Genomic DNA, 144,179 nt, shown 5'->3' on the forward strand with positions numbered 1-144,179 from the left:
GTATTGTTGCAGCAATTATGGTGTATATTACTTTGGGGCAGTCTGTTACATTAATTATACCCTTCAGTATTTGTGTGTAAGTCACTTCGAGACTGCGTTTTGCAGTGGGAAGTAATACATACATGTAAAATAATATTACTGTCAATTAAAACTTCAGACAAAATCTTCAGATTTTGCAAATGTCAAATGATTTACTTCATCTGAAATTCTAGATGCACAGATGTTGTAATGTTGTGTCTTTCTCTCGTATTATTTAATATTGTAAGGTTACCAAAACATTTCAAAAATACAATGCCCTTATTTTTTTGGCCTGGATAATATGCTTAATGTCATTTTTTTCAGCAGAGATCTTGAACGCAATCATTTGTCAGAGCTCAGATAACTAATCAGCTAAAATATTTTAAATAAAGAGATAGTCGTATGTATGTATGTTTTCAAATTGGTTCCCACCCCAAATATGCCCCTTTCTGCCTGCAGTCTGTGCCGGCTCCAGGTTTTTGAGAGTCCTTGGGCAGGGCACCTTCAATGGGCCGCCTCCTTCAGTGCCTTCTCACCACCATTCTCACTAGCTGCTATTGCTCCTGATAGTCTAGCTGCTGCTGCGCCTCACTGTCATTGGCTGCTGTTGCTTTCTCATCACGGCTACCACTTGTCTGCTTTTGAGGCGGAGAGCCAGTGAGCAAGTAGGCAATAGCATCCTGCTCCTCCTTTTCACCATGTCCATCATCTGGGCCAAAGCAAGAGGCAGGTGAACAAGCAGGTTGCAGTGGTGAAGAGGAAGAGCGTGTCCAGGGGTCTCTTGCCAGTGGGCCCCTGCTGGGGTGTGGGCCCTCAGCAGCTGCCCAGCTGTACCGACCCTTGACACTGACTCTGGCTACAGTCCAGAATCCTACCGTGTTAGGGTCAAACTAAATGGGAGGTGGTAGATCCATGTCCACATCCCCTGATGTTTTTTCTTTGGTTAAGGGTAGCTATGGAGGACAGGGGATACTTGGATTAGGGTTATAGTGCTGGGGGTGGTGGTAACCCTTTCTGTCATGTCATTTCCCATGTGTTACCTGCCCACCCCCCTCCCCACCATATCTAATAGCAGCTTTGGGGGAGATTCAAGGCTGAATCTACACATAGCAGTTATACCGTTATCAGAACTGTTGGTGCCCATTGGTGTCATGTGTACCAATAGTTATGACAACAGTATAACTGCTATGTGTAGATTCAGCCCAAGCTGGGGAAATGGCATGAGAAGGATTCCCCACAACCAGCACCATGGTGGCAATCCAAATCCTCCCCTCTCTTGCAGCTGCTAGTTCAATTGAAGAGAAAATACATTAGGAGAGGCCATCACGGATTACATCCAGGGCTTCTTGACATGGACCTTTTATCCTGCTATTGAGATTGCTCACTCATGGAAGTTTGTGGGCCCTTTAGATGACGTCGTTAACCTCCAGAGTGTCTCCTGCACTAAATGATCTTTATTCCGTGTTTAAATAGATCGGCGATAATGAGGTATTGAATTAATGAGGTGTTCCTCTTGAGTTCCCTCCGTGAAAAAGGAAACGCTGCAAGAAGAGGAGCCAGATCAATGAAACATATGGAAGACTCAGAAAAGGGGGAGAAGTAGGGGGGAAAGGAAGCGTGTGTAAAGGGAGTCCGTAGTGATCCTACATTTAAAACAGAAGCAGAAAGCCCCATTTTAAATGTGGGATTTTAGGGTGGTGTAGAGATGCTCCTAGTTTGGACCTCTGTGTGCCACTTCATGCTGAGAAAACAGTTCCTTGTGTAAAGTAGCTGTCTTTCCCCCAGAGGCATGCGCATCAGAATGCATAGCCAAGTGAGGGTATCTTCGGCCTCTCTGCAAGCAGGCTAAAGACACATTTGAGGCCCTTTCGACCACACAGCTTTGTTCTGCCTGCACTGGGAATGGCTTGGGGGGGGGGGGGGGGCCTCTTTGACGCAGCCTCCAAAGCTGGTTCCAATTTGCGAGGCACAGGGTTAGGTCAACCTGGCGCAGGGACTGGAGAGAGCAGTATAAGCCCCAGCCAAAGCCAACATTTGCTGCTGGCCCCCCTGACCTTCCCAAAACAGGAAGTGCCTTTGTTATGATCCAGATCAGAGGGAGATTGTAGCTGCAAGCTGGGCATTAACTGTTCCCTGCTCTTGATGGGTCCCTCCTGGGGCCTAGCTTTGGGGAAGGGATAGAAGCATAGTTAGTCCAGAGAATGATGCAGTGTTTTGGGACTGAATGAGTATAAGATGAGGGGAGAAGGATGAGGATCCCCCCACCACACAGCTTGTGAATGAGGCAGATATATCTCAGGTTTGGAGACCTTGGCTTGCACGGATTTTTCTTTGCAACACGTACCCAGGACAGACACTCCTACACACAAATGCAAAGGAGATGTTCTTGGTGGATTGTTCCCCATGTCCATTAATGGCAGCAGCATATCATGTGGGCTTTCCTCTTCAGGCACTAGCAGGTCTTGTCTTCTGACAATGAGCCAGCTGAATATAGTGGTTAAGAGACTGGATATAGCGATTAAGAGACTGGAATGTGCATTATGGGAAGCCACTGGTTCAATCCACACCTTAGCTCTGGGCTCACAGGGTGACATTAACCCAGCCCTGCCAGACCTGGGTCCCTTCAGACACTTTGGACTGCAACTCCTATGAGCCCTGGCCCAGTGCCCAGGGATTATGGGAGTTGTAGTCCAACACCTCTATAGGGCACAGCCCTATACCTCAGCTCCCACTCTTTAATATCGTAGCAATAGATCTGGTCTACCTTATAGACTACTAGTCTATAGTCTACCTATAAGGACTACTAAGGTAGTCTGAGCCCTTAGGAAATACTAAATATCATAATTACTAGTAAAATGCCCATTATTATAGTAGGTGGGAAAGAAAGTGGCTATGGAACTCGGGGAAGGTGCAGCATGATGGCACTTCCTCTACGGTTCCTCTTTGAGGACTCCAGACATCTCAGGAGAAGAGAAAGCAGATTCTGCACTTGCTGCAAAGGTGTCTGAAGCTGCAGTGTTTTACTATTCATCTCACAAGAGTGAAGGGCAGCTATGTACTTACAGTGGGAAAATCCAAATGTCACATAGGGATGGCATTGGTGTTGGGATGGGAGCTAAACCTGCTCTCTGTTCCTGGGTGGAGTGGGTTTCCCCCTTCCTTCAGTCATCTTACCTATTGCATCCAATTAACTCTGGGCCGCAGAACTCCATGGGTGCCACTGAGAACCAAGCCTGCTCCTATCTGCATAGCTGCACACCTTCATCTGCATAGCCCCACCCTGGGTTCCTTTTCTTGGTGTGATAGATGGTAATGGAACTCTGGAAACTGACTTTTACATATAGTTTGGTTTTATAAGCCCTTGAAGAGCAGATTCCCATTCTGTTCTGAGAAGTTGGGCTTTTCTAAATGAAGCATATGCTCGTCTTTTTTTATGTTTACATTGTTTACCTATTATGTTTACATTGTTTAGTTGTTTACGGGTTCTTTAGACATCACAGTTTAGCTTCTGTCTCTAACCAGCAGTTTTGGCAAGGTTTTTTTAGAGCAGGGAAAATGTGGCATTTAATTGTAAAAGCGAAAAATGCATGATTTCCTCTTATTGTATTTGCACTATTCCGCTATACCGCAGCGTAGACACAATCCCATTAGAACCTTAAAAAAGAAAAGAAAAATATACAATAATAAAAAATAAGAACACAGATAAGCCCCCTTGAACCCTCCCTCCCTAGCCTTGGGGATTTTGATATATGAGGTTTAAATTAGCATTTCCATAAATCACTCGGTAGTGGGAATGTAAAACCCACATTGGCAAGAATATATGTTCAATTTCTCTTTCATGTCTCACCCTTCATTAACATCGTTCACACAAGGCACAAATGCGGCGCAAGGATGCTTTTGTAACATCTTATGTAAGAGCTTTGGGCACAGCTAAAGTTTCATAATACACCCCCACCACCATTCCATTCCATGGGATGGATTCTTGATCCTGTGGACTGTTGAGCCCTGACAGGGCCTCCTTCAGCTTGTGCCATACTTACACAAGCTGCCTTGTCTGCTGCCATTCCCTGATGCTTCGGGTGGCTGGGTGGCCTCTTTTACAAGGGGCTGTCCTCTATTTGAAGGCCTGTCCAGTCCAGTTCTGCTTTAAAGATAAAGAACCATAGGAACCGTAGCCCATCAAGAGTTAGCACCTGAACAGCTGGCTGAGCAGGCAGGCACACAGGTCACCTGGTCACAGTCTTCCGCACTATGCTGAGATGTACTGCATTTCTATTAAAATTGTAATAATTACTTCTAAATTTGAATCCATATACAAAAATTAGCAACTGCAAAAGCTGGGTTGCAGTTAAACCTCAAAAAAACCAAGATTATGGCAACCGGCTTGATTGATAACTGGCAAATAGAGGGAGAAAACATGGAGGCAGTGACAGACTTTGTCTTTCTAGGTGCAAAGATTACTGCAGACGCTGACTGCAGCCGGGAAATCAAAAGACGTTTACTTCTTGGGAGGAGAGCAATGACGAATCTTGAGAAAATAGTTAAGAGCAGAGACATCACACTGACAACAAAGGTCCGCATAGTTAAAGCAATGGTATTCCCCGTAGTAACCTATGGCTGCGAGAGCAGGACCCTAAGGAAGGCTGAGCGAAGGAAGATAGATGCTTTTGAACTGTGGTGCTGGAGAAAAATTCTGAGAGTGCCTTGGACTGCAAGAAGATCCAACCAGTCCATACCCAGGAAATAAAGCCAGACTGCTCACTTGAGGGAATGATATTAAAGGCAAAACTGAAGTACTTTGGCCACATAATGAGAAGACAGGATACCCTGGAGAAGATGCTGCTGCTAGGGAAAGTGGAAGGCAAAAGGAAGAGGGCCTGACCAAGGGCAAGGTGGATGGATGATGTTCTGGAGGGGACGGACTCGGCCTTGGGGGAGCTGGGGGTGGCGACGGCCGGCCGACAGGAAGCTCTGGCGTGGGCTGGCCCATGAAGTCATGAAGAGTCAGAAGCGACTGGACTGACCGAATAAACAACAAACAAAAATTAGCACATGTAAATTGTATGCAAATCTGTGCCCTCTTTTGTCCTCTTTTTTGGTGATGCATTTCCTCATTTTTGGCAATTCGTAAGCAGCCAGCCTACTGCTGCTCCTCATACATCCACCCCAAAGCCATGCACTTCACCTCCTGCTGCTACTAGAATGTTCCACTTGTTACTTGGGCCAGGCTTGCCCTGCTTCTGCCCTTCCCTCTTTCCCCTGCCGTGAACATACACCCTCCCCACTAACAGTTATTGCAGCCTTCCCCGGTGTGGGGCTGATGGGAGTTGTAGTCCAACACATCTGCTGGGCACCAGATTGGGGAAGGATGAGCTATTACCTTAAATGTGCCAATGAAGAGCTCCCATAGTAGCAAAACACCTAGTGGTAAATGTCGCAGTGGGGATTTGAACATGTTCTCTAGCTTCCAAAAAGGGCAGACACATGCTGTCTTATGAAGAAAGCCAACTGTGTGTGTGTACTATTTAGGAAGCAAGAATGCAGAGCAACTTTTTAAAAAATCCATTCCATCTGTGTTTTGTGGATTGTCAGGTGTCTTTCATTCTGATGTCTGCATATCGGTGGAATCAATTTGGGGACAGGGGGAAGTAGGAGAATTTTGTTCCACCTGCACTATGCAGACCTGTACTAATACACATTAGCGCAAATGTGAATTTGCGCAAATCCCCCCCCGGTAAACAACCGTTCTGTAAGTCCATGGAATCTGCGTGGCTTGGGAAAAGCCTATCCGCTGCTGAATCTGCAGACCGGATTCATAGAAATCCAAACTCATTTGAATCCATTGTGGATTTCTTCGACAACCCTAACGCAGAGCCCAGAGCCATAGGAATTCCAGCAGCCATTTTAACAGGGCCTACTCAGGGCCAAAACCGACATGACTTTAAATGTGTATCTAGCAGCTATGTCTTTTTGGTTTACTCTAGAGTAGGCACAAGGTGCCTAATCCAGATCTTAAAAGTCTCCCTAACCCGCATGGTAGGGTGCTAATCCAGACTGGGAGCCCTGTGCCTACTCTAGAGCATAAATGGGAAAAAAGAAAAAGACATAGTTGCTGGACACACATTTACAGTAATGTCCGCTTTGGTCCACAGAGCTGCTTCCTCCCACTCCATAGGATGTGGATGGTTCCTTCCTTCAAATATCAACTCTTCATTCCCCAGTGGTACTGCTGCATATTCTTTACCACAATAAAGGCTGCCATGGGTGAACGGACAGGTGGAAAAAAGCAGACAGCTGGGTTGCTGGCACAATGGACTCTCCTTCTGGGCCTACTGCTGAGGAAATTAGCCTTTCTTCCTTTCTTTCTTTCTCTCTCAAACAAACAAACCTTTTCAACGTATTTCTCCTTCCCCCAGTGCCTTCCCTTTCTGCCATGTGCCGTTGTGCCTGACGTGCCCAGCCAAAGGCTTGTCTGCCCCCATTAGCCTCGCTGACCCGCGCTGCTCCTCTCTCTCTCTGGGCTTCCTGCCCATCTGGTGCCCCAGGCCAAGGGGTGCTGTTGGAGCAGCAGGGAGAGGCCTGTCTCAGCACCTGCTGTTGCTGCCTTTCCTTCTTTTTTTAACCACAGAAGATGCAGCAGCACTAAGGGTGTCATACTTATACCTGCTGATCAACAACCCCAAAAGGACCACCATGTGAGAGAGCTAAAGCTTCTGTTGCACCAAGACATGTGCAGGAGGAAGGTGGTCTCATTAGGGAGACCCAGGGGAGTTTAAACTGGGGGTGAACAGAAGGGAAATCACAGGCCAGTGGTGGACCACTGACCAATTTCAGGTGGACCACCTAATACCTGATGATTACTGGAATTCTTGTGAAGAATTCTCCATGAGGGGAACCGTGATCAGACCCTCCCAGGCACTTCTTATGTTTAAAACGAATGGTGCATTCTCAGGATTATTTAATACAGACTAGTTATGCCAACTGTTCAGACGGGGGTGGGCAACTTATAGGCCAAAACATCTGGAGGCCACAACTTCCCTCACCGTTGGCTACACTGGTTAGGGCTGATGGGAGTTGTAGGCCAAAACATCTGAAGGGCCACAAATCGCCCAGCCCTGTGTTAAGAGATTCTGTGCACTGTTGCTTTGTAAACTGAACATCTGAAGAAAAGAGGAGGCTACACAAGACTGAAGTTAGCCAGTTCCTGCTTAGACACGATCCCATTAGATGTGCTCAACTACGAAGGGTGTCATTTCAGATTTCAAGGAGTGGGGAGGAGTCCAGGAAGGCTTAAAGGCCTACTCTTGGATATAATCAAAATTAAATTGCAGAGAAAGAGAGAGAACATTCCAGTGCATTTTAAGATGTTGTTACTTTTAATATCTCATGATAATTATATAGGAATTTTATCAGCACCGGTCAAAAAGTGAACTTTCTCTGTTTCTCTTTTCATTTTTAAGTAAAGGGATTTGTGCTAAGCAGCATGGCTCTGAGCCAAACTACACAGTGGTATCAATGTGCACATTTTAAAAAAATGTAAATAGCCACTAAGGGGGCAGCAGCAGGATTGGTCCACATCTCATGTGGAGCAGGGATTAACCCGTCTCCTCCTGCTGTGGTCCTGGCAAAAATTGCCCCCTAACTTGGGGTGGGGTATGTGTCTCCATGAGCAATTTACTCCAAGTTGGCTGTGTTTGGAGGTCGTTAGGGATATATGTCATCATGGCCATCCAGCAGCCACCCCGGAGCTTAATAGGGAAAAAACAGATTTCCTGAGACTGCTCAAAGTCCAATTCTTTTCCTTAAGTCAGATTCTCCCTGGTATAGTTGCTGTGTGCCCCAAGCCCCGCATTTAACTTGGGTATGCTAACCCTGCCCAGGGGTGTGCCTTCCTGTCCCTGCGTTTCCATCCCAGCACAAACTAATGAGTGTCTACTCAGAAGTAACTCCCATTGTGGGCAATGAGGCTTGTCCCCTGAATGTACACATCAACATTTACAGAGATCCACCCCAATTGAAGTGGCACATTTTAAAGCACTAATTCCCTAAAGGCTGTAAAGCGGTTTCTCGAAGCTGTGACTCTCCATTGTTTGGTTTATTGCCATTCGGAAGTAATTACTTCGTTTTTGTAACTTAATTTTTGTGAACTGCCCAGGGAGCTCCGGCTATTGGGTGGTATAGAAATTAAATGAATGAATGAATGAATAAATAAATACTTCCACCTTGAATCATCTGATTGTGCGCAGCATCCGGTTAGAAAGGGGGCTGGTTTCCCATGCCTTTCTTTCCTTGCTGCCTTTCCCAGTACAAATATAAGTGTGTCTACTCAGAAGTAACTCCAATTGTGGTCAATGGAGCTTGTTCCCGAAATGCACACTCCCGAAGTTACTGAGACTCCCATGAATCAAAATAATGCATTTAGAGAGCCTTGATGTTGAAGCTTCTAAGCTTCGATTGATCTCATTGGGGCAGCAAGAACACTGTTCCTCTAGTGATTGTTTATTTAAGGAAGGAAGTAATGGGGGTGGGGGAGAGAGAAGGAGATTTTTTTCTGTCCCCCCTGTGTTTCCCAGCACAAACCAATTATTATATACTCAGAAGTAACTCCCAATGTGGGCAATGAGACTTGTCCCCTGAATGCACACATCAGGATTTACAGAGATCCCCCACCACCATTGAAATAGCACATTTTAAAGCACTAATTCCCTAAAGACAAGGGAGGAAACCTCCCCGGATTTTATCAAAGGAGAAAGGGGGGAAAGCCTGTACTGGGGCGGGGGGGAGAGCCTCTCTTATTGGTTGAGCAGCCCCTGCCAGTCAGATGACATTTATTCCAAACCCCCCCCCCCCCCACTGTACCCGGGAGTATGTTCTTTGAAGCAACTTTTACTGGTGCAATACGCTTGCTCGTGGAGCCCTGCGAGGACCAAAGCCGGCTCCTTGAAAAATCCGAGTAAGCCACGATTGGCTTTTCCTTCCACGTCCTTGTGTTCTTGTTGAGAAACCCCCCTGCTATTCGCCCTGTAAGGGAAGTTCCCATTGGCACCAAAAGGAGCTCCCCACATGTGAATAAGCAGCTCTGGAAAACTGATTTTAATTGGGACCATAACTGTGGGAGAGTTAAGCCTGCTCACCCACCCAAGACTGCTCACTCACCCATTCCCACAATGGTTATATAATTTTTTAATGTGCTTATTAATTGCTTTTAATCAATTAAGGTACAATCCTATGCATGTTTAGACAGAAAAAAAGTCCAACAACTCCCAGCATTCCCCAGCCAGTGTGGCTGACTGGGGAAAACTGGGAATTGTAAGACTTTCTTCTGTCTAAACATGCATCGGATTGTACCTTTAATGTCTTATGTAGTTTGGCCCCCAGGCAACAGATGTTGGGGGCCACTGAAGTCAGAAGAATGTGATCATTGGTCACAATACACAAGTAAGTTCTCATGTGCAAGCCCTACTGCAATGAATGTAAGCTCATTGCTCAGTGAGAAAGCGCACAATTTGCACACAGAAGCTTCCATCTCCAATCCTTGCTGCATTACAGTTACAGCTCAGATGAAATGTTGCATGAATCTAACAGAGAGCACATTTAAAAAATCTTGGATGGAAAATCTCTTGGCAACTCATTTCAGCTGTTGTCACAGAAGCCTCTTACCTAACACGGCACATGGAATGCCTCTGTTCCTTATCAGGAAAGACAGCTCAGAATGTTATGCAAGTGTATGCCCACGGAATATTTAATATTTGAGAGCAGTACAATTTGAATTGAATTTCCCCTCAAATTACTTGGGGCAAGCAGGACTGGAATTGAAGTCTTGTCGCAGAGTGGAGCATTCACACAACACCCCAAAATACTTGTACGTTACAGCATTTGTTGTAAATCATTAATTGTGCCTGCAATAAATGCACCTTTATTTTGGAGGAATGGTTGCAACTCTCACCTGAGTTTTACTGTGAATAGTGTGCGTTGTCTTAGCTGTATTGCACTGACTGTCCTCCTACCGCAACAGAGGGGAGCAGTTCCCTCTCGCCATGAAATACTGGAAATTATCTATGAGGGACTGATATGTGTAGAACTTGGCCACTACTTGGAGCAGATTATGATCTCCTCATCTTTTTCAGATCTTATGATTCTGTTAAATGCTCTAATCACTTTTTTATCATACTCAGATTTGCAATGTCTGTAGAGTGGGGTAAGAAATTCTGACTACCATTGACTGTGGGAGCCAGAGGCGCTTAAACTACCATGTAGACCTTTTTATTCTCGCAGTATTTTAGCATTTTAGCTTCCTAGTCTTTTAGCTTTGGTGTTTTAAATCTGTATTTTAAATCTGCATTGCTGCTAGGTTTTATTCTGGTTGTACTGTTATATTGTGGTTTTAAGCTTTCATATTCTATACTGTTTAATGCTGCGCTTTGTGGTTTTAACTTTTGTGAACTGCCCAGAGAGCTTTGCTTATTGGGCGGTATAGAAATGAAATCAATCATTCAATCCATCAATCAAATTAAAACACACACACACACACACAGGCCTAAAAAATATGAAGAGACACCTTCTCCCACATGAACTTGCCCGAGCTTTAAGACCGGCCTTGGAGACTCTGCTCTCCATCTCTTTGTCATGGGAGATCAGGCATGCAGCTGCAAGAAACAGGGCGTTTTCGACGGTGGTAGTGCCAAAACGCTAATTCCCTCCTTGCAGAGATTTGCTGGACTCTCTCTGTGCACTTTTAGGCATCTGTTGAAGACTTCTTAAAACTTCAACAACGGCCTTTAAATTACTTTCTGTTTTATGGACGGTTGTACTGCTGCTTGGAGGGAGCAATCCTATGTGGATCAACGGTTGCTTCCAACCCTGGGGGCAACCACCTATCCAGTGCAGGGCAGGAGGAGTGGTGAGGAGCGGATCTCCTCCTCACTGCCCCCACCCTGCTTTCGCGACTAGACAGCTGATGTTGGCTGCCTAGCCGCGGGACCTCAGAGTGTGGGAAGCGGCGGCCAGACGACACTTGGGATAAGTCCTACTGGCATTTCCGACCTCCCCGCCCCGCCCCCAGGAACACCCTGTTTTCACCGCTCTGCGCTGCTCTTAGGAGGAGTGTGGAACACAGGGCCAATCTGCACTGCCTACAAGGCAGTGCGGGGGAGGGGGGGTCGGTTCTCTGGGAACTGACCTATCGGCCGTCTAGCTGCAGACTAGCGGCCCTAGGATTGTGCCCTTAGTTGTTTAAATACTGTTTTCATTTTTAAATGATATTTGTTATGTTTATTATGATAGTATTCTTTGCTTTTGTAAGCTGCTTTGAGTGCTTTGAGCAGAAACATTGAATGAAAATGAATAATAGCAATAGTAGTAATAATAAAGGGGGGACTACTTTATAGAGAAGGGGAGGGGGACCAGTGTGGAGGAACACATGCTGCCCAGGTCATAATATATAAAAGCACTTGGGCCTGCCTCAGTCAAAGACTGATTGAGGGGTGGGTATTGAGGGGGGTATTAATACTAGGTGCTTTCACAACATAGAGAAAGCTGAAATATGTTATGATGGGGAGAAAATGTCATCAGAGTCGTAAGGGGGCCCAGATGGCTACAAGCCATTCCCCTTTCTGATCCCCTCCACACCTTGCAGGCTCCTGGTGGACTGCCTACTGTACCCTCTGGCCTGCTTGTGGTGTTGGTGAATGCCAGGTCAGCTCGCAATAAGACCTCGCTCATCCATGATATGATCATGGATGAGGGAGCTGACCTGAGATGCATCACAGAAACCTGGGGAGGTGAGCTGGGTGGTGTAGAGATGACCCAGCTCTGCCCATCTGGTTACTAGGCTAGAGGGCCGGGGATGGGGGGGAGTTGCCATTATCCATAAAAGTTCAATCTCACTCACCAGGAAACCCCTCTGGCCTGGGATAGGCTGTGAGGGCCTGTACCTTGTGTTGGGCCAAAGAGACAGATTGGGGATACTACTGGTGCACTGCCCACCCTGCTACCCAGTGGATTCCCTGACCAAGCTGGCTGAGGCAGTTTCTGGTATAGTGTTGGAAAACCCTAGGACTCTGGTCCTGGGAGACTTCAACATTCATGCTGAGGCTGCCTTAACAGGACCCGCTTGGGACTTCATGTCCTCCATTACAACCATGGGGCTGTCTCAGTTTGTTGCTGGTCCAACACATAGGGCAGGGCATACCCTTGATTTGGTCTTTGCCTCTGGGTGTCAGGGGTGGTGATCTGGATACTGGGTGTGTGTGTGTGTGTCTGTGTGTAAATTACCCTGTTGTCATGGTCAGACCACTTCCTGGTGAAATTTGGTCTCATGGCGCCAGTCCCTCCCTGCAGGGATGAGGGACCCATTAAGATGGTCAGCCCCCAGAGACTTATGGAATTGGAGCGATTCCTGAATGCTCTGGGGAATTTTTCAGTAGCCAGAGCAGGCAATTCTGTCAAAGCCCTTGTCCCAGTATAGGATGGTGAAGTGTGAAGGGCCACTGACACAATCACTCCTGAGTGCCCCAGTTGGTACTGTAGAGCCTGGGAGGCTCCCTGGTTTACTGGGGACCTCTGGATGATGAAACAGGTCAGAAGACAGCTGGAGCATAAGTGGAGTAAGACTCATCATGAAAGTGATCGAACACACGTAAGAGCGTATAATTGTGCCTCCTGCGTGGCATTGAAGGCAGCAAAGAAACCTTACTTTGCCACCTCCATCACTTCCTCGAGAAGCCATCCAGCTGAGCTTGTCCAAGTGGTTCAGGGGTTGCTTACATCAAACCCAGTTAATCCAGTCCTGAAAGCCTCGGGGGCCTGCTGTGATGAGTTTGCAAGATACTTTGAGGATAAAATCGCTCACCTTCATGCTGACTTGAACATCACTATTGATACAGTATCTGTTGAGATGTCCAGTGCATGGTCTTATCCTGTTTTGTGAGATCAATTTCAGTTTTTGGAGCCTGAGGATGTGGACAAGATGCTTGCATCTGTTTGACCCACCACATGCTCTCTTGACCCTCGCCCATCATACCTTATTTGAGTAGCCGTGGGGTGCTGACTGGATGGATCAGGGGAGTGGTGACTGCATCAGTGTGTGATGGTGTGGTCCCTACTGCCTTCAAAGAGGCAGTGGTATGACCACTCCTGAAAAAACCTCCCTTGATCCAGAGAGCTGTCTTAACTGTCATCCGGTCACAAATACCCCAAGAGTGGCTCTTGAATGAAACTGATTAACTGGATCCATTGCAGTCTGGGTTCAGGCCAAATTTTGGAACCGAATCGGCCTTGGTTGCCCTGATGGATGACCTTCTTTGGGAGAGGGACAGAGGGAGTGTGACCCTGTTACTCCTTCTTGATCTCTCAGTGGCTTTCAATACCATTGACCACGGTATCCTCCTGGACCGCCTCTGTGAGTTGGGAGATGGAGGCACTGTTCTACAGTGGTTCGACTCATATTTGTGGGGTTGGTTCCAGAGAATCGCACTGGGTGACTGTACCCATGCCCCATGGCAGTTGAAATGTGGGGTGCCATAGGGCACCATCCTGTCCCCAAAGTTATTTAATACCTATATGAATTTGGGAGCAGTCATCAGGAGATTTGGGGCAAGATGTCACAAGTATGCTGACAACACCCAGCTCTATTTCTCTGTGACATCTGAATTGGGAGAGGCCGTACACGTTCTAAACTGGTGCCTGGATGCAATTATGGCTTGGATGGGGGCCAATAAACTGAAACTGAATCCTGATAAGACAGAGTCCCTATGGGTTGGCAGGTCTGGGAATTGGGATGTTTGCCTGTTCTGGCTGGGGTTGCACTCCCTCTGAAGGAACAGGTCCATAGTTTGGAGGTGCTCCTGGATCCACCTTTGTCACTGAAGGGCCAGGTGGCCTCAGTGGGCCAGAGCACCAATTACCAACTTCAGTTGGTATACCAACTATGCCCGTCTCTGGATAGGGATAGCCCAACCATGGTGATCCATGCACTGGTAACCTCACGATTAGACTACTGCAATGCCCTCTATGTGGGGCTGCCCTCGTGCGTGGTTCAGAAGCTGCAGCTAGTGCAGAATGCAGCAGCTAGGGTGTTTACTGGGACACCTAGCTATGCTGACAGAACACCTGTGTTAAAAGAACCGCGCTGGCTGCCTATTAGCTACCGAGCCACATACAAGGTTAGGTTATTATCATATAAAGTCTTAAACAACTTGGGACTGGGATACCTCGCAGACCACCTTCCCTTGTACATACCAAGGCGGCATCTAAGATCATCAGAGGAGGCCTTATTGGTCATTCCAACAGCGGAATGTCGCTGTGAAATACCCCAACGGCCTCCTTAAATTAATTAAAGTAAATTAATTATGCTCCTCCATTTTATTGCTGCTTGATTGTTTTTTACTGTACTTGGAAGTGTTTTTAATGTTGTATGTTAATGCTGTGTTATTAATATTGTAACCCGATGAGAGAGAGATTTTATTATATTCAATGGTCTATACATGCCACAACTAAGTAAATAAATAAATAAATAAATAAATAATCCAGCTAAACAACCTTGCCTACTAGAAAAGTCTGATAATGAGAAAAATGAAAGCTATGAAGCATACCTCATAATAACAGCTAACACTCCAGCACAGATCTAGTCAAGTCACACCTGTGATGGCAGTGGAATAGGTTGTGTGTGGAAGTTCCCACAGCCAGATGTTGTCTGGGTCCATTTTGCTCCACGTAAGGTTCCCAGGGGCATCTGGTTAGCCACTGCTGGAGACACGAGTGCGGGATTAGGGGGCTCTTGTCAGTGGACCCCTGCTGGGGCATGGGCCCTTGGCAGATGCCCAACCGTGCCTACTCTCGATGCCAGCTCTGCGTGTGTATGTGAATGACAGGAAGGCTGCATGAGTATGTGTGTGCTTGTGTGTGAGGGCAAGGGAGATTCTGGGCCTGGTCGTGTCCACTGCCAGCCCAGGCCCACTCAGTGTCAGCTCTGGCCACTCCTGCTGGCATGTGGTACACCGACCTACCACTGCATTCAGCCCTCGGGGGTAAGAAGGTTGCCTACTCCTGGTTTAGGCCAACAATCTATGGAAAAGGCAATGGGGCTCTGCTATGCAGTTGTTTCTTTCATAATAAGGGATGTCATTTTGATTTTCTGCTCCAGGTCATAAGTAGAAACTATAATTAACACAGCTGCTGTCCTTGTATCCTTCACCAGTGGGTGGAAAAGCGTAGGGGTGGTGGTGGGTTTTGAATGGAAAATGGTGGGCAGACAAAGGGTTAATCACTTCTTCACCATCAGCAGACCCCCACCCAGCCCTAATTGCTGCCTCCCTTGCTGCTTTTTTGTTTTAAAAGTCCAGGGAAAGTTACATGCAACTATTTATAACACGTAGTTTGACCTTGACTCTCATACTTCAGACAGTGTTTAGTTATTTTTTTGTGGAATTTTGTTTGGCAGGAGGAGGCAAAGGGCGGAGGTGGGATAGTAGCTACATAGAATACAAAAGCTCCACTCCACCTGAACTGCTGAAGGGGCACACATGTATATTTTCAGGTAGATTTGTGAAACCATGAGAGCTAGAAACAAAGCCAGTTAAAAAACATATATATATAAAAGTGGGCTTCTCGGCGTTCTCTCTTTCGCTCTCCGTGTGTGTGTGTGTGTGTGTGCGTGCACATGTACACACATGGGGCAGAACCCAATGCTGCTCTTGCATGTGCAGCCAGCCCCGCCAATTCTGTTCAGCAAACTTGTGGAACAGTGATTTAGGGCTTCGGGGGCAACCTGAAACAAACAGAAATGCTTGTTTCTGGAAGGGGCCAGGTTGGTGGAGAAATGTTTCCACTCATTTGGGGGCTTGCCCCCAGAACAGCATTCTGCAAAAGGTACTGGCCGCCTGTGGAACGGAATTGGCGGGACTAGTCAGGCACAGCCCAGAATCGGTGGCCAGCTCTGCTAGCAGATGGGCAGCATTGGATTCTGCCCATTCATACCTACATACACACCATATGAATTTCTGAGCACGAAGGAAGACAGAAGACAAATAGCATCCATCTCAAGTTCTTGCATCTCAGGTCTTGTCCGGGCAGCTCTGATTTAACGGACTGGGAGCATTCTTTCAACGACTTTCTAAATCTGCAGCCCAGCTGTGCTTCATCTGAATCAGCAGCTGTGTCCAGTGCCAAAACAGACACCGTTTAATAAAGCCGGGGGGGGGGGGAGTTCTCCCTTCCCATGTTTCAGAGAACATACAGTTTATTCCAAAGGAGCACCTATATATTTATGACCAGCTCACTTATTGTACATATAAGAAGAACATAAGAAGAGCCTTGCTGGATCAGAACAAGGGTCCATCTAGTCCAGCATTCTGTTCACACAGTGGCCAACCAGCTGCCTGTGGGAAGCCCACAAATGGGGCATGAGTGCAACAGCATATGAAACTACCATTATTATGGATATTTAATGCAGCAAGCCAATGTATCCTTACCTGGGAGTACCTCCACCCAACATAAGGGGAGTTTCTTCCAAGAAATTATGCATGGGATTGAGCTGCACAAAGGCCTGCTTGTCAAAGACATAACTCTGTTTGCTTTAAAAAGAAAAAAAGGGAGCAGGGCTGTGTTGCCTAGGTTCCTAACGCTGCTATAGTGATTTATGAAGTACAAAAAGATAACCACAGCAAATGCTCTTCAAATATATACCGCTTTAGGGGTGGGGGGGTGGAATCAATTTAATCCTGAATATGTTCAACAGCAGACTTTCAACCCTTGCTGAGAACCTTGCCCCCACCCTCACTGAAATTTGAAACTGAGCGCTTGCGTTTCAGAAACATGTCAAATAATGACAAGAGTGCTTGGGAGCATGTGCAGGCTGCCAGTTCTTAGCACTGCTAAGTTAACCTAGCCAACACCCGCACATTTGGGCTTGTCAGGCAGGGTTTGTCTTCTAGGCAGGCTTGAGTGCCATCATGATGTCTGTTTTGAAATTAAGGTGCTGTCTTCGCATGTGACTGAGTTTTGTACAGGACTTTGCAACTTGGCCTGAAATAGCTTAGTCAAAGAAGTAATTTTTAAGCAGAGATTTAAAAACAGGAAAGGAAGAAAGGGAATTGTTCCACACTAGCCTTACCCAACCTGGCGTCCTCCAGATGTGTTGGACCAACTCTCATCGTAGCTGGGGATGCTGGGAGTTGTAGTCCCACACATGTGGAGGACATCAGGTTGGGAAAGGCTGTAGCACAATATAGCAAAACACAGGAAGACAGAAGTGGTTAGGAAGGCCATTTTTCTCTAGCAGTTGTCTCTTAATGTGAGCAGAGTCAGATTCATACCCCTAACCCCATGTAAAATTGGACTCCTAGCCATGGGATGGCCGAAGTAACTGGAGATGGGGAGAAGCGGGGAGGGAGGGTTGGAAACATCAGTGTTCTAATTAACTCAAGTTTCCCAGCCAAAAGCGCAGCAATACAAGAGTGGAACGCCAACGACAACTTGAAACATTAATCAGCTCCGACGAGACTTTGCCATCTGCCAAAGGCTCAAAATGGAACATGGAAAAAATGGCTGGGCTGTCTGCCCCTCCTGGACACGCAGCTCATGGGGCCCTTAAATGTTTCCAGTATTAAGGTCTTTCTTTTGCATAGAGTTGCAGAAGCCAAAGGCACATGGTGTGGCAGGACCCTCACCTCGCATAGAGAAGCAGCCGCTTCCGGTGTAGGGTACTTAGTAACCCAAGAAATGCAAGGCGTGGGGTTGGTCCACTAGAAAAATCCTATTCAGGTTGGCCTACCTTTAGTAGGGCCAACCAAAGTACATTGTGGAAGGATTGTGTTACTACCTCATGCCCTCCAGATATGTTAGACTACAACTCCCAGCATCCCTGCCAGGGGATGCTGGGAGCTGTAGTCCAACACATCTGGAGGGTACTGGGTTGGGGAAGACTGCTTGACAGAATAAGCTATCCCAGGATATTGATGGTGAGAACAGACAGATAACTAGGTGGACAGAGATAGGAATGTTAGGTGTAGCTGGAGGAGAGGAAGCAGAGCAAAGAAAGAATGAAAGTGAGAGAGAGAGAGAGAGAGAGAAGCATCTGAATTGTATACAGAGGACCGTCTTGCTCAGCCAGCGTTGAGCTGGCCCACTTGAACCCTCCTCCTCCTGTTATCCCTTGGCTTGATCCCTGTCAAGCAGAAAGTGTGGTCTCTGGGTTGCGTCTCGAAGCAGCCTCTATGGCTGCCGCTCGCTTGCTGAGGCTGGGGGAGTGGGGGGGGGAGTGAGGTAATGCCATTTCCAAGGCATATGAGGGCTGCAGCTGTGAAAACAGTGTTTCTTGCTAGGCTGGCCAGAGATGAGAGTTGGGGGAAGGAAGGAGAGATGTGAGAAGCAAGGGGGAACGGCTTGCTTTTTCCCTTTGTAGTGGTGTGGCCTTGGCTTAGCTCTGTTTCTGGCTCCTTGAGCCATGCTTCTACCCAAAGATGCCCAGGACTGTTCTTGCCTCCAAATGGTTTATTATGTAACTGGGTGGCTGTGCTCCTCCCGCCTTCCTGCCATCCCCTGCAGGCAGCTCAAAGGGTGGGGTCTCATTAGCTCCTATTCACCATAGCCTGCAGGTATGCTGCCTCACCCCGGGACCTAATCCCATCAGCCTCAGCTGCTTGGCCAGGTAGAACAGGATCAGGTTGTGAAGCTGTGTGGTGCGCATGTACTGGGCTTCATTGTCACCTCAGTGAAGAACTCGTCAGTGGTGCAGTGGTAAATTGTAAAGCACAGGTGCACATCAGAACAATCCCTATAACCACATCCCCACGGAGAGTCCAAACATGCAGGCAATGGTGTTGATCCATTTCAACAAACCAGTTCTAGCCCATTTTCATCTCCACCAGGATGTGAAGCTGATGGGTCTTAATCGCCCATTCAAGACAAGTCACTGCCAAATCCTTTGCATTACAACAGGGAACAAGATATTGTTGCTGGGAAAATTCATCCCCCCACCCCACCCCACCCCTTTCCCAGCTGCTGTGAGGATGCAGCTAAGCTCAGGGGGAACAGGGTACTTGGTGCTGGGGTGGGGGAGCAGATTACATCAGCGTCCCTGATTAAAATAGTGCCTGCTTGTGTCCCTTAAGCCCTGGCTCAGTACACCACTGGCACCCATGTTGTCTCAGGCCTGCTTATTACAAACAGTTGACTGCAGGTGGGGACTCACAGGACAGAATGTTCCTCTATACCCCAACATTCCTGGAGATAAAAAACTAGATCCCAGAGCATGATTTTAGCTTAATCTTTAGCTTTCTAAGCAGAGGGAATTTATTTATATTGATATTTCTGGTAAGGAGGAGCTTTCAGTCATGTGAGCTCTCTCCTGTGAAGGAATGCAGTCCAGAAACAGGTTTACACCACCTCATCTGCTGTTTGTCAGAATGAGGCTAACATTTCATTTATTTATTTTATTGAAAAAGTATCCCACCTTTCTTTACAAAATAAACCCAAAACAGCTTACAAACAAAATTTAAAACAAAGCAAACAAGGGTCATTTTTGCACAGAATGGGTAAGCCAGGGTCTGGATGAATCCTGGCTTACTGTGAATGAGCTCGGTGCTGGGGTACACAGCTCGTTTGCTCCCACTTGGCTCCTCTTATTAACGTGAACAACTAAACTAACCAGAGATAGAAAGCTTACTATCATGTCCACACCCAGGATCCTGGGTATTGAGGGGGGTATTAATACTAGGTGCTTTCACAACATAGAGAACAACAACCTGGTTTGTTGTGCCCTTTACAGGTCAGGATAGTAAACCATGGTTTGTTCTCAGGTTTGGACATCGTGGCAAGCTTTCTGACTAATTATTTTACAGAGGACAGTCCTCTATTTGAAGGTGTCTTCTGTTTGAAGGGCTGTCCAATCCAATTCCACTTTAAAGATAAAGAACCATAAGAATTGTTACCTATCAACCGTTAGCACCTGGACAGCAGGCTGAACAGGTAGGCGCACAGGTCACCTTGTCACAGTCTTCTGCAATATGGTGAGATCTACTGCATTTCTGTTTAAATTATAACAATTATTTAAAATATTGCGTCTATACAAATAACTTGTCATATGCAATATTTTATGCAAACTGGTGTCATCTTTTGTCCTCTTCTTTGACAATTCATAAGTGCCCCCCCCCACCATTTTGTGTGAATGTGGCCACTGCCTCATCTTACAAGGTTGCAAAATAAGAGAACAATAACACTTCCGAAAACATTACAGCTGCAGAAAGCAAGCTCATACCTACCTTCTCAAACTGCAGCAGTCCACTCCCACATTAAATTCAGCAGAAGTACTTCACTTCTTTACAACATCATAGATGCTTAGGAGGTGGTTTGATGGCTCCTTTTCTCACTATTTTATAAGCAGTTTGGAAGAATATTCATTGGCCATTGCCAGTATTCACATAATTGAGGCCTGGTCTATACATGCAGCTAAATGAGGTGGTACAGCCCTACAACAGTAGAATGGACAGTATCACTTTATATGTTCTTCCTTCTTTAAAAAAACAACGCAAACTAGAACAGCAGGGAACAAAGTAGACAAGAGTTTTTCTCCCTGATGTGTTTCTCCTTAACTTGCTGGTTGTATTTTATGTAGGGGAGGCTAAGAAAAAAATAGGTTGCAAAACAGAGAAGAGGCGTACTTCCTGTGCTTCACTAGCCCTGCAATGGCTACTGTTGCATGTGATGAATGTCACCCATCCTCACACACAGGCCCAAATGACAAACTATGAAGAAATACATAGGTGCTACCCGTGAGCTCCTTCCAAGCCTCCCTGCCTGGTAACATGTACCTGAAAAGGAAATACAAGTGTGATGTAATACTGCAATAGTGTTCCCAAGCAGCAGCCAATGAAAAGTGTGTGTGTGGTGCTGGTGGGGAGACTAACACACTGTCATATCACACTTTTTTTCACCTACACCAGGGGTGGGCAAATGCGGCCCCCCCGGGGCCCATCCCCCCCCAGACCTCCCCACATGGGCTACACTCCATGTTGACACCCCCCAGCTGGTTTGCTGTCAATTTTCAGAGGCACACCACTACGGAAGCCTAAAGTGGCCAAATCTTGCTTGTTTTTTCCACCACCATTGTGAATTTTGTCAATGGAGCAGTGGCAGGGGCAGTAAGGCCTGTGTGCATCCCAAGGGCTTCATGTTGCCCATCCCTGCCCTACACATTACCAAGGAGACACAGGTCAGCGATGCCCAGGTATCTCCTCATAATATGTAGCTTGGGACACAGTCTTCAAGTTCCAAAGTTTGACACTGGTGTCTGTATTGAATTTTATTGAATTTTAAGGCCTGTATTGAATGTCAAGGCCTGAAAGTGGCTACACTCAGCTCAGATTAAGCCCTGATTTTGACATTAAGAAGGTTACCTGCTAATGCATTCTAGCTGAAAGATTCTTACCCTTTTCCAGTTACATTGCAGAACATAAGAAGGGCTGTGCTGAATGAGACCAAAGGTCTATGTTCTCCACCATTTTCTTCACCAGCCTAAAATCCTGCATTTAAAATGGGGCCTTCTGTTTCCGTTTTAAATGCAGTATCACAACTGATTCCCTTTTTCACACACTCCCCTTCCCCCTTCCCCTCTCCTTCCCCCCGCCCTTCTCCCTATAGCTCAGTCTTCCATTAGCTTTCATGGATCTTACTCCTCTTCTTGCCGCTTTAACTCTTTTCCCGGCCGAAACCGAAGTGGAACGGGGTAATTTGATAGCTCATTATCTGCGATCTATTTAAAAATAGAGCAAAGGGCATTTAGTGCAGGAGGGTCACAGCAGGGTCACGGCATCATGTAAAGAGCCCGCAAAATTCCATGAAGGAGCAATCTCAATCACAGGGTAAGAGCTCCATGTGAAGGAGCCCATAGTGGCCAACAAGCTGTCTGTGACAGTCTCATCCTCCATTACTTTCTCTATTCCCCTCTTAAAGACATTCAAGTTTGTGGCCATCTTGTGGTAGCGAATTCCATTGCTTAACTATGCACTGTGCTAACAAGTACTTTCTTTCTGACAGAGAATGTAGGAGAAGCAAAGGATTGGGATGGTTCCTCCCACCACAACAGGGTAAGTTTCCTCCTGAGGAGAATTATGGTGTCCTTTGCAATAAAATGCTCATTCACAAATGTGCAAACAACATTCATGCAAATACTCAATTCCAGCACTCTAGTATCCTAGAAGCTGCTTCTCCTATCCAGAAGCCTCATAGCGGGCTTTTTCAGCAACTCCAAACTTCTTTTCCTCTTCTGCCCACAATCTGCAAAAAAAGATTCCTTCCAGACCCTAGCTAGGCAGGTGAGTTCAGGTGGGACACAATATTAGTGACGTGGAGTAGCCACTGCCCTTCAAAGGGCATCAGGAGAATACTGTCTATCATCAAGTGCCAGGCTATGCAAAACATGGATTGAATGTATACATACATGTTCTTAAGCTTATACTATAGCATCCGGAAGAAATGTCAACTATATTTACAGTGTGACATGCTGTAAATGTAATCTAGTAGTGGATACATGTTATACCATTGGGGGGGGGGGGCGTGGAGAGAAGGAGAAAGAGATTTTAAAAACAACAACCAGAACACAGGTCCACATGCACGTCAAAAGATGAAATCCATCCCCCAAATAATAATAATAATAAAAAATGTATTTGGAAACTCAAATATGCACAAGCACATTTTGCAATCCAAATAAGCCTGTCTTCTTACATAACTATAGTTTCTGGGAATATTTAGTGCTTAATATGGCAGAAAGTTTATATTTTACTTTCAAAGATATTTGGGGGGAGGGGGAGAGCCAGAAAGTCTTGACATAAATTTTTTGAGGGCGCAATCCTACACATGTTTAGACAGAAAAAAGCATGGTTGGGTGGGGAATGCTGGGAGTTATAGGACTTTTTTCTGTCTAAACATGCATAGGATTGTGCCCTTAATATATTTAAAGCCTTCACTTTCATCATAGTCTCGTAGACGTGGTGGTGGTGGTGAGAAGTACTTTTTCTTCTGAATTAAAATTGGATGCATATACTTCATTCAAAGGGGTTTAGTTTTGAAATGCGCAAGAATAAGAAATACTCTTACCTGGGGAAAGACCACAGCTATAGACGTGGTGGTGGTGGTGAGAAGTACTTTTTCTTCTGAATTAAAATTGGATGCATATACTTCATTCAAAGGGGTTTAGTTTTGAAATGCGCAAGAATAAGAAATACTCTTACCTGGGGAAAGACCACAGCTAAATGCCTGCTTTGCATGCAGAAGATCCCAGGTTCTACTTGCTGCACCTCCAGTTAAAAGGATCAGGTAGCAGGTGCTGGGAAAGGGACCTCTGCTGACAGTCAGAGTAGACAATGCTGAGTTAGATAGACAAGCAGTGGAGGCTGGCAGCTCCGATTTTGGTGGGGTATCAATCCATTCTGGGTTTCAGAACTAGTCAGAAACAGTCAGAACTCTAAAGGAGCTATCCAAGGTGCTCAGTCCCAACCCCAAAATAGGTTCAGCACCTCAGATAGCTCATTTAGAGTACTGGCTGGTTCTGACTGAAACCCAGAGTGGATTTACAACCCCACCAAAATCAGAGCCACCAGCCTCCACTCTAGACAACTAGTCTGACCTGGTACAAATTAGTTTCCTATGTATTATGTACCCTTTCTCAGAGACATTTGCCCCCTGTGTCTCTGCACAAGTCACTATTTTTGGAGATGCAATGTGCAGCCTCTGCTGTGAGCAGAAAATTCGGCTGAGTATGATGGAGCGATCAACCTGTACGCAGAACACATCATGCGACATGCTGGGCTTGATGAAGCCAAGGCTGGAGTTAAACTCGCTGGAAGAAACATTAACCATCTCAGATATGCAGATGATACCACTTTGACGGCTGAAAGCAAGGAGGTGCTGAGAGGAACCTTATGACGAAGGTGAAAGAAGAAAGTGCAAAAGCTGGGTTGCAGTTAACCTAAAAAAAAACAAGATTATGGCAACGGGCTTGATTGATAACTGGCAAATAGAGGGAGAAAACGTGGAGGCAGTGACAGACTTTGTATTTCTAGGTGCAAAGATTACTGCAGACGCTGACTGCAGCCGGGAAATCAGAAGAGATTTGCTTCTTAGGAGGACAGCAATGACCAATCTTGAGAAAATAGTTAAGAGCAGAGACATCACACTGACAACAAAGGTCTGCATAGTTAAAGCAATGGTATTCCCCGTAGTAACCTATGGCTGCGAGAGCTGGACCATAAGGAAGGCTGAGCGAAGGAAGATAGATGCTTTTGAACGGTGGTGCTGGAGGAAAATTCTGAGAGTACCTTGGACTGCAAGAAGATCCAACCAGTCCATACCCAGGAAATAAAGCCAGACTGCTCACTTGAGGGAATGATAATAAAGGCAAAACTGAAGTACTTTGGCCACATAATGAGAAGACAGGATACCCTGGAGAAGATGCTGATGCTAGGGAAAGTGGAAGGCAAAAGGAAGAAGGGCCGACCGAGGGCAAGATGGATGGATGATATTCTGGAGGTGACAGACTCGACCTTGAGGGAGCTGGGGGTGGCGATGGCCGACAGGAAGCTCTGGTGTGGGCTGGTCCATGAAGTCACGAAGAGTCGAAAGTGACTGAACGAATAAACAACAACAACATGATGGAGCAATCCAAGCGCATATGATGCAGAGACATCCTTGCAGAAGTAACCATCTCCCAGACCACTGGCTATACTTCCTGGAAGATGGACTGTTGGCAAGGGACGGGTTGCACCTCACAAAGGCTGGGAAGAATGGCCACAGCATGAAGAACTTAATCAGGAGGGCTTTAAACTGAATCCTACGGGGAAGGGAGATGTAAAGTTGGGGGTAACAACGGACAAAGGCTCATGCACCACAATGGAGAGAACAGCTCTAATAGTACCCAATAATAGTCTTCAGAAACATGTAGGAAGAAAGCCAGACTATGAAGCACATGGTCTTCGATGTCTATATACTAATGCCCAGAGTATGGGAAACAAATAGAACGAACTTGAACTCTTAATACAAGAGGGAAATTATGACTTGATAGGTGTAACTGAGACTTGGTGGGGTGACTCTCATGACTAGAATACAGCAATTGAAGGAGATAACTTGTTCAAAAAGAAAAGGAGGAACAGAAAGGGAGGTGGGGTTGCAGTATATGTGAAAAATACATATCTCTGCGCAGAAATACAGGAGGATGAGCTTGGTAGCCCCATCGACAGCATCTGGATCAAAATAAATGGAGCAAAGAATAAAAGGAACATGGTGGTCGGAGTCTACTACCGGCCACCCAGTCAAGGAGAAGATGAGGTTGAAACTTTTGAAAAGCAAATAGCCAATGTTTCAAGGAAGCATGATGTAGTTGTTGGGAGACAAATTCTGCAAAACATGGCCCTTCAGGAAATTCCTGACTTGGGTGGCAGATAACTTCCTCCTACAGAAAGTAGAAGAAGGAACTAGAGGATCGGCTATCCTTGACTTGATCCTAACCAACAGAGATGACTTAGTGGATCAAGTAGCAGTTACAGGAACTCTGGGGGAAAGCAACCATGTTATACTTGAGTTCTTGGTTCTAAGGGAAGCAAAAGCCAAGTGTAGTCAAACGCATACCCTGGATTTTAGGAAAGCTGATTTTAATAAACTCAGAACAATTATCAGTAAGGTCCCATGGCAAGCAACTCTAACAAGAAAAGGAGTCCAAGATGGGTGGGAGTTTTTAAAAAAGGAAATTATAAAGGCACAATTACAAACAATTCCAACAAGAAAAAAAGGTGGAAGACAAGAGAAGAGGCCAATGTGGCTTCACAAAAAGCTTAGAGATGACCTGAAAACAAAAAAGTACACATACAGGAAGTGGCAGGAAGGCCAAGCAACAAAGAAAGAATATAGGCAGGTAGCACAGAATTGCAGGGATGGCGTCAGGAAGGCTAAAGCTGAGAATGAGCTGAGGTTAGCAAGGGATGCTAAAAGCAACAAAAAGCCTTTCTTTAGTCAAAGTAAAATGCCGCTGAGTATAATAAAAGACAGAGGAAAGAAATGGTGGTTCAGCTATTAAATAAGGATGGCAAAATGATAACAGATGACAAAGAAAAGGCAGAAGTGCTCATTTCCTACTTTGGCTCAGTCTTCTCCCAAAGGAGGGTCTATGACGCCCCTGGCAAAGGCAAAGTATAGGCAGAAGGGATAGGATTGCGGCTTGAGATTGATAGACATATGGTCAAGGAACACCTAATTACTTTGAATGAGTTCAAATCTCCAGGGCCAGATGAACTGCATCCTAGAGTAATAAAGGAACTGGCAGAAGAACTCTCAGAAACACTCTCCATCTCTTTGAGAAATCATGGCGGACGGGTGACGTGCCAGATGACTCGAGCAGGGCTAATGTTGTCCCTATCTTCAAAAAGGGTAAAAAGGAGGAACCTGGGAACTACAGACCAGTCAGTCTGACATCAATCCCTGGGAAAATTCTGGAGCAGATGATAAAGCAATCCATCTGGAAGCACCTTGAAAACAATGCTGTGATTACTCAAAGCCAACATGGATTTGTCAAGAACAAATCCTGCCAGACAAATCTGATCTCATTTTTTGATCAAGTAACCTCCCTTGTGGACTGTGGGAATGCTGTACAAATCATTTACCTCAACTTCAGCAAAGCTTTCGACAAAGTGCCCCATGATATCCTGATGAGCAAACTAGCTCAAAGTGGGTTAGGTGAAACAACGATCCGGTGGATCCACAGTTGGCTACAGAATCGGACTCAAAGAGTGCTTATCAATGGGATCTTCTCAAATTGGGGAGAGGTAACGAGCAGGGTACCACAGGGCTCAGTCCTGGGCCCAGTGCTCTTCAACATTTGTATTAATGACTTGGAGGAGGAAGTGCAGGCAATGCTGATCAAATTTGGAGATGACACAAAATTGGGCAGGATAGCTAACACTTTGGAAGACAGAAACAAAATTCAAAGTGATCTTGATAGACTGGACAGAAAACAACAGAACTGAATTTAATAGGGATAAATGCCAAGTTCTGCACCTAGGAAAAAGAACCAAATATACAGTTACAAGATGGGGATATGTGGCTCAACAACACTACAAGAGAGAAGGATCTTGGAATTATTGTAGATCACAAGCTGAATATGAGCCAACAAAGGGATGTGGCTGCAAAAAAGGCAAATGCTATTTTGGGCTGCATTAATAGAAGCATAGCTTCCGAATCCCGGGAAGTACTAGTTCCCCTCTACTCAGCACTGGTTAGGCCTCATCTGGAGTACTGTGTCTAGTTCTGGGCACCACATTTTAAGAAGGATGCAGACAAACTGGAGAAGGTTCAGAGGAGGGCAACAAAGATGATCAGGGGACTGGAAACAAAGCCCTATAAAGGGGAGACTGCAAGAACTGGGCATGTTTAGCCTTGAGAAGAGAAGACTGAGGGGAGATACGATAGCGCTCTTCAAGTACTTGAAAGGTTGTCACAGAGGGGAAGGCCAGGATCTCTTCTCGATCATCCCAGAGTGCAGGACACGGAATAATGGGCTCAAGTGACAGGAAGCCAGATTCCGCCTGAACATCAGGAAAAGCTTCCTGACTGTTAGAGCAATATGGCAATGGAACCAATTACCTAGGGAGGTAGTGGGCTCTCCCACACTGGAGGCATTCAAGACGAGGCTGGACAGCCATCTGTCAGGGATGCTCTGACTTAGATTCCTGCAGTGAGCAGGGGGTTGGACTTGATGGCCTTGTAGGTCCCTTCCAACCCTACTGTTCTATGATTCTATAGGGCACCAGGTTGGAGAAGGCTGATCTAAAGAGCTGCCACCACCATAAAACTGTCAAGTCCAGAGTCTAAAATTACTTAACTGTATTACTGACACCCCCATACCCTGATGGTCAAAATTCATCGTAAGCCTTTGACATTCACTTCAAGCTTCCAAACCCGGCTTTGATATCTAAAATGGTCATGTTCAATTTAGTGCTGCTGATTTTCCAGTGCAGGTTCACTATTCCAGGGTGAGTCATTTCCCCAAATTCACTTAGGCTCTCGTCTAATCCATGCATTAAGTGTGTTTACTTAAAAGTGGGTGCTCAGGACAGAAGAGGGATTCTGTTGGTGTACCGCCCACCCGCTTCCCAACAGTCTCTCTTCCTGAGCTAGCCGGGGTGATCTCAGCGGCGGTGATGGAGTCCCCTCGGCTTGTTCTGCTGGGAGACTTCAACATCCACGCTGAGGCTGCCCTGCCGGGAGTGGCTCAGGACTTCATGTCCCCCATGACGATCGTGGGTCTGTCCCAAGTGGTTTCTGGCCCCACTCATACAGCAGGTCACACTCTAGGCCTGGTTTTCTATGCTGAGCAGGATGACGGTGATCTGGGTGTGGAGGAACTTTCCGTTGTTCTGTTGTCATGGGCAGATCACTCCCTGGTGGGGTTTAGACTCACTGGAACTCGGTGCCTCTGCAGGGGTGGGGACCGATTAGGCTGGTCTGCCCCACGAGGCTGATGGATCCGGATGGTTTCCTGACGGCTCTTGGGGATTTTCCTGCTGCCTCGGCAGGCGATTCTGCTGAAGCCCTGGCTGGTCTCTGGAACAGGGAAATGGCTGGGCGGGGGACACAATTGCTCCCGAGCGCCCCCTCTCACGGAGTGGAGCCAGCCCAGCACCCTGGCTCTCTGGGGAACTGGCAGCGATGAAGCGAACGAGATGGAGACTGGAGCGACGCTGGCGGAAAACTCGGAACGAGTCCGATTGAACACGGGCTGGAGCTTGTCTGAAAGCCTACTCCGTGGCAGTGAGGGCAGCAAAGAAGTCTTTCTTTTCTGCTACCACTGCATCTGCAGGGAGCCGGCCAGCGGAGCTGTTTCGAGTGGCCAGGGGCCTTCTACATCCTGGCCCATGTGATAAGAATTCTGACCACTCCACAGCCCGCTGTGAACAATTCGCTCAGCACTTTGCTGATAAAATCGCTCGGATCCGTTCTGACTTGGATGCTGCAGTTGATGAGATCCTGTGGATGTCACTTTGGCTCCTGCTTCTTCAGTGTTGATGGATTCTTTTCCGTTTGTGCCGCCTGAGGATGTGGACAGGATCCTTGGAGCGGTGAAAGCCACCACATGTATGCTGGATCCTTGGCCCCCTGGCTTATTAAAGAGGCCAGAGGAGGAATGGCTGAGTAGACAACGGGAGTGGTTAATGCCTCTTTGGAACAAGGTATTGTTCCATTATGCTTAAAAGAGGCGGTTGTGAGACCTCTGCTGAAGAAGCCTTCCCTCAGTCCCACCATACTAGATAACTATCATCCTGTCTCTAATGTACCATTTTGGGGCAAGGTATTAGAGCGTGTCGTGACTTCCCAGCTCCAGGGGTTCCTGGATGAAACGGATTATCTTGATCCACTTCAATCTGGTTTCAGGCCTGGCTATGGGACGGAGACAGCTTTGGTCGCCTTGGTGGGTGACCTATGCCGGGAACTGGACAGGGGGAGTGTGTCCCTGTTAGTTCTGCTGGACCTCCTAGTGGCATTCGATACCATCGACCATGGTATTCTTCTGGGATGGGACTTGGGGGTGCTGTTTTACAGTGGCTCCATGCCATCCTAGCTGGGCAAACTCAGAAGGTGGTGTTGGGGGATGCCTGTTCGACTCCGTGGCCATTAGCTTGTAGGGTCCCTCAGGGTTCTGTTCTGTCCCCCGTGCTATTTAATATCTACATGAAACCGCTGGGAGAGGTGGTCCAGAGTTTTGGAGTTCGGTGCCACCAATATGCTGATGACGCCCAGCTCTACTACTCCTTCCCACCAGATTCCAAGGAAGCTGTTTCTGTCCTTAACCAGTGTTTGGCATCAGTAATGGACTGGATGAGGGAGAACAAATTGAAACTTAATCCAGACAAGACAGAGGTGCTCCTGGTCAGTCAAAAGGCAGATCAGGGAATAGGGATTCAGTCTGTGTTGGATGGGGTTACACTCCCCCTGAAGACTCAGGTTCGCAGTTTGGGGGTGCTCTTGGATTCAGCCCTAAGCCTGGATTCTCAGGTCTCAGCGGTGACCAGGAGTGCTTTTGCACAGTTAAAACTAGTGCACCAACTGCGCCTGTTCCTGGAGATGTCTGATCTGGCCACGATGACACATGCCTTAGTTACATCCCGTTTGGATTACTTCAACTCAGTCTACGTGGGGCTGCCTATGAAGAGTGTTCGGAAACTGCAGTTGTTCAATGAGCTGCTGCCAGACTGTTGACTGGGGCTGGTTACAGGGAGCATACAACTCCCTAGTTAAAACAGCTTCACTGGTTTCCAGTCTGTTTCCGGACACAATTCAAAGTGCTGGCTATGACCTATAAAGCCCTATATGGCTCCAGTCCAGGTTATCTGAAAGACCGTATCCTCCCTTATGAACCTGCCTGTGTCCTGAGATCTTCTGGGAAGGCCCTTCTCTCAGTCCCACCACTGTTACTGGCACGTTTAGAGGGAACCCGGGAGAGGGCCTTCTCGGTGGCTGCCCCACAGCTGTGGAACACCCTTCCCAGGGAGGCTAGGATGGCTCCCTCATTGATGTGTTTCTGGAGGCAGGCTAAAACATTCTTGTTCCAGCAGGCCTTTGGGACATAGTTGGGACCTGGGGGTAAGCTGCTAAAATGCTGTTTTAAAATGCTGTTTTAATGTTTTAATATAATATTATTTGTATTGTTGTTTAATTTATATTTTAACTTTTGTATATTTTCATATGTTTTAATTGCATATGTTTTAATTTTTGTAAGCCGCCTTGTGTCCCAGTACTGGGAAAAAGGAGGGGAATAATAATAATAATAATAATAATAATCCCCTGCACAAGCCTCGGGGTTGCCTTCGCATCCAACCAAAAGGTGGGCCACCTACTGCTGTGTCCAGGCCACCCTCACCCCTCACAATCAGACATGTACATGTGTGTCAGTGATAAGAGGCTCAGAGCCAACGGCAGAATGACCCCAGCAGTAGGCAATTCGAGGCACATCTGGAGATGATTACTGTAAAGGTCTTGTTGGGGGCAGCAGTGATGCCAGGCTCCCTTTTGGTGCCTCCCACTTCCATTGTCCTCTTCCCAGCTAAGGATTTTGGTGGAAACTGAAACTCTGCACTTCCTGGCGTCCAACTTCTCCTACTCCTTGTGCAAATGGCCCTTGATGAGCGTGGAATCTCAGCTTCCTCCTGACCCCAGGACCTTCCCAGGGAATGAAACCTGGGAGACAGAGGAACTCTCCACTCTCCTCTGCCCTTTCAGGTTTGGAGTGTTTTTCTCTCCTTGCTTCCTGGAGAGGTCAGTTTTCTCATGAGGCAGGAGCACCAGAGACTGAACGTACGTTAGTCATATCCGTTTTGTTCATTTGCTTACAGATGTTTGTTGAGAACAGGGGACCAGGCAAGCGCACCCAAGCTAATGATCCTAACAGCAGCCAGGTTGACAGTGTACTGTACTCTATACAGTAGTATCAGTTCCCCCAAAAGCAAACAGTATTCCCTTAGAGCCCCTCTACCAGCCTACAGTCTCACCCAAACCGGAGACTAATCTTGCTGGCTACCTTGTGATTGCCAAACTGTTCAGACTGGATATGTCCTGTAAGTAGGAGCTATCTGTTTAAGTAAGTAAGTAAGTAAGTAAGTAAGTAAGTAAGTTCCAGCCATCAGTGCCCATTCAGGAAGCTAAATGAAAGCTTAGAGAAAAGGTACATTCCTTACTCTGTATGGCCGGGACAGGGGAAAGAAATAGCCTCCCTTACCACCTGAACGTGGTTTCAGTGCCAGGACTAAGTCTTGGAAAAATGTAAAAATGTATATTAACTCATCTGCATTGGTATTTCCTACTAATCACGGATGGTTGCCCAGTCTCTACCAATATTTTTTCCAGACACAGCTATGTATAGTCTATGCTTGGGATATACTGAAGTATGGTTAAATCTACTAAAGCTGAAATGAAATGTGTGTGTAAGAAGATCCTTCTTTTTGTGGTGGCATGCAAAAATACAGTTGATAGTTTCTTATTACAGTCATTATTTACAGCACCATCAAGGTGTATGACACCTGACAATGTAGAAGAGGAGAGGTCCTTGCCCTGAGGGACTTACAATCTAAAATTTGACACAGGGGAGACAGCAGAGAATATGGAGGCAGGGGTAAACATAGAAAGAATATACATTTCTATGCATGATACAGCCTTGTCCAACCTGATGCCCTCCAGATGTTTTGGACTCCAATTCCCAGCATTCCTGATGACTGGCCATGCTGGCTGGGACAGATGGGAGTTGAAGTCCAGAACATCTGGAGGGCACCCAGTTGGGGAAGGCTGCATTATATGGAATATGCATTATGCTAATGTATTTCCCCCCAACTTTTGTAGGGTGGTAATGTGTCCTTTACAGACGACAGTCTTCTGTTTGAAGGGCTGCCCGGTACAAGTCTGGTTTAAAGCTCTTCTACATGAGGCTTTTAACCCACCACTTTACTGAGACTTCTGCTTCCAGATTCTTTGTGGGATTAAGATCGGCTCCGTTACATGTGCTTTTTCCCTCGGGGTTTTTATTTCTCTGCCTTTCTATATATTCCATTATACAATCACTATGTGGTGCTGTGGTATAGTGGAATTGTGCAAATACACCAGGGTTTCATGCTGCCATTCATAGAAATACCAGACTTTCTCATTAGGAAAAACAATTGCTATAATGGTTGCAAAGCAACCTGGAGAGGCCCTGGGGGATGATGATGTAATGTAAACTACCTGCAAACAACTGTGAGTGAGGAATCACAAGTGCAATAAACACCATGTGTAGAAAGGTCAAAGAACCATAAGAAGGGAGAGGAGGGAGGGCCTTGGAGTTGGGCAGCAGACTTGCACCTGGACAACAGACTGAACAGGCACATAGGTCACCCCATCCCAGTTTTCCCCATCAGGTTACATGGATTGTATTTCTATTTAAATTACAGTAATTATTTCTAAATTACACACACACACACACACACACACACTGGCATATGCAGTTTCTTTAGAAATCTGTGCCCTCTTTTGCCCTCTTTTTTGTAGTTGCATAAGTGGCCACCCTATTTAGGATTATGGGACTTTAGGAGAGAATAAAGGGGGCCAGGAACCATGCAGCTAGTTCAGTGCACCCAAGGGACTGTGTGTTTTTCTAACAAGGGCACCTCCATCACCCATCACCCACCCCTGTGTCGCTTGGCAAAGTGCTTTTATGAGCATTTCTACACCAGCCTAAAATCCTGCAACTTTACTGGGGCTTTCTGCTTCTGTTTTAAATGCAGGATCACAACCGGCTGTCTTTACAAGCGCTCCCCCCGCCCGTGCTTTCCCCCCTTATCTGTGTCCTATGTTTCATTATACAGCCACTAGATGGCAGTGTGGTCTAGCTCCTTTTATTTTGGGATTTCGTCTTTTCATAGGGAACTCAAGGCGCTGTAATTTGTTAGCCCATTATCTCTGATCTTTTAGAACTGGGATAAAGGTAATTTAGTGTGGGAGGCGACCTGGAGGCTGATGACGTCATGTAAAGGACCTGCAAAGTTCCGTGAGTAACCAATCTCTATAGAAGGATAAAAGCATGTGGAGAAGCCCTATATCTAAGTTTCCAAAGTAGTCTGGGATATGGCATTGTATGGCTGGGGAAGAGGGAATCTGCAGCTCAAAGATCCCCAAACCCACTGGGCATGCCCATGCCCTTGGGCAGCCTAAAGCAGCTCTTTGGATTGCATCCAAAATATGAAAATAATAAGAATGGTAAATTGTTGCTTACCATTATTGCCATAGTATTCATCAATAAATATTAAGGTGTACAGGGTTTTTTTCAGTTAGCTTTTAACCTGTGATCCTTGCATGAGAAAATGACATGTAGGGTGTTTTTTTTTTTAAGGCATCCATTGAAAACTAGTGTGGTGCAATGACTAGAGCGTTGGACTCGGACGATCCAGGTTCTAGTCCCCACACAGCCATGAAGCTCACTGGGAGACTTTGGGCCAGTCGCTGAATGTCAGCCTTACCTACCTCACAGGGTTGTTGTGAGGATAAAATGGAGAGGAGGAAGATCATGCTAGCTGTATTGGGTGCATTGCGAGAGGAAAAAAGGCAGGATAGAAATGTAATAAATAAATAAATAAATAAAACCAGTTTCAACAGCAGAACGTGAAAATATTCAAAATTCAAACTCTTTCATCTGACAATAGATATCCATGTTCGGAAGCTGCCTTCTGCATGTGCAGCCAGTGCAGAATGCAGATATGCATCTTTTATTTGGGAGAATATACATTTCTTCTTTCGAAGGCAAATTTAAGTTCCCCTTTACATTCATTTTGGCTTTAGTAGATTTGATCATCAATCATTACAAACCCCAGACATAGAACATATGTATATACATGTCTGGAAAAAAAATATTGGTAGGAATTGGTAACTATCTGGACATGAGTCTATATTGCCCATCAAAAGTTAGCACTTCCACAGCAGTCTGAACAGGCAGGTACAGAGGGTACCTGATTATAGTCTTCTGCGCTATGGTGAGATGTACTGCATTTCTGTTTAAATTACAATAATTATTCCTAAATGTGTGCCTATACATATAAATTCGCTTATGCAAATGGTGATGCATTTCCTTTTTTGGTGATGCAGTCCCTCTCATTTGACGATTCATATGTGACTACTCTACCCAAGATGTGGTAATGAGGCCGCTAGCTTAGTTAGCTGTCTTTAAAAGGGGATTAGACACATCCTTGGAAGAAGAGAGTAATGGCTGTAACTCACGATGGCAGTATGGAACCCCCAGGTTCAGAGACAGTCTGCCACTGAACAGCAGTTTCTGGGGAGCAACAGCGCAAGAGGGCTCTTGCCTTCATTCATGTCCTGTTTGTGGGCTTCCCAAAGGCATCTTGTTGGTTAATGTGGTAAGCAGGATGCTGGAATAAATGGACCTTCTTATGCTCTTATCGCCACAGCAAGTGCTAGAAAGGTGCTTTTGCCTCCTCCTCCTCCTCCCCCCCCTCCTTCTTTGATGCAATTCTGTACAAAATGTCAATGAACTCAAAGTACAAAGAACTGCAATGAAACAGTCCTGACTCATGCTGTGACTGAGTGGGATTCTCCAGGCCTGGTTTCCCACAAACACCCTTCTGCTTTTGAGGTCTCTGAGCTCCCCTTGCTTGGAGAAAGCCTGTGTTAACCTGCCCAATACAATTCTTATATCTGTGCAAAAGAAAAAAAGAAAAAGGACATGTTCAGAGGAATCTGGTGAAGCTAATTACCAAGACAAAAAGTAGGGGGAGAGGGAGAGGAGGGCTTGTGCACTCCGAGAATGCAAAGAATGTAGTACTGCGGCTGAGATATACATGGAGCAAAACCACATGTGAAGTCTTCCAAGTGACTTAGGGCCAGCGGTTGCCAGAGAGGAGTTCATTAGGGACTTCAGACGAAACTACCAGTCCTGTACAACTAGGGTTGAGCCCCAGAATCTAATCTCAGTGCCATCTCAGGTGACAATAAAGGAGGAAGAGCCTCTCATTCTCTGAACAAGCTGAACCAGACCCAATACAGCGGTGCTTTGGAGTTACCTGCAAATTTCATTGACAGTGAAATCTCAAGGTGAAGCTGGAGGTTCCTGCACAGATGAAACATCTGAGGAATTTTGAGGGAAAAGGAAGCAAGATTTCACGGAATGGTAGCGGCAGTGGTTCCGCTGTGATTGCTTTATTTTCCAAAGGCCAGGGTGGGCGAGCTGCAACCCTGGGCCTAATTTCACACAGCCCATGGCATAATTTCAAAACCCCTCTGCAAGCAATCAGTTTAGACCTCTGGCAAGAGTGATCTGTCCCTTCCCTAATGGGTGGGAAAGAGGGGGAGAGAGAGGCGGCAGAAAGAGAAAGAGAGAGAAAAAAGGGGTGACAGAAGGAGAGAGAGAAAAGGGAGCAGCCCCACCCGCATTTGGCTCTGGCCCTGCTCACCCACAGCATGAAGACCCTGACAGATTATCTCTGAGGGAATGCAGAAAAAAGGCTACTCCTATCCTAAACCAAACACTAGAGGAAGTTCCCAGCCTCCAAAACTCAGAAAGGAATAGAGTCTATGTGCTTCCACATGGAGGGCTCCTAGAACTACCGATCAGTAGGCACTGTGCAGCAATTTCACCTTTTTTTTCTTTTCATAAAAGAAAAAAGACAGAAGAAGCAGTGGGAAAATACAAGAGGGTTATGAGCAGAAGACAACAATATTTAGACCCCCCCTGTAAAATTCTGTGAATAAAGCAGACTGATGGCACTAAAAACCCCTCATCTGGTAGCACCCTCTATCACTACCACTACCCCACATGCAAATACACTCCAACCATTAGGCAATACTCCTTTGCCAGAGCCAGGGATGGAACCCCAGAATCCTGTTTCCAGATCCCCCAGTGGTGTAAGTAGAAAAAATAATATTGCAGATACTGTTGGTCTTGTCGCTCCTCTCCTCTTTTAACCATGCCAGTTTAGCACCCCCTCCAACATTCTCTTCTTTAAAGAAACAAATATGAATTAATATCAACTAATATTACGTAAGAAAAGTGTCTCTGGGTATGTACAGAACACCTTTCTCTTACCACTGAGCAACTGCAGCCTCTTGGCACACATGTAGAATTACATGTGGCAGCCACATTATTTATTCAGAAACCTCCACCTTCACAAATAAAGAAGAGTGTGGGGTGTGTGTTTAATCTCCAGAGCTGGTCCAAGACATTTTGCTGCCTGAGGCAAAGGACAAGACAGCACCCTGCTCCATTACATGTACAAAAGCTGACAGGAATTGTAATTAAATCTTCCTTCAACATGGGTAATAGGACAGCATCCTCCTCCACACCCAAGGACAGCAGGCTAGTTTAGGGGATGTGGGACAGACCATATGGCATACACAGCTCTGCCCTCCAAGACAGATACTGCTGCCTCCCCCCACCCCCAGCATCTACTGCCTGAGACAATTGCCTCATTCTGCCTAATGGTAGGGCCAGACCTGTCAATGTCAACACCAAAAGGGATGTGTAGCTGAGGACAGCTTCTGCATAGCTGTTGCTCCAGACACTTTTCTCCCGGCATGGCTCACTCCCAGTATTAGAGCTAGGCTGCGGGGGTGGGGATTGGAGTCTGGGTGATGGGCTGTGAGGAGGTAAGGAAGGGGAGGGGAGGAGGGGTCAGCCCCCCTCACCTTTGTGCCTCTTTTGAAGTTAAAATTAGACACCCCCTTTATACATGAGTAACAAACACGCCTGCCATCGTCATGTTTAGTTTGGCCTTGAGGTGCTCTAGCCCTATTGTTAGTCCGCTCAATAACTGAAATAGATTCATGAGGGATGTTAAGGGGCAGGCGGGGTTTGTGTGTGTGTAGGGAGGGCAGATTCATAAGTAACTCTCTGCACAGGATTTAAGATTCCAAGGGAATCAAGCAAAACCCCCTGCAGGGATCAAAGATCACATCAGGAATGTTCCTGCTGGCGTCACATCCCATCCAGCCTGCATTCCTGCTGCTGCTGCTGCTGCCCCAACCCAGCTGGGACCAGCCCCCACAGGGAAGAGAAGGCCACAGCCATACGTGCAAGGACCAGAAGCTACTGCAAAGGGTCACATGCACTTGGGATGGGAAAGGGGTGTGTGTGCTAACTATGAAAAGGTGTTGCCTGCTGATGCTTTCAAAACTGCAAAGATATTGACAATTCTGAAACCTTCCCGGATCCCTTAACGAGGCCAGCCCAAGATATTTTGCTGCCTGAGACATAGCAGCAAATGGAGCCCTCCACCCACCCAAGTCAAGGTGCACAGTACTGGAAGCCAACCAAGTTAATTTGGTACATGAGGCAGAAAGTCCCATAAGCACCCCTCCCCATCCCTGGCAGTAGACATAAAATAATAACAAAGTCACTAACTATTTGCTGCAATTTGATGACAATCAAAAACTGCTGCCTGAGATGACTGCCTCACTCTGCTTCATGGTAGGGCTGGGCTTGGCCTTAAACAGACTCAGGGAGTCCTGGTTTCTAGACTCCCCTCCTCTAAATTAGTAGACTAGACCCCACCCTCATGATTCCCAAGATATTCAGACCCCTTGAGCAAGAGCCCTGAACTCCTGAGATCATTACTATCAAGTGAACAGGTTGTGTTTTAACGTTAAGGTAGTGCAAGAACTGGGCATGTTTAGCTTTGAGAAGAGAAGACTGAGGGGAGAGAGGATACCGCTCTTCAAGTACTTGAAAGGTTGTCACAGAGAGGAAGGCCAGGATCTCTTCTCGATCATCCCAGAGTGCAGGACACGGAATAATGGGCTCAGGTTACAGGAAGCCAGATTCCGGCTGAACATCAGGAAAAACCTCCTGACTGTTAGAGCAATACGGCAATGGAACCAATTACCTAGGGAGGTAGTGGGCTCTCCCACACTGGAGGCATTCAAGACGAGGCTGGACAGCCATCTGTCAGGGATGCTCTGACATAGATTCCTGCATTGAGCAGGGGGCTGGACTCAATGGCCTTGTAGGCCCCTTCCAACTCTACTATTCTATGATTCTATGCAATTGCTGCATTCCACACCCACCTCCCCAATATACAGTTATAAGATTGGGAGTTGGACAGAATAGGATTAATGGGCCAGAAGGACTGCTTAAAGTTGGTCAAACTTGATGGCCGAGCACATCTTTTTTGTTCGGGAAAGTTCAGGTGATATGTTGCCTTGGGAACTAAATAGACAATTGCTTCTTAATACAGGAACATGGGTGCTTCCAGACAAGACTTTTATCTTGCAGTTGCCCTGCCAAATACAGAATTTTAGGGGGTGGGGGTGTTTTCAGACAACATCTTCTGCCACTTGTAACCCTCCTATATTTTCCCACCACTTCTTGCATCTTTTCTCTTACCACAGAAAACCCATTAAAGAAATAAAAACAGAATAGCTGCACAATATTTTTTGACTGGAAGCGCTAGGAGCCTTCCGGCAGGGATCACACCATATTAGGAATACCAGCCCAGGGTCTAAAGCTAGGCTTGTTTACTGCTGCCCCCATTACTTGCCACTCTGGGTGGTTATTTGCATGCGTACACGCACACACACACACACACACACACACAGGGCAGCAGGGGCCTGGATTTTGGCCCTGAGGTCCAGCCGTAGTTGCACCACAGTCTCTATGTGCTGTTATTGGGCAAATCTAAGCAGCTACTTTTCCCCTTCATGGATCACTGCCTTGTTGTGGCGAAGGGGCTTGCGTAACTCAGTGAAGCCATAAGCTATGCCGTGCAGGGCCACCCAAGACAGACAGGTCATGGCAGAGAGTTCTGACAAAATGTGGTCCACTGGAGAAGGAAATGGCAACCCACTCCAGTATTCTTGGTGGCAAATACCCTGCAGTGAAGACTTAAATAGATGTGGTCTGAAGTCACGTGATACAGCTACCTTGCTGAAGCTTAAGTAGGTCTGGGTCTGGTCAGTGCTTGGAGGGGAGACCATCTGCATGTTACTTGGAGTTCTGCAATTGTACCACAGAAAGCTGGGATATAAATGCAGTAAATAAATATTAAGTTCTGTTATGTATATTACATGGCACAACTATTTTATATTATATTGGGTTAAGGGCAAGCATTGTGAACAAATCATTTCCATGGGGTCCGGCACGACCCACTAAAATTTTTTGAGACATACATTTTTCTGACAAACAGGAAAGTGTCCATATAAACATTATGGTACCACAATTTCTTCATATTTTTTCAGTATGCCTTCCAGCAGTGGTGGGAAATTTTTAGGGGTCAGGGGGCCACATGGCCCCCCAGGACCTCACTGGGGGCTGTCTAGCTCCTGCTATCACTACTGAATATGGTGCCAACATTTGGCAGCATAACAGCAGTGGGGGGGTTGGGAAGTGCCCCATACAGCAGAAGCAGCACAAAAAAGGGGTAATTTCACTTTAAAATATCCCCTTTTTGCCTCTACTCAGCAGTGGCAGTGGGGGGGCACATGCAGCCTGTGAGCCTGTGTTGCCCACCTCTGCCTTACAGATACAGTTCATTTGCAAATCTATCTCAGTAGCAAAATGGATGAGATCTATGAGCAAAGCAAAACATAGATTGCAAGATATACTCGGGTATCTGGTACACATTTAATGTACAACATAAAATACCTTATGACCCGTGTGTATGTGCACACATGCATGTGCAAGTGTAGGCCTGTATTTCAGGGTTGGCTCAAAGCATTTTGGTGTCTGAGGTGGCTTTGCTCCCAATAAGAAACGTAATGATAAATTATGTGACTGGGCATTTAGTATGCAGGATTCTGGCAATCAGGTGCTCTTTTCTTGTGCAATATCAATTTTATTGATTTATCCTCATCCAAATCCAGCCAACCAGCTGTGGCTCTAACTAGCTATCTCTAAGGGACAAAATCAGTTTTGTAATCTTCTCTCAGAGTCAACCCCATCATTGACAAACCTAAGCAGCTGCTTCTGGTGGCAATATACATGTAAATAGACCTAGAATTGCTTTATATTAATGGAATTAAGTGAATGATTGACAAACTGCTGCCCTGAAGGGGGTCCATCGCTGTAACTCTGGCTTGGTCATGGGGTGTGAGAGAGGTTGCCTGGCCCTGTGGCTTGTGATTGGACTTGGTTCCTTGAGTTATGGAATGACTTCTTCCACAAGCACCCACCCTTGTTTTGTGACACTCTGTGCTTTAGATTGTGTAGGTTGATTTGGGGGCCTTCCCCAACCTGGTGTTCTCCCAGTGTTTTGGACTTCAGCCCCCATCAGCCCCAGCCAGCATAGCCAATAGTCAGGAATTCTGGGAGTTGGTGTCCAAAACATCTGGAAGGCACCAAGTTGTGGAAAGCTGAATTAGATGGACCCTTTTGGTCTGATCTAGCAGGGCTTTATTTTTCCATCTCCCTTTCGGGGATACAGAACCTGTAGCTTTCCAGATGTGGTTAGACTACAGCTCCCATCAATCATGAGCATTGGCTATGCTGGCTGGGGCTGATGGGAATTGGAATCCAAGAACATTTCGAGGGCCACAGGTGCCCCTGCTCTAAATTCATCCATCCATCCACAGGCTATGTAATCAATAATCCACCTTTTTATTCTCTTTTACCATATATATTCCTCTTCCTCTTCACCCCTTCATATCACAGTCTTCCATCTTACCATATATCCTCTTCTGCCCATTGCTTGTTCAAAGGCCTAAAACAGTGTATGCCCAGTTCCTTACCAACAAGATGACTTTCTCTCTTTCCTGCTTATCAGTGGCCAATTTCTCCCAGTCAGGGAAGACAAATATTTTGCATGGCCTTAAACCAACACAAAAGCCATCCTCTCCGGTGCCACAAAGTCAGAGCATTTTGTGTTGTTGTTGTTCCCCCTCACCCACCCCAATCCTACCCCACCTCCATTTTTATTTTTGGTCAGCTTTGTCTCCTCGCCATCCTCCTGACCCACTCGCTCCTGTGACTGCTCTGAAAATAAGAACTGTCAAGAGAGGCTGCCATTTTGGACACGAGGAGGTGGGTGAAAACTTCCATCCTTGAGGTTGGGTGGTTTTTTCTCTCTCTCTTGATTTTTTTTTTCCTTTCTGGCAGGTGGTTGATGGAAACCACATGACGGTTCAGCCCCTGAAGTCATTTTCGTCTGTGTGTGTGTGTGCGCCGGCGCGCTCGCGCGCGCGTGGTGAGCTCTGTACCTCATTGAAACCAGCTTGCCTACAAGGGAAGTCAACCCCTCTCAATTCCCTCCAGTAGAGTACAGCCTCCTCCAGCCCTGTGAAGGGCTTGACACATACAGCTCCGGTCTGCTGGCAGAAAAACCCCGGAGTCGAGGAACAGACCAAAGAAAGAAAGAAAGAAAGAAAGAAAGAAAGAAAGAAAGGAATTTAAAGGCAGTAGGAGGAACAAGCTGGTTGGAGAAGAAAGTCTGTCCCAGGTTGTGAAAGCCAGGACCACGTTCTGACCCAAAGGTACATTTTCTGTTCCCCCTTTTCATTCTGCTTTTCCCTCCCTTCACTGCGTTTTGCAGAAGTATTTTCCCCCCTTTTCCACATGGACTATCCTTGTGGTGGATGGGTTACATTCAATGTACCACACAGGGATCTCAGCCATGGGAGTGGAACCCAGGGATTTAGACTTTCTAGTCCCCTTGCTCTTGCTAAACTTTACTTCCAGTGCCCCCTTGCTCTAATACTAGAATGTATGCCCCCCCTCCCTTACTTATAATGCATTACATCCCATTCTCTTCTGGGAATATGTTCTGATCCCCCACTGTCTGCAACTTAATTCTCTCCCACTGCTCTCACTGTTGAAGACCACTCCCCTTAGAAGCCCTCACTTCCAATAATTTATACTGCTTGTTATTTCCAGAGCTGGGGAATGGAACCCAGGCGTCTTGGATAGCCCCCCACCCCCACCCCCACCCCCACTCCCACTTACCACTGGAGACCATTCTCTTCCCTGAAAACAAGGAAGTCTTGACCACTCTCCCTCTCATCTATAATGCGCGCGTGTGTGTGTATGTGTGTATGTATTGTGGTGGAATGGTTACATGCGGCTGTCGCTTCCCTAAATTCTGCTCCCCCTCTCTACAAACCGATGAGAATCGGGCTGTTAACAGCTTGCTCTTAAACTCCCTTGTTCTCAAGTTTCCGTTTGTTACTTTCATCTGCTTGGCAGCTGCCTAGCACTCTAAGAAGAACAAGACAGGACTTCTTGGTTTTCTTTTTTTTTCTCGTTCCCTGGAACAATCCTTAGGGTTTCCAGGCTGTGGCTGTTGGCTTTATTCTCCTTGGAAGGGAACTTTATAGACGTATATCAGGCTGGGGCCATATTCTGACCTCAGCCACAGCCATTAAAGCCAAAAGTGATTCTTGCTTCATTACCATGTTTCCCAAACTTTTTGGAGGGATTGTTCAATATCATTATGAGTTCTCCATATGACATGAGACAAGATGGGACAGCTACCCCAAGGGCTGGATGTTTGTGTGCCTTTAAGGGTGGTGGAGTGAACTACAAGATGGGTCTGAGCCAGGGGGCCTGATCCACTAGGGAGCTCTCTTGCACAAAGCTCCATTGATATGAAAGGTGGCGACTCAAGAGTCCAATAGTGGGTTGTGCCGCATATTGGACTTTCTGTCTCAGATACCAAAATGTCTTAAGCCAGCCCTGCAATAGGCCACATTGTCCCTGGATAGATATTTGCCAAGGCAAATGTAAATGTGTGAATTGGCTTGGTGATTACAGATAATTCCCATGATCACAGCAAATGGAAAAATGGCAATTGCAGCCAACGTCCTATGTGTGTCCACCAATGTCCATGCCAGTACGTGCCCAAGGAAACTGCTTGTGTGCAAGATGTAAAACAGATCAGGTTGTATCCAATATCAGCCTAACTTAGTTCCATTAATTTCAATAGGTCTACTTTAAGTAGGACTAACATTGGATACAAACCATCATGTGCACCATTCCTTTCTAAAGGGGCTTCCCAATAGGGTTTGTTCTTGGTCTTACCCCACTCTCCTCAAGTCCTTTTTCCATCTCAGGGCTATGTGCACTTCTCTCCCCTGCCCCCTACATCCCCAATTAAAAACTTTGTTAGGATCAAAATGACATTTGAAATGGGAAGGAAGCTGAATTCCACAGGTTATTTCTGTGCTCCCATGGAATTGTGCTATGCACACAGACCCCACTCGTTGTCCCCTCAACATCCACTTGGCGCCATACAAGGAGATGGTCGTACCAAGAGCCCTGCTGCTGGTTCATTGAGTCCAGCACCCTGTGACCAGCCAGATGCCTCGGGAAGGCCACAAGTAGAGCAGAAAGTTAACTTCTCTCCCCTGAGGTTTGTCCCCGGGCTGCATCTGGACATGGAGGTTTCACAGCTCTGACAGCTAATGGCCACTGAGAGACCCATGCCCTCCACGTATGCGCCTGTTCCCCTTGTGAAACCATCTAAGTCATCATCACATCTTGTGGGAGGAAATTTCTTAAGTGAATCATGGGTTTTGCAAAAAAAGTACTTTGATTTTGTTTTGTCTGTTCTGAGCCAGCTGCCTATCCACTGTAGTCGTGTCCCTTCACCCAGTATTGCTCCTTTTCTTTCCTGTCCCGAGCCACGAGATGCTTCATCTTTCCAGTAGCTTCAGGAAAGATTCTTAGAAACATTTCTTTCTCCCGTTACTCCTCCTATTACTCCTGCGGTTGATGATGGGACTTCACATCTTTCCCATATAGTTAGGGATAGAATCTGGAGACATGTACCCCTGTCCCATCACTCTTCCCAATCTGCCAATCCCCGAGAAGCCCTTTGTCCCGTGTTAGATTAGTTCTGGGGCCCCTGAAATCTGTGCATGTGGTCTGCTAGTCCAGCACTGCATTTTTTGATCCAAATACGGCTGTGAGTTATGGATGGAGTACGGCACTCCGCTGCCTCGCATTTGTCCAAAGTGAGCATGAAACATGAGCAGACCAGACTGGAAGAGTTTTTCATTCATAGCCAGCATAAATGTTTGCAAACCAGGATGGCAAATCCAGCAACTTCTCCAGGAGCATCCTATTCCCACCCTTGGAAGCAATTATATGGGGAGGCCCCAAGGGGGATAGGAAACCACAACAGCTGCCAGTTTAAGCAAAGCCTCCTCAATCCTTTTAAAGGATCATGCAAAAGAAATTATGCTAAATGCAAAAAAGAAATGAGAGAGAGAGAAAGCAAGAGAGAGATGGGATTATCAAAGATTTAGGTAGAAGGAGAGGCATCCAGCTATAAGGCAATTGATGTGGGAGGGTTGGTGGCTGTTATGGAGAATGGCAGAGCAGAGTTTTACAAGGGTGCCATGATGAGGCCGGTTGTTCAAAGGGAATAGGAAGCAGGGGTCCTGAGTTCTGTCTCCATCTCTGAAAGAGGAGGTCCAGCAGGCTTGGGCAGGGAGGGCTGGGAGAAAAACATACACATGCCCACAAAGTCTACATCCGTGTGCCAGCCCCTCTCTGCTTTCAGGCGGTGTGGTTTCCTTGGCACGCTGGCTGCTGAGCTGGCAGGCATGGCCCACTGCCTGCCACAGAATCACCGACTTAGCTCTACACAGCCACAGAGGCCAAAGCCGCATGGGCTCCACCCAGCCACAGCGCGTGGCATTCAGGCCCCCCTCCCTGTCTCTCAGAATTGAGTTTAGTGCTTGTTAATCTGGCACTGTGTTGGCCAAAGCTTGGTCTGGGCACCCTCCCCCCCTCCCTTCGTCACACTGAAAGCCAAAATGGCTGGATTCATTATTGTCACAACTCTCAAACTGACCAGTCAAGATAACTAGGGCCTCACCAACCACTGCACTATGATGGGATCCACAGTCCTGTAGGAAACCTGATGTTTGAACCCTTTTTCCCCTCCTTGTGCCGGAGGCCAATCTGTCTGCCTTAATCTGACCCGCCTTGATTGCACTGGCTCTCAGGATTCAAATGTTCTTCCTCCAATGCATCAGTGACCCTGACCTTCTTATACCATGCATGGAGCCAAAGAGCCCCTCTGAAGTACTATCCATGGAGGATGAAAGATATCTGGCCACTAAAGAGTTCCTACTTCCATGTGTGTGTGATGACATAATTGTATTTTATAATTTTATGATTTCTAGGGCTCCTAAAATCTGCAACTAACACTAAGCATTTATATCATGCTTTAGGAAATTCAAAGGATTTAACATATATTGCCTTGCAACTTTCACAACAACCCTCTAAGGTAGGTTAATACTGCTATCCCCATATTGTACTTGGGGGTGGGGGGGTGGCTAAGCCTGAGTGGTAATGGTAGAGGCCAGAGCTGAACCAAAGAATTCCTGGCTCACAACTCAGTCTCATAGTCAGCAGTACGCTTCAACAACAATGATGCTGAAGCTTGTTGATGCCTCTGATGTTGACATTCACCCCTGTGTTTGGCAGGAGGCTGCTTTAATTGTACAGGTTTCATTACAGTGCAATCCTATACATGTCTACTCAAAAGTAAGCCCCACCGAGTACAGGTACGTATGCACAGGATTGCACCCTGTTGCCTCCCAGAACAGGGGGCAGCCAACTTGTTCAGCATCAAGGAGCTCAGCAGAAAGGTAGCAGGAGATGCAGCATTGCAGATAATTTGTTTATCTGATGCATGCATTGTAAATTAATTATGCATATCATTGTCGTTATATGCTATCAAGGTAGAATCTAATTTATTCATCACATTTATATTCCACCTTTCCACCAAGGAGTGTGAGGCAGGTTAGGGTGAGGGATAGCAAGAGGCCAAGGGGTAGCTGGTGAGTGTCACAGCGGAGCAGGAAGCAGAACCTGAATCTCTCCAGTCCAGGTCCATTGCGAGGGAAGATTGGTAGCTGCAGGCGAGCTGCCATTGAAGGGAAGCATGTTGGCCATTATTGGTGTTTTCACAGTGGAAACCCTGGTAAGTGTCTAAGGAACTGCATAGTTCCCTGTTTTTCAAAAACATAGGAAGCTGCCTTATAGCCGGTCAGACTACTGGCCCATCTGGTCCAGTATGGCCTGCTCTGGCTGGCAGTAGCAATCCCAGGTCTCTGGTGGAGGTCTCTCCCATCATCCAGGAATCGAACCCTGAACCTTCTACTTGCAAAGCATGTGCTCTACCACTGAGTTTTGGTCCAGTTCTGCCCCCCCCCCACACACACTACACCACACTAGTTCTTGAAGCTAACAGTGTGTTGCATTTCTTCTGCTATATTACCCTGAAATGGTTATCTTCGGGTGAGCAATTGGATTCCTCTCTTGAAACAAAACCTTGATTCAGGAGATCTGAAAGAGCAAAGTTAACGTGGGTTTATTTCTTAGTAGCTGCTTCGCAGGCTGACCCCTAGCTATTTCACCATCACAGCCTTCATTTCGAGCTGTGAAGGTTAGAAATCTGCAAGAGCCTGTTGTACATAGAACTACTCAGAACTGATCTCGGGCTGTAGGGGGCTGCATGTTACTCGCTCGCAGACCTACGTTGCACAGAGTCCTCCCACTGGCTTTTCTCTTAAAAATACATTTTGGTCCCTAAATGGACACTTGGTAGGAGCAGGAGCCAAGTTGTTTGAAGTCAGGATTGGCTGAGAGGCAAAAGTAAGGACTCAAGCGTTGACAGCTGACAACTGATAGAGGAGGTGCAGTTTGGTGAGCTGGCGCACAGATGACTGAGACTAGTCCCCTATGGTCTATTCATGAAAAGCAAAAACTAGGCCAGTCCCAATGGCTGCCTCAGGGGAAGAAGCTGTAGAAGAGGGGTCCGTAGCATGGTGCGTTGCAGCGATGTTTAGAGGAACTGTAAGAGCAGTGGTGTAGCTGAGCCAGAGCTCACCCGGAAGCAGCGCCAGCATTTCTTTATTAGCAGGGACAGTGACATCATCTGCCACCCCCCACCCCGACTTTCCTGTTCCCTCTGAGCTTAGCTGCAATCCTCACATTAAGACAATTCCCAATATATTGTTCTGTTGTAATGTAAAGTATTTTGGGGTGGGTTGATCTTGAATGGGCAATGAAGACCCATTAGCTTTGCAAAAGACCTGCTAGCAGATGAAAACTGGTTTGTTGATGCGAATCAACACAGCTGCCTGCAGTTCTGGATTCTCCGTGGGGATGTGGCTATGAGGACTGTCATGATGAGCTCCTGCACTTTACAATTTACCACGGCACGACTGTGTAAGAGTACCAGGATATGAGCATGATCAGGGCTGAGGCAAGATTTTTTGTTGCGGGAAATCCAAATGTAACCCACTCTACACTGTCACTAATTAACATGAGGACACAATCCACAAAGAACTACTTCTGAGCAAGTCACATGGGAATTGCAAAAGAGCACTGATAGGGTTGCTATAGTAGAACTTCCAGTTCCAGATGAGTTGTGCTCTGTGGGTTAGGGTCTCTTTAGCCCAGCCTTCCCCAACCAGGTGCCCTCCATTTTGGACTTCAACACCCATCAATCCCAGCCAGCATGGCTAATGGTCAGGAATGCTGGGAGCTGTAATCCAAAATATCTGGAGGGCACCAGGTTGAGAAAGGCTGCTTTAGCTCAAGCTGAAATAAATGTCAGTGAGGATTAGGATTTTTCTACATGAGGCTTTTAACTCGCCACTTTGCTGAGGCTTCTGTTTCCGGATTCTTTGTGGAATTAAAATTGGCTCTGTTATAGGTGTTTTTTTTTTCTGGGGGTTTTCTTTCTCTGTCTTTCTATATGTTCCATTACACAAGCACTAGGTGGCACTGCGGTATAGTAGAATTGTGGAAATACATGGAGGGTTTCATGGTTCAGCTTAGGATATACCAGACTATCTTTGTTAGAAAAAACCCCCCCACACACACACACTAAAATGGTTGCAAAGGACAGGAGAGGCCCTGGGGGAGGAGGATGTTGTGTAAAGGACCTGCAAACTACCTTGACTGAGGAATCACAAGTGCACCATAAATGCCTCGTATAGAAAGACTCAGAGGTGTTTCCACATAGGCAGCTCCTAGCACTACCAATCAAAAGACACTGTGCAGCTATTCTGGCTTTCTCTCCTCAGTGGATTTTCTGTGGGAAGAAAAAAAATGGAAGAAGTGGTGGGAAAACATTGCTAACTGTGTGAATGGCATCTCGTCTAGTGTGACCCTTCACAGAATGAGGAATGAAAACTGATAAGGAAAGCAAAACTGGAAGGAAGAGGTGGTTTTAAAAAAATATATATTGTAAGGTGATTATAGATCACACCTTCCAAAGAGGTAGAATTGGCAAGTCTGGTTGCCACAGGGTTACCAACTTTTCAAACAGTTCCTGCTCCTGTACTTTTACATGCACTAGCTAGCACCAACCGTATCCAAACCTGGGGGTGCTTCCAGCCAGAGAGGGCCTCCTAGCACTACTAATCAAAAGGCATTGTGCATCTATTACCATTTTCCTCCTTAAGAGATTTTTTCTGGTAAGAAAAAAGACAGGGGAAGTGGTGAGAAAACGCAAGAGGGGCACAAATGAAAGACATCTTTGCCTGGACCCCCAGTAAAATTCCCGGTTTGAGTCAGCGCGACTGTAGGATAAAAGCCTTGTCAGGAAGCACCCTGACTATCTATAGATATAAGAAAAGGTTTGGAGTACCACACACAGCCTGAATGGGCATTAAACTTAAATCTCCCAGTGGATACAATTCTCTAGAGTGGCCTTCCCCAACATGGTGCCCTCCAGATGTTTTGGACAGCCCTGGTCAATATAGCCAATGGTCAGGAATCCTGGGAGTTGTGGTCCTAAACATCTGGAGGGTACCAACTTGGGAAAGGCTGCTCTAGAGACAAATAGGGAGTTGTAGCACTAGACATGGCTGCTCTCCTATGATAAAACCCTGTTGTTAGGACTAAGTAGTAGACAGCTGTCAGAGCCATGGGAAACACTTGAGCCAGGGCAATCTTGTTGCTACTCAGACAAGGCCCTAACCGAAATAGGAAGCCTTTTATAGTCCAAAAGTGAGCCTGGATCCGTCCGCAGTCAGAATACTTCACCAAGGTGTCCAGATGTTCCAAGGTGCAGTTGTGCTAGTTCACCACAAGGGGCAGCTACCTAGAGAACTACAGGTTTCTGGTACTAACCCAGCGGCTCTTGATATCTTCTATATATAGTGCCAACTAGTGCAGTTTAATATCGGAAGTGCCTTGAGGCGCAATCCTATGCATGTTTAGATAGAAAACACGCATAGAATTGCACCTTTAAGGACTGCAGTCGGACTTTAACTCCTTGGTGTGAAATCCACATTACTGTTGTAAAAGAAGGAGGAACGGCTAGCCTTGCTATGATAGCCTTGCTATGAAATAGGCTAGGAGTTTTAATTGTAGGAGGTGAGTGCTGGAGAGGGTGATCACACAGTCAGAAAAAGAAGGTGGAGGGAACCCTGGGAGAAAACCCAACGACTTCTGACAGTAGCTATAGCTGCAGAAAATAACCATAAGCAGCAGGGTGTTTTTTTGTTTTTTGTTTTGGTTCTTTTAATACATACTTTTTACTAGCCTGCTGCAAAAGGATTATAAAGATGGTGCAAGAGGTATCCCAGGGGAGGCTGTTCTACAATATGGAAGATTTGAAGCAACACTCATTGGGCTCAGTCCTAAAGCCTGTTTTTAATGCTAGGAATTAGCCCCAAGACATGTGACGTAACAATAAAGAAGAATGGATCGTTGATCATGTACAGAGTGCCTTTCCTTCAATTTCTGGGTACTCATAGCCAGTGATTAATTTCCAAAAAGGTATGAAGCCTCTAGCCTGCTCAGAACTAGTCCCCCTGATATGATAATCCTGCTCTTAATCCCAGGGGAATTAACATTAACATACATAATTTGAGAGGTAGAAGCACATTTGCCATGTGTTGTTCAAATGTACCTTCTTCTTGACAGGGAAACCAGGACTTTACATTTGCAGAAGCCAGCCATGCACTGCACTGATTGGCTGAAACCTGTAATGTCATGAAACCACTTCCCCCAAGCCCTTTCCTGGAGCACTGTGGTATTGTTTGAATAGGGGCCTTGGGTTCCAGGTTCAAATCCTCACTCAGCCATGAATATCACTAGATGACCTTAGACAGGTCACTCTCTCAGTCTAATCTACCTCACAGGGTTGTTTTGAAGATAAAATGGTGTGTGTGTGCGGGCGGGGGAGGGGGGAGACCCATGTATGCTGCCTTGAGCTCCTTGAAGGAAAGGCAGGATATAAATGGAATACATAAAACACATTTCAGGCTGAGTTCTGGCATTGAAGGTCTGGGGAACAAGCCGTGGTTCACATTAAGCCCTGACCCTAGAGCAGAGCACCATGCTTCCGGAATCATTAAACTGCTGGAGGACGTGATAGCCAGATGGCTTTGATTTGCAGCATCAATCATTTTATAATTTTGTTTGGATTTGCAGCCTACCACATCCTGGTGGCTCGAGATGGTTAACAAAAGCATACCTCCCAACAAAACTGAATAAAATCCCAACCACGTTAAAATGCCTTCAAAGATCTATCATCTGCCAGCATAAACATGAGCCTCAAAAGCCCACCTGAAGAGGTAGGCCTTATAAGTCTTCCGAAAGGTGTTCAGGCTTGGATTCTGTGATTTGTGGAAATGCAAGTTGGGCATATTTCCTTACATTGCATAACTAAAATGAGTAGTACTGTTGTGCAGCTCCCCTTCATTTTAAGATCGCTTTTGTAGGAGAATTTCCCAGCACATTGTGCTCCATGTTAATTAGCAGGAGAGGGGTGGTGCCATTGAATTTTCTGTATCATCAAGCACCCAAATGTCTAGGGTCAGCCCAGCAATGTACCCTGCCTCTTCTAGCTTGCCCCAGTATCTACACACGCGCGCACACACACACACACCCTAAGCCATCCATTGGACAGTCCTACTTGTGTTTTGTCTCTGCCTAGTGCTGCACGAGCGAACCCAGATGCCAGGGAGGGAAGAGTTTTCCACAAGCCCAGCGTCTGCTCCAAAACTGGAACAGAGAACTGGGTGTGACCCTGCCTGTAATCACAAACACTTGGATCCTAGGATATAAAGGCTGCTATTGTGGGCTCTGGGGGGGCTGTGGGTTTGGAAGGGATGTGGAGCGCTTCAACAGAGATGCTAGCCTCCTGTAATTGTTGGCTGCGGCCTATGTGGAGAGCTGCTCTTTTACTGGAAGCAACTCTTCTCTTACAAGGAAAGACATCTTTCATATCCTGGGTTGCCCCAAGGGAGACTATCTGCTGGGTCGAATGGCCACCTTTTTTTCCTGGCCTTCCTCCTGTGTCTACAACAGCAACCTGACATTAAAAAAAGCTGCAGAATGATGGAAGAATGCTTTAGTTCTGGGATCTCCACCAATGTGCCCATGGACATCTCTCCTGGCACTCCTGGACCCACCTGATTTTTATTTTATTTCTTAAGATTTTAAAAGATTTCTTTTAATTGGGAGGCTGGGATACTGCAAAATGAAGTGCTGCTCTCCACTGCCATCTTCATTTGGGTTCAAAAGAATAGTTTTTTTGTTTTGGAACTCTGCCTTATTAGGTTCCTGGCCAAGTTACTTTTTATTCTTTTTATTTTTTTTAAGTTTCACTAGTTTCCCTTCTGGGAAATAAGTGTTTTGTGACCACCACGGCAGCCATTTTATGAATGAGCAAGCCCCCTCCGGCAGCCATTTTTTGAGATCACCCACACCATTCTCTCAAAATTCTCACTAACTCAAAAAGGTTGGGGATCCCTGCTTTAGCTGCTTGCTTTCTTCATGAAAGGCTGCTATTAAAGGCACAGGAGTCATGTGGGCAGTAAAAACAGGTGAAAGAAAGAAGGAAACCTCCAGGCGCACGAGGAAATATTTTATTGAGCCCAACCTGTTTCAAACAAAGGTCTTCCTCGGGGCACTGTTAAGCACAACCAACTTCATTCTTAATCTCTTCACACTGTTGCAAAATAACCAGCGTGTGTATGTGTGTGAGGATTTGTTTTTCTAATGTCCTCTGAGCTGCCTCACATATTTTGGGGGGGAAGTGGGATATTAATTAATTAAATGGAACAACATGAGCAGAGAGACGGCCCAAGACATTTTAGTGCCTGAGGCAGAAAACTCAAAGGATGCCATTCCTACACTCACAGGAGAAAAATAGAAAAAGAAAAGAAAGAATGAACTAATAGTTGGCTCCTTTTTGATGCCACTTGAAAACTGCCATTTGTAGCAGCTACCTCATTCTGCTCATGGTCAAGCTGTACCTTTTCTGTGTGTCTTGCATGCAATTCAAGTTGATCCAGACTGACACCAGTAGAACAACCCATAATGTAAGCTGACTCACCCCACTCATGGTAAATTTGTAGCTGGAAGGGATTAAAAAACTATTTGGTCAAACTTCATATCTTACGGTCACTCCATAGAGGAGGGGTGTTGAACTGCTTTCAGTGGAGGGCCAAATTCCATTCCAGAGAAGCTCTTGGCGCCCTGCATTCCAGTGGTGGGCAGAGCCGAAGACAAAAATACCAGCATATTTACCTTAAAGCTCTTTACTGCCAGTAACCAAGACTGAAGAGAAGGATTTGAATGTTTTAGAATGGGGGAAAAGGCTGCACAAAGCCGAGAAACCACCAAATGATTGGTGGCTGGGGGAAAGCATGTGGTGCCAGGGAAGGAGGCGGGGGTATCTGGAGACCCCTGGAGGTTCTGCATCCCAGCTAGAGAGAGAAAGAGAGTGTGCATGTGCATGCGTGTACATGCCTAAGATGTTTGAAGTGTATGCATTTTAAAAAGTGTGCAATGTGTATTTTATTTGTTTGTGTTATTTGGGCCCTTCCCTTATTTGCTGCTCCCTAGGCAAAGTGCATTGGCGGGGGCAGGTGGGCCCTTCATGGTCTCAGACCTCCGTACCTGTCAGACCCAACCAACCACTAGTACTAGAGATCTGGAAACCCTGGAGGGAGGGGAGATAGCAACAGCCTAAGGGAGGGGTGGAGAATCTCCGTCCCATGGGCCAAATCTGATCTGCATGGGGACCCAATCTGGCCCTCCAGGGTTCTCCAGAAGGCCATGTCCCCTTCGCTGGCCCCATCCCCTTTCCCCCAACTGCCAATCATCTGCCGATTGTTTAGTGGTTTCCCAGCTTTAGCAGTTTTTTCCCAGTCTAAAAGGTTGAAATGTCTTTCATAAGTCTTAGTTGTTGCTGCTGGCTTTAAGATAAAATGTATTTTGGCCCTGCCCCTCTTGCCTTTGTTCCCACCCCCTTTTGCCTTTGGCCTAGCCTTCGTGACCCCATGGACCATAGCATGCCAGGCCTTCCTGTCCTGCGCTCTCTCCCGGAGCGTGCTCAAGTCCATATTCATTGCATCAGTGATGCTATCTAGCCATCTCATCTTCTGCCGTCCCCTTCTCCTTTTGCCTTCAGTCCTTCCCAGCATCAGGATCTTTTCCAGAGAGTTTTCTCTTCGCATTAGGTGGCCAAAATATTTGCGCTTCAGCTTCAGTATCTGTCCTTCCAATGAGCACTCAGGGTTGATTTCCTTTAGGATTGACTGATTTGACCTCCTTGCAGTCCAGGGGACTCGTAAGAGTCTTCTCCAGCACCACGGTTCGAAAGCATCAATTCTTCGGCGCTCAGCCTTCCTTATAGTCCAGCTCTCAACAACAACAACAAACCAATGGAATGCAATCCCTGGCAGCTTTTCCAAAATTGACTTTGGCCCTGTTCCCCAGCCCTGTGCTAAGGGGGAAAAATATTTTGGCCTTTAGCACGCAAGTTCTGCTCACCCCTCTCTGAAATCTCTGTTGATCCCAAAAAGGGCCAATGTAATTTCAGACCCACTAGGTCTTTAGGTCATAATGGATTTCATACCATGTAATGGGAATTTTCTGCAAAAGATTATTATGATTCATTATTTCAGTGAATCATGATGGGAAAATTAGAAATGGTGGGCAGTTTCAAAAGGCAGTTTGCTCACTACTACTGATTGTAGTGGTTTGTCCATGGTTTCTTGTGATGCTTGAAAGCAGCCAGTATGTTGAAAAATAAAAATGTAAAGCCACAAACTATAATGGGGAAATAATTCTCACAACATATGTATGTGAGCTGGAAGTGGTAGTGTTAATTTTCTATGTGCTGTGAATTTATTTTATTTTAATGAAGTAGCATTCAGTCATGTGAGCTTCTACCTGCAGCCTGAAGTGGGACAGACCAGCTTAATCTTCCACACAGGGTTGTTATGAAGATATATGGGGAATGACCCTGGGCAGCATCCAACTGTGTCATTCTGTTAGAGCAGATGGCATTGTGCTAGCGGAAACTAGGTTCTGAACTATGCATAAGAGAAGAATCCAACTAAAGGTACGTTTGCGCACGCACAGTTGTGCAAGCGCTTGTGCATTATGCATCTGTAGCCCATTCTGCAACTTGCTGTGCAACTCATTGTGCATAACTCTTCTGCAGTGCACTGTGCAACCAGTTACACAACTGTGTGCGCAACCAGTTGTGCAACAGAAAGATTCAGCAGAGTTCTGCTATCGCTATTTGAGTTTGTGGAATGACACTGTTGGATACTGCTCTATGCCTACCAGCCTTTTCCCCACCTGGTGCCTTCCAGATGTTTTGGACTACAACCCCAAGCATCCCTAACCATTGCCCATGCTGGCAGGGGCTGATGGGCATTGAAGTCCAAAACATCTGGAGGGTGCCAGGTTGGGGAAAGGCTGATGTATATGGTCTTGAGCTCCTGGGAGGAGAAGGTGGGGTATAAATGCAATTTATATAAATAAACTCAAAATTATGCCAGACTCTCCTCTTCATCCACCATATTCTGCCAGTCAGGCTCCACTGCCCTGCCCCCACCCGAGGGATATTTCTTTAAAGCAAAAGTTGGCAACCTATGGCCAGCCAGTGTAGCTTTTATATTCATACTGCAAACCAAGCACACACATTAAGTCTCCTAATGTGGAAATGCCCTCAGCCCAAACTTGAATTAAGAGGCAGATTTCAGTCAGGGCTGCTGCTGCTGCTGCTCTGCCAACCAAAGCCCAGTATCAATGGAATATTGCCTGGTGGTTTTTCATTTTCCAATCCGTTGGCTTTCAAATCCTGCTTGGAAGTGGTCAAGGGAAGAGGAGGAGGGGAAGCTTTTTAACCCCTGCAGTGGAGAGGGATGCAGCTGGAGCATGGGATGTGACTCAGGCATTTGCAGAAAGAGCCCCAAGAGCAAAGGGCCAAACAGAAATGGAAGTAACCAGACTCCCACTGGCATGAGGAAATCCAGAGCTACTCATGGAGGGCAATGTGGTCAGGACCAGGTTATGATCTCATCATCTCCCTTGGGTGTAAATCCAGAACCGACCAGGGGCTATAGTGGGTGGGTCAGATTCTGATCTCAGCATTTTTTGCTCATTGGGATTTTGGAATATTAAAAGTCATAGGAAGTGTTACATTTTTGCACATCCATCCAGACAATCTTAGAAGCTTCCCTGCTTTTCCGTTGTGTTATGCTCTGTGTCACTGATAAGACTGATTAAGCTAGATTAATTGCCTTTAAATACCCTTTTATCGCTAATCACTGATCAGAAATTACAACAAAAGGAGCAGTTGGGCCTGATAGGTGACACCCCCACCCCCAGAGGGCTGCATCTGGAGGTTTCCCATCCCAGAGCTAGAGAAAGCCTTTAAATTATACTGTTTTTTATTCAGGGTACAACATAGCTCTCCTGGCTAGGGGGGTGTCTCCATGAGCGATTTACTCTGAGCTGACTGCGTTTGGAGGTCATTAGGGATATATGACGTTGTGGCCATCCAGCAGCCACCCTGGAGCTTATCAGGGAAAAATCGGATTTCCTGAGACTGCTTAAAGTCCGATTCTTTTCCTTAGGTTGGGTTCTCCCCGGTATAGTTGCTGTTTGCCCCAACCCCCGCATTTACCTTGGGTATGTTAGCCCTTCCCAGGGGTGTGCCTTTCACTGTGACCCCGGTAAAGGGATATTTCCTGTGTGTTTCCCATCCCCACAAACCAATTTGTGTCTGCTTAGAAGTAACTCCCACTGTGGTCAATGAGGCTTCTCCCCTGAATGCCCACATCAGAACTTACAGAGCTCCCCCTCAATTGAAATGGCACAGTTTAAAGCCCAGTTCCCTAAGTGCTGTGAAGCTTGAGGCTCCCATTCTCCCTTTGTTTGGTTTATTGACTTAGGAAATAACTACTTCATAGCTTCATCATAGAGATCCTGTGCAGCATCTTGCAGGCTGGTTTCCCATCTTTGTTTTTACTGCTCTCTTTCTCACAACAAACCCATTGCTGTCTCCTCAAAAGTAACTCCCATTGTGGTGAATGCAGCTTGCCCTCTGAATGCCCACATCAGAATTACAGAGATCTCCCTGAATTGAATACAGAGTTTAAAGCCTGTTTGGTTTATTGCCTTAGGTAGTAACTACTTCACACCTTCCTTGTAGAGATCCTACGATTAGAAAGGGGGCTGGTTTCCCATCTCTGTGCCCCCCCCCTTTCCCAGCACAAGCATATGTGTGTCTACTCGGAAGTAACTCCCATTTTGCTGAATGAGGCTTGGGCTCATCTTATAAATGCGCACAAGGGGAAGTAACTACTTTGCACCTTCCTTACGGAGCCTGGATTGGGTGGGGGAGCCTCCCTTATTGGTTGAGTGGCCCCTGCCATTCAGATGATGCTCACTTCAACTCTCCCCCCACCTGGAAGCAAGTCATGTGAAGCCACTTAGAACGGTGTGATGTACACCCTCGTGGATCCCTGCCTGGACCAAAAACGACTCCTATAAAAATGCGGGTGAGCCACTCCTCCCATCTCCTTCCATTGTCATGGAGACAGGGCCTAGGACTGCCTGGAACAGTCCTGTGAGGCATGATATAGTGCCCTTCTGAAAGGGAGAGTGTGGTTCCCTGACATCTCCCCTTTCAGACAAATTCTTAGGGTCGGACTAGACAAGATGTGGGCAGCCATGGGTCTGCCCCATTTCTGTAAAAAGTGGCGTGGGGGGGGCTACTCTTACTCTTTATTAAAAATGGCACATAGGTGAGGAGAGCTGCTGATCTCTCCCTCACCTTACCGTGCCACACTCCTGTCACTGGAGGCACTTTTCTCCTAGTCCTGATACCAAAAGTGAGCCAGGCTGGGGAGAAAGATGCCTGACATGATGGAGCATCAAGAGGAAGGGAGGGGAGGAAGTTCCACTCCCCTTGCCCCTTTGGCCCTTTTGATGTAAAATAACACACCCCTGCTATAGACATGAATGGACAGACATGTAAGCAATAGATGTGGCCCTTAAAGATATTGCCCATAATTAGGAAAACTACTACTACATTATAAACAAAAGCACAGAAGTATGTATCCATGTTGATATTGTTCAGTTAGGTTCTGCAGAGCTCTGTATACACTGGTTGATCTACACAGCCTGCTCCGAGTCTGCATTGCTTAGTGTCGTAAAGACTAATGTTGCAGTCTCCTCTGGCTGCTCTGGACACTGGACTATTCTGGTGTATTATCTGGAGTCTGTTTCCGCATTCATTTCCTCTTCTGGAATAAGATGAAGGTGGCTTCAATGGTGTCTTAGTGACTGGCCATCTGACGGTGGAGCAAGCTCTGTAGTTACAAGTGCCATTTCTCTCCTCACTTATACCATGTGTGTGCAAGTTATGGTTGTAAGGGTGCTTCTGGACAAGGCATTTATTGTGCTATTGCTGGCCTCATTCACAGAATTGTATAGGGGGTCCACGCACTGTCATCTTTCATTTGTAACCCTCCCATGTTTTCCCACTGCTTCTTCCACCTTTTGTCTTACCACAGAACATCCATTAAGGAGAAAAAGTTGGAATAGCTGCACAATGCCTTCTGATTGGTAGCATCAGGAACCCTCTGTCTGGGAGCACCCAACTTTCAGCAGTTGCAATATTTGTGTTACCCACTGTCATAGTGTAGTTTTTGCTTATTTTTGTCCAGTCTTTTATATAATAATGAGCTAACACCCCATTTCACCATCTTTTTCACAAATTACAAAGTGGGGAGGTCACAGAGGAGGTGAAGACAGGGGTGAAGTGTTCACCTGACGTACTGCCAGCTCCATTTGGTCTTAGCTCTGCTCCTGGGTGCCATTTTTTAAGGTGCCATCATGGAGCCTTAGAGTGAAGGCAGGAGCAGGCAGTAACACTTCCTGTCCTCGCTCCGGTATCTTCCAAGTAGGAAGGAAACAGGAAGTATTGAAGAAATGGTACCCAGCAATAATGGGGAGTGTGATTGCTGCTGCCACCCAAACTTTACAAACAAGAAGCTGTGAAAAAAGTGGGAGGGATACAATTTCATTAAACTCCTCCCTGCACCCCAGCTACTGCCCCAAATCTCCCAGGTTCAAGCTAAAAACATTTCCCAGAGAACTTTCAGATCAGTTATGCATCCAAATTCTTTCTGTCTTTTTTGAACAAGATCCACTCAGTTTGGAAACCAAGTTCTCAGTTTCCTATTCAGTATTTAGAAAGTGATTCGTTCAGTTGTAGTCCGCAACAAAATTGACATAATAAACATGACTGACTAAAACGGCCAAGATAAAATTGACCAGATTCACAGTCAGGCAGCCCAAAATATTAATTGATCTAAAATACACACAGGATGATAGGTATCCGTAAAAAAAAAAAAAAATCACTTTGATAAAATCAAAATAGCCACTTTCTCAACAACCTCTTGATTGCTATTTGAAACAGAAAATCTTTTTTTTTGCAAATTGGACCAAATTTCCCACTTCTTCAAAAGTCTGGGGAAGGATCTATTCATCTCCTTCTCAATTATAGGACAATGAAGTAATATATTAAATTCTCAATTTCCACTGTTTCACAATCACAGTTCTGCTGATTGTGTGGAATGCTATGAAAGCCCATCTAAAACAGCAGGTGGAATTAAATGAAATCTCAAGAGGGTATAAGCATTTCCTGAAATAATTTTAAATAATTTTCTGTGTTGATACTTAATCATGTTGTATCGGGGAGAAATCCTAACTGAATCCATAGATGATAAATTGTAGTAACTATACACTTCCTTCAGTCTGTTCTTAAATTCTAGTTTGGCAACAGATCTGTTGACTCTATAAAATGTTCTGGAGAAGCTCTAAAAATTGATTGTCCAAACCAGTTTCTGATGTAAAGTATGAAATCTGGGATTTAAATTGAATCTATACGGGATTCAATTTGCTTAGTGCTCCTGGTCCAAGACATTTTGCTGCCTTAAGCGGAACAGCAAATGGTGCCTCCCCCCGCCCCCCACTCCCATGCTGTGGCACACAATTTAAAATCTCTCGCTGCACCATTCAAAAATCAATTCCTGCCTCCAACTATCCCCTAAATCTTGCCTTCTGAATCTGCTTTCTTCACTTTGTTACATAGTTGTTTGGCTGAATTTGCTCAGCCAAATGAGAGTTTGGCTAACAGACATGAGTTTGAGCCAGAAACTATCAAAGGTACAATTGGGCTTTTATTTCTGACAGAAGAATAAGAGTTTCAACTTTCAATCCTAAGGGGAAAAAAACTCTGAAAAATGTAATTTAAGGACACCTAATATCAGTGACAATATTTATACTGGAGACAATTAAAGTTGGCTGTGCATAAAGCTGGCATTGAAGCTGAGAATGTAGTTTTGACTCTGAAGATGTTTAGAATGGGTAATAGGACCAGCGTTCTGTCGTATTGCCCTCCAAAATGCCAGAACCCCTGCTGAGATCTATGCGCAGGACATTGCTTTGTCTAGAGGAGCATGCAATCCTGTGAGCCTCCATCAGCAGTCTGAAGTGCTACAGACGACTAAACGTGTTGCTTATAGTTGCACTGTTGTTTGGTTTGGATTTCTACTGTTAACAGCAAGTACAGTGGGACATTGATCAGGATTGGGACATGGAGAGATGGGCTCTAACCCTTTCCTCCCCTGCTGTGGTCCCAATGACCCCCCCCCCCAGCTTCCCAGGGCTAATAGCAACTTGGGAGGGGGGATTTACGTTGGGCACCACATGGGGAGAAAGGGGTTAAACTCCTTTCCCCAGCACCATGGTATTAAGAGTAAAGCAACAACAAATTTCAAGTGACATGTTTAACATCATATGCAACCTAGCCCTTAGACAGTGGTTTGCCACTTCAATGACAGTTAGAGCTTTTGTACACGAGGCTGTTAATTGCTGTATCTACTTTCGGTTTTGTCATAGAATTGAGATCTGAGCTCTACACAAAGAGCATTTCCTTTCCTGCCTTTCTGCTACATAACCTCTAGGTGGAGCTCTACTATAGTGAAATAGCACAAATACATAAGTAGAAACAACGCTTTCAGAAATGATACCCCATTTTCCCCATTCTAAAAAAAACTCTGGAAAATGCTCTGAAAAACCAGAAGCGAAACTGGAGGATCACGACATTGTCTAAAGAACCTGTAAACAATTGTGAGTAAGGAATCACCAGCACACAATAAATGCCTCATGTAGAAAAGCTTGTAGGCTGTTGTAACAAATTAGACTCATTAACTGTTTCAACCCACCTTGCATATCAGCACTGTAATCTGAATCCTATTTAAGGCCCAACCACACATTGCAAGAACATGCCTGTGCATCGCCCCTGGTAATGTGGAGATGAAAAAAATGTCTGATTGTGATATCTCAGTGTTTAGCCATCATCCTAGTAGAAACAACCAATTAAGCAGATCAGGGGGCATGGAAACACTAATGTGATGAGTGGTGTGTGCGTGTGTGCGTGCGCGCACGTGCGTGTTCTACTCTACAGAGGATAGTCCTCTATTTGAAGGACTGCCAGAGGACAGTCCTCTCTTTAAAGACATCCTCTATTTGAAGGGTTGTCCCCCCCAAGTATGGTTTAAAGATAAAGAAGGGAAGAGCCTTGAAATCTCCCATCAGCACTTAGCACCTGGAGAGCAGACTGCACAGGCACGCAGGTCGCCTGGTGACAGTCTTCCCCACTATGGTGAGATGGACTGTATCTGTATTTAAAAACATAGACTCATAGGGTTGGAAGGGGCCTACAAGACCATTGAGTCCAACCCCCTGCTCAATGCAGGAAGCCTGAGTCCCAGGTGGTCTCCCATCCACGTATTAACCAGGGCTGACCCTGCTTGGCTTCCGAAATCAGATGAGCTCAGGTGCATCCAGCCCTTTGCTCATATAATGATTATGCCTAAATTTGCATCTATACATATCAATCAACATATTGCGTTTCCTCTTATTTTGGTGACGACTTTCCTCTTTTTTCCTCCAACTAACCATGATTGGGGAGATGCAGGAGGGGTGTGGACTGGCAGTGTTTATGCATCTCCCTGTAACTTGTAGCTTGGTTGCAACTTAGTTTTCACATGTGAACCAGAACCGAATCTGTTCCAGTCACATTCTTGTTTCTGAACCTTTATTGACTATAACTGGAACTGAACCATAACAACTGTAGTCACTACGCCTGAACTGAATGAAAAGAATTAAGTGGTTTGATTTCCACATGGTAAGATTTAGAAATAAAGCAAAAGGGGAGTGGGAACAGAAATGTGTCCCTTGGGTGACCAGCTGCCCAGGAGGAGAGGTGTCCTTTGTCTTTAAAAGCCATGTAGAAGAGGGACTCTTAGGAGACAGAGCTTGTGCTGTGGTGAGAAATGCTGCAAACTTTTACACCATTACTGAAGGAACAGGAGCCCTTTCCTCCTGCGTTGCTGGTCACATCACATCCTCAGTGTGCCATGCTCCATCTGAGCCAAGGTTTAGCCTTAGGATTTGTGTTCATGGCTAGGAGAGAGCACTAGGGCAAAGCAAAGAGTGCCTTTGAGCACTGCGCAGTCACACAACCCAAATTCCCCACACACCTAGGATTAAGAAGAAGAGCTTCCAGGTTGTGAATGAAGGACTTCCAGGAAACTTTGAGACCATGTGTTGCCCTGCCTTCTGTACAGAAACTTTTACTGTCTTGGGTTGCACCTAATGCCCACAATGCAAAAAATAAAAGAAAATAACACTGCTGCAGAAAGGCATGTGTCGGGGGGGGGGGGGGAGCAGAGATTCAACAGTAGAGAGGTGTTAGCTCAAAAACCCTCTGCCAGCACACGTGGCCCCTGACAGGAAATGTGGCCCCAACAGACACCCCCCCTGCCGCTAGAAACTCGAATAGGTCTGAAAGCTGAGATTTTCAAGAAGCACAGGCTGTCACATTCTGTACCTGTGCAGAACTGCAGCATAGATTCAGACCTGCGTATGAGTCATGGTAATATTGGGAGGGGGCACCTGATGGAATCTAGGACCCTGAGCTAGGGAAAACATGGCCTTTCACTAGGAGCCATACATTCTGGTAGTCTGCTGGGCTGAACAACCTACTCAATGAAAGTGGTATGTATATGTAAGAGCAGGTGCTAATGGTGGTTTTCCTCATTAAAGGTACTTTCTGTCTCCAGTACTGAAGGATGTACTTCAGTTCGACTAGAGGTCTCTAACAGAAGGACCCTCACAAAACCACGTTCCCCAGGATTCATTGCGGGGCAGGGGGAACTATGACATACTTAAAACATAAAACAGACTTTTAAAAATGTAGATATGCCAAGTATGACATTGAAGGATTATTTTCAACTCAGGGTGCCTCAAAACAAGGCTTTTAGTGTGCAATTGCCCTGCCTCTTTTACGGAATTTTATAGCGGGTCTAGATGTTCTCATCTTCCATTTGTAACCCTCTTGTGTTCCCCCCACCTCTTCTTCCATCTTTTTCTTTTACTGCAGGTAATCCGCTAAGGAAGAAAATAGGTGTGCAGTGCCTTGTGATCCTTAGCTCTAGAAGCCCTCAGTCTGGGAACACCGCCTCCCCCCCCCCCCCGCAGCTTAAGGGCTGCCCTGGCTTCACCTGACACTTGCCTCACCATTCTGTCTCTCTCTCTCTTTCTCTCTCTCTCTCTCTCTCTCTCTCTCACACACACACACACACACACACCACCCAGCTTTGCCTATGTGGGGTCCGAAATCCTTGAAATCGAAAGCAGGCAACTCCTGTTCCATGGTGGAGGGACTTCGCACACTAAGCTCACTGTATGACATCAGCTCACAGGAGTACCGCCTCTTTACAGTAAGAGAGGGATGGCGGTCCTGTAACAAGTGAGTCACGATGATTTCACCTCTTCAGGCACTGCCATCTGGAAGCCCATGTCTTACTACAATTTTCCACATCTAAAGACCCGGGCGAACAACTCACAGGGAGTAGGACGTGGAGAGAGAGAGAGAGAAAGAAAGAAAGAAAGAAAGAAAGAAAGAAAGAAAGAAAGAAAATGCCAACTAAACCTATAGCGGGTTCCCTACTTTTCCTGTCCACAGCAGTACAGCCCAAAGAATCCCTCAGGGACACTCTGGGGGGCAAGGGATGGGTCTCTCTCTGACCATTACAGGCCTGCAGGCAGGCTAAAATAACTGCTAAATTACAGCCCTGCTCTCCTGAGCTCCAAGCAATTACAGGACGCCTGCTTGCTACCAGAACCCAGGCAAAGTTACTATATATTTGTTGCTAGTTATCTATAAACTCATGTAGCTATAAACAGTGCTGATTGCTTGCAATTCGGAAACAGTAGGCAGGGGCAAAACATGGATAGATGGCCCATCATGCATCTGTCTGCAGGGTGCCCCTGCCATATCAGACTTGGACAGATACATGCAGGGGCAATCATCTATATTTTATCCCTGTATACTGTTTGCTGTAGCAAACACTGTGTCTGTCTGTCTGTCTGTCTGTCTGTCTGTCTGTCTATCTATCTATCTATCTATCTATCAGCACTGTTTATAGCAGGGGTGACAACGTGTGGCCCTCCAGATGTTTTGGCCTTTTAGCCCTAGTCAGCAAAGCCAATGGTGAGAAATCATGGGAGTTCTAGGCTAAAGCATCTGGAGGGTCACAAGTTGCCCAGCTCTGGTTGATAGCGTATGACTGGGTCCTACTCCACTGCTCTAACCCAGGCTACTTTGGAAGTAACTGGTTGCAATGCCATTCAACATTAAAGCTATCACAGAAGATTGTCCCAGTTGTGGAATACAGGATAATGGTAAAGTAGCCAAACAAGCAAATCATTCAGCAGGATCTATATGTTGTGCAGACGCTTGAGAATTTCAGCATTCATTTTTTAAAAGCAAGTTACTAGACCTGATGATTGTAAAATATATGAGAACTTATCAGAGAGAGAAACAGATATGGTATGCATCTTCAGAATTGTGTGTGTGTGTGTGTGTGTGTGTGTGTATGTGTGACTGTGTGTATCCTTTGTGCCCTGCATAGTTTTCGGTTCTTCCTTTCATTGCCTCTAGTCGTGTACCCTAATCTATATACCTTACTACAGGTGCATCCAGATGTATATACAAACAAGAGATTTGTTTTTTCCTCTCCAGAGTGAGATGACACATGAGTGCCTCTGAATGCCACACTAATTTCCTTTTCCTCTTCATCTTCACCCCTTTTCCCATAATTCAGGAGGCCTGCCCACCTTTTCTTCCCCAAGAAACATGCGAGTGTATCCAATTAAATGTTTGTTTGGCACCATATGTATGTGTTTAAAACCAAATCCTTTTTTTTTTTAACTTGAAAGCTGCTGTGTGGGGAGGGGGATTCATGATGGCACAAGGGCCAGCCAAACAGCTGGTCACAGCTGGATTCTGCGGGAATCTAGTAGAACCAGTTTCTCCCAAGTTTGATCCTGCAGGGAAGATGCTGAGAACAAAACAAGAGTGAGGGTGGCTCCCTAAGTCTGTATGGATGCACCCTGCCTCTCACCTTTAAAATGTGTTTAAAACTATCCTTTGTAATTTTAAAACACTTTGGTGTACTATAAGGAGTCTAGTTAAAACATTAAAAAAAATAAAAGTGTAGACCATGCAAGACTGAAGTCGGTCACCCATGACTTACATGAAGTTACTTAATGGTTCTATAATTACCAGCTGGAATGGCTGCTGATGGAGATAGCTCTGGGAGGAAAGGAACAGTTGGTATCTGGCTCAAACATCATTTTGGGGGCCCAGTTTGTAACATGGGCCTCCTCCCTGCCACACACACACACATACACACACACACTCACACAGAGGCACATGCTACAATTCCATCCCATACATACAATTTCATGAGTCACAAAAGAAAAGTCTCTATTTTAATTCTGAAATTACATTTTCTACATTTCTGAAATTACACCATGGCCCACACTCAGGCTTTTCTACAGTGCCCCAAGCCTCCACAACCTTATTTTTTCCTGTTTGTATTTAACTTAACTATCCAGCCTGAGTAAGGGTCTCAAAAAAACTTGCTGACTATTTGATAACTTTTGGTTGGTATTAATGTGACTACAAACATTTTATAATTCACTTTAAAACTTTTTTTCTGGCCTTTTTCATTATAAATCATGAATTAATGGTGCTAATGGTGATATTACCCGTCTTTTGAAAGCATTAGATTGGAGTTGCATGCTTCATCTGGCAGCTTTTCTTCATTATCAAATTGCCACAGAGACAGGTGTCTATACTGAAATCATGTTCATCTTGTTTTTCTTCATCTGCTTCCCCAGCTGGGGGCCTGAGCCGGACTGCAGAAAGGCTTTGTCTGCTTTGAAAAACTAGAAGATTGATTGGTGTGCTTTAGCTTTTTTTTTAGTTTCCTCTTCTAACTTCCTAACTGATTTGTATCTTGTTGCCTGATTTGTATTTAAATTTTTTAACCAGACATCTCTCTCTAAATCCTACCAGCAGCAATAGGTCCAACTGTACCTGGGATCAATGTCCCCCTGATTATTATGGTGCTTTCCCCATCCCACTGTTTTTGCCTATGCAGAAATAACTTGTGCAATCTTGCTGTCTCTCAAACTACAAGTCCTAGTTTAACTGTACAAGCATATCCTCTCTGTTTCAGAAAGGGCCTCAACCAGTGTTTCTTGTTCTAGTCCAACACTGCGATTGGTTCCAGCAAATCTCAGATGATCTGGACCAAGGGTCCCCAACATGGCACCCTCGTGCACCTCCAGTGGCACCTGCAGGCACCCAATTATTGGGGTACATTAAAAAAATACTTTCCCCCATTTTTAAAATATACATACATAGGTTTGTATGAAATGCATACAACACTTTAGCAATTATCCATGGGTTTCAACAAAAATTGACCAAACATCCGAATAAGTATCCATTTGAAGGTGGTGTCTATATGCCGCCCATTCAAATATTGAAAGCGTTGTAAGGTCCTCAATCCATTGCATTACAAGAGGTGAGTTTTTATCCTTCCAATGTTGTAATATCAGTCTTTTAGCTGTCAAAAGGGTGCAGAGGATGCATTTCCGCTGCCTGTTTGTTAATTTCCATGAAGCAAGGAAATAATTTCACATCAATGAATATTAAAAACTGTTCCAATACAAAATTTACATGTGTAATAACCTCCTCCCAAAATGAAGCAACTATTGGACTTGGCCAAAACATACGTTTAAAAGAAGCATTCACTGTACTGCACTGCCAGCAATTAGCTGAATTTGACTTTCCCTTATTAAAGCGATGTCGCGCTGTCCAATAGACATGGAAAAAAAGTTTTTGCTGAATAGGCCGCAGCCTAAGATCCATAGATATGAAAGGTAAATGCCAAAAGGTAAATGCCAAATGATCCCTGATTAGGCATTTTGTGGCGCCCAGAGCATGGTCTCAAATTCCCCAATGTGCCCATGGGTCCAAAAAGGTTGGGGGCCCCTGATCTGGACGCTAGGTATATACATAAAAGGAAAAAAGTTTCCCTAAATATCATCAAGTATGAACTACAATTTAGCCTCAATTTCTCCCCCGTTATGCTAGTGGGGCTGCAGCCTGGGCCAGCCCCCTCCCCACAAATCTCCAGGCCTTGGTAAGGTGCACCTCTTCCTATGCTTGGGCCCTGTTAGAACCAACAGAGCTGATGGAGGGGATCTGGCACTCTCATAAGAACATAAGAGCCCTGCTGGATCAGACCAAGGGTCCATCTAGTCCAGCATTCTGTTTACACAGTGGCCCAGCAGCTGTCAACCAGGAACCCACAAGCAGGGCATGAGCACAACAGCACCCTCCAGCCATTGATAGTCTTTTCCTCCAAGAATTTGTCCACCCCCCTTTTAAAGCTATCCAAATTGGTGGCCATCACTACATCGCTACACTTTCCTCTGTCTCTCTCTCACTTTGATGCACACAGGTGGAATTGAAGACAGCACAGTGCAGGTCAGACAGCTCTGACCAATGAGACACCCAATTCACCAGGGGTTTCTCCCATATATGCCCCACTGAAATGAACAGGAGTGCTCTTGTGCAGCTTCTACTCATTTCAATGTGCAGGAGAGTTGATCGGATCCCATTTTAAGTGGTGGAAGGAGTATGTGTGCCATTGAAGGTCTTTTTTGGTGGGCACCGAAATGCCTTTGGTAGCCCCTGCACACATAACGTACAAAGCTCTCCAAATCACAATACTAAAACGATTAATAGCCATTGGTACATTATGCACTGTATGGAACAAAGAAGTGACATGGTTCCCACCCAGAGGGCTTGCAGCCTACATGCCTGGGGTAAAGAACAAGGTTTTTCAGGGACTGGCAACAGGGAGTAGAGAGTGAAATGGAGAGGCGGGTGAGATGAAGGTAGGATTTCAATTGTTTATATTCCACCCATTTGCCAATTAGGCACTGAGTGGACATATATCCACACAACATTTTTTAAAAATCAGAACAAAGCACAGGCATAATTTGATGAGACAGGAAAATGGGAAGCTGCCTTGTACGAGGTCTGACTATTTCTCCATCTAGCCCTGAATTCTCTGCTCTGACTGGCAGTGGCTTTCGGGGGCTTCAGGCAGGGTCTTTTACTTCACCCAGCTACCCAATCCTTTTTTAAACTGGGGATGCCAGCAAGGATGAAAACAGAGATCTTCTGCATGCAAAACATGTGCCACCACTGAGCTATCCTAATCCAGGTACTACAAGATACTATGAAAACAATACTATGAAAACAGAGTCCTCTCAGAGCAGCTTTCTCCACCTCGGTGCCCTCCAGGTGTGTTGGACTACAACCCAAATTCATATGTCATTGATCCTTAAAATAGCACAGTTTCTCCTTTACCCCACATCTTCATTTCGCTTATTCTATGTTTATCATTATGAAGATGCACAGTCTGTTAGGTGGCTCTACAGGTATGCTAGATCAATGTCAACCTCTCTGTACGAATGCTCTAAAACGGGTAGGCAAACGTGTTGGATTTTTGGGTACATTGGGCAATTTGAGAAACTGTCCTGGGCACCACCACAAAATGGGCGTGCTGCAGATGAAAGCATCAGCCTGCAGCCTCCTCCCATCTTCATTTCCAAATAATGTCTCTGAGCCCCACATGTGGCATTCATGGAAAAAGAAGATGGGAGCAGCTAGGTGCCCTCACAGGCAGTAATCCCAGCTGCCAGTAAGATATGCTGTCACTTAAAAAAAATAGAAATAAAAAGAGGGGTAGGGCACTTCAGTGGGTGCCAAGAAAGGTGTCCGAGGGCACACCTGTGCCCACGGGCACCACATTGTCTACCCCTGCTCTAAAAGTAAGGCATGGGGAGAAGGAGGCAGAGGAGGGGGTGTGGTAGGAAATGGTGCCTGGCATCAGTTGGAAACATGTTTCATCATGAGGACTAGAACCTTGACTGGGAGCCATTGTTAGGATATGAGGAGAGAATTAATGTGGTCATAGTTAAAAGGGGGGGAAAGATTAGTTTAGCATCCTGAACTGACTGGAGAGGGGAGATGCCACAGAACAGCAGGGAAGGCCACCAAGGCAGATGTTACAGATGTTGTAGGCCAGATGTGAGGTTAGGTCACCACAGTATGGCGCAAACCTTTTAGCAGCCGCTACAGAGAGGAAAACCTGCTTAATGGCTGCTTGGATGTGGGAGAAGTGAAGCTGAAGATGACGGTTAAAGAATTGCTGCTGAGATTGTTCTTCTTATGGCAAAATCCCTGATGTAAGAGTCACAAAGAGGAACAAATGTAACCAGTAGTAAACTGAAACCGCATTATTTCAGTTACATATACAAAAAATATGAGATCCTTTAATCAAAAGACAGTGCCTGTGACCACAAACCAGAGGTGGAAAATGGAAGGCACAAAGCAATGAGAGGCTCTAGATGCAAGGAGAAACAACTGTCTGGCAGTGTGTAAGAAGCCTGGAGTAGGGACAAGAGGCACTTTATGTTCCAGTGTCCCCAAAGCAAGGAGAGATAATCCCTTTGGATAAAATGGAGAGGAGGAGGATCATGTAAGCCACCTTGGGTTCCTTGCAGGAAAAAAGGCAGGATATAAAAATAAGCAAACAAACAAACAAACCATACTGCCTTCCTTTTGGTGTATGGTAGGCTATGAATTGAAATAAGCAAGAACCTGCACTCCAGCCTCCCCCAACAAGGCACTCTCCAAATTGACACATTTGTAGTCTAACTCCCATTATCCTCAGCCAGACATGGCTTGGGGTGATGGGAGCTGTAGTCTGACACATTGGGAGGGTGCCAGGTTGAGGAAGGCTTCCCCAGCAGATGTCCCTTGACCCGCCCAGGAGGTTCCCTGCTGCCACCCATATATGTTTTCTTTGCAATCAGTTTCCAAACAAGTCTTGGCAGAAGCAGTTGGCATCCTCAGAGGAGCAATGTTACAGCTGCTTGCTGGCCAGTTCCATCTGAATCCCGGACTGAATGGAGGACAGCAAAAGCAGCTGCGAGTAGTGGAGGGCCTGACACAGCTCTGGTGGCCTAGGGCCCTGGGCAGGGAGCCAGGCTGTTAATCCAGCCCTTCTGGGCAGGGATTTAAAAGCTCTGGGTTGCACAATCAGTTGTGCAGTGGCTACACTCTCTCTCTCTCTCCCCCTCTCTCTCTCTCTCACACACACACACACACACACACTCACTCACACACACTTCCTGCTGTTACTTATTCATCATCAGTGCCTTGTGGTTGATCAGTGCTGCTTTTTCCATCTCCTCCCACCTTCCTGACATAATGAAGTCACTAACAGTATGAGCTGTGAAGTGTTAGGGAGTGAAGTGCCTAGTTCAAATGTTGCCTCAACTATGGACTTACTAAGTGGTCATAGGTAAGCTATTGGCCATGTTGCCTGGGGATGATGGGAGTTGCAGTCCATCACATCTGGAGGGCACCAGATTTGGGCAATCTGGATTGGAGAGATTAGGACCAGAGAGACCTGGGTTTGGATCCTTACTCAGCCATGATGTTCACCAGGTTACCTTGTGTCAGTTACTCACTGACTGGGTTCACACAATATGCCAACCCACACTCAGTGATTGAGCATCAGTTGTTGTTGAACCGTGGGTTAGCATATTGTCTGAAGCCAGGACATTTTCCATGCAGTGTGGCTTATTTTTCTCGAAGAAGCCAGCTTGAGAACCCATGGTTTGTTGTTGGGTTGTTCAGGGTGGTTAACAAGCCATGCTGCATGGTTAACAAGCTACCCTGTCAAAAATGTTCTGGGTTCAGACAACACGCTAACCCACAGTTCAGCAACAATGCATGGTTCAACAACAGTGCACACTGAACCACTGAGTCTGGGTTAGCATGTTGTGTAAACAGCCCCATTCTCAACTTATCTTACAGGGTTATTGTGAAGATAACATTGGGGTAGGTGGTTAAAATGGGGTGGGGGTGGGGATATAAATGTAATAGGTATTTTAAATAAGCCTCTGTTTTCTTACTCCCTCATCCCACCCCAACCTTCAATGTGGGGATGCACACAACCGTATGGAGTAGTAGGAAGGATTACTGAATTAAAGCACTACCTCACAACCACTAAGCATTGTTATTCATCAGACACCCTTGACTTGCCTAGGGCATAACCCCCTCCTGAGGGCTATCCTCAGGTTGGATGTGTGTGGGGAAAGGTCACAAATTATCTGTGTGTGGTCACAAATAATCTGTGTGTGTGTGTGTGTGTGTGTGTTTGTGTGTGTGAGTGGGGGGGTAGGACAGGAAGTCTACCTTTTAACATCCCAAGCTGAATCCTCCCTTCTCTCCCATCTTTACACCCCTGTACCATTATATATATATATACACACACACACACACACACACACACACAGAGGCACACACTTCCAGTATCGGAGCTAGGCCATGGGCAAAGTGTCTGTGCAATGGAACATGGGGTCACATCTTCAGGTCCCCTCGCAGCACAGCCTGCCTGACCTCTGCCTCTCTACCCCCCACCCCATTGTCGCTCATATCTTAGCCTGGCAGCCCCCATGATGGAACACCTTCTCCTGCTGATGCCCCTCCTGGGACTGGTGAGCAGTGACCTTCCGTTTGTGCAGAGAGGCTTCTGGGACTTCTCCATGGACGACCCCAATGTCCAAGAAGAGGAAGAAGCTTCAGGGATCTTCCCTGTTTCGGGAGGGTCTGAGTCCGAGGAAAGTGTTCCCTTCTACCCGGGCCTCTGTCCGTTCGGCTGCCATTGCCACCTAAGGGTGGTGCAATGTTCTGACTTGGGTGAGTGTGTGTGTGTGCTGGGGGGAGGGGCTGGAGCAGCAGAACAAGGCTGTGATCTGGGATTCATTCTGGAGATCTGGATTCTGTGAATAGACGTTCAAAGTGTGGATAAGGTAAACAGAGACGACAAAAGCGTTTAAAGCATTCCCCTGAAAATGATTGCTTAAGAACCTGAGCTAACATCCTTTTGAAATGTTTGAGAACATAAGGAGAGCCCTGCTGGATCAGACTAAAGGCCTCTCTAGTTCAGCATCCTGTTTCCCACAATGGCCCATAAGAAGCCCACAGCCAGGGCATGAGGGCAATAGCCCCCTCCTGCAGTTGTATGGAGCAGTCCGCTTCTCTGCGCTACTATTGCAGACCCAAGGGAGCAAACGACATGTGGAGATGCTGTTGTGTGAAATTTCCTCTGACTTTCTTAAAAACAAAACTGCAGTCAGGGGAGAAAAACTGCAGTCAGGGGAGATTGCAGTGATGGGAGAAGGGAATGCATAATATTCATTCATTCATTCATTCATTCCATTTCCATACTGCCCAAAAGCAAAAGCTCACTTTCCCTTTCCCTTCAGGCTGTTTTCTTCTCAACCCTGCTCCCACAAGCTGTTTTCCATCCAGTAAGGAAAAAGATATGGAGATGATGATGATGACTACATTTATATCCCGCCTTTATTCCTCTGGCAAGGATCCCAAGGTGGCTTACATGGTCCTCATCCTCCTCTCCATTTTATCCTCACAACAACCCTGTGAGGTAGGTGAGGCTGAGAGTCAGTGACTGGCCCAAAGTCACCTAGTCAGCTTCATGGCCGAGTGAGTCCCAGTGTAATGCTCAAACCATTACACCAAACTGGCACATTGTGTCTTTTCCCCCTGTGGTGGGAAAAGCTGTTTGGAGGGGGCAGTATTTATTTATTTATATTTTATTTCAAGTATTTTATCCCTCTCAGCCAAAAAGGCACCTGGAGTGGCCTACATGCAATCAATATATGTAATCAATATGCAAATTTGAATGGAAAACAGGCTGGCAGGGAAAATCTAAGCACTTCTTCCTCATCCACGTTTTTTTCATTAACCAGTAGCAGTATCCTGTACCTGATTTTCATACTTTTTTTTTTTAAACGGTCCTACCAGATGGCTGGTTCCTAGCACTAACGATTGGCAGGCATCATGCAGCTATTCTCTCTTTGCCACACTGGGGTCCTCTTCGTGAGTGCCGTTGGAGGGCCCTGCGGGTGCCATGGTGCCCATGATGCTGTGTTGGGGACCCCTGGGTAATGGCAAGCAGAGGTCAGCCTGACTGGTGGGCAGTGCTAACTTTCTAAAACAGCACTTTCCGCTCCCCTAATCCTAATGATAAAGGATCAAGAGAGTTGTGATCCAAAGCATTTGGAGGGCACCAGGTTGCCAAGCCCTGCTTTACCCTGAGTAAATTCTGTGAGACCCCAACACAGCTGGGATTAAGGGAGCGCCACAAGTTGCCCATTCTTATTCTACCAGATGTGATGCTATCATGGCGTCACTGCCTCACATCGTTGGCTTATGGAAGTGTAGAAATCCACAGCATGGCGACATCACATTGCACATTCTGTTATGGTAGAAACTAACCAGGAAAAAGGAGCACAGAAACACAGAGGTGTGACAGCTACCACTGTCCTCTTCAGCTATCCTGTGTTCTGCATCCTGCAGGCAGCAGGCAGCTGTAATACATTTACAGTACTCTATTCCCCTCTATTGGAGATTTTGCCAAATAGCAGTTTGGAGGTCAAAGAGAGAGTAAAATGCCAGTCCTTTTTTCTAATCAGCCTGTCACTCAGATTTAGGATCTGTAAAAGAAATGTGAATAGAAAGATCTTTTTAAAGTGACTAACAAATTGTAAAAAAAAAAAAAGGCATTGAATATTGTTTGTCATTGTTCAGAAGCTGTGTGTTGATAGTAGAAACCATGGCATAGCTACATTGGTTGTGGGTTAGGGTTAGGATGGCCAGATGTAAAAGGGGATAAGGGGCTTCTGCACCTTTAATAGCATAAATCAGCATTCCCCAACCTGGTGTCCTTCCAGATGTGTTGGATTATAACTCCCAGCATGTTGGAAGTTGTAGTCCAACACATCTGAAGTGTATGAGGTTGGGAGGGCTGGTGTAGATTGTAGAAGAGGGGGTTTCAGCAGCTGTATTTTGCATGACAACCTGCACCCACTGAAGTTACCTCTTCTGCACAGTTATTAAAAGTGCAGGAGTCCCCTGTCACTCTTGGCCCAATCCTAGCTCAACCTTGCCAGCTGTTTAACACCCACCATGATTTAACCCACCCTAGTTAACCAGTCCTAACCTGTCTCTGCATCCACCCATCTTTACCTGCTTTATCCAGGTCTCAAGGAGGTGCCTAAGGAGATCTCGCCAGACACCACATTGTTGGATCTGCAGAATAACCAGATTACTGAGCTGCGCAAAGATGACTTTAAGGGGCTGCATCGTCTATATGTATGTATCATGAAAACTGCTTCCTCTCAGCCTCTCTCCATGGCCCCTCTTGTCAAAGAGACAGGATAGCCAACAGGTTAAGCTTTTTGTGAGGGTTCACCCAGGCTTAGCCACTGAACCTGTTTGTTGTGCCAGGGCTGAACAACCTTGGAAAACGTGAATTAAAAGATGAATGTGTGCCTCAGGGGCACGCATGGCCTTCACTAATTACAACCTGTTTCCCTCTTGCAGATCAGGGATTAGGAACAGGGTTTCCAGATTGGGCAATGTGGTTTTGAGTACCTGGCTTTCTTCTCTATCCTGCTTTCCTGCTGAGAGACCTCCATGTCTTCCACTCCCTAGAGTTGGGCAGAAAGTAGATCTCCAGATGTTTGGGACTTCATCGCCCAGCATTTCTGCCCATCAGCCATGTTGGCAGGAGCTTCTGGGAGCTGAAGTCTAAAACATCTGGATAACTATCTTCTGTTCACCTCTGCCCTAAAGCACATTTTAAGTGAGATAGCATTGCCTCCATCTCCTTCTCCTAACTTTCTCTGTGCATTTTTCACGCTGGTGGGTCTCTTGTTGTCAGGGTGGAAACTGAGCCGATAGAGCCCCAGAGCAGTTCTGATTCTGAGGAAGAACAGCAATCCATGGGAGAGGAGCTCACTCATCTCTCACAGGCACAGCACCAGGGAGAGATTCCTCCTGCCAGCATTCCTGGGTTAGATAGTGACCCTGGCAGTGAGAGAGTGCTGGAGGGGGGCTTGCTGGACGCTCGGCGCAGACACAGGAAGCGACGACAGATGGAGGGTGCCGAAAGGAGGCGTTCCGCATGTTTGGTGCTCAAACAGCGGTCGCATCCCCAGGACCCAAGGGGAAGAGGGAGAATCTCTCCCTAGCTCATAAGTTCAGAGTCTTCCCGTGGTTCTCCTTTCAAACGGGGACCAGCTGCCTTACCTGGAGCTTAGGCTACTCTGCTATCTTTCCCCAGTACTGTTCCTTGCTTAGTCGCTAGTGATTAGTATCTGAAAGAGTCATAAAGGAATAATGGAATAAAGCCTTGGAAAGAATCCTTGTTGTCTGTGTCCTGAGTTGGCTATTGGAGGGGACTGCAAGAGGCAGCTAAGGCGCTCCTGACACTTGTCTACAATCTCTCCGTAGAACATCCTCCACAGATCCTCCTCCAGAGACCCCCCCCCTTACTGCAAGAATGGAATAGTTAAGGTCTCCCCACTCCCAAATCGACTCTTAAAGGTATAAGGAGCTGCCTTATACTGAGTCAAACCATGGGGTCATCTAGCCGAGTATTGCCTCCCCTGACTGGCAGCATTCCCCAGGGTCACAGGCAGGGATCTTTCCTAGGCCTGCTACCTAAGATCCTTTAACAGGAGATGCAGTGGACTGATCCTTTGATAGGCAAGGCATGTGCCCACTTCCCACTCATGTTCCCTTCCTTAGCACATCCCTTTCTGGAACTGCAGAAAGTCTGTTTCTTTCACACTTCCCCACTTTTGGAAATTGGCACAGCTACCTGGACGATGGACTGCATCCTGTTGTGTTTGTGTTTGTACCTTGCCATCATATGGTCTCCTTCTGTGTCTGTGGCTACAGGCCCTGGTACTGGTGAACAATAAGATCTCCAAGATCCATCCTAAGGCCTTCAGCCCCCTGCACAAGCTGCAGAAACTCTACATCTCCAAGAACAACCTGGTAGAGATTCCTCCTAACTTGCCCAATTCCTTGGTTGAACTTCGCATCCATGACAACAAAATCAAGAAAGTCTCCAAGGATGTCTTCAATGGGCTGAACAACATGAATTGCATTGGTGAGACACAGGCACTCTACCGGACTGATACCCACTCTGCTATTCCTGTAGGCATGCTCAGGATCATAGTTAGGATTGCAACAAGCCAGAGTTTGTTGTTGACTTACGAATCTTGGCTTGTTTGGAAGCAGCAAACCAGGATCTCAGGTTTGGACATTGACATGAAAGTGTGCATTTCTTGTTTGTTTGCCTACTCACATGAGTGGTAAGAGCATAGCATGAGTGAATGGGTTGTATGTACCAGTGTGCAGCTCATTCACAGTAACGAGCTGCATGCTGGCTTAATGTTCTGTGCAAACACATTCACTGTCTCCCTTCGCTAACTCATGAAAGGCACAATCCATCCAAAGGTGAGTGGCCCATTAATTTCAACGAGAAAGGTAAGTGTACCCATATATCTCTCCCACTGGAACTTGGACGTGCTTGACTTTGCCTAGATCATGCCTATAGTTCATCGGGATTTTTGGGGACATGTTTACATCTTCCAAGGTTCTAGAATACCACTCAAACATATTAGGTTATGTGTATTTTTTTAGCTGGGTCATAGGGGATGTCATGTCATAAGCAGAAATGTTTGCTATCTCTTCTGTAGATAATTTAAAATTTCGTCTCATGATGCAATTTGGGATTAAAGTTGGGTCTGGGTCTTATAAGGCTGAATACTATTATTCTATGTGACACAGTGTCTCTTTGCAGAGATGGGTGGCAATCCCCTGGAGAACAGTGGATTCGAACCTGGTGCCTTTGATGGCCTAAAGTTGAACTACCTGAGAATCTCAGAAGCCAAGCTCACAGGTGTACCCAAAGGTACTGTACATGACTTCCCCACCACTACCTTGTCATAGCAATTTCTGGCTTCTCTCAACGATTGATACCATCTTCCTGGACATTAACTCTATGAGAATATTGCATACAGTCCTGGCTTTTTATGGTTTGATTTAGGATTAGAATCTGTCGTTGTGAGAGAGAATGCTTGTTGCACACTTATAGCGCCTTGCGCCTTGCCCGGGTTTGGCCACTGCACAATAGTTTGCTGTCAAGGTAGGAAGGAAGGAAGAAGTTGATTCCAAAGTAATGCAGACATCTGGACCCTGAGAGGCTTGTGGAAGACTGGTCAGCATGGGAAAGGAAGCTGTGACCAGAGCAGGCCTGGGAACAGTAGGCATCGCAGTCTGGTCCTCCAGCACCTGTTGGAGCAATAGGATTCACCAGTGGAGGGGTTGTGACAGCATCTCTTGCTGCCAAGATCAGGGGTGGGCAGACTTCAGGCTTTCAGGATCTACTTTGTTTTTTACTAGACTCCACCAGCTGGAGCCATGTGAAAAATACTGGCTTGGGAGAGTGGAGAGACACTATGAATTAAGGAACAGGGTACCTCAGAACATCTGCTCAGCCCAGGAATTTGTGCTTGGTACCAGAACCAAGCTGACAACTTCTTTCACACAAAAATCCACCCCTGGGTTACCCCCAAGTGTTCTTTTACAGCAACCTAACGGGGCTGGGAGCTTTGTTGTTGTTATTGTTAGACAAGTGGGAGTCAGAAACCTTGCTGATCTATTGCAAATCACCCAGGGATCTACCAGTAGACCCCAACCTACCTTCTGCCCACCCCTGGCTGAGATTATGTTATCCACGGCCATTGCCAGCATTGGAAGGGTCCCAGTGAGTGACGTGGTGGTGATACTCCAGCCTGGCGGTGCAGCAGGACTTTCACTGGCTACCAAACTTGGTGTGGCAGCTGTAGCAGCTGGGGGGGGGGGGACTGTTTGTGCCTCCAAGAAGCAAGCCACACACATAAGATCTACCTTTCTATAGCTGCACTAGTTACCAATGTGTCTCTTGGCCCAATTTAAAGTGCTGGTTTTGACCTTTAAAGCCTTAAACGGTTTGAGACCAAGTTACTTGAAGGACTGCCTTCACCCATATCAGCCGGCCCACACTTTAAGATCAAAAGAGAGGCCCTTCTCACATGCCCACCCATGAGAGCAGTTGGGTGAGTGACCACATGTGAGATGGCCTTCTTTGCAGTGGCCCCACACCTTTGGAACAAGTTGCCATTGGAGGTCCACTATGCTCCGTCATTGCAAGGCTTTTAAGAAGGCCTTGAAAATGTATTATTTCACCGTAGCCTTCTCTTGATACGACTGCTGTGGTTGCTGTTATTGCTGTTGTTGTTGCTGGTTTTATTGTTGGCTTTTATTGTTGCTTTTATTGCTATTTTATTGTGTTTGTTTTTATCATTTTTAATATTCTATCTGTTTTTATGTATTTTATTCCTGTGAGCTGCCTTGGGGGGGCTTCTGGCCTGGAAGGTGGCCAAGAATTTTTATATATATATATATATATATATATATATATATATATATACACACACACACACACACACACACACATACATACACACACACACACATACATACACACACACACACACACACACACTCACACATATACACATACATACACACACATACATACCCACACACACACACATGAACCTCAAAATTACTGAAACTCCCTTCCTGCAGAAATCCATACAGTCTCCTCCCTGCAGACAAGTAAAAACTGTGTTTCATTTAGCCTTTGGGAATTAACCACTGCTATGCCATTTTATTTTGATTGCTGTACTGTTTTTCTGTGTGTGTGTGTGTGTGTGTGTGTGTGTGTATTATATTGTTTCTTTTATTGTCATTTTGATTGTTGTAAACTACTATGAACCTCTGGTGAAAAGTGATATAGAAATAAGGGTATCTTCTTGCACATCTTCCCCAACCAGATCTGCCTGAAACACTAAACGAGCTACATCTGGACCACAACAAGATCCAGGCAATTGAATTAGAGGATCTGATACGCTACTCCAAAGTCTACAGGTAGTGTGAATTATAAAATAACTCTATTGCCAGGACTGTGCAGATACGTCAGGGCTGGTGTCAAGGATAGGCTTGATTGGGCACCTGCCAAGGGCACACACCCCAGTAGGGGCCCACTGATGAGCCCCCTGGGCTCACTCCTCCTCTTTGTCACTGCAGCCTGCTTGTTCACCTGCCTCTCACTCTGGCCCAGACAAGAGTGATGGTGTGAAAGAGGAGGAGCAGGAGATGCCACTGGCTACTTGCTCCCTGGCTGTCTTCCTGTCACACAAGCAAGTGGTGTCAATGACGAGAAAGAGGAGGAGGAGCAAGGGCAGCTGGTGACAATGGCGGTGAGAAAGCAGACCCACTGAGGTAGGGGGCCCATTGATTCTGGCTCCTCATTCTTTGATTCTTTCCCCTGGAAACCTTGAGGCAGAGGACGAGGAATAGAAGACTAAAGCTCTGGAAGTTGTGGTCAACCCCTGAGACCTGGCACCCCTAAAGGAAAGCCTTCCTTGAATGGGGATTGGCTTCTTCACCAGCGGGTCTGCTCACAGGAAAACTTTCTAGTCTGATGCTCCTTTACAGCAGGCTAGGCAAGTTTCCACGATCTACTCATAAGGACGTTGTAGCTAGACATTATATTTCTTGAAGAGTTTTTGCAACAGCATAAGTTAAAGGGGGGCCTATGTGAGATGTGGGTGCCCTGTGTGTGAGGGAGAGGCGACTGCTGTTTGTGTTTGTGTGTGATCACACGGAGGTAATCTAGGAAAAGGGAAATTCCTGCAAAAGTGAGGGTTGCTCCCCTACACACACACACCTCTTCAGAAGTAAATAGCCTCAGACTGTATTGGGACTAAACTGCCTGTCTTTTCACTATACTGTTTCTTGTATAACTAGTGCTTTACCACTATATGTACAGCCGTATCTGGGATACAATCCATCCCTCATTCCCAGCATATATACATTCTTTATTTTATTTGGAGCATAACTTCCACATTTTGATATTTTGTTGTAGTAAAACACAATCCCATGTTTTTGTTCCAGTTGTACTAAGATTATACGGAGTTCAAAATTTCTGAAATTATTATACTGTTTCGGAGGTAGGTTTACGCAGAGCAGTTTGTGTGTGTGCGCACATGTGTGAGTGTGTGTGTCAGGGAGGCAGAATAAAGATCAGCAGTTACTATCTAAATGGAAAAGAAAAATGTATCAAGACAACACTTTTCCGAATTTTTGGAATGTCTGTAGCCACTTGCCAATCATTCTCATGACCGTCAGTCATTTGCTTCTTACCTTCACTAGGGGCTGCTATTCACTCATTTAATGTGCACAACAAGGGAAGTTTCATTTTCCAGATGTTGGAGGGAAGCCCTGAAAGAATGTTGGGGGCAGCTCTGTGCCTGTATTGCACAGTTTAAAAGATGGGAAGAAACTTGGTTGGGGGTCTCACTATGTTTCATTTCATTTGGAAGTGCTGAATATTCTTTGTTAGATACCCCCAACCCCTTCACAGAACTATAGTACTCATGATTTCTTGACTGGGGACCATGAACCTTAAACCACATCTGCCAAAGTTTTGCATTACACCCCTCATTCCAGCCTTGTAAAGAAGCCTGCAAAAGTTAGTGGCCTGCAAAAACTTTTACTAGCTTGTTAAGAGACTAGTAGCAGCCTGTAATTCCATGCTGCCTGCAAGAGCAAGGAAATCCCCCTCTTCTGTGGCTAGCATAGAAATACAGGCTGCTACCTCTTAGCAGTCTAGTAAAAAAAAAAACCCTTGCCAAGCAGACTGGTGGAGGAAAGAGCGATCAATTTCCCCCCCTCTGCCAGTCTGTTGCATTTCCATGCAGGTTGTGAAGGAAAAGGCTTTCCTTCCTCCGCAGCTGGCATGGAATCCAAGCAGGCTAGGAGAGGAGGGAAGGAGCAATCCGTCCCTCCTCCACCAGCCCACATACTCACTGCATGGAATTCTAATCACCCATGGCTACCAGGCCAGTTGTAAAATACAAGGCTGCCCTTTTCTCACAGCAAGGATCACTGCCTGACCCCATTACATATTGTTAAAGCTTCTGTTCCGTTTGCTGGATATGAAACCGATTGTAACAACTTAGATTTTTTTAAAAGATAAGCATGTTTTTAATACACAGTTTAATTTTACAATGCATTTGGTTATAGAATGGCTGCAGCTCCAAACACATTCAGCAACATTTACTTATCTGTATAGGGCAGCCTTCCCTAACCTGGTGTGCCCTTCAGATGTTTTGGACTACAATTCCTACCATCCCTGACCAGAGACCATGTTGGCTGAGGCAGATGAGAGTTGTAGTTCAAAATATCTGGAGGGCTGGGGAAGGCTCATGTAGGGAGTTGTGGGGGAGAGGATAGAACATGGGAAGGCGTTTTGTGTTTAGGTGTGTGTATTGGTCTTCAACTGCTGGGTAAGGAGCAAGACTGGGTTGCAGCTCCCCCCATCCCATCCCACCCCAACCAGTGGTGGAATTCTAGCTCAAGAGGAAGGTAGGTCCCCACAGATGATATGAGACTACTACTGTTGATCTTCAACAATCCATACCAGTACTATATTCAGAAGGAATTAAGCATGTGTACAGTAGATAACTTTTTCTAGGCCATCTTTAGAAAACAGGCTAGACAAATCTACCCATTTTACAGACACAGTAATAGTAGACTAGTAGAAGGGTGGGCAGAAGGTAGAATGGGACCAACTGGTAGATCTCTGGGGTATTTGCAGTTGATTGACAAGGGCTTCTGACTCACAATAGTATTACAGTAACCAGTAAAACTGAAAGTTAAAATAACAGTCTGCTTTTGGCAGCCTTGTGATTATCTCTTACCCCTTAGCCAACACATTCCTAATCTGTAAAATGGGAATATTAACTGATTTCCTTTGACCGGGTCTTTGTTCAGCTCTACTGGCCACTTTGAGAGTTCTGTGTTAGACTCCCTGATCTGTAATAAGTCAGGTGTAGGTTTGCATTTCTATATACAGGATATGGCTCATGGGGTGTAGTGGGTTATTGACTCCACTGCTCCCCGACTGCACCTAGCTCTGATTAGTGGACTTTGGGGTTCTAGTGAAAAACAAAGAAGATCCCACAAGATGGAAGCCCTGCACTAACAAAATGCAATGTTCTAAATATTCCTATTGTTTTCTGTTAATCTAACAAAACATTAAACACTGAGAACCTAAAACAAGTAAAAACTTAAATTCTGACTAACAATAATAATAATGGCTTGGTAGACTGGGATCACCTTTTAAAATACTAGGTGGCATCCACCCAAATTCCATTCCTGTCCCCAAATCAGAAGTTTCACTTCTAGAAAGCTAACATTTCCCCAAAGGATAGAATAGGGACAAAACAGAGACAGTGCTTTATCAGGGAAAGATACAAGAAAATGGGGACAGTTGGAGTCAAACAGGTTTGAAACTGGTTTAAATTTGTAGCGTAAACATAACCTCAACACCATGTGTAAAAGTCATCCATCTATCCCTAAATAGTCTTGCCTTTCAATTTCAATACAGACTGCAGCCACTAGAGGGAAAAAGAGCCATACTTGTTAGGCAGCAGGAACTTTTCAATGTAAGGTTATTCTATTTCCTTCTTTCCTTGAAACGTTTTGATTTGGGAAACTGTTAGAGAGGGAGAATCTGCTTCCGATCCCCCTCCCAATAGCCTATTCCTGTAGTTAGTCACCCACATTGTTTAAAAAACAAAACAAAATTTAAAAAAAACACACGCAGTTCCTTGCTGCAAAATGGAATTACTCCAACTTTGACTCCCACTGATTGGCTCCTGTTCTGAATCCCTGGGCCAAACAAGGTGTGATGCAAGAGGAGATCCATGAACAGAATCTCCCAGGGTTTAAAAAATGTTAATAGCAGCTGAGGGTTTGGATTGGGACTGCAATACCGTGGAAAGAGGGGTTTAACCCTTCCTGCCACCACACACACTGTTTTCCCAATGAAATCACCACCCAAAGTTGCTCTTTGCCCTGCAAGACAAAACATATGAATACCTACATGAGACCTGTATGTTTTGCCCCATGGGACAAACAGCAGCTTCAGGGATGGGTCAGTTGGCCCAGAGAAAAGATAAACTTTCCTGCTCCAGCGCTCCAGGCTCTATCTTCCTCAACTCAGTGCTCTCCAGATGTGCTTAGACTACAATTACTATCATCCCCAGCTATGATAATGGATGGTGTAGTCCAATACATCTGGAGGGTGCCAGGTTGGGGAAGGCTGCCCTATCTGAAACAACACTCCTCCCACCTAGCTGCTAAAATCATCTCCCCACACACACACAGACACATATACATACCTAGCTGTGCATTTGTTAAAAGCACGGCAAATTCTATCCATGTACCTCCCGTGTCATACCTAGTTTGCCCTCAGCCTTTGCAATCTAACATTTTGCTCCAATTGAAGAGCTTAAACACTGTTGCCAAGTCATACCTAGGAAGTTTGGAATTCTGCACTTGTTTGAAAACTGACCCCTCATCACAAACTGCCTGTAGGTGGAGAGGTGACACGGATGGAGGCAAAGCTTTCAAATACGCAGTTTCCCCTCATGCGTTCTGAGGAGACACAGTTACTGTATCACCTGCCCTCCCTCTAAAATGCGCATGCACACACATACACACACGCGCGCGCACACTTGAATGTGCTCCTAGTTAGATTCTTTCTAGCGTTGCCACCAGACCTTTACATCTCCCATGGAGACCAGGAAGCCACAGCTCCTCTGCAGCACCTCTCACCTGTTCCCCACTGGTCTGGTTATCTGTCCCCCTCCTGCAGCCGCCAGTGCAGCACACCTAAAGACTTGCTTGCCAGGCGTATGTACATGTGTATATTCTTTATTGCAGACCAGAGTTGGAAACCAGAGTTGGAAACATACAGAAACAATCATCTTGATGACAGAACATAGTGTAAAACCTAGACATCCTCCTCCCAAATGTACAGCTTTGTAAGAATAATTGACCTAAACTATCCCCCCAATATGAAGACACTGCATGCTTCCTCTTTCGCATTGGCCACAGCCAGCGATACCAATGCGATATTTAATATAAAATTGGGCTGGTCTGCCTGGTAATGTAGCCAATAAAGGAGCAATCATTTACTGCAGCATAGACATTACAAAACAAGAGGACACATTCCAGCACATTCCACCACCTGATTGTTACGTGGACATGCCCTCCGAGGCAAGGATCATCGCCATGTTTTCCCCCAAAGCATTTGAGAGAGGGCAGCCCATTAAGTCAGGCTACAGTGAGGACCCAATGGTTTTTAACAATATACACATGGCTCAAATAGGCAGCTGACTGAGTTTGCCAGGTGAAGGAATGGGGTGGCTGACTGGAGGGAACAGTTGGGGGGATCTCCCCTCTCCTGCCCCGGTAGGCAGCTGAAAGGTCTGTGCCCAACATCCTGTTGCAAGGGGGCAACCCCTAACTCCGGCTGGATGGCTGAGCCTTGATCTCCCTGACCAAAACAATAAATTATATCTACATTGTGTGCTTGACCTTCCATGTTGAATCCATGTTGCTGTTCTTCACCTGATACAGCTCCAAAAAGCAAATGAGAAAGGCCTAGTATAGAAAGACCCCCATTCTCTATATCTTACTGTGGTCCATTCTTCTCTATCTGGTGCCAGGAGGTAGTTGAGATCATGGATGGGTCTTCCTCTTGGACCATAGGCAGAGCTAAGTGGGCTGACATTACCCAAGAATGGGGCTTCCTCCTTGTTCCAAACTGACCCCCGCCTGCTGCAACTGAAACAGAGTTGTGGGAGAGGTCCAAGTCAGTGCTCTTTAAGCTTACGTCTTCTCAATTCCACCCCTTCTCACCCTCTACTATTTTATAGTTGAATGGAAACTAGAAGTAGAGTAAGAATGGAGGTTTGGTAGTTGCAATTGTTGGACATAATGCAGAAGAGATAAGGAGAGTCTTTTAGGACTCCATTTTAAGATTAGCAATTCATTTTCCTACTGCGCCACCCACCTCTGCAATTTGAGGCTTCCAGCAATTAAGGAAAGAATTGGGGGAGGGAAAAGCATCAGAAAAAACAGAGAAAGTTCAGCATGACAGCCTTAGCCTCCTGTGAGGGCCAAGGGCTACCATATTCCAAATCCAGATTTGGGATGGGGTTTCCCATCCTTGTGTTGGTACTGGCCAGAGGCAGTTTGGTTGTTTGGGGAAGGAAAGAAGGCTAGGCCCCTGGAATGTATACAAGGCCTGGCCAATCTAGAGGTTTCATGCTGTCTGCCAATCACAGAGACCAATGTTACACACCCATATTCCCTTTTGTGCCTCGAGAGGACTTTGAGGCCTGAACACACATGGTCCAACGTACTTCACTTGGAAGAACATAAGAATAGCAATGCTGAATCAGGCCAAAGGCCTAACTAGTCCAGCATTCTGTTCATGTAGTGGCCAACCAGCTGCCTGTGGGAAGCCCACACAAGTGGGACTTGAGCACAGTAGCACACTCCCACTTGTGTTCCCCAGCAACTGGTATCAAAAGGCATACTGCCTCTGATACTGGAGGTAATATATAGCCACTGATAGCCTCGGCCAGGACTCAGCTAGGTCCTAGCCTCTGAGCCTCAAATATATGAGGTTTTTGTTTGAGGTAAGCACTGGAGACCCTCACACTTCCACCATAATTCTTCAGACATCCAGCCTACATGCTACTTTTTGCCCTGATGATCAGGCTTTTGAGAATGATTTTGGTCTTCCACCTTTGCAATGTTGTGCTTAAAGGTTGGCAGCACACCAAGTCCCCTTTTTCTTCTTGTCTCCCTTCCCCTCCCCATAGGCTGGGTCTGGGACACAACAACATCCGGATGATTGAGAATGGCAGTCTGGCTTTCCTGCCTATCCTACGCGAGTTGCATTTGGATAACAACAAGCTGTCCCGGGTTCCTCCAGGACTACCTAACCTCAAGTTTCTGCAGGTACCAGGGTTGGGGTGTGTGTGTTTATAAATACATAAAAAAGTGGCAGAGCTGAACACATGCACGAGTGACTGTTTTGCCACAAGCCAGTCATTGTGGCTTTGTCTTTGACATAGCTGGATCCTGGGCCAATAGAGTTCATCCCAGTCAGATAACCCCTGTGGCAGCACGAGGGACTCTGGGGTGGGTTCTATGTTTCCATGCCTCGCCTTCCTCCATCCCTCTCTGATTTTGCCTCTGCTTCTCCCATCCCCATCTCTCATGCCCTTCCTAGGCCAAATTACCCAAGCACCCAGCCTCCCAAGCTGGAACTGGCCCATTTTACTACAAGTCAAAGGCCACTATTCTGCAACACGTCAAACCAAATTCTGCAATTTCACCATGACTCATAAAGAGAATACACATAGCCATAGGCAATAATGAATGCTGTCATTCTATGAAGACGCTGTGTAAATGTAATAATCACTCCAATAATATTTGTATCCTAAAATGTATAGAAAAATGTATAGATTTTTTATTATTTTAAAATGTATTTTGGCTCCAAAGCAAAAAAAAAAGAGACTCTGATAGCAGCATACAAAAAACATTTAAATGTTCCATACAGTAAAAATCAGATTAAGGCTGCACATCATACACCTGCTTACCTGCGAGTAAATCTCATTGAACTCAATAGGGCTTTCTTCTGAGCAGACATCTATAGGACTGTGTTGTAAAACCACTATATAAATTTATTGGGTATAGAATTCATGCTCTTGAAATTCTCAGCTTTCCTTAGTTGGCAAAAACAACAACTCCCCATCAAATTTCAACCTCTTGCTAAAATAGGCTGGTTGGGCAAATATGTGGGCAACACCTGATGAGATTTCAAAAGCTTGTTTGAAAACAAATCAGCTAACACTGGAAGATGGGAATTGCCCATTTAAAGATAGTAGGGTGGGATTCTCCCTTCCCTCTGCTTTGTGGGTGGTCTGATCAGTTTCAACTTCATTTTGGCTCTCTAAGAACGTAACTATCAAGGTAAATTGTCTAAAAGCTCAATTTTGGGTCACTACCCAAGTACTTTGGTACATAGCTCAGTTCTTTTGCAAACTAATTCGCAAAGTGCTTTTTGCTCCCGGCTGGACTTACCATGAGCTGATGTGAAGCAGTCTTTTCAGGTAGAATTTTCACAGCGGGTGCCTTTTTCCTTCCTCCTTGTTAAATCTTGCTGAAAACTGTGGGAAGATTGGGTGTCATTTTGATCTTTCATCTCGTATGCAAAAATGCATAAGGCTATCACCAACTTTGTTTTAACCTAGCAAGTGCAAAACTTTCCTGGAGTGGCATACGCTGTGTGGTGGGGACGGGACAGGCTTCACCAAGGTGTCTCAAATTCTGCAGTAAGACAAATTGACCTGTATAAACCATGCAAATCTGCATGATTTCTCTTTTGCATTACTTCTTTTGCAGTTCTTATCATTTTGCAAAATTTATTTCTCATCTGCTATGGTGAGAAGCAAGGATCTATATAGGGCACTGCAGCCCCTCTGATTCCCGGAAGTCTTATTCAGTAAGTCCTCTGACTTCCGAGATTTCATCAGACATTGCTCATGTGCTTTTAAGTATATCTTCACAACAATAAGGGCTAGAAAGTTGCTTTTCAAAACGCAACAAAACCCCAAAGCTGAGATTCTCAGGAAACTGAATACTGGGGCCAATCCCAAATTCTACATCTTTTCTACACTCCTACATATCTTCAGCATCTATACAGACCTGAGCTTACGTTAAGAACCCTTGCAGGACCTGAGTTGTTATATCATAGGAGAGGTCTTGTCAAGGCCTCAGCTGCTTTGTGAGCTGATGAAAGCAAACTCAGTTGATATTCCAGCTCTAATCAAGTGTGACTTCTCCCCTCACAGGTTGTATACCTTCACTCCAACAACATCACTCATGTCGGCGTGAATGACTTCTGTCCTGTTGGCTTTGGGGTGAAGCGTGCCTCATACCACGGCATCAGCCTCTTTGCCAACCCTGTACCCTACTGGGAGGTCCAACCAGCTACCTTCCGCTGTGCCACTGACCGCCTGGCTATCCAGTTCGGCAACTACAAAAAATAAAAAATAAAAAATAGAGGAGGGTGATGGGGAGGGAGGGTGGGGGTGGGGACAAAGGAAAGCCAATGGGGAAACTGGAGGGGGAGGGTGGGAGGTGAGTAAGGGTATGGGAAGCAAGGACCATTCAGGGGAGGAGGGAGTCAGTGGGGAAGAACGGTCAGGGGTTGTTAAAGAGAGCGGGCAGAATGCCAGCCAGTGCCCAGGAAAGAGAAAGGGAAGGGAAAGAAGAAGTACACAGAGCAAAAGCCTGGAAGGAAATAGGCACAGATCTCACCATTTGACTAGCTTATACTGGCCTACAGTAGCCCTGCATTTGAAATTGTGATAGGCAAACAAGCACTGGCTTTGTTCTTCCTATGGATGGGGTAGCCCTGTGTGGGGCAGGGTATGGGGGCTGTAGAGGATGTTGGGCCACACTTTCTGTTTGCATGAGGGGCCCCTCAGCTGAGAATCATCTGCATTGTTGTGGCTCTCTCTTGGCATGAGGGAGGCCCAGCCAGGCTAGTGACAGCATGCTCCACCTTCCCTCTGGCCAGGCCCTGTGTCAAGAGAGGGAGTGCCCTAGAACCGCCAGTGGTGGCACAGGGAGGACTCTGAGGTGTGGTCTCAGTTCACAGGCCCTCTTCCCCTCTACCTGTCCTCAGCTGTGTCTTCACTTACCCTGAAAGCTGATAGCCTCTCCAGGGCCAAGTTCCTCAAGCCCCTTGCCCCACCCCAAATGCTGGAGCTGGCACTGCTTAATTGTATGCATGACCCAACCCCTATTAAGTTTGTCAGGTTCCCTCAGGCTCAAACCCTAAGACTCAAGAGTGTGAAACCTGGTGTTAATGGGTGGTGCCTGTGGCAAATCAGGGGTGGAGCCTAGCAATGCCTGCTGGAGGCAGAAAATGGTACCAGGGGGGTCAGTGGAAGCGCTTGGCTGTGCCTCAGGGGTGGTCTGAAGGACAGCGGGGATGGCGCAAGTAGCAGATATTTTGAAACCAAGTGAGGAAAAATACCCCATCCCTCCCTGATTCTGTCCCTTCCCCTGGAGATCCAGACAAGGAATTTTAAACCTTCTGAAAGTTGAGGTTACTCTGAGAGCCTTTCTGCATGAGGCTTTTATTGTGTGCTTGTGATTGCTCATTCACAGTAGTTTGTGGGTCCTTTACATGATGTCATCCTCCTCCAGGGCATCACCTGCTCTTTGCAACCATTTCCCCAGCTTTTTTTAGAATGAGGAAAGTGTGGTATTATTTAGAAATGGTGGAATGAAATACTCCTGTAATTGTACAATTCTGCTATACCACAGCACCACCTAGTGGGTGTGTAATGAAACATACAGAAAGGCAGAGAAAGAAAAACCCTGGAAAAAAACATGTGTAAAGGAGCCGATCTTAATCCTACAAAGGATCAGGAAGCAGAAGCCTTGGTAAAGGTGCAGGTTAAAAGCCTCATGTGGAAAAGCCCTGAGACGTTGCAACTCCAACCCTGGTCAAGGTCACAAATCTCAATAATCACTGTGCCCCAATGAAGGACTGGCAGAGAAAGGAAATGAATGTAGGGCATTTGGGCAATGTGTGGCCCTCCAGATATTGTTGGACTGCAACTCCCATCATAGCCAGTGATGAGGGATGATGGAAGTTGAAGTCCAACAATACCTGGAGGGCCACATGTTCCCCACTCCTGATGTAGGAGTTTATCTGACACCCCTGGGGAAAGAGGGACCATTGCCACAAACCCTGGCTAAAACAATTTGTATATTTATATAAAATATATATATTAGAATGAATGTTCTTAGAAGAATGAGATTAGACTTTAAGGCAAGATCCAACCCCCTCCAGAGCAGAAGGGAAAGGGAATCATATATATATACATACTACAGGGGTAGGCCCCACCAATGAAGGATCCTATGTCACAACTAACGTTTTTGCACGGCTTCTTATATCTGTTTGACCCAGCAAAAATTATGCCCGTGTACAAGGAAGGCCAGTTTATGCTTGGTTGGGTTGCAGGGGAATAATTTGGGAGAGGGGAACTCACATTTTTCTTCACTTCCTCACCCCTCCCCTTTTGTAGTCCAGAAATGCATGGTGGAATCCTCTCTCTTTAAAGGAACCCTATTTTGGTTCCACTTGCTTCTCATATGTACTACCATGCCAGTGCTACACACAGCCACTTAGTAGCCATTTACATATCACCTGGCAATCTCTGTGGCTTCGTCTCTAGTGCATTAATGTTAACTGAGCAGCACTGTGGTGCCTTAAATTGCATTAAGTTGTTATTTCTTAAACTGTCAGCAGGTGGAACTGTAACATTACTTAATCATTCAGTTCAAAACCTGGTCAAAAGGGGAGTCCACCAAAATGTGTGGGGGAGTTGCCCAGTTATAGACTATGATTGATTTCAGCCCCCTGTGTTCATATATCGAACAGAATTGTTTGCATCTCATGGTGAGCTATTTGGGGCAATAAAAACAGTTTTAATGGATCATGGTACCTATTTTCTGCAGAATCTTGCGGCTGAAACCTTTTGTTGTGAATTTGACTTTTAAGCCTTTGGCTGTCTATATGGATGTAGGGAACATCTTTATAAGTCTGTCTTTGCTCTCTCTCTCCTTCTCTTTTAAATCTCTCTTTGGGTTAAAAATGTTCTCTTAAACCATGTGCAATATTAACTTCTGTAAAGGTGTCCAATAAAGTTAGTGATAATTGCCGACCTATAGCTGCTGTGGATCATTTTGTGTGGGTGGATACAGGGAAGTACCAGGCAGACCAAGTGCCACTTTGTACACTACAGTCTTTAGGTGCAAACCCAAGATTAAAATACACACACACACACACACACACACACACCCTAAAAATGTCACGTGTGCCCTGACAAATAAGTGGTTGAAAACATGGACATCATACAGGTACTCTTGTGAAGGATTGATTGGGATTGGTTGCAGCTCCCTGTTAAGTGTAAATTGGTGTGTTGCTGTATAATCTGTGAAATGGCCCTTTGGGCCACACACAACCAATTAAGATGTTCACTGTGTGCACACTGCGGAACATTTTTGTCACATCTCTTCTACCACATGTACACATAGCAGGGAGTTCCAGCTAACCAGGGCTTCCTAGTGTACGTACAAATATGTGATAAAAACCACACACACATTTCTGCTTCAGGGATGACAGTGTACATCTCGTGTACATGTACATTTACACATTATACACTCTTAATCCTTCACATAAGAAGCAGCTCTCTGATCACTGAACCACTAAGGGGGAGCAGCTCAGGGGTCGATCATTTTGGTACCCAAGGTGAGAAATCAGGATGGCACCCCTTCCTAGAGCCAGATTTACCAATAGGCAGAGAAAGCACAGAGAAGGTAATCTATCCTAACCCTGTGCCCACACTAGAAATCTATGACAGCATCCCTGTTAGGTGGCCATCGAGCCTCTGCTTAAAAGCCTCTTAGGGTGCAATCTTATGCATGTTTAGACAGAAAAAGAGGCCTACAACTCCCAGCACGCCCCAGAGCTATAGGCCTTTTTTCTGTCTAAACATGCGTAAGATTGTGCCTTTAATGAAGGAGAGCCCACCACCTTTCCAAGGCAAGTGTGTTGTTCCACTGTCAGACGGCCCATACTGTCAGGAAGTTCTTCCCAATGTTTAGTTGAAATCCCCTTTCCCCTTTAATCCCCTTTAATTGAAATCCCCAATTTGAACTCGTTGGTTTGAGTCCTACCCCCTGAAGCGACAGAAAAAAGTGCTCTATCATCTGTGTGACAGCCTGTAGAGAATCTAAGAATCCTGAGGTAAAAGATGTTTAAAATTTTGCATAAATTTTATAAATAAATGTGTTCTGTAATATAGTAGTATCGTGATTATAAAGGTTATCTGGGAGAAGTGAAAAGGTTACCTCTAAGGCTAATTACTTTTTGACAAAGGCCTGCTGTTGTTACTGTTGCTGCCTTAGTGGTTCACAGTTAGACACCAGTTTATATATTAGACAGGATGATTCAAAAGATCATGTTTTGATAGGTCATTTATGAACAATCTATCGGCTCTCACTGGCTTATAGTTACATGCTAACGAACTGCCAGTTACTGAGGAATTGTAAGTCATTGGTCAGAGGCCCCAACTGAAACTGTATAAAAGGGCAGATCCAAACTGTCACAGATCAGTTGAAGCAGTCTAGTCTGATGGTCAGCTGAGAGAGTTGAGGAGGAAGAGCTTAAGAAGAGATACATAAAAAGTAAACAAAGCAAGATAGCTGTGCTGGTCCATGGGGGGGGGGGAGGGATTTTCAGAATCCACAGTTAGACAATATCTTTATTAGGACCAACTAATAACCACAAAAATGTGCAAGCTTTTGAGTTCTCTAGAGCTCTTCATCAGGCTAGGTGGTACAAAAAGCAGAGAATGGGGGAAGTCTTCCACATTTTTATGGAATGTTGGTTGGTCCTAATAATTAGCTGAGATCACTGAAAGCAGAAGCTGCAAGAGCTAGTCATGGGAGAAAGACCCTGGAGGTGGCCCTCCAGGATATCTTCTGGGACAGAGTGACAGCAGAAGGAAGTTGGTCCCAAGAGGAAGGAGGACTTCAGAGGAGGCAACTGTGATATCTCCTTGGCTGTATCCTGGTCCTCAAGTAACTAACCAGAAGGAAGACTTCAGGAGAAGCTGAAATACTCCTTGCCAGAGAAAAAAGTATCTTGTCTCAAGAAACGAAGGGTCCATTGTGAGTGACAGCTGAAGGATTATATTCAACCTGGTATACTTTCAGTGAGTTCAAGACCAAAGGGAGAAAGTCTTATCCTGTGTGTCATTCTAGGAGAGCTAAGTGGGGTAGAGTTAAGGAAAGCGTAATTAGTATATAGTTTGTATTTAGGGGAGTGAACTTATTTATATATGGTGATAAGCAAAAAGCCTTTTACTGCATTTAATATTATGATAAATAATATGCCAATTGAGCGAGTCAGAAAATACAAATACCTAGGAACTTGGCTCAGTGAAAGAAATGAACTAACACAAGAGATAAACACAACAGTAGAGATGGTAAGAACAGTGTTTGTTCAAATGAAACAATTATTATGTAATCGGGACCTTAATCTTGCGGTAAGGATTTGGATGGTAAGATGCTATGTGTTCTCAATATTATTTTATGGAGTGGAGGTTCTTTCACTTAAAAAGAACAATCTGAGGAAAATAGAATCCTTCGAAATGTGGATATACCAACGCATGCTGAAAATACCATGGACTGATTGAGTAACACATGAGAACATACTATGCAGAGTAAGCAAACAAACAGAATTGGTAAAGACCATCAAGAGAAGAAAGTTACAATACCTTGGTCATATTATCCGAGGCGAAAAATATGCTATACTCCAACTTATTATACAAGGGAAAATGGAAGGAAAAAGATCAATAGGAGAAGATGAACATCATGGTTAAAGAATTTGAGGAAATGGTTCAGCTGTACTTCTATACAACTATTCAGAGCAATGGCCTCAAAAACAAGAATAGCTGTAATAATAACTAACTTCTGATAGGAGTTGGCACCTTGAGAAGAAGAACTTAGTTAAGGTTATAATAGCTTCCTTAAAGTGATAACATACAACTTATTGATAATGAATAATCTTAGTATACATTATAAGTAAATAAGGTTTTAATAAAAACAATTGTTCCCTCCCCCTTTTATATAATTCTCCATGACTGTTTATCCCATGCCTGAGGCCTACTACATGCTAATGTAGTATTAATGGTGTATTAAGAAGAAAGCTTAATCAGAGTTTTATGGGGACAGTGGAATTTAAGGGATAACGAGTGAATTTATACAAAGTGAATTCATGATTCTCCATAGTTTGGGAAAGTTTAGTGGGATAGAAACCCACTAGTAGGTGGTGTTTCTGCCACATTTGGTATCCTAGAGCTGGGATTTAAGAAACCCAATCACCTTCCCCCCACTCCCAATTTGGTGGTAGCAATGGGGTATAAGTGACCCAATTTCCACACAGCCATCTTCAAAAGTTTGAAAGGTATCACATTGCCTCGTCTCCAGAAGATGTCCAATTTTTTCTCATAAGACTTGGCCAGCTTCCTGGTGTGGCTTTTGTTGTTCAATTGCCCTGCCTCATTCATGGAATTTTATGGGGGGGGGGGGTGTTCAGACAACATCATCTTTCATTTGCCACCCTCCCTTGTTCCCGATTGCTGCTTCTAACTTTTTTCTTACCACAGAAAATCCATGAAAAAGGGAATAGCTGCACAGGTTTTTGTGCAGCTATTGTGGTAAGAGACCTCCATCATTCTGGGAGCACCCTTGGTCTCCAGCCTCTCGCCATCTTTGTTGCCCTCTTCTGGAAATGTTCCAGTCTGTTAATATCCTTAAACTGATGTGGCCAGAACTAGAACTCAAAGGTCTGACTCAAAGCAGTATGGAGTGATGCTATGCCCAGGGCCTCAAATCTTTAGGAGTATCAAAAGCTTTGAGGAAAAATAGGCCCTGTGCAAATACTTCAGTGAAGACAATTCTTAATAATTACTAAGTATTAATAACAATAATATACAACAGTAAAAGCCTTTGCTGGAGGGGGGGGGGGTCACTGTGAGCAAAGCCCTCTTTTAGCTGCCTTCTCAAGTACCAAACTGTACAAATTCAAAATTGTGAATGTAGATACTTGTTTTGTCTAGTTTACTCTTCTGTGTCCTCAGCATGTTGGGCTGAACGTAGTGTTTGAAGGCCTTGATTTGCAAAGCGATGAAGGCCTCCTTAAACCTAAATCTGGGCAGCCTCTATTAACGTATAAGAGGCCGCCCCAGATTTAGGTTTAAGGAGGCCTTCATTGCTTTGCAAATGTTATTAAAACATCGGGCCACAGCCCACAACTGTACTCCCTTGACCGGCTCCCCATTAATTTCAGTTGGGGTTGTGCAGTGAACTGCATCCCATAGATCAGGTCTCTCTCCCACATGGCAAAGCCGCCTCCAGGGTACCAGCTGCAAAATTAGTCTAGCTCTGGGTAAATGAGCCGGACAGGGATGGGATGTGGCAAGGGTTCTTGCCAGATCTCTTGGGACTCAGATCCCAAGAGACAAAAGGCTTGGGAAGTTTCTGTCAGCAGAGGGCAGAGCTTGAAGGCACAATTCAAAAAAAGGAGGGATGGAGATCTCAAGCCTCATTTAATTGATCTCTAGTGCAGGATTGTTTTCCTTTCCCCCATGTGTTTTCAGATAGATTTATTATGCCTGTATTGGTGCCTGCCTCTTAGTCATTCTACTCCATAGAAGGAGAAAGGTATAATAAGATGAGAAGAGCATGATGGATGGAGAAGAACATGTTTGAAACTATGGAATGGGGAATGAAGGCTGGGGAGGGTGGCCATGTGACACTCCTCTATTTGAAGGTCTGTCCAGGCCAAGTCTGGTTTAAAGATAAGGAGCCATCAGAAGGAAGAGCTGGGCCTTGAAGTCACACATCCGCAGGTAGCACCTGGACAGCAGACTGAACAAGGAACACAGGTCACCTGGCCACAGTCTTCCACACAAAGGTGAGATATATTGTATTTCTATTTAAGTTATAGTAATTGCTTCCAAATGTGCATCTCTGTCTCTGTCTCTCTCCATATTAGCATATGCTAATTTTATGCAAATGTGTCCTCTTATTTGGTGATGCATAAGTGGCCACCTGAACCTGTCCCTTTAACTTCTGGGTGCTCACCCAGAGATTTTACTCCTTTTCTTGGAGACCCTGAGAAAAAGCCCTGAAGCTTCAGGCCAAATGCTGAGATCCGACACCCCCAGGGTCAGCAAACAGGGTGGAGGCCCTTCCCTAGTTTACAAAGCCTTGGCTCTTCTCAAATATGTCCGTACTTTGACTAGTCTCCTCAGTCATGAGGGCCTTTGTGATTATTCCAGCAGTGTATTGCAGTTTAAAGGTACTTGGGAACAATTGGGGCGGGGGGGTTCAGGCAAGATTCTGTTGCTTTATTTTGACTGAGGCCCACTTGCATCAGACCTGAGAGATGTTTTATGAAGCACCACTGAATCCCCTCAAATCAAAATCTGGTCTATCATGCATTTCTTAAGATGGCTTACTCTTCCTGCCTCTGCACATGTGCAAAATGTTCTTTGTTATGTTTTGTGAAGGATGGAGGAAAAGCCACCCCAGATCATTAGCCAATCTTAACTTTGGAGAAAATGTATTTTGAGCCTGAATAGGTCCTGAGGGATCCCTGCTGGGCCAAATGCACTGGGTTTCCTCTTGGTCCAAGACACCTGTCACAAGAAGATGTGTCTATAACTTACAGAAGTGGGCAACTTGTGGCGCTCCAGATTTTGTCAGACTGCAGCTCCCATCATCCCTTACCATTGGCCATACTGGCTAGGGCTGATGGGAGTTGCAGTCCAACAACATCTGGAGGGCCACAAGTTGCCCACCCCTAATTAAGATATGGCGATGATGCCTTTCAAGGACACTTTTCAGAAGCCAGTGAAAGGATTTTAGCCAAGGCCTCTCCAGGCCCGGGGGAGGGTGTATTATCTGCCAAAGAGAGATGCATCCTTGGGAGCAGTCCATTGTTGGGCAGGGAGAGATGAGACATTTTTCCTGGGCACTGGCTGGCTCTCACAGCATCACCAAGAGAGGCAGCACTAATGTTCTGCAAAGTAAGTGATGGGGTTGGTGGTGTGATGTGGGCATTGCGGCAGTACGTGGGTGGGAGGAATCTTTGCATCTGGGTCCAGGAAGCCACATGGGAGGATGGAAGGAGAATGCAGAAAGATAGGGTGGAGGATAGAGAAGAAGGCCCCTCCTGGCTTTAGCCTACCTAGTAAATTCTGCACAGGAGAGAGCAAGCCAGCTACGCAGCTTATGATCACTGCAGCATTTGGGTTTTCAAAGAACATAGGATATCATTTGTTAACTGCCCAGAAAGTTCGGGCTAATGGGTGGTATAGAAATGAAATAAATAAATAAATAAATAATAAAAATAATAAAAAAATAATAATTATCATACTCTGTCTCTCCACTTCCGTGAGCAGCAAGAAATTCCAGGGGCAGCACTATAGTTTGGATAAGATGGAGCGAGCACTGGAGACGTACAATGCCTTTCTCATATTTGCTTTGCTTGAAATACACAGATTTCCTAAAATAGGCAGCAGATCCCCAGAGAGCAACAATGCCCTGTCAGCTTCAGCTAACTTCAGCTAGAAACTCCCCATTCCCTGTCTTTGGTCAACACCAAAATTGGCTGCTTCACCAACATGCCCCCTTACAGCTGGTCTTCGACCCCACCTCTGCATGTGAATTGCCCACACAGTACAATAAGAACCATTACGATTCTTTTGGCAAGACCTTGTTGGCTACTCATTAACAGTGATCAACCTCACAAGCATATTTTGCAAAGGATGGAAGGCAAAGAAAGACAGATAGGCCTGGTTCCCACATAGCAAAAATCCAGAGAAGGGCCTGGTTTGCACATAGGTAAAACCACTAAACCATTCAGGTATGACCTAAATCATATCCCTTACGAATATACGGTGGAGGTAAGGAATAGATTTAAGGGATTAGACCTGATAGACAGAGTGCCTGAGGAACTATGGACGGAGGTCCGTAACGTTGTTCAGGAGGCAGCAACGAAATCCATCCTAAAGAAAAAGAAATGCAAGAAAGCCAAGTGGCTGTCTGATGAGGCTTTACAAGTAGCTGAGGAAAGAAGAGAAGCGAAAAGCAAGGGAGAAAGGGGAAGATATATCCAACTGAATGCAGAGTTCCAGAGAATAGCAAGGAGAGACAAGAAGGCCTTCTTAAATGAACAATGCAAAGAAATCGAGGAAAACAACAGAATGGGAAAGACTAGAGATCTCTTCAAGAAAATTGGAGATCGCAAGGGAACGTTTTGTGCAAAGACGGGCATGATAAAGGACAAAGAAGGCAGGGACCTAACAGAAGCAGATGAGATTAAGAAGAGGTGGAAAGAATACAGAGAAGAACTATACAGGAAAGATCTTAATGTCCCTGATAGCCAGGAGAGTGCGGTCACTGAACTTGAGTTGGACATCCTCGAGAGTGAAGTCAAGTGGGCCTTAGGAAGCATTACTAACAACAAGCTAGCGGAGATGACAGTATTCCAGCTGAGCTATTTAAAATCCTAAAAGATGATGCTGTTAAAGTGCTGCATTCAATATGCCAACAAATTTGGAACACTCAACAATGGCCGCAAGACTGGAAAAGGTCAGTTTACATTCCAATTCCAAAGAAGGGCAACGCCAAAGAGTGTTCAAACTACCGCACAATTGCGCTCATTTCACATGCCAGCAAGGTGATGCTCAAAATCCTACAAGCTCGGCTTCAGCAGTATGCGAACCGAGAACTACCAGAAATACAAGCGGGGTTTCGAAGAGGCAGAGGAACTAGAGATCAAATCGCCAACTTTCGCTGGATCATGGAGAAAGCAAGAGAATTCCAGAAAAACGTCTATTTCTGCTTCATTGACTACGCTAAAGCCTTTGATTGTGTGGATCACAACAAACTCTGGCAAATTCCTAAAGTGATGGGAATACCAGACCACCTTACCTGTCTCCTGAGAAACCTGTACGAGAGTCAAGAAGCAACAGTAAGAACCAGACATGGAACAACCGATTGGTTCAAAATTGGGAAAGGAGTACGACAAGGCTGCATATTGTCACCCTGCTTATTTAACTTATATGCAGAGTACATCATGAGAAACGCCGGGTTGGATGAATCACAGGTCGGAATTAAGATTGCTGGGAGAATTATCAACAACCTCCAATATGCAGACGATACCACCCTAATGGCAGAAAGCGAAGAGGATCTAAAGAGCCTCTTGTTGAGGGTGAAAGAGGAGAGTGCAAAAGCTGGTTTGAAACTCAACATTAAAAAAACTAAGATCATGGCATCTGGCCCCATCACTTCCTGGCATATAGAAGGGGAAGAAATGGAAGCAGTGACAGATTTTACTTTCCTGGGCTCCAAGATCACCGCAGATGGTGACTGTAGCCATGAAATTAAAAGACGCTTGCTCCTTGGGAGGAAAGCTATGGCAAACCTAGACAGCATAGTAAGAAGCAGAGACATCACCTTGCTGACAAAGGTCTGTCTAATCAAAGCTATGGTTTTCCCAGTAGTAATGTATGGCTGTGAGAGCTGGACTATAAGGAAGGCTGAGCGCCGAAGAATTGATGCTTTCGAACTGTGGTGCTGGAGAAGACTCTTACGAGTCCCCTGGACTGCAAGGAGGTCAAATCAGTCCATCCTAAAGGAAATCAACCCTGAGTGCTCATTGGAAGGACAGATACTGAAGCTGAAGCTCAAATATTTTGGCCACCTAATGCGAAGAGAAAACTCTCTGGGAAAGACCCTGATGCTGGGAAAGACTGAAGGCAAAAGGAGAAGGGGACGGCAGAGGATGAGATGGCTAGATAGTATCACCGATGCAATGAATATGAACTTAAGCACACTCCGGGAGAGAGCGCAGGACAGGAAGGCCTGGCGTGCTATGGTCCATGGGGTCACGAAGAGTCGGACACGACTGAACGACTGAACAACAACAACAAATGGGTTGAGTATGGGTTGTTGTTGAATCATGGGCCGTTGTTGAATTGTGGGTTGTCGTTATGTGCGAAGCCTGCACTGTGAACTCTGGGTTGTTTGTGGTTAACCACCCAGAGTTAAACCATAATGCAGGATTCTCACATAATGACAACTCATGATTCAACAACAACCCATACTCAACCTGTACTCTAGGTTGTTGTTATGTGCAAACCAGGTTGTATTCTGAGGCATTGGAGCAGCAGTGGGGAAATGGTTTTTGAGTGAGGGCCACATTTCATTGGAGGTAATCTGCCGGGGGCCACATGCATTCAGTGAGCAGGGCTGAATCCAGTAGAGGACGGGACCACAGTCAAATATAAGTGGGACCTTTCTCTTTTCTTTCCCTCTTTTTCTCTTTCTGGGCACCCCCTTTTTCCTCTCTTTCCTTCCCTGCCCAGCAGACTGCTGCGGCAGAGTCAGATCTCTCTTGCTAGAGGTCAGAACTGGCCATTTGCAGAGAGATTAGGAATGAGGTCAAGGGCATCATGAAATTAGGCTGGGGGGGGGCAGGTTTACCACCACTGCCTTAGAGACAGCAGAGCTTCATCTGATTCAAGGCTTACTATGTGGCTTAAGCACCAACACTGTTATCAGTGTCAGGGTGAAGTGCTGGAACATGGTGACACACAGGGCTGGCCCAAGACATTTTGCTGCCTGAGGCAGAGAAGCAAATGCACCCCCTCCCCCGCAGCATGTAACAGAGCATCCAAAGCCAGTCAAGGTATTTTGGCACCTGAGACAGAAAATACCACAAACGCAATAAAAATACAAAAATTGTATTACTATTTTTACCTGGCAGCAAAAGTACAACAATAATAAATTAAATAACTAAGCATGTGCTGCCCTTTCATGACATTCAAAATCACCTGCCCAAGGTGACTGCCTCTCTCTGCCTAACAGAAGGGCCGGTCCTGAAAAGATAACCATGTGCAGGATGTCTCACCACCACCACTGAATAACAACTCCCCCCCCCCACACACACACACCAGGAAATATAAGGAAAAGCATACAAGTCAGAGAGCGTGAGTTTCAGGAAGGATTGAACCCTGCCACCTCTCAAAACCAGGACCCATAGAGAGAGAGACAAGGGACTGTGAACACCCAGGAAGTCCCAGCCCAGAATTCCTTAAGGAGAGGGGACGTTAAGAGGGACGTTTTAGATTTCTGTAGAGACAGATGATGAAGAAATTTTAGTGTAGGGTTGGGAATAGAGCAAGATTTTCAACAATGTTTAAAGGCTGCTCTTATATTCAAGATTAAATGACAACAAAAAAAGGCAATTTTAACGTAAATTTTAAAAATCTTTATAATAATTCTAGCACTGTTATTAACACAGCACCAACAGTCCCTCACTTTTTAATAGCAAACATCTTTGACACTGAAATGTTTATAACCATAATAATTAATAATCCAGTGAAATGGATAGAAATATTTATCCTCCTGAGAAATAATCACACATGGCATGAAAACTTGCCAGCTTTTGAATAGCTCCCGTTAGCTGTGCTTTTAACAGCTGTTTGATCTGCAGCAATTTTGTCAGGTAACCATATTTATCCTCTCCATGTGGTGAAGAGCTCAGATTGTTGCATATTGAATGGTTGTTAACGGCACAAGAGCAGGCCAAGCCTTTTTTCCTGGCCAGTTGGCAACCCTAAGCCCAAAACATGGCCTCTCTAAAACAAGAGTGGTTAACACGTGGCCTGTGGGCCCCATCACCCCCATGTCCTCCACAGTGGCCCCTGCCACTCGCCCCTTCCATGCCACCAACATTCACAAAGCACTACAGAGGGTTTAAAAGGACACATTCAGCTTGAAAACAAGCTAGTTTTTTTTTCCTTTTTAACCCTCTGTAGCAGCTTGCTACCGAAATTCAGCAGCTTTTTTTTTGCTACCGCTAAATTTGGCAGTGGCAGGACTGTAGCCCATGGAAGGGGGGGTAGGGGTGGAAAGTGGCCCCCAGACCCCTGAAATTGTCCACGCTGCCCTGTACAGGGCTCCTGACACTAACCGTCTTTTTAAAAAAAAGTTTAAGTGAAACCATAATGGCTATAAATTTACTTTTGCTTTAAAAAAAGTGTGAGGGGAGGGGAACTTCCAACTTTTGCCAACAAATGTTGTGTACTTGGGTGGAGCCTGGGACAAGTCACTGGGAAGCAAGCAGCTACAGAATTAATGGGAAAAGCATTATTTTTGTTCCTGTGGTTGATGTGGACAGATTTAATGGACTGAGGCTTTGCGTCTGGTGCGCAGTACAATAGCGGTGCAGCAAATTGAGTGTGAGCACAATCACCACTGCTGCCATTGCCAGCCCTGCCACACACCTCCTTCATTTCAGCAGAACCTGCCATGGTTAGTGCCAAAACTGGAAGCATGTGCACTCTGTAGTCTCTCACGCAGCAGCCTGTGACGTGGTGTGCTGGGACTGAGAGCCACCTCCTGGCTCCTTAGTGCAGGTGTGTGGTGTACACAATTCGTGCATGCACATTAAGTGAAAAAATAATGCTATTGACTTATATTTCTTTTTGGAAACATTTCAGCTTTACGTACAATATTCTTATAAGTTGTTGCAACGATCCCAACATTCAGTCTGCTATTAAAAATAAATTTCTGACCACTGGCTGAGAGGACAAAACAACCAGGGCTTTTCTTATTTCTGGTAAGTTGGTGACTCCAGCACCTCTTAGGGGAGGCTGGTGGCTCCAATTTCAGTGGGGTGGTGAGTCCATTCTGGGTTTTAGTTAGAACCATCCAGAACTCCAAAGGAGCTATCCAAGATGCTGGGCCCATCGTGGGGATAGGGTTCAGCATCTTGGACAGCTTCTTTAGAGTTTTGGCTGGTTCTGACTACAGCCCAGAATGGAATCACAGCCTTACCAAAATTGGAGCCACCAGTCTTCCCTACTGATACTACCCTGTGTGAAAGAGACACTAGGCATTGCATGTGCCTGCTCTCTCTCTCTCTCTCTCTCAATCTCACTCACACACACACACACTCACTCACAAACACACTCTCTGTCAAAGGTATCTTTTCAAAACTCACTCTTGAAAAGATTCTTGGGTGGCAAGGCCGCTACCATTCTGTACTTCTGTGGCACTCCCACAGCATCGTAGCATCCACACACAGCTCTGGTGATAGCTTGTGATAAACTTCTTTGGTGTCAAACCCAACTCCCTCCTGTCTGTCTCTTTCTCCCTTCTCTCTCTCTCCATCCCACCATCCCAAATTCTGAAACTTTAGTTGCCATGGCAACATGACCCAACTACTCAAGTCTCCATCTGCCTTAGGAGCCATTTTAAATTTAGATGTACGTGTCTCCCTTGCCTCCCCCCTCTTGACACTGTGCTGTGAGCAATGCAAGAGGCCAGGACATGGGCACTGCCTACCATCTCCTTGTGCATTTGCTGCTGAGTAGGGTGGGCCAACTTTTTAAACTGCCATTGCTGCTGTGCCTTGAACAGAAGCTGTAGACATTATCAGGAGGCAATGCCTCTCTCCATGCTGTAGAAAGCTTCACCTGCTGATTTCTGCACACCAGCCTGCTCTTAATGGTGCAAGGGCAGATCAGGCTGTTTTTCCCCCTAGACAGTTGGCAACCTTATTACTGACCTACATGCACAAAATGCTCTGGATCAGGACACTTGTCTTACTGTGTGCAATGAAATTCCATACAGAATAATACGCCTGGCACAAAACATTAAAACACCAATTCTTCCTAATCATATCTATGGTTCATGAATGATGCGGAGGAGACCTCTTGAAATGCAAGTAATATCTGCGAAAGGCTTCAGTGTTCAGAAAGCAGCATTTTTGGTTTCTCCATAGCTACCTGTCTCTTCCTCATGGCCCTAGGACACGGCTTTATATTAGGGATATTCGAAACAGCAACACTTCATCTTGCCAAAATTCTCCAAATTCCATCTCGAAGCTCGTTCTGACTCCGGTCCATATCAGATTGCAAGCTTTGTGTTTTTCATTAAGCATGAAAATCCATGCATACTTCCATGTGCATTTTTCCAAATGTACTCATCAACTGTGCACATCTTTGAAGTGTACGCATGCATCTCCCATTGATTAAAGTGCATTGTGCAAATCTTTCAAAAGTCCGCATTTTTTCAGACACATTTTTCAAATGTATGCATTTTTCATGCACATTTTCTTCATGAACGCAATTTTTTTTGGTTGGTAAATCACATTGCAGGCTGAGAAATGTATGGACGTCAACTGCAAATTGCGTCTGTGTTCGGTCCAGAAGGTGAGAACTGGGTAATTCCTGACCAAAAATGAACTAAAACAAATGTTTCATATGTCCCCAGTTTACAAGCACGTGACTCTATTGCTCTACCTCTGCTTTTCTTCCTGTTACCATCACATACTCTCCTAAGATAATATCCCAAATTCTACAAAAACCTAGACACAAAACATGCTCAAGGGTGATGCATACTAAACAAATACTTCAGATCTGATACGCTTGCTTGCTTCATTTAGGTATTTACAGCCTGTTTTTCCCAGCAAAAAGCCTTCACAAAGTGGCTTGCAATATAACTAAACTAGTATAAACACAATTTATTATTGTGTTTATAAACTGCTTTTAAAATCTTTACACTGGCTGCCAATTTGTTTCCAAGCAAAATATGAAGTGCTAGTTCTTACCTTTAAGGCCTTACATGGTCTAGGTCCAAGGTACCTTGGGGAGCGCCTTCTCCCCTACGTCCCCTCTGAGAGCTGTGTGCTGCAGCTGCCTAATGTGAGATTGGCAGCCACACGCAAGAGGACCTTTTCCTTTGCCGCCCCTCAGTTGTGGAATGACCTGCTGGTTGAAATGCACCTGCTGACCTCTTTGAAGGTCTTTAAGCAGGAATTAAAGGCTCTATTATTCCAGCAGGCCTTCCTTTTTTAGAACTCTCATTCCTCTTTGTTGGCTCTTGTGTACTGATTTTATGCTGTGTTGTTTTTATTGTTGGATTTTTTGTTAATTTGTTTTTAACTCTGTAAGCTCCCTAGAGTACTTGTATAAAGGTGGGTTATAAATTGAATGAATAAATAATTTAAAAACAATACAAATTCAATTAAAAAAGACCAAACCATTCATTGAGGCTTTTTTCATGCTATTGCCCTGTCTCATTCACAGAATTTTACACAGGGTCCAGATGACAATATCTTCCACTCAAAACCCTCCTGTGTTTCTCCACCACTACCTCTGTCTCTTTTCCTGGAAAATCTGTTAAGTAAGAAAAGTCAGAATAGCTGCACAATGTCTTCCGACTGTTAGCCCTAGGACCCCTCTGCCTGGAGGCCCCCACTGTCTCTTCCAGTTCTGTATAAGCAATGCCTAATGTCTCTTTCACACAGGGTTGTATCTGGAGAAAAACTAGCCTTCCTGAGCGGTGCTAGAGTCACCAACTTACCAGAAATAAGAACAGTCCTGGTTATTTGTGTTCTGACTTCTCAGCCAATGGTCAGAAATTTATTTTAATAACAGACTGAGTTTTGGGATGGTTGCCACAACTTGCCAGAATTTAAAATTGTTTATGAACTGTCCCTTTGTCGTACTCTTTCCTTATGGGCTTGAAGCCTTTCAAGTTGGGAAAGGTGCCTTGCGGCTTCACGGGATCTTTTTTGGTGCCATTCAAACTGAAAGCATTTCTCTGCATGCACCACTTTCTCTGTGGTTTCTAGCATTATCTTGAACATGCTGGTGCTGTAGGGGTCCAGCATTCCAAGTTGTAAGGTCGCCACCTAGCCATCACATGCTCTCTCACTGAGTGCTGAATGAGGATATTCTTGGTGCAGAAATTAAATAATTTCTGATGCCAAATTTGAGTCATCCCACAAGTGCCCTTCAAAGTCACAAGAGTTGGCCCAGGAAATGTGGTGCAACACACTGCTGCTGCTGGAAAGCATGGGAATGAATGTTTCTCCTGGGAGACAAGACAATCAATTAGCAAGGAGGCGTTATTCCTCATATCGCTTTGAATGACCTGTCAAGTTGTACGCCACTGTAGATCAGGAATCCTCTCCTAGGAAGCTCTTCTGCCATTCTGCTGAGCTTTGCGGGTGAGGTCTTGACACTCACAGTGGCTTCTGTCAGGGGTCACGCTACCTGGCACAAAAAGGAGGCAAGAGAGCAATAGCGACCACTGTCCCACCTGGTCATTATGTAACATGCCTATCAGTTCATTGGAACTCTTGCCTTTCTTTCCTCTGCCCTGCTCCTTTCTTCCTTGTGAGGCGATTATATGGTAATAATCCCCCATTCTGGCAAGGACCTGCCAATTTATCATTTGCTGAACAACACTTAGTAGCATTTCAAGCACTTAATAATCATAACTTATTTATCACATTTTTAAAAAACGTAACCTTCTCTCTAAGGATCCCAGGCTGGCCTATATGGGTTTATCCCATTTTATCCTTACAACAACCCTGAGAAGTAGGTTAGCCTGAGAGATTATGACTGGTGCCCAAGGTCACGTTACCGAGGGATCTTTGTGGTCGAGTGGAGCTCTGATAACAGATCTCCCTAGCCCAAATCCAATAATCTTATCCACTACACCACACTGGAAGTGGACGACGACGACGAAAACTATGCAGCTTCCCCCATTGAGGCTGCATTATAGGGTACCATTTCACATTTCAGTATTTCCGTATTTGTTCATTTTTCAAATGTATATGCTGATACTTGTGGCGAGGGTGCTACCTTTGGTTCCGGGTCCACCCAGACAGCCACCCCATTCCGTGCACATAAGCAGCCTTCCACAGGTGTGTAAAGTTGCTGGATCAGGAGCCATGAGAGTCAACTGGGTGTGAACCAGAGTGCAGAAACTGCCTGCCTGCATTGCACCCTCTCCAATAGGAAGTGTATACAAAGGCACATAGAAGGTGCATCCCCATCCACATATTATGGCACAAATAGCCACATGCAAATAACCTTTAAAAGATGGCTGCAGAGCCTCAGTGCCAGGAGCTAAATTTGTCCCTTGCAGGTCCCACTTTGGCCCTTCGGGGTTCCCCCTGAAGGCCACACATCCCTCCCTTGTCCCCACCCTTTCCCCCCAGCCACCAATCATTTGGTGGTTTCCCAGCATTTGTGCAGTTTTCACCGCTTTCTAAAAGGTTGAACTGCCCCTCCTAACACTTGTTTCTGGCAGTAAGAACTTTAAGCTAAAATAGGTTGGTACTTTGGCCCCTCCTCATTTGCCATTGGCCCCACCCACCACCGGAAAGCGTCCCCTGAGAGCTTCTCCGAAATGGGATACGACCCTCAGACTGAAAGAGGTTCTGCACCTGCTTTTAAAGGTGTGTCTAGAGCAGATTCAGGTGACTAACGTTTTAGAAACAAAAGGCACAAAACAGATTTCATGGCCCGTTGTCTTCCCTCCTACGAGGGGTGGTTGCATACAGAAGCCAGGAGTGAAGATATGGCAGGGAATGGAGGGAGAATCCTGAACAGGAAAGGGATTGGCTAATGCAGGAACTTTCCTCCTTCCTCTCTCCTGACTGAGGTCGATCACATGGATCAGTAGCCCAGAGGGGCTCTGTGAGTGGGAGCTCCAGGGTGAGTTTCTTTACAACTTTCTCCCTGCTCCTCTTCATTCCCAGCTGCTTTTCCTCCCTGCTCTCCCTTACTACACAGAATCTGGATCACATCCACTAATTAAAAAACAAACAAACAGGTGCCACGTTACACAATAATTTCATATACTATGCTTCAGAACTTTTGTCCTTTAATTTAAATACAGATGTTGTGTTTGTTTGTTTGTTCTGCCTGAACTCTGGTACCTGGCTTGACTTGCACTGATTGTCTGGTTTTACTACATCATCACATCAAAGATGAACACAACCTCAGTCATTTGTCCAAATGTTACCCATCGTGGAGAACATATGCGCCATATAGCATTTGCAAACTGGAACTGACATTTACATACAACTGCACAACCTTTAAAGATCTGGTATGGAGTCAGCTCAACATGATTCAAACAGTCATTTCCTCCACCTATCTTTACATGAATCCTGAATCCCCAGCTGTGGCTATCAGGGATATCACTTTTTAAAACTTTCTTTCTTCCTTCAAAAGCAAACTGAATGAAACAGCTCCTGCAAGACAGCTGTTCCACTTTCATCACAGCCATGAGATGACTGGTGCTGTGAGATGAAGGTTCCCGAGTTGAATTCTCAAGCGGAGGCTTTCTTACAGTGTACACCAGCTGTGGGGACGAGCAGGAGGGGTGCTGAGGCACTTTCTTTGGTGCAAAAGTGGAGTGTGAGCGGGGGCGGGGGGGCAATAATGGTCTCTTCCAGGGCTAGTGTCAAGGGCAGGTGTGATCGGGCAGCTGCGAAGCACCCACACTGATACACAAGAGCCCCCCAGGGTTGCTCCTCTTCACCTTTGCAACCTGCCAGTTCTCCTCACTCTGGCCCAGTCAACAGTGGCAGTGAGAAGCAGGAGCAGCAGATGCTGCTGCCTCCTTGCTCGCTGGCTGTCTGCCCATCAAACAAGTAAGTGGTAGCAATGAGGAGAGAGAGGAGGAGCAACCGGTGACAACTGTGGTGAGAAGGTCGACTCACCGAGGAAGGGGGCCCACTGAGGGTGTCTTGCCCAAAGGCCCTCAAAATCCTGGAGCTGGCACTGGTCTCTTTTCTTGCACAGGGATCCATAAAAAACTAGCTCAGGCAGATTTTTAAAAGGAGCAGACACATTTATAGAGCACAGGTCAATCAACAGCTCTTAGCCATGACAGCTAAATGGAACCTCCTCTCAAAGCCATATACCTATGGGAAGGATTGTTGCTATCAAGCCCTGCTTGTGTAAACTTCTCAGAGGTATTTGGCTGGCCATGGTTGGATGCCACTGGCCTAGATGCCCTCTTGGTCTCATCCAGCAGGGGTCTAATTAAGTTCATATGCTTTTTTCCTCCTCCCAGTCCCTTTCCTTGTGTCACCTGTCTTTTAAGACTGTAAGCCTCAAGGCAGGAACTGTCTAATTGTTTCTTGTAAGCCGTTCTGGGAGCCTCTTGACTGAAAACTGGGATAAAAGCACTTTAAATGAATACAGGACTGGCCCAAGACACTTTGCTGCCTGAGGTGGAGGACAAGATGGCATCCCCACCCCAGTTCACATACGGACACTAACTGGACTGACAGGTGACGCTAACTTCAAAACTGGAGATGCAATAGCATTCTTCCACCACACCTGAGGCAGCAGGCTAGTTAAGGGGGTTCAGGACAGGTTGTGTAGCATATACCGCTCTGTCTGCCAACAGAGGAGAACAGCTGGAGAGTGAAATGAGAACAGCTGCCATTGCTGCCCCTTAGCATCTCCTGCCTGAGGTGGCTGCCTCACTCTGCCTAATGGTACTGCCGGCCCTTAATGAATGAAATAAAATGTTCTTAATTGGTAGTCAACCCTGGAGGAGAGTCAGACATGGGTGGGAAAGGGAGGGTTTTGGTCTTGGCACTGTTTCACCCTCTGCTCCACCCTCTACTGCTGTTACATGAGTCACCAGGCTTGTGCTGACATGGCTCCTCTGTGTGTGTGTGTGTGCGCGTGCATGTGCGCACACACGTGTGTGCGTGTGTGTGTGAACAGACCTAGGTTCCCAACTCCCAACTGGAGCAGCATAAACATGAGGGCTAGGTGAGCCAAATGACAGCAGAAGGTGGGGTAGAGAGGGGGAAAACATTGTCCTCCTAACTAATCCACTCTTTTCTTCCCCAGCTATCTCTCTCAGGCTCCTAAGTGCAGCTGAGCAGCCCAAGCACAAGCCGTGCTGAGTGTATATATATGCATGTATATACGTATATATGTATATGTATGTAGAGGTGCGTAGATGTATGTGTCAAGTGACAGCAAAGGTGGGCTTGGTGGAGAGGCAATTCTCTGATTTTGAGCATCTGGACCCTCAATTCCCGAACTGTCCAGTTGAAAAACAGAGAAGTGGCAACCCAGTTGGTGGCCCAAATGATATGGGGGACAGAGAAAACAGGTTGCGGTGGTGTGATTCACAGCAAGAGTTCAGGCAGGCTCTTACATATCTTTCAAGATTAAATTGAAACACACATACATATATCTATACACACACACACCTCACACTGAAGTTCCATGCTGCTCCTTACCACTAATTTGTGTCAGGCCCGTTGCTAGGATATCAGCAAGGGGGAAGCAGAGCAGGCTGGGTAAGAAAGGGCACAATTGTATTTGCCTGCATAGGTACTTTAAAAAAATGTGGACTCAGTCACAAGGCTTTTCTGAAGTGCATTTTTGTTAATCAAGGGGAAAGCAAGATACATATTTGACGGATGTTCAGAACATTATACTGTTCCTGCAGAAACAGAGTTTCCACCCAACAAAGAAAAAAAAAACTCGGACTCAGAAATATATGCGGGCAAAATCTGGAATATTACATACCTTATTTTTTACTGGGCTGGAGGGAAAGAAATGTATCAGGTGGGCAGTGACCCTGCTGCTCCATCCCTAGCTAGAGGCCTATCTTGAGGCATTTGCTGACAGATGCGTCGTATTGAGCCTCCCACAAATACCCCCACAGCCAGTCCAACGCTCTACCTTCTTTGGCAGAAGCTGCCCAGCCTTGCCCCTGTTGCTGGAAAAGTCTGAGAAGCCCAACGTGGTCCCTACCAGCTGGGAACACCGAAGAGCGGAAATCAGGGGATATCTATTATTCATCGTGTGAGCAAGTGCTGCTGACTGTGGGCTCTTGGAGGGGGGATCATGCTTGCCCTGCCAACTGGCCACTGGTGCCCATTAGCTGATAGCTTTGCTCAGAAGAACTTTCTTGGCAATGCAAAAATAATAATAATAAATCATTATGCTTTGGGGATTTGGGGAAGCACTCCTGCTTGAGCTTTGGCCAACATGTTTGGAAGGAGAGCCTGCAGAACTTCCCTCTCTCTCTCTCTCTCTCTCTCTCTCTCTCTCTCACACACACACACACACACACACACACACACTTATTTAACATTAATTTTAGGCCACCTTTAAGGCTGGAACCCTCTCAAGGCGGCATATGAGATAAAAACCATACAATAACTACAATAAAACTCAGTAAGTACATATTCAATAAAAATCCATAAAAACAGAGATTGACCTTAAACATCAATAAAAACAAAAATAAACAAACAAAAAACCCAGCAGCCCAAGACACCACAGGAAGGCCAGCAAAAACAGGTGGGTCTTCAGAGCTTCCTGAAGACCTGCATAGAATGGGCCTGACAAACCCCCAATGGAAGTTGTTTCCAGAGGTATGGGGCCACCACTGAGAAGGTCATCTCCCTTGTACTTACCAGCAGCCCCAGCGCAAGGTCTCTTGCCGCCTGAGGCACGAGAGAAAATACACTGCTGCATTGCATCCCTGCCACCACATTGCACCCCCTTTCCCCTAACCTTTGCTGCTACTGCCGTGTCAGCTGTATGGAGAGTTGCGCAGCTGGAAGAAACAGCTGTGGGGGGGTGTCTCATGACAGCCCCTCCACACTTGCTTCTTCTGGCCAAATGGCTCTTCATAGAGCTGTGGCAGCAAAAGGAAGGGGAAGCAGAATGCGGAGCGTGTAATGAGAGAAACAGAGGGCAGGCGGTTTCTCCAGACAGCAGCCTCTCTCTGGCTGCGGCTAATGCCACGGGGGTAGAGTGGCTGGCAGGACGGCTATAAGAGGGAGGGCAGCAGTGGTGGGCCACCCTGGTGGAGTCAGGCAAGAGCAGCACTCCTCCCGCACTGCTGCCTGTTGCGGATGCCTCATCTTGCTTCATGGGAGAGCCAGCCCTGCTCAACCACCCTTGGCAGCAGGCAAGTGACAAGGGCCTCTGTTGGTGACCTCAGCGTGTGGCAGGCTGGTATGGAGAAATTCAACTAGCTTAGGCCCAACCCATTTAAAGGACTTAAATGTCAAACCAGCACTTTAAACTGGGCTTGGAAGTGCACTGGCAACCAGAGCTGCTGGCGCAGTATCTGTGTCACATGAGCTGACCACCCAGTCCCCAACCATAGTTGTCTATCTCTTTGTCTGTCTGTCTGTCTGTCTGTCTGTCTGACTATTATATCTGTTTATATAGTGCATGTTCTTTGTTTGGGCAGCTGCTTAAGTCAGATGATACCCAGGTAAGCAGAGTGTTCTCTTCCTTAGGAGACAGCTCCCAAACCTAGATACTTTAACAACAACTCACTCTTGACGCCATCAGGAGTAGGGCCTTTTCTGTGGTAGCCGTTATATTATAGAACGATCTCCCTCCTGTGTGACCCACGAAACCTATTCTACAATGCAGGCTCAGGCCTTTTCATTCCGTAGCCCAGGGGTGTAGAGGACACCAGGGTGCCTACCTCTAGTTTAAGCCAAGCGTGTCAGTCATCAGGCATCATTCAGCCAAGGGTGTTGGAGCAGAACACTGTGGGTTCAAAAGAGTGGTTTTGTGTTTTGGAACTCAGACAGCCCCCATACACACACCTTTGCTCTTGTACATAGGTTCTTGAGCACATTATTTTTCTTTTAGTCTCACCTGTTTGCCTTCTGTGAATTTAGTGTTCTGTGACTGGCCACGCCCATCATGGCAGCCATTTTGTGAGAGTGTCCACAACACACTCTCAACATTCCAAATGTGCTCACCACCCCCAAAGAGTTGGGGACCCCTGTTCTACTTTTTCATTATAGTAATGCAGAAAGGGGTAAACGTTGGCATGGGTAGTTTTTCTGACTAGTCCAATACCACCATCATAAATGGTTACAGAAGTCCTCTTCCCAATTGCATGTGGCTGTCATAACTGGGTTCTCCCACTCTTACCTGTGCCACTGAAATGCAAACAAGAGTTTTAGACTTGGATGAGAAAGAACCAGGTTCAAATCCCTACTCAGCTATGGAGCTCACTGGGTTGCCTCGGACAACTCACTATCTTCTAGCCCAATCCACCCCTTCTAGGGTTGTTGTGAAGATAAAAGGAAACCCCCAAAAGTGGGAGCTTAAGTTATGCCAAGGCGCAGCTCCAAAACTTCCTGGGAATGCCACAGGCTCAGCCCTAAAGCGACTTAGGGCACAATCCTAGGCATGTTTAGACAGAAAAAGTCTTACAACTCCCAGCTGTCCTTTCACCACTGAGCATCCACATCTAGGTCCCACACAGCAGGACTTCATGGCAGAGCTTCCAATTAATAAAGTAGTTTCAGGTAAAAGTTGATCAAATCTCACTTCAAGCAAGAACTCCCCTGGCAGCTTCAGGCTATTCTCTCAACACCACCCTGCCAATTTGGTGTTTTGAATAATAATCCTGCCTTCCAAGGTTGTTGTTGTAAGATTTACTGAGACTGTATAAATTTCATAAAGGAGTATATAAATACTAAGAGAATTTACAAAAAGGATGGGATAAAACATGTCCTAGATTGTATTGCTTGCATTTCTTGCCCTTTTGCTCTGACTGTTTCTCATTCTTTTTTCTCTATACCCAGTTGGGAACTGAGAATAACACTTCATGTATCAGATGAAGTGGGCTCTAGCCCACCAACACTTATGCCACAATAAAACTGGGAGCCTTTAAGGTGCCACAAGACTTCTTTTTTACTGTGCAGACTAACAAGGCTTCTAGCCCTGCAGGGGTGGGGGTGGGGATGGAAATAAAGAATATAAATACATCTATCTTGCCTCTTGCCCTCCCTGGGCTTCCCACCCCTGTCCTCTGTTCTTGCCCCCGTCCTATTTCCCACCCGACTTCTGGAAATGACACTCTCCCCCACCCCCACCCTGCACATCACCACCACCACCGCTCCTGCATCTGGAGCTGCCTGCCTGAGCGACGACTGCGTGCCTATGGCTGGGATGCTACAGCGACAGGTACCATTCCCGCCGAGCCGAGCCGATAGCCCCTCCATCGCTGCATCCCTGCATCCTTTCCATCAGTGATGGAGATAGGCCGCTTGGAACGTACCATCTCCCGGACCGGAGGGAGGGGGGAAGCAACCATTCGTGAATTCCATCTATACATTCATAGGTGTCTCTGGATTTGGGGAAGTGTGTGTGGGGGGAGCAAGGAGGAGTTGGGGGGATGGACCTGGCTGCGTGAGGTGGAGGGGGCCAGGAGGCTGAGATCTACGATTGGCTCTAGCCTTCCTTTCCCATCTCCCCCCCCCCCAGTCCGCCGCGGCTCCCCTCCTCCTTCCCCTGCCTCCCCCTCCCCCCTCTGCTGAGATTTGCAGCTGGACCAGCGCTCGGCGAGCCCTCTCCATCCTTGCAGGATGTAGGCGCTGCGATGTCAGCCGCAGCATCCCCGGGGCTGTAGACAACTGGCTCCCCCACCCTTGCCCTGCCCCCTTCCCTCCGATCCCCTCTTGAGGGGGCAAATTAGGCCGAAGAAGTTCCCCTCCTTCCCCTCCTCTCGACTGGATCCGGGCCAAGCCAGAGAGAGAGAGAGAGAGAACCCCGCAATTTCGCCCCACGCTGCATCTTCTCTTCTCCCCGCAGCGGATTCCCTCCCCCCCTCCCTCCCCCCCTCCTGTCTCCCCACCTCAGTCTCTCCTCGCTTCTAGCATGGCCTGGTGAGTACCTCCTCGCGGGGAGCCTTTCTGTTTCTCGGGGACTGGGAGGGGGCGGCGGGGGAGATGGGAAATTTTGTTTGCCAGAAAAGCATATAAAATCATAGATCCTGGTGGGGACTGATGAAAGATTCCTCTCCCCCCCCTTCCTCCTGAGGAGGGAATCCGGGCAGCCTCCGCCGTATGTAATGCAGATATGTGCGGCGGTGGGAATGGGGGGCGGAATGCGGTTGGGATGGCGTGTGGAGCAGCCTCTGCAGAAAGGGAGGCTTGGTGGCGGTCGAAGGGCTTTAAAAAAAAATTAATAAATCTTAAGATGCTTTCTCTGCCTGCCTGCATCCTCGAATGGGGTGCCGAAGAGAGGCGTTGAGTAGAAGACTTGGAGGATGCAGCATTCGAAAGCTGCTCAAGCTTAGCTCGATCGTTGGTGTGCAGGAGGGGGAATTAGCGAAACGTGGATGTTGGGGGGGTCCAAGTCCCTTTGCCCACCCCCCACTCCCATCTTCTCTCTTTCTCTCCCGGCCTCCCGCATTTGCCACTTGGCGTGGATTTCTCTCAACCCATGCACCTTGCAGCGCCTGCCTGCCGGCATCTCAAGGTGACAGCGACGTATTCCTGGTGTGTGTATGTGTGTGTGTGAGAGAGAGAGAGTGCGCCTGTGCGCGCGCGCGCACACGCAGGGAAAGGGGAGCGAGAGGAGGGAGCGCCGGTGACGTACCTGGCCAGATCAGCAAAGGGGGTGTGGGTGGGTGGGTGGATGGATGGGGGCGTTTTTCAGCCCAATAGGGATCTCCCACCGACCCACTGCAGCGATGTACCTGCATTAAACGGAGGGCAGGACTGGGCAGGGGAGAGAGCGACCTGCCGACAGCACGAAGCCTCCCCGTCCTTGCTTCCGTATGGGGGCTTTGCCTCTTGCCATCCCCTCATCACTTCGTTAATTAATGGAAGGAGAGGTGGAGAATAAGAACATGTGAATGTGGTGTGCGTGTGTGAAAGGGTCTCTCGCTATCCTTTTGGCTCTGACAGCTTCTTCCAGTGGCCTGGGCCCTGGCTTGAGCGGAGTGGGAGAGAGAAAGAATATAAGAATCGAGGGTGATGAGAATGGATGGAGTGATGGATTGAATCAGTGGGGGCTGACGGCTCCGATGTCAGTGGGGCTGTGCATCCGCTCTGGGTTTCAGTCAGAATCAGCCAGAACTCTAAAGGAGCCATCCAAGGTGCTGCACCCAAACTCCAAAATAGGTTCTGCACCTTGGATAGCTCCTTTAGAGTTCTGGGTGAAACCCAGAGCGGATTCACAGCCCCACTGACATTGGAGCCACCAGCCTCCACTAGATTGAATGGATGGGTGAAAAGGAGTAAAAGACTCGATGGGCTAACTGAGAGAAAGAGCGAATATAGAGGGCAAAGCGGGTGGATGGACGGAAGGCGAGAGAACGGATGGTGACATGGATCGATGGAAGGGGAACTTTATGGCTGAAGTACACGAGGGTGGGTCGAGAATGGCCTCTAAGGAGAGACGCAGATGATGGATCTGGGGAAAGTGGGAATGAAGCAGCGGTAAACTAGCGGGCAGCAATGGAAGCCCATGATTACCTTGGCTGGCCTGGGTCAGATCTAAAGGTCCATCTAATCCAGCCTCTAGAGTCCAGCCAGTTGCCTCTCTGGGGAGAGCAGAAGTAGGGCAAGAAGGAAGAAGACGTGGACATCCTTTTGTGGCTTGTGCCCCCCCCCGCCAGCCACTGGTACTTACAGCGAGCTATGCTGCCTCTGAACATGGAGGCTCCATTTCGCCATCAGTGCCAGGGGGCGTTTGTCTAATTCTCCCTCCCCCCCGCCGCCCCCGGGTCCTGACACAGCCACCTAAGTGCGAATGGGCAACATCACTCTCCATCAGCCTTCCCCAACCCGCTGCCTTCCAGATGTTTGGGACTACAACCCCCATCAGCCTGGTCAATTGTCAGGGAACGATGGGAGCCGTAGATCGAAAGATCTGCCCGGTCGGGGAAGGCTGTTCTCGGCTTTCTAGGCAGCACCTCTGGCGCAGTGGCGGAAGAGACTGAGGAGGAGGGTGGAGGGCGGACGGGGCCCGCCGCGCAGGGCCCTGCGCGGCCGCCAGGTCGGCCCGCGGCTCGCCAAGGCCACCCGCGAGCGCCTGCTCCGCGCTCTGCTTTGGCGCATTGCTCGGGATGGGAAGGAAGGCGCGTTCCGGCTCTCGCTTTTTTCGAGGCAACTGCAGGGGAGGGGGCGGGATCCACAGGCTGCCGGGGCTGTCTTTTCCCGCCCCTGATTGGCCGAGCAGGCCTGAGTGGCAGCGGGCGCGCGGAGCGGGGGAGAGTTTGGCAGAGGGCGGGCGGCGGGACGAGAGGGGCTCGACGAGGGCGGGTGGCTGAGCTTGGCCCACGCGGCAACGGTGGACTGGGGAGGGGGCAGAAGGGCCCGCAGCAGGACTCTGGGGCGCGTGGCAGATCAGGGTTAGCCACTTAGCGGGGGAGCGCAGCATCGTCATGGCGCCCTGAAGTCTTGGGCTGTGCGTCTTTTCCTTCCCGGGTGGTGGTGGTGGTGGCGGAGATCCCCCTTCCTCTGATGTTTGCCTATTCCCAAAAATGTCTTCCTCCTCTCTCGTGGGGCGCCCAGTGAAACGGAGTGGCACGAAGCCCTTCACTTAGTTCGTAATTAACTGTTGGAATTTGCTACCACAAGACTGTGGTGGAGGACATGGGCTGAGGGATGACTTTAAAACGGGGTTAGACAAAGTCGTGGGGAAAGGGAAAGAGGAAGAAGAAGAAGAGAGGTCTATTGTTACGTTATCGATGGGAGTTTAATAGAACTTCCACATTCAGGGGCAGTGTATCTCTGAATACCAGAGGCTGAGACCAAGCAAGAGATGCTGCTGCTGCTGAATTACTTACTAGGGCACATAGATTGCACCAGTGGTGCTGCAACCATCTTTTGGAGGTGGGGTAGAGAAAGAAGAGGAGGGAGGAGGAGGGGACATGAAAGGGAAAGAGAAGGAGAAAGGCGGGCAGAGAAATAGAAAAAGAGGAGGTATCAGATCTAGATACAGTGAACAAGTGAAAATAAGAATAATATGGAAGATAACAGTGAACAGTAGATCCCACGTTGCAGGTTAAATGTGGCTCCTGGATTTTAGAAGGATTGCCACTAAAGCCTAATAGGGTATATTAACTTAGGCTCTCATACCTTTATCAGCCCGGCAGTCCTTTTTGCATGGTTAGAAGGAGCAGAATTGTGCCCTTCCCCTCCACCACACATACCGCACTATGTGTGCGGCAGACGCTCCACGGGGAGGCCCAACTCACACAACTCTTCCCCCCTCAAAGAAAGAGGGGAAGATCACATGGATTGCGACCATGTCCATATACATCAGGCGTACGCAGCTCCTCCTCACATTTTATGTTGTGTGGTGGAGAGGAGGGCTGTGAGCCCCATGGCTCCACCGCATGAAGAGGATTGCCAGTCTGGAAACAACTTCCAGCAGGGAGGCTAGGCATGTTAGTCTGTTGCAGCAAAGGAATACTGAGAATCTTGTAGCATCCTAAAGATGATTTCATTTATTATGGCATAAGCCAGTGGTGGACAACTTGTGGCCCTCCAGATGTTTTGGCCTAAACTCCCATGATCCCTCACCATTGGCTATGCTAGCAAGGGCTGTTGGAAGTTGGGCAACATCTGCAGGGCCACAAGTTGCCAACCCCTGGCATATGTTTTTGTGAACTACAGTCTTCATCAGCCTGGTAAATGTGAAAGCCAGGCTTTAGTTTCTCTTTCCTTCCTTGCTTTTGTTGTTGACCTTGTATACATTTCATTTTTAAAATAAATTCTGCTCCTCCATCCATATACACACACTTACCTTCATGTGTCTCTATATACCTCTGCTAGTTAATTCATCTGTCATTCTCCACCCAGCCACAGTGATCTGATGTGTCCATTGAGCTTTGCCTATGACAATACTTCCAGTCATTTTGAAGGAGACCCATGTTTCTTATTTTCTGAACACATCTCTCTTTAACAAAGGACCATCACCATCAAATTCTATGTTTGTGACATCCCCTGCAAGCCAACTGTGACCCCATCATCATTCTTCATTGTTATGACCTGGGGCAAGGGAACTGGGTGGAAAGGAACCATAGTCTGTGGGATATCCGTCCTTGTAATCTAATTTGACCCCTGTGTTTGTGAAGGAACCTGTTTTAAGAGAGAGGTTGGGCTTAACTGCCTCCAGGACATTTCTAGGCCTATTATTTCTGTTTAGCCTTCTCCATAAGAACCATGGTTTATTTCACTAACAAAGCACCCACCTACATCTTTTCTTTCTCTCTCCTTATATAACCCTGTATTAAGTAACCTACACATGTATTTCCCACTCATTTTCTTTCTTGATGTTGCCTTCTCCCATCGCTATCTCTGGTCCCAGAACAACCAAGCAATGCCTTCCCACCCCCGCCCACTTAGAGAAGGCGATAGTAGTCTGGGCTTGCACAATCTGGTACTGTGGATGGCTGGTACACACTGGGAGTTGTAGTCCCACATAGCTGGAGAGCACCAGGCTGGGAAAGGCTGCTATAGTTGGTTGTTCTGTGTCAACATTCATGACACATTTTCAGATTTTAGGGCTGGGGATGACAGCAAGATTTTCACCAAGGTACAAGTCCTGCTTTTGTATATATTCAATATTGCAAATAACACATCAAGAAATAGTGTATTTTTAAGAGCATTTGCTATGGTTCCTTTATATGCTTCTTTTTTCATGTCTGTATAGCCCTTTGAATGTTTTAGGTGCTTTGTAAGTTTTTAATCATCATCCTCATCATCTCACCCATTAAAAAACAAAAACAAAGGGATTTGTGCATTTGGCACGCATATTAAGTACATGGGGCCATTTAAATGCTTGTAACAATAATTCATCCTACGCATAGAACCCCATAATGTACACCAGAGTGCTCCTGAGCAATAAACATACGTACCCTGAAACACTGGGGGTGGGAGTGCCTCTGTCCCTAAATAACACAATAATATCTTCACTACCACCAAATTCTCCTAGCTTTATACCATAGTGGTCACTTTCCTTATTTGGTTTATATAACCTGTCCAGGCCAGAGACTATTATGCAAAAGATTGGGGCGGGAGATAGAGGTGTATATTGGTATTATTTGGATAATTCAACCTCAGAAAACAGCTTCTTCTTGGAGGGTTTTTGGTATGGGTAGTGGAGATGGAATTGGGGGGTTCAACAGAACTCCTGTGGTTTTCCTAATCTTGGGTCTAACTTGTGTTAGGCCTAACTTAGCTAGGCCATGGGCTGTGGGCAGCCATACAACAATCTAGACATGGAAGGTATGTTCTCCAGTCCAGGGTCCCTGAGGTCTGTGACTGTGGGCTGTGGTTTTTCTCTATAGACTGGGCAAGGGCAGTGGGCCAGGCTCATCATATTTAAACCAGGCCTAGTCAATCCAGAAGCTTCATACTGCATGACAATCACAGCGTTTAGTGTCGCACACAGACTTTATCTCTTCTATGCCCCAAAATGTTTCTGAGGCCCGAATATGTAGAGATCTAAGTGGCTCACTAGCTTCCAGCCACAGATCACCATGCCCTGTCTATTTGATCCTTGCCTGTGGGATCCCTATTATGTAAGGGTTGCTTGCTGTACGTCCCATCTCTTTGCCTCCATCTTTTGCCCTCAAGGGCTTACTTCTAACTCACACCCCCAGACCTCCTAGGCCAGCCTACAGGGATCGAACTTGGGACCCTCTGCATGCAAAGCATGTAGTCTGCCACTAATCCATAACCTCCTGCTTAATGGACACATCCATGGACAAACACAAATTGCCATTTTTGCCCCTTCTTCCTTCCATTCCAACCAACTTATCTCCACCTACCTACCCTCTTGCACACATTCTATCCATCCGTGCATCAATCCATGGGAGGAACGTTGCGAGGTACATAGACGTGTCCACTGGTAGAAGTTGTATTTAAAAGTCCTTAAATCTGAAACAATACGTTAGAACCGTATTAACACCACAAACAAGCCAAGTAGCCACCTCTTCTGTAAATGAGAATATTCTGCAATAGATTGGGGTTGCCCCCCTATAATTAAACCAGCCCAACTGGCATGGATGCTCCATGAATCTGACTGATTCATTATATTTGGGAAGGGATTTTTCACCATGATCAGAATGACTTGTGATTCAGGGACAGAGGGTATCTTTCCATATAGCAAAATGTATGTTTCCATATGTATGTTTCTTGTGCTACCCCCGCCCCCCACTCCCAGGGATCCTCAAGAATTCTACACTGAGAAGCTGAATTCTGTGACCTATATAAATATGCAAATTCATTTCTACTGTTTTGAATAATTAATTCTGCTTTTCTATAGGTGAGAGAGGGGCAAAGAGCTACGTAGGGCACCCCTCACTCTGACCACCTGAAATCTTTCAGCAATCTGGCTTCTAAAAAGATTTCACGAAGCATTGCCCTCACACTCAGCATAAGGGCCAGAAACTTGCTTTTCATACATGAAATCTGGGGTCCCTAGGAAGCTGAATTCTTCAGCAAGTGCCACATTCTGTGGCTTTTCTTCACTCCCACGGAATCATAGGATGCACACAGCCCTCATTACAGCATATGGCGTGACTCGCTTGCTTGAATCCTCTGGAGCTCACTGCCTATGCAGAGTACTTCTGGGTGGTGTATAGGCTTTGCTTCTGTTCTCTGTAGTTCACCATGATCTGGATTATGGGGGTGAATCTGCAGAGGATTCTGTCTTGGGGCAGGGGGTTGAACTTGGTCCCACTCATCTGAGACTCACCATCAGTGCTGTGCTATAGGCAGTCAGGCATAGGGAGCTATGGCAGGATTGGGACCAGGGTTAGATGGTAGTACACTGGAGCAGATCCACAGGAGCAGGGGTGTTGCTAGGCTCTTGAAAGATTTGGGGCCCAAGCCCATAGGACACAAATCTGCATTAAATCTGCATATGCTAATTTATATCTATATATGCAAATTTAGAAATGATTACTAGGATTTCTTTAAATTTCACAGTAAACAAAGCCAGCCAATTGATTTCTCATCCAAATCATCTGAAATAAAATCAATTAATTTGCACCCGGACCTGGATTATCCCCCTCATCTTAAGTGCCATACAAGGGAAGATTGAAGGGTGTTGCAACCTTTGGGATTGGGAGAGTTCACCATTCCCCCCAATCTGCAATCCCCCTAGAATATTGCCTCCTGTGTGGCAAATAAACTGAGAAAAAAACTTCCATTGGTACCAATGGCCACTGAGGACTCTGCGGAAGGGATCCGGGGCTCAGGCCTCATGGGCTCTAGCCTAGCAACACCCCTGCACAGGAGGGCCACATTCAAACAGAATCAACTGCAGGCCAGGGTCTCAGCCGTCCACCTGAAGAAGGGCTGGAATCAGGATGCAGGCTGGCAGTGGTGGGGCAGGGGAGCAGTAGGCAGGCAGAGATACCTGGCGCAAGACTGCTAAGCCACACAAGCAAGGACAGAGTCTGGCTGTTGCCTGGGAAAAGACTCAGAAGGGTTTACATCCAGATCAGCTCAGGAGGAGACAAGGGGCTGCCTGGAGTTGTTCTTGGTGGAGCCATGCTGGGACCTGGAGGGGAGGAAGATGCTGCCCCTTTCTTCTTTCACTCTGTGATCTCAAGTGGTCCACCAGGATGAGAAGACCAGCAGGCCCTGACATCCCACATACTCATCCTCTCAAGCCATCTTCCACCTCCTTTCATCCCGGGCTCATCCTCACCCATCATGACAGACGCCACTCTGGAAGGGCTGTGCTCCATCCATTCCTAGGGCAGTCTGTCTCTCATTTGATCCTCTTACTTAGCACTTGCCGGGGCTTGGCGCATTGCTGACGGGACTCGGCCTCTTTCCCCCTTTGGCCAAATGCAGCCAGCCTGGCCTCTCCGCTATCACACATCATTTAGGGAGGCGAGACCCGTTTCAATCCAGGACAGTCAAGGGGCCCGACGTGGTTGCAGCTCTGTGGACAGAGTTTGTGGGTGAAGACCAATGTGATGTTACTGGGAGGAGTGGGGAGTGGTCAGGGGAGAAAGGCAAGATTGAGGCAGAAGCTGGTTGTGTAGGGTGCTGCTTGGTTGGCCCTCCATCCCTAGAGCAGTTTTATGCTTTAAAAAACAAACAAATCCAGATCCATATATTTTTAATTAAGAAGGCAACAAATGAATGGATACATGCATAAAGGTGCACATGATGCTTATAAAAATGGGGGGGACCTGAATGAGCCACCTGCCTGAATCAAGGTGAGGAGGGGGAGGGCACGACGGAGCCAGCATTTGGCTAGCTGACGTCCCTCATTTCAGCTGGGAAGCTGGCAGTAAGCTCATGCTGACCTTGCCGCTGAGGAGGGCACTGCGAGATCTTTCTTGCCTACTGGTCCTTCTTTCATGGACTGGAAATTTGGGGCAGAACAGGAGAGGTCAATGTTGAAAGCAAGCAGGCACCCGGCCATTCCACACAATACATGGCAACAGGCCCTGATTCTCACCAAGTAGATGCTCAGCACAGAGCGAATCCTGGATTATTGAGGCACATGCCTGTATGAGATGTGCATTCTCAAACACCTGTTTTGTCACACCCAAGACATTTAAAAATGTGAACTTAAAAAAAAAATTATCACAGTGTAATTCTTCACATGTCTGCTCAAAACTAAATCCCCCTGAGTTCAGTGGAGCTTACTCCAAGGTAATGGGTATAGGGTTACAGCCGTAGGCATATATATAAAATATTGTGCTAAAGGGACCCCAGGTACAGCACACTGCAGGGCTGGGGAACCCGTGTCCCTCCAGATGTTGCCGGACTCCAGTTCCCATCAGACCCAGACAACATGGCCAGTGATGAGACATGATGGGAACAGTAGTCGTTCATCAACCTCTGGAGGGCCACAGGTTCTCCCCCTGGCATACTGGCATAAGATTTCGTAGTGGTACAGGAGTACCACCATAATCCAGAAGCTTAAATTAAAAACAAAGAACCCCACAGTTGTATGATGTTCTCTCAGAATGCTATCAAGGGAGGTGTAGGCAGAGCTTAATTCCTTGAGAGAGTGAGAGAATGAGAGAGAGAGAGAGAGAGAGAGAGAGAAATAGTAGGGTTGAGAAATGGCAAGGTGTCATGGCCTTGCTGGAGGATTCCTCCTCTGAGGAGGAGCTAGAGCTTCCAGAGAGAGACAGTGCCGGGGAGGCACCCATGTCAGCAGATCTGGGGGAGGCTGGGCAGAGGAGATCACCGCCAGTCCAGCCTTGCAGGAGGAGAGGAGTTCCAGCTCTGAGGCAGAGGCTGGGCAACCACCTAGCCCCCGAGAGCGTCACCACCTCAGGAGGCAGGCCAATAGGGCTCCTCTGAAAAGGAGCGCTCAATTTCAAAGGAAGACTCCTTGGGAGCAAGGCCCTCTTCCCAGGTAGGAGTTTGCCAGAGGGACTGTAACACGCTGCAGCTGGGCCCAGGGTGAGGCTCAGAAAGCTCTGGCTATATGAGCCTTCAGTTTTAGCCTAGACAGTGCTGGAGCAACATTATTCATTCATTTCTGTGCTTTCTGCCTTGTGATGGGCCTGTCAATCTGACCCTTGGACTCCTGTTTGACTCTGCTTCTGGATGGTGTATGGTAACATACTGCTTAATTGTGCTTGCATCTGAACCACTCCTGGCTTTGCCTGACCCCATATTGGACTGGAACTTTTGTGTGTGACCATTTGCCTGCTTTGTTGCCTTGCCTTCTCAATTGCCCCATAATTTGCTCTAATGCTGTATCTGGTTCAGCCATAGCAGGACACATGGGAGCTGTTATTTATTTGATTTGTACCTTGCCTTTATGCCAAGAAAAATGGTACCCAAGGTGGCCTTCACTTACCAACTGCCTTGGAAGGAAGTTGTGGTCCTTAATTCTCATTCTCTCTCTGTGTGTGTGTATATATATATATATATACAGGCTGCAGTTGATTTACTTATAAAGAAAGAGCACTCTGTGCATCCTTATGGGACTTCTTCTGTTGTATGTCATTGTACTTAATGTTTGTTGCTTTAAGGAAGGGTCAAGGTTGGTGGGGAAACATGTTGCTGGGGAAGATGGTACTGTTCAGTGGGAGTGGTTAACACACATACACACACACACACACATACACTGTTGAGAGCAATCCAGGGTCCTTGGTTCCAGGCCGATGCCCCCCCAGGCCCCCACTTGCAGTAAAAATCAGAAGAGCTGGCAAATGTGCTCCAGGCCCAGTTATCTCAGGCAACTTGAGTTCAAGGATCTCCATTAGCAATTTGAGCAAAGCCCCAGCCGGAGTCCTGGAGAGCCGCAGTGGTCAGGATAAGAGGCCTGGGCTAGGTGAGCTCTTAGGGTATTTTTTTGCCATGTGAGGCTACTTGTAATATGCCCCACATCTTTTACCATACTTGTGGTTTACTCTTTCTGCTGTCTTGGGATGTTTTCACACATTACAACTTAAGGTGGGGAGGGTGGGGGGAGAGAATGCATCCTAATTAAGTGTGAAACAGCAAAATACCTAAATAGAAGTGCTCGGATATTGTTGAAATGGAAGTTGTCTAATTTATTAAATCACTCTAATAAAACTAAAATTAGTTTTAATAAAATTGAAATATGAGTGCCAAGTGCTTATTGTTGGCACTCATTGGCCGGAACAATGGAGGGCAAAAGTGGGTTGAAAGACTGGGTCTAATAGTACCTGTATATTTCCACAAGTAAAAGAGCTATAAGCCGTGTGTGTGTGTGTGTTTGAGTGAGAGAGAGAGAGAGAGAGAGAGAGAATCTTCTGTGATCACCATTCCACTTCTCTAAATCATATAATATAGAAACATGCTTCTGAGCATGTACAGATTGCCTTTCCCTCATCCCTAAGAATTTGCAGCCTATAGCTACACAAACCAAGGCTCCGTGGCATAAGCCCTGGTATCTTTTTTTTTTTTTTTTTAGGATTTAAGTGCTGCCCCTGCCGCCTCTAGCAACATTTCAGAGCACAGTCCAAAAATATTTTGAAGCATTTAAATCTGATAGCTTATTATATAACCCCACACTAGCACTAAACTGGATGCCAGCATTCTGCACCTGACCACAGCTGCCTGCTTTTGCCACTGGAGCACCACTGACTATCCCTGCACAAAGTAGAGGATTGGACAAGATGGCCTCCAGCGCTAAAATTCTACATTTCTGTGATCTAAGAGGGACATAGCTCAGCTGTGTTCTACTGGAGATTTTCAGGCACACATTAATCCCCTGTTCTAGGGCCACCTTCCCCAAACAGGTATCCTCCAGATGAGTTGGGCTACAGCCCATTCAGGCCAATACTAGGATGATGGGAGTTATAGCCTGACCCATCTGGAAGGCACCAGGTTGAGGAAGGCTGCTGTAGGGCCTTTCTATAGCTTTCTGGCCAGAATTTGCTGAGTTTTATAAAGCCTTCAGTTTGCTTCGCCTCACCATACTCCACCAGAGGCCATCTCCTGCCCCAGGCCCCCGTCATAATGACTGGGTTCACACAACATGCCAACCCATACTCAGTGCTTGAGTTTGGGTTGTTGAACTGTGTGGGTTAGTGTGCTGTCTGAACCCAGGACATTGTCCACAGGGTTAATCGTGTAGTGTGGCTTATTTTCCTTGAACAAATCACATTGAGAACCCATAGTTTGTTGCTGGGTTGTTCAAGGTGGTTAACAAGCCACCCTGCAGAAAATGTCCTGGATTTTCAGAAAATGTCCAACACGCTAACCCACAGTTCAACAAACAACCCACATTCAACCACTGAGTGTGGATTAGTGTATTATGACTGCAAGTCCCTCTAGCTCAGGGGTGGGCCTAGGTGTTTTGGCCTATAACTCCCATGAATGTCCATTGGCTACGCTGGCTAGGGCTAATGGGAGTTGTAGGCCAAAACATTTGGAGGGCCACAAGAGGGGCAAAATATATGGAGGGCTTCTGGGTGAACTGCTCCCACCATGCGGCAAATCTCCTGGGTGCAGGAGATTATAATAATTAATTTGAGGCTGAAAAAATTAATTTGAGGCTGCTGCACCACAATGATAGAACACTCTTTCCTTGGCACAGACTGAATCAAGATGCTTTTCAGAAGTGCAGTATCACTTTCTCATTGGGGCCAGTGCCTGAATGTTGGCTAGGGGTAAGCCAGGAAGATTAGCCTGATCTATTTGTTTTTTATCTTGGTTTTTTTTTTGGCGGTGGGGTGGATTATCTGTCCGAGATCCTGGGGTGGCATCGGTTAAAACAAAACCCAACAGGGCTGTTTCACACATGGCATAAACAACGGATCTGGACCTATCTTGCACTGCTTGTGTTCATGATGAATACATGATAGAATCTTGGAAGGTGTCATCTTAAAACCAGATGTAATCTTGTTTTTATGTTTGCATTACAGATGTGCGGAAAAGCAGTAACAGGCTTTTAGTGTCATGTGTGAAAGCACCTTTAGCGATAAAAGAAATAATCACAGAATTGCTATGATGCTGTCATAATAACTTGTGTGGTTGGAAAGAAGCCAGAAAGAATGTTAAAACAGTTCTGCTGTAGATATATTGCCTCTTTAACAAGAAAAACCCTCACTATAAAATTGGGAAAAAAGGCAAACAAATATCTTATTTTGTGACTAACGGCATGATCCGATGAATGTTTCCTGTGAAGTAAGCCCCGCTGAGTTCAGTAGAGTTTATTCTGCATACCTGCTAGGGATTAAGGCTGCAATTTTATACACACATGCCTGAGAGTATGTCGCATTTAACTCCACGGGACTTACTTCCTAGTAAACTGTAAGTGTGCAACCCTATACATTTACTCAGAGGTAAGTCCCACTGTGTTTAATGGGACTTTCTAGTATTGAGAAGGCCCCAACCTGGTGCCTTCCAGATGTGTTGGACTGCAATACCCATAAACCCTAGTCAATGGCTATGGTAGCTGGGGATTATGTGGGGTTGGAATCCAACAGATTTGCAGGGCATCAGGTTGGGGAAGGCTTGTACTTCTTAAATAACAAGAAATGGGGCAGGGGGAGCTCTCACATTAACAATTACCATTTCCAATGTTTGTTTTCCTTTAAATAATGTTTTTTGGAAGAATGCTAGGGTTTTGTTGGGTTAGCATCTGGATTTACTCCAGATCAGGCCTTTTGTGGAGCCTTGACTTTCCAGAGTTGCAGTGTTGGTCTAAGGTAGTCCTCTAGTGTAGGGGTGGACAGGCTCTAGACTTCTGGAAGCTACTTTTTCACTACCACTCAGAGGCCCACCAACTGGAGCTGGGTGCAAAACAGTGGCTCAGGAGGGTGGACATAGGTTTAAGAAAAAAGATGACCGTGAGCATGGGGTCAGCCCAGGAATTTGCTTTCAGCACCAGAACTGGAGCTCATATACAAATCTACGCCCCTTTTCTGCCAATCTTTCTTGTTTTTTGCAGCATAATTTAGAGAGCGGGGAGGGAGGTTCTTTTTCTTTCCCTGTTGTAAACCAGTGGAAGTCAGAAATGCTTGCTGACCTACTGCAAATCACCCAGAGATCTACCAGTTGATGCTGATTTATGGTGGACATGTGTCCTCTTTTATGAAGGACACCCCCTGTCCAATTCCAATTTAAAGATAAAAATGTGTAAGAAATGTTGCCCATCAGTAGTTAGCACTTCAGCAGGTGGGCACACAGGTTGCCTGGTCATAGTGTTCCACAGTATGGTCAGATGTACTGTATTTCTATTTAAATGATAACAATTATTTCTAAATTTGCACCTACACATATAAATTAGCCTATGCAAATTTTATGCAAATCACTGTCCTTTTTCTGGTGATGCATTTCCTCTTTTTTTGACAATCCATGAATGGCCATTCTAGATTTCTACTTTCTATCTGTCCCTGCTCTAGTAGTAAAGCTCTGCCATGTAATGGTTGTAGCTTTTCTTCCTCCATACATTTAACATATTCTGGTTTATTTTGGTCTGAAGGCAATTGATGCAGCTGCAGCTAAGCAGGTTTGGGTCTGGTCAGTGCCTTGATGGGAGACCACTTATGATGCTCGCCTCATTGAGTTCCATGGAAGAAAGGCAGGCTATACATTTAACTGGTTAATGAAATAAGGGTGCAATCCTGTGCTTGTTTAGACAGAAAAAAAGTCTTACAACTCTCAGCATTCCCCAGCCAGCCATGCTGGCTCGGGAATGCTGGGAGTTGTAGAACTTTTTTTCTGTCTAAACATGCATTGTTGTTCAGTCATTAAGTTATGTCCAACTCTTCGTGACTTCATGGGCCATAGCACGCCAGGCCTTTCTGTCCTCTGCTCTCTCCCAGAGTGTGTTCAAGTTCATATTCATTGCATCGGTGATGCTATCTAGCCATCTCATCCTCTGCCGTCCCCTTCTCCTTTTGCCTTCAATCTTTCCCAGCATCAGGGTCTTTTCCAGAGATTTTTCTCTTCGCATTAGGTGGCCAAAATATTTGAGCTTCAGCTTCAGTATCTGTCCTTCCAATGAGCACTCAGGGTTGATTTCCTTTAGGATTGACTGACTGGACCTCCTTGCAGTCCAGGGGACTCGTAAGAGTCTTCTCCAGCACCACAGTTCGAAAGCATCGATTCTTCGGTGCTCAGCTTTCCTTATAGTCCAGCTCTCACAGCCATACATTACTACTGGGAAAACCGTAGCTTTGATTATACGGACCTTTGTCGGCAAGGTGATGTCTCTGCTTCTTACTATGCTGTCTAGGTTTGCCATAGCTTTCCTCCCAAGGAGCAAGCGTCTTTTAATTTCATGGTTACAGTCACCGTCTGCGGTGATCTTGGAGCCCAAGAAAGTAAAATCTGTCACTGCTTCCATTTCTTCCCCTTCTGTATGCCAGGCAGTGATGGGGCCAGATGCCATGATCTTCGTTTTGTTAATGTTGAGTTTCAAACCAGCTTTTGCACTCTCCTCTTTCTCCCTCAACAAGAGGCTCTTTAGATCCTCTTCGCTTTCTGCCATTAGGGTGGTATCGTCTGCGTATCTGAGGTTGTTGATAATTCTCCTGGCAATCTTAATTCCGACCTGTGATTCATCCAACTCGGCGTTTCTCATGATGTACTCTGCATATAAGTTAAATAAGCAGGGCGACAATATGCAGCCTTGTCGTACTCCTTTCCCAATTTTGAACCAATTGGTTGTTCCATGTCTGGTTCTTACTGCTGCTTGTTGACCCTCGTACAGGTTTCTCAGGAGACAGGTAAGGTGGTCTGGTACGCCCATCTCTTTAAGAATTTGCCAGAGTTTGTTGTGATCCACACAATCAAAGGCTTTAGCGTAGTCAATGAAGCAGAAATAGACGCTTTTCTGGAATTCTCTTGCTTTCTCCATGATCCAGTGAATGTTGGCGATTTGTTGTCTAGTTCCTCTGCCACTTCGAAACCCCGCTTGTACTTCTGGTAGTTCTCGGTTCACATGCTGCTGAAGCCGAGCTTGTAGGATTTTGAGCATAACCTTGCTGGCATGTGAAATGAGCACAACTGTGCGGTAGTTTGAAGTGCACTATAAATGTCACCGAAATGGTGGATGGGAAACCAACCTACTACCATGTTGTAATGTTGCTACGATGGATATGCTCTTCCTTGCTCATATGGATAAGCACATCCGAGTAGGGATGTCAGAGAATTCCGCCAAAGATCTCGGTGAGGCCGAATACCAGTGCATTCGGCCCCCCGAAATCTGTGGCGGAACGAAGCCCCCCGCCCCCCATCCCACGAAAGGCGTGCGAAATGGAGCACTTACCTGCTGCCGTCCGCGCTAACTTGCGAATGGCGGCCGCGTCTGCGCTTCCTCATTATAGCCGTGATAGGCTTCGTAAATAATTACGTAGCCTATCACGGCTAACGCAGGGATGCCATTTGTGTCCCTGCGGAGGCCGTGATAGGCTACGTAAGTATTTACATAGCCTATCACGGCAAAACTAAGGGGATGCAAATGATGGAGGCTATGGCGGCCGCCATTTGCATCCCCTTTTTTTTTCTGTTTTAGCCTACGTAAATATTTACGTAGGCTAATACAGCAAAAAAAAAGGGGGGGAACGCAAATGGCGGCCGCCATAGCTGCCGCCATTTGTGTTCACTGTTTTTGGGGTTTTTTTTGCAGTGATAGGCTACGTAAATATTTACGTAGCCTATCACAGCAAAATACAGGGATGCAAATGGCGGCGGCTACGGCAACCGCCATTTGTGTCCTTGCAGGCTGCCCAGCAGCCGGATGTCCAGCTGTGGGTGGCCCTGGCCGGCGGCTCCACGGAATCTCCACAGAGCGAAGCCAGCTAGAAAATTTCGGGGGGAGGGACGGAGCACCTCCCCCCCACCGTGAATGTCACCCTTCGAAAAGGTAAGTGACTTTCGTACATCCCTACATCTGAGCCATGTTGGCCTTCCTTTATGACATTCCTTCTCCAAACTGTCACCCCCCAGATGTCTGGGACTACAGTTCCCCTCATCCCAGCTGGCAAGCCATTGACCTGCTGTCTGGGGACAATGGGAATTGTAGCCCAACTCATCTGGAGGGTGCCAGATTGCTGAAGGCTGCTTTATTTAATGTTTGACAGGTCGTATTTTAAATCCATTTTAAAACAAAGACATGTTTGCTCGTTATACTGTAAACAGCCATTGAACTTTTCCCACAGTGGCTGGTGGGCAGTGGTGGTGGGAATGGTGGAGAGAAAATGGGTAGTCTCCCAAATCAGATGGTGGGTCCACTTCCAAATAAAGGCAATGCAATTATGAATTGCTCTGGATAATGAAACTTTAGGCCAGTGTGGTTCCCAAACTCTATGTTGGTGCCCATTGGTGTGTGATTTTAGGGGCTGATCCTTGTTCCTTGAGAAATTCAGCTATCAGGCTGGATGCAGCAATCAGTTGACCAGTTCGCACAACAGCTGTGGCTTAAACAAGCCTTAATGGCTTGTATAAACTACAGTGCATGCTGCCACATGCTGGGCACCATTTGCCTAATTACCCGCCTGGGCACAGCTTGTTGTGTCATTTGAACCTGGTTGGCATGGCTTGTTGGGTTATTGGACGGCTGTTTTCCCCCTCCAACAACAGCCTGCGGGTTATTGGAGAGTTGTTACCCCCTCCAACAAACCATGCTGCCTGGGTTTGGATGACACTACAAGCTACAGTAATTGTGCAAACCAGGTTGCTGTGTACTCCTGGGGACAGGGAGGCCTTTTGCAACACTGACGCCCCTTCCTCTCTGCCAGCATATAGGCAGTGACATCATTGGGAGGGAGGGAGGGAGTAAGGACACTCAGGGATTCCCAGATGCAGCTGACAGCTGCAAGGGAAACCCTGAAGTGCCACTACCCAGGAAGTACCGTCCCATCCCTGAGGTCTGATTGACAGAACAAAGGGGAGGAGTTGTCTACTAACTGGGCTGCTACCCTTCAGTTGCCAGAGGATACCTGCCCACTGTTTGGGGAAGTGATCTAGGGAATACACAGATGTTCTGAGCACCGAGTGAAGTGTTCCTCCAGTTTTCATCAGGGAAAAACAACCATCCTGTACTCCAGCTAGGAGAAGTCTAAGGAATGCTGGCACACTGCTTTGGGCAGCATCAGAAAGTCAAGTGGAGGATGACATAGGACAGCCTTCCCCAACCTGGTGTCCTCCAGATGTGTAGGACTATAGTGCCCATCATCCCCAGCCAGTATGCTCTTTGGTGGCTGGGGGTAATGGAAGCTATAGTCTGACCCTTCTGGAGGGCCCTGGGATGGGGAAGGCTGACAGAGGAAGTGACAAGAGTTTGCCCTTTTGGCAGAACCAAGTGTAAAACTTTACCGACATTGACCCATCTCACGTTGCAGTCAGATGGTGGCGGTGGATAATGGTCCCCCATTCAAAGTGCAGAGACAGCAGGATGTCTCTGGTTGGGTGGCAAAAAATGCAGAGTGGACGCAACAGTAGCCAGTATAATTTCTGACTGCCATATTGAATCTGGCATGGACAGGGCTGGCCCAAGGGTTTTTGCACAATCCTAGAGGTAGATCCCCGGAATCCTCCATGGTGCTGCAAGATCTCCTAGGACAGATCTCTCAGATTGTATGCCAGACAGATTGTATGCCCGTAGTCCTAATATATATCAATTCCAAGCAACCAGTCAGGCCAGCCTGGGGTGCTTAACCATATACTTAAAAAAATTATACACACGCACACACACAAGTGTGCACACTCCCCATCCCCCAGCAATTTAAATAAAACCAACACAAAAAATGCATGTGATTAGGAACTCTCAACTCATAAATATATACATGTGTAACAGTTCAAATGCTAAATCAAATACAAACATTGATAATTATTAACAGCCCCATTAAAGTTGTTAATATATGGCATGGTTGCTTCCCAGCATTCTGATGTTCCTGTCGTGTCTAATATGCCTTTAATATGTTACCAGTTTAGGAATCACCTCCATTATTTAACAATACCCATAGGTACAGCCCCCTAGGAATTATTCCTGTGCAAGCTGCATTGAAAGGATCGTGTGTGTGTGTGTGTGTGTGTGTGTGCGCGCGCACGCGCGCTGTTGCACTCACTCCATTCATTTAAAGGCGGTTTGGTGCAAGTACATCTGAGTTACTTGGAAACTCAGGGTTACTGAATTTCACAACTTTGCCAGCGCTTTGAAATTCTGGCAGATTCTAAACCATTTGGAGAGCCAGGTGTGTTGCAGTAATTAAAAAAAAAAAAGGAGGGGGAATCCTTCAAATTTATGACATCTAAAGTGAAAATGTGTTTTCTGAGGAGGAGGAGCAAATAAACCCCAAATATTGATATTTTGCAGTGGCTTTTGAGGGACATGGCCTTAAAGATCACTCTATAAACGGCTCATTCACTTGGCTTGCTGAACCCAGATGTTCACATATTTTTAAAATGTGAGGATTTCCCCATCTCAGGTTTTGAAGGATGTACCATCTGGTTGCCATCTGGGTAAGGGGTCACAGGCAGCTGAGAACTGAGTCTAGATTCCTCCTTTTAGAGTCTCTGGGATGGCATCTTGCAACTCCATAAAGGCCAGGTTACCTGAGCTGCCTGTCTGTCTCTAAACATTTAATACATTTATAATCTACCTTTTCACCCATTACTGACTCTGATCAAATGTTGTACCCCATCTATTCCCTCAGCCACCCACATAAGGCTATTCACAATGTATATGCATGTGTGAACTAGGCTTATGTCATAAGCCTACAGACATGCATATACATTGACCTGGTTCACACTACACAACCTGGTTTGCCCACCATGACTCAGTTACCCACAGGGGCTGTTGCATTGTGCTGGATGCCTGTGGGTACCTGGCTTGCCGTGGCTTGCCGTGTCGTGCAAACCCAGGCAGCAGGGGTTGTTTGAGGGTTAAACAACCCTCAAATAACACATGGCTTGTTTTAGGCACCCATGAGTGCCTGGCATGATGGAACAGCCACCACTGGTAAAGTAAGCCATGGTGGGCTGTTGTGTCATGAGAACCAGGTCAATGTGAATGTGTGAACTGACTCAAATGAAAAGCATTTGTGTAAGGTGATATGGAAGTTTTATCTGTGGCACCAGATTTGTGATGGCCCCTTCACACATGCAGGTAATCACATCTGGCAGCCGTTAGTGACGAAGATACATATATGAACCAGTCCATAGACTTAATGAAGATCAAATGCCAAAAAATATGACCAGGCCCTCCAATACCGACCAGAGCAGGGGCAGGTGATACATAGCACTTTCTGACATGCAGAACACTTTACTATTTCTATCATTTTCTATAATTTTTTCTGTAATAGTTCAGTTTTATTAAACCAATCATATCCATTATTTAACAATACATATGGGTACTACTCACTGGGAATTTTTCCTGTGCAAACGCCATTGAAAGGACTGTGTGTTGGTTGCATTCAGTCCATCCATTGCAAGGTGGTTTGGTTATGAACATAAGAAGAGCGCTGCTGGATCAGACCAAGGGTCCATCTAGTTCAGTATTCTGTCCACAAGGTGGCCAACCAACTGTCAACCCAGAAACCACAAGCAGGGCATGAGCGCAACAGCACCCCCCCACCCATGTTCCCCAGCAACTGGTGTACATAGGCTCCCTGCCTCTGGTACCGGAGGTAGCACATAGGCATCAGGTCTAGTAGCTATCGATAGCCTGCTCCTCAATGTATTTATCCAACCACCTTTTAAAGCCATCCAAATTGGTGCCCATCACTACATTCTGTGGTAGCGAATTCCGTAGTTTAACTATGCGCTGTGTGAACAAGTCCTTCCTTTTATTTGTCCTGAATCTCCCACCAGTCAGTTTCATCAGATGGTCCCGGGTTCTAGTATTTTGAGAGAGGGAGAAAAATGTCTCCCTATCCACATTCTCTACACCATGCATAATTCCGTAGACCTCTATCATGTCTCCCCTTACCCTGCTTTTTTCCAAGCTAAACAATCCCAGCTGTTGTAACCTTCCCTCACAGGGGAGATGCTCCACCCCCTAGATCATTTTAGTTGCCCTTTTCTGCATTTTTTTCCAGCTCTTCAATATCTTTTTTTTTAGGTGTGGTGACCAGAACTGTACACAGTATTCCAAGTGTGGCTGCACTGTAGATTTGTATAGGGGCAATATGATTTTGGCAGTTTTATTCTCAATTCCTTTTCTAATTATGCCTAACATGGAATTTGCCTTTTTTACAGCGGCCGCACACTGGGTTGACACCTTCATTGAGCTGTCCATCACAACCCCAAGATCTCTTTCCTCGTCGGTCACTGCTAGCTCAGATCCCATCAGGCTATACTAACTTGTGATCATCTGTTCACCAGTGAGGAAGGGGCTTCTAATGCCCATTTTAAAGATGGGGGAACTGAGATTGTAACTTTGTCTATCATTTGAGCTCAAATGGGAACTGGAGTCTTACTGGCTTGTTCACACATACATATGTTGGTCTCTGATGTCTCGTCACTTGATTTCACAATGCTTGATGGCTCATAGCTGATTGTGTGAACTGTATTGGTGAACATGGTGTTTGTGAGACAATATGAACATTCTGTGGCATTTGGTCTGTAATGATGGTTGATGTGAATGAGCCATCATTACAGATATGTTTTAAGGGGAGAAACAGCATGCCGATGTGGAACTTCATTTTTTTTTTTTTTACTTTTCCCAAAATACATTATTTCAGACTGAAGGGTTTTAAAACACATTTTTCAGAAGTAAGGAGAACATAAGATAATATAGAAATGAGACATCCATGTCATCATTTAGCCCTTACAAATATTTCAAGTGTTTCAAAAATAGAAAGGCATAGATGTATAAAAATTCCACTAGCCTAAACAGATGTGCAGTCTGGTCCATTGCATGTTTACTCAGCAGGGAGTCCCATGGACTTCAGTGGGGCTTTCTCTCAAGTAAATATGCATAGGATTGCCATCTAAGCTAATGAGAGGAAAAATTTGCAGGGAGAAGATGCCTCCATCACAGAGATGGAAAAAGACAGGAGTTACACACAGCCTTGACTTCTAGTTTGAACCAGGGCAGAAGCTTTTATGAAAAATGGAGGAGCCACTCTGTTTCCTCATCTCTATGGTGTTGTGTCAATATTTTTTGTTTGTTTTTTGCATTGGTTGCTCTGAACTTTCAGTTGGGAACCAGAAGCGTTACTGTGGTTCATTTCATTGACTCTGTGATCCCTTGGTCCCATCAATTATAGGCTTTGCTCAAGTGTAGCATTTCCTGACTGCTTAATTTTTGCGTTAGAAGGAGGGTTGTAGATTGGGACTATAGTCAGCACAGAGTTGTGGTGATGTGGGGTAGACGTGGGTTGAAAGACTTTGTGCTTCTTCACACGGAGCTTTTATCCTGCTATTGAGATTGGTTACTCATGGAGGTCCTTTAGATGATGTCGTCAACCTCAAGGGCGTCTCCCGCACTAAATGACATTTATTACATTTTTTAAAAGATCGGAGATAATGAGCTATCAAATTACAGCACTTGATTTCCCTCATGAAAAGAGGAAAACCCGCAGTAAGAGGAGCTAGGCCACAGTGCCATCTTGTGGCTGTATAATGAAACATATGGAAGACTCAGATAATGGGGGAAAAGAGGGTGAAAAGGAAGTGCGTGTAAAGGGAGCCTGTCGTGATTCTGCATTTAAAACAGAAGCAGAAAGCCCCGTTTTAAATGCAGGATTTTAGGCCGGTGTGGAGATGCTCTTTGACAGAGGCTAGGAACAGAGTAGAGGCCTGGAAATCCCTCCATCTTCTCCTCCTTCCCTCTACCAACAAGGGTTTGAAAATAAAACTGCTTCATGATGCTCTTATATAAATAATTTTGGAAGACTGTGGGCAACTGTGCTGGGCCCATCTCAAAACAGAGTCCATAGAGCTGGAGAAGGTATCGAAGAGGGCCCCGAAGTGCTGAAAGGGATGAAAAGGGGTGTTAAAACTTGGGGATTTTTTTAAGGGTGGGTAAAGGAGCAGTGATGTACATGAACAGAACAGGATGGCAGTTTATAAAATTAGGAATGCTGTGGAGATAAGTCTGTGTGTGTGTGTGTGTGTGTGTGTGTGAGAGAGAGAGAGAGAGAGAGAGAGAGAGAGAGAGAAAGAGAGAAAACACTACAACTCTGAGTCACCAAATGAAATGGATTGGTGATAGGTTTGGGACAGGCAAAAGGAAGTGTTTCCTGCACTGCAAAATTGTCTTACGGAATTTGTTGCCATGGGGAGGTTGCGATAGCCATGGACAAACGTGGCTTTTTAAAAAGAGTGGATGGGGTAATCATGGAGGCAAGATCTAAATAGCTAAAAGTGGAGCTCCTGTATTCAAAGGCAGTATATCTTTGAATGCTAGATGTTGTTTCTCTCCAGCAGGGGATGTGAAGTTTCCAGACGCATCTGCCCAGCTGCTGCTGGAACTAGAAACCTGGAGTGGGTGGATTCTGATCTGATCCAGCCAGGCAATTCCGATGTTCGTAACATCCATGGGGATACTATTTGCCAGTCCTAGTCGCAGGGTCCCCCCACCCCAAGCGTCTTTCCTTCTCCTTCCCTGCAATGGGTTTGTGCCAAGCCGGGGAATGTGGCAGAGCTGGAAACAGGCAGCTCCAGTGCCCATTGCTTGGCAACGGATGGTAAAAATAGCTCAGGCTTTGGAGGAATCTGGTTGTACTGACACTGCAGACTTGGAGAGCCAGGCCCAGGCTCTTCGAGGCAGACCTGGAGTGAAGAGATGCTCATCTGGCTGGTCCCATGCAGTAATGCAGAGTTTTCCCAAAAACGTTGGCCTTGGATTCCCCCCCCCCAATATACTTACTGTTTTCTGGATACCCACCCCCTTCCCAATTCAGCACCAACCCCCAGTTCCACAGCACAGCATACAGAGATCCTCACATGCCGCAAAGTGTGTGCTGCAGCCTGCTACTAGGCAGCCATGTGTGGATTGGGACCCTGGTTAGACACCTGCTTTGGAAAGGGGAACAGAAACAAGACATCTCCATCCCCTCTTAAAACCTCACACCACTGGAACAAAACTGCCACTATCATACTGCCTTTATACAGAGCTATGGTGCAACCACACTTGGGAATCCTGTGTACAGTTCCGGTCGCCACATCTCAAATGCGATCTCGTAGAGCTGGAAAAAGGGCAGAAAAGGGCAACTAAAATGATCAAGGGGCTGGAGCATCTCTCCTATGAGGGAAGGTTATAACGGGATTGTTTAGCTTGGAAAAAAGGAGGGTAAGGGGAGACATGATAGAAGTGTACAACATTATGCATGGTGTGGAGAATGTGGATAGGGAGACATTTTTCTCCCTCTCTCAAAATACTAGAACCTGGGGTCATCCCATGAAGCTGATTGGTGGGAGATCCAGGACAAATAAAAGGAAGGACTTCTTCACACAGCGCATAAGTTAAACTATGGAATTCCACTACCATAGGAAGTAGTGATGGCCACCAACTTGGATGGCTTTAAAAAGGGGTTAGATAAATTCCTGGAGGAGAAGTCTATCGATGGCTACTAGTCCTGATGCCTATGTGCTACCTCCAGTATCAGAGGCAGTGTGCCTATGTAAACCAATTGCTGGGGAACTTGGGTGGGAGGGTGCTGTTGCACTCTTGTCTTGCTGGTGGGCTTCCCATAGGCAATGGGAACAAAATGCTGGACTAGATGGACCCTTGGTCTGATCCAGTGGGGCTCTTACGTTCTTAAAGCCAAAGCTCTTCCCAGTTCAGGCTGGGGAGACCTGGCCAGCTAAGGAGCAGTCATTCCTGTCACCCTCCCTCAATCCAATGTGAATCAATGAAGTTTTTCTGCTGGGGGTCATTCAGCCCCCCGCCCCGCTGTGATCTTGGTTGGTAAGGGGAGGAAGGCTCCACCTGCCTTGGGTTCCTGTCCTTCCTTAAAACTTTGCACCCTTTCCTCCAGGTATTCTATGACTGCCCCCCCAGGATGCCCAGCCCCAGACTCTGAAAAAATGCAGTTATAATGAAAACAGTGGCGACTCAAGAGAGGGTGCTGTGCTGCTGAGCAGGGTTGCTTATGCCCAAAAGGAGATAGGCCCAATGCCAGATCAGCCTCCAGGCACATGCCATGTTCCTAAATTGCCCTCCGGTGAGTACCACATTCTCTTCCAAATCTGGCTCAATAAAACAACTGCAACCAAACATTTCTGCTCCAGATCATTACAGATGGGTTTAACTAGTACCTGACATCAGCCCTGGAATCGTTTCAGTCTCAGGGCTGGATCCTGCAATACAGGGTACCCACGGGCGAAATCCAGCTTTCTGGAGGTCCCAATCCAGACCTCCAGGGTTCCCGAGATTGCCATGCCTCTTTCCCCCTGACCACTATTAGTAGTTTCCCGGCTTCGGTGCATTTTTCCCCCATTTTCTAAAAGGGTGAAATGCCTCTCCGAACTGGCAGCGAGAGCTTTAAGCTAAAATACGTTGGTGTTTTGGCCCCGTTGCCTTTTGCCCTGCCAACTAATGCGATCCCTGAGAGCGATTCCAAAATTGAATTTGGCTCTCTGGCTGAAAGAGGTTCAACACCCCTACTGCAGTATGTCTAACAATAACAAGGGAGTGCTTCTGAGCATGTGAAGATGGCCTTTCCCTCACCACTAAGGAGCTGGAATGTGTCTCCCTCCTCACCTTTAGACAGGAGAAAGGGCTTCCCGGGCAGATGCCTCACCGTTCTTTTATAGGCTGCAATCACATATCCATTTCCCTGGGAGCAAGCCCCGTTGAATTCAATAGGAACTCACTTCGGAGCAGGATTGTGTGGTTCGAAACTCACAGATTAACATACATGTGGAAGGAACCAAAAGCCCCACTCCACCCTCTCTACTGCAGCCTTGAGCAACGTGGTGCCCTCCAGATGTTTTGGACTACAGCTCCCATCTCTGCTCATCAGCCATGGTGGCTAGGGATGATGGGAGCTGTGGTCTGACACATCTGGAGGGCGCCAGCTTGGGGAAGGCTGCTCTGCTGCATGGCAAGACAACCCTGCTATCTGGTCTTTGTGGCTTACTGCCCCTAACCATGAAGGGACATGCAGGGGGACCACTGTCAGTTGTCGGCTCAGACAGGGCAGTGTGCATGTTGAGATTCCACTGGAGCACAAAAAGAGGAGAAATTGGTATTAGGCATGGAAGCCAGCATCCTGAGAACCCCAGCTTCCATTAAAAAAAAAAAAAAATGCACACAAGTTTTTAGCCCTTATGGCTGCAAAGCTATGCCTGAAAATGTGTGGGTGAAACACCTCCTGAGCTTTGAGAAGGGAGGGGGTGGGCTAAAGTAGATTTCCAGTGGGGGTGGACAGAGTTTCAGCATCCTGCATCGCTCCCCCACCCCACCCGCAACTGTGGCTAGCACACCCAGAATGACTTATACAAAAATAGTAACCAAAAATGGCAAAAATACATTATGCAAGGAAAGACAAATAATGCAGAATTGGTCAATTTGCACAATTTATATAGGTTACAGAATTCACCCTTATATAAACATTACTGCAGAGTTGTGTACAGTCCTGATTTCAGATGGTCCAAGCATGGGGGGTTAAACCACGTGTGAAAGGGGAAGCTTGAGGAGGGGAAAACCTTCAGAATTATTAGCCAGTTTGACCTATGAATACCTGCTTGGCCCTGAATCTTGAAGCTTGGTAGCCAGATGAGTGCAGCAGGGGGACATCTGGGTACAATTGAAACCAGGGATGGGGAATGGCTGGTCCTCCAGATGTTATTGGACTCCATCCCCCATCACCCCTAGCCAGCCAATTACGAGGGCCCCGTTCCCTGCCCCTGAGTTAAAATGAGATTGATCCCAGTCAGAGCAAGAGGTTTGGCCTGATTTTGACAGCCTAAGTCATTTTCTTGCTTGCTCACTTTCTTGCCCCACCTTGGTTTGATCCCCCGGCTTGCTTTGCCTTCAGGGGCCCTTCTCCCAAGCACCAGAGCCAATGCATTAAGCTGGCCTGGCCTTCTACCAAAGATCTGCTCTCAGCCTAACAAGCAGCTAATGGCTCCATTAGAAGCCAGGCCTGGAGTTTGCGTCGGCCTTCCCAGCACCTGCTGGAACCACTCAAGGCCTGAGTAATGACCTAAATGGGGAAGCTGAGTTGGAGTCCTCCTTTGGCCCCTTCCATTTCTCTTGGCCAGACACAGAGGCGGCTATCTCGGTCAATGGAGCCAGGATGTAGTTTGGTTCAGGAGCGGCCACTGGAAAGAGAGTGGCAGGTGGGCTGGGCAAGACAGATCGGTGGCTTGGTGATGAGAGATGCCAGTGGAAGAGTGGGTAGGGTATCAGGTTTTGGAGTCCCATTGGGCAAGACACTCTCGATGTGCCCACCCCTCACGAGTCTACCTTCTCACCACCGCTGTCATCAGCTCCTCCTCATTGCTGCCACGTGCTTGTTTGCCATCCAGAGAGCCATCCAGCCAGCAGGCAGTGGCATACTGCCTTCTCTTTCACACCATCGCCCTTGTCTGGGCCAGAGTGGGAGGCAGGTGAACAGGCAGGTTGCCAGTGTCAAGAGGAGGAGCAAACCCAGGGGGCTCTTGCCAGTGGAACCACTGTTGGGTGTGGACCCTCCGCAGGTGTCTGAGTTTGCCGACCCTTGATGCCAACCCTGTAGGGCAGGGCAGGGCTGGGCAACTATAGGGGATCTTTGGCCATTTTCTCCCCCGGATCACCCGCAGGCCGTACTCTGCAGGACTGGGGAAACAAATTGGCAGTTTGTTGCTGAAATTCAGTAGACCATGATGGAGCACGGAAAGGGTCAAATTTAGCTTGAGAATACGTGAAATGTGACCTTTTTAGTGCTCCACAGTGATAAAATGGCTGATTTGGGGCCATGGGGCCACACTAGGGGCATGGAGGGGACTGTGGTCTGTGGGCCGCATGTTGCCCACCCCTGCTGTAGGGCGTCCTGCAGTCAGGAGGGCAGAGCAGCTCTGAGAGGCAGGGCCAATGGTCCTGCTAGGTGGCTGCCCAGGGCACCACCCTCAGGAAGGCTGTGCTTCTGCAGCAGCGAGCAGAAGGGGCGGCTCTTGATGCTACTTGTGGGGCCTGATGCTATGAAGGAAGAGCCAGGCAAGAGGAAGGATCTCCCAGTGGGAGCAAGTGAGCTGAAGAGTAGTAGACTCGGGCTAATGAGCAGAAGCAGACAGGGACAGAGCAACAGCTCAGGGGCACACAGGACCTAGGCTCAATGCCTAGTGTTGCCTATGGATGGATATCCGGTATCGTGGTGGGGAAGATGCTCTGGAGAGAAACTGCAAATGGGAGCAAAAACTCCTGGGCTACATGGATGGTGTGACTCAGCATAAGTCAGCTTTAGCCATTCATATATAGAATGCTGTGAGCCAGGAACTGCTGAGTCAGTGTAATGAAGATGAAGCGGCGATCCCATCCTGGAATATCCTCCGATGTGTCACCAATGCAAATGGGGACATTCATGTGGACTTCTAGCACCTTTGTGCTCACACCCGGGATTGCTTGGTCACCCAGTGGTGCACTTCTGTAATTTTAGACTCTGGTCTTAATGGTCTTACAATATCCCCCCCCCCACTTTAGATGATAGTGTGTGTTACTTTGCCCACTTCAAAATATGCCAAGCCAGCTCTGCTGCGTTTGGCCCCACCTGCTCAGCCATTCTACTAAATGGGGCCCTGGACGTTTACAACAACAAGGAAGATAAAAGCCAAAAAAATAACAAAGGCGGGTGCAGCAATATATTGTTCCTGTAGTGTTACGAGATGTGTGTCTCTTTATGAAGAGAAGCTAGAAAAGAGAGACAAAATTAAGACACCTTGAGAAAAACTGTAGAAGTCCTGCTCTGTGGTCACCACTGCGGTCACCGCCTCTTTTGCTGTTGCACAACAGCAGAGGGCTCTTCTCAGCTGCTGTTGGTCGGGTTGGCCACCTTGTAAGCAGCTGCTGCTGCTGTGCCTTTGATCTGCAGCAATTAGCAGACAAACCTTTTTCATGGCATGGAGAGAAATACTGCCACCTAATGGCTGCAGATCCAGCTGCTGTTAAAAGCGCAGGAGCAGACGTTGGCAATCTCAGCTCTAGGTTAGTCACCCTACAACAACTTATCATGCACTGTCTTCTGGAGCGCAGGGCGTGTTAGTTAACCAACTGTAAGCGTTTCTGTCTTATGGCTAGTTTATTAGCACAGCGGAAGCAAAGCAAGCGCAAAATGACCAAAAAAAAAAGAAGAAGGCATCCCCAAAAGGCAAAATAGGAACAGTGACTTACAAGAGATGAGTACCAGAAAACACGGTCAGTTGGATAATATGTTACAAGGAAGCTGCCTGTCACTGCTGCAGCAATGAAACCTCTTTAGGGTGCAACGGTATGCATGTTCAGACAGAAAAAAGTCCTACAACTCAAAAGTCATAGGACTTTTTTCCCTGCCTAAACACGCACAGGATTGCAGCCTTAGGGACTCTGCAAACAGCACTGGCGGGCTGCGTGTAGCGTAACCTCTTACACACTGCCAGAAAAAGGAAATGTATCCCCAAGAAAGAGGCCCCAAGAGGACACAGATTTGCATAACATTTGCATATCCTGATTAGTTATAGATGCAAATTTAGAAATGATGACTATAATTTAAATAGAAATACAATGTATCTCATCAAAGTGGAGAAAATTGACCAGTTGACCAGCCTGCCTGACGGGTCAAGAGTTGACTGTTGATGGGCAGTTTCAAGGCCCCTCCCTTATTGGTATATACATATAAGAGAATTGCAAACTATTTATTTATTTATTTATTTCATTTCTATACCGCCCAATAGCCGAAGCTCTCTGGGCAGTTCACAAAAATTAAAACCAAACAATACACAATAAAACAATTTAAAATATATAGAACATTAAAACCACAATATAACAATACAACCTAGAAATAGATTGTTGCCTTTTCATTTTCCTCAGCAGATTTTTCATTTATGAGCATATGCCTCTTGGTAATGACGTGGTTTGTGTTATAATTGTATGTGATCAACAGAGGTGTGTGTGTGTTTAATCCGACTTCAGGTTTTGATGATAAATGCTGGCCTTTTTGTTCATTTTTAAGTGTGGTTGTTGATGTTTCTTTGCTGACTTGGAAGAAATCTTGCTAATGATAAGTGAAAAAAAAAATTAAAAGCTCCCTGCATGTAGTAAGTTAGTACACCAAAGCAAAAACAAAAAGTAGGGGAAGTTAAGTGAAGCCCTCTCCCTGATTTACTAGCTGCTATATGCACTGGCTGCCAGTTCCTTTCTGGGCCCGATTCAAAGTGCTGGTATTAACATTCAAAGCCCT

The 144,179-nt window shown here is 46.2% G+C and overlaps 1 protein-coding gene and 1 long non-coding RNA gene across 3 annotated transcripts; one reads left to right on the forward strand and one right to left on the reverse strand.

The window, feature by feature from the left end:
* Positions 1 to 41,771: 41,771 nt before the first annotated feature.
* BGN (biglycan) lies at positions 41,772 to 90,916 on the forward strand. 2 transcript variants are annotated; one of them, XM_084836018.1, is made up of 9 exons: positions 41,772 to 41,991; positions 45,697 to 45,752; positions 71,761 to 72,017; positions 74,383 to 74,495; positions 76,089 to 76,302; positions 76,999 to 77,109; positions 79,079 to 79,172; positions 85,991 to 86,129; positions 88,028 to 90,916. In XM_084836018.1, exons 3-9 carry the CDS (start codon positions 71,774 to 71,776, stop codon positions 88,223 to 88,225), a joined length of 1,113 nt encoding a protein of 370 aa, XP_084692144.1. In that variant the 5' UTR covers positions 41,772 to 41,991; positions 45,697 to 45,752; positions 71,761 to 71,773; the 3' UTR covers positions 88,226 to 90,916. The 2 variants fall into 2 exon arrangements, with proteins under 2 accessions (XP_084692144.1, XP_084692145.1); XM_084836019.1 differs by lacking the exon at positions 45,697 to 45,752.
* LOC146353245 (uncharacterized) lies at positions 84,015 to 111,581 on the reverse strand. Its single transcript, XR_014788019.1, has 4 exons — positions 111,100 to 111,581; positions 105,783 to 105,904; positions 87,258 to 87,343; positions 84,015 to 84,944 (listed from the first exon to the last, which is right to left on the reverse strand). It is a non-coding gene; the product is annotated as an uncharacterized LOC146353245 (long non-coding RNA).
* Between the last annotated feature and the right edge of the window lie 32,598 nt (positions 111,582 to 144,179).

Source organism: Heloderma suspectum, chromosome 2 (genome assembly GCF_057233095.1).
Source record: "Heloderma suspectum isolate Gila_16-S chromosome 2, 16-S_ref, whole genome shotgun sequence".
Classification (NCBI taxonomy): domain Eukaryota; kingdom Metazoa; phylum Chordata; class Lepidosauria; order Squamata; family Helodermatidae; genus Heloderma; species Heloderma suspectum.

Excerpts from the sequence above, each read along its gene's own strand:
- BGN (XM_084836018.1), top strand. The coding sequence starts at position 71,774 with ATGATGGAACACCTTCTCCTGCTGATGCCCCTCCTGGGACTGGTGAGC. Across the intron at positions 72,018-74,382 it reads GGTGCAATGTTCTGACTTGG|GTCTCAAGGAGGTGCCTAAG; the intron begins GTGAGTGTGTGT and ends TGCTTTATCCAG. Across the intron at positions 86,130-88,027 it reads CTAACCTCAAGTTTCTGCAG|GTTGTATACCTTCACTCCAA; the intron begins GTACCAGGGTTG and ends CTCCCCTCACAG.